Genomic DNA, 144,179 nt, shown 5'->3' with positions numbered 1-144,179 from the left:
TTTGTAACACCACAGCTGCCAGGCATGAGGCAAGAGGATTACAGGACCTGGTGGCAGCAAGAGAAATCTTTACAGAACAATAGTGTGTGACTGTCCCAATGAAGTCAGTGTATGGAGGCAAAATATATTTTTTTTCACTTTCATTCCTGGCTGAATTTATGAGTACAGCTATTCGGGCTCAGTTTGCTAAGCTAAATAGAAAAAAAAAATTATTTTTTTTCAGACTAGTATGAACTTACAATATGATTAATTCAAAATTTCATAATCCTATTTTCCAATAAAAGACATTCTTTAAAGGTAACAGTTTCCACTATAAGCAGTTGCACTCAAATTGTTAATATGATTTCTGTGATACAGAAATCACAGAATTCCTTGTGTAACTGAAGAATTACCTAATTATCTCTGCATTACAAGGGTTATTATATTTCAGTGTATTTTACAGAAATTCTGATCAACTGAAAACTGAATCTGCATCTCCAAAATCTCAGCCCAGGGCTGATATTAATATTTAAACCAGAATTCTCATATTCATTTAAAATCTAAATTATATGAATAAACACAAAAATTTACTTTGATTCTCTTCTAAATAGCTTTGAAAGATTTTTAGACAATCTAACACATAAATGGAATTAGGATCTAAACAGGGACATTACTTCACCCAGGTAAACATTTTTATCTTTAGGATTCTTCTTCAAATATAGCTTTTCTTTTTTTTTAAAAAAGGTCAACCCCCTCCCCCAAACTTGAGGGGTATTATTCTCATATTTTTCTTCATATACGGTTATGGTGTATTTTATTTATCATTAAAATATCATTAGGAAAAACTAAATCTTTTTCTTGCAAATGTCTTTATAAAACTAATTTCTAAAATCATGTGAAGACACCTCTGTAATATTTAGTTATTTTCATTATGAAAATGCTTTATGTTACCAATGGTGCACTTGTATCGCAAGGGTAACAACTCCAAGCCCGCCAAACCTATGGAAAGGAAATTCAGAAGGAGCCAGCAGAGGGACCCCTTCAGTTAAAAATTAAAAAACATCCCAAACCCAACCCTTGAATCAAAACCCAACAGAGTTTTATTTAGACACAGGCCCAGATAGAGTCTAAAGTAGCAAGGGCACAAAAAAGTAGCAAATTTCTGACACAAGACAGTGAGGTTTCAAACAAAAGAATAAATTCTCTTTTTGAGTTTGTACATTTCCAGTAAAAAAACTATGATACTTTAAGATTACTATGCAATTACATAATACTGAGGATGACTGGAACCCATTTTCTAAATACCACAGTGTCAGGATTAGAGCTACGAAAACGATCAGGTAGCATTTTATGTTGTTCCCTGAGAGTAAATAGGAAACAGGGCTGTGGCAGGAGCAGAAACTCATCTCCCAAGGTGTCCCTTCCTTCTTTAAACCACTGACTTCCTCAGGATTAAACAGGATGTCCATGGGAATGTGAGCACACCAAAACAATCCCAAGCTGCAGAGAATGTCTGATTGCAGAAAGCATCCTACAATGCTGCAGCTGGAGCCTATTGGTGGCTGGTGCTACAATACGTCTATTTAGAAAATGTGGTTCTGCAGCAAACACTTCTGAACTGCATCTTTAATTGGAAGGGAAATTTGATCAGGGAGTGTGTCTTTTGCCATTGTTGCCATGGCAGCTTAGCCAGACATGTTGTTGTAGAATCAACTAATTTTTTTCACATTGCAGGAACGTATTTTATAACTTTCTGCTTTTTATTTTTTGATTCTGTGAACTCCCAGAATATTATTGCTAGTCAAAAGTGGTAGCACCTTTATAACCAATGCTCTTTCACACTGCAATGTGACAACCTCTACATATAAATAGTAAAAAATAATTGTAAACAATGAAATTCTGGAAATACAAAATCAGAAAAGGGCTCATGGTGCTGCTTCACAGTGGTTTACAATGTTCTAAAACACCTATTACATGTAAAAGGCAACATGGGCCATCACACAGCTCTCCTTTACATTGAGAATAAAAAAGCAAATCATGTTCCAACCACTACAGATTTAACCTGGTTTTCTCTCTTGAATATGTGACTCAGTAAGCTTTGCAGACACAAAAGAGTTTTGAGGAAAAATATCTTATTTTCTAATTACAATTAATGTTTCATAAATGATCTTATTTGCAGAGAAAAAGGTAACCTGGAATCTGTAAACACCTCACTTTTACAGATGTTCCTCTTTCACAGATAGGCAAAATTTATAATCCAGTAAGTCGCTCTGATTACACAGAAAACTGATGGCAGGTGTACCTTTGAATCTATTTATTAATTATGATACAACATATTCATTTCTGTCAATATAAGGCTGATATCATAACAACAGTAAGGCACAAGGCAGTCATTTGCTGCACACAAATAATACTTTCACTGTGCCCCTTGTCTAAAAATTCATCTCCTTCCTCTTCAGGCTCTTTCTTCCTGTTCAGGCCTTTCTTCCCTCCCTGCAATTCTCTCCCATTCCCTTGTGTCATCTCAATAACTCTCACAAAAGTTCTTACACTCGCATGGCCTTGCAGAACAAAGTGATTGTCAGCAGAAAAGGATTCTGGTTTTTTTTCAAATTTTCATCATTTATGATGGACATGTAAGAATTTACCTAGAGTTAAAAAAAACACTCTGGGAAATAAGTTTCTGATTACCTCTGCCAAGGTGATGGAGAAATTTATAAATCAGAATAGCAACATGGGAAATAACAGGAAACAATTTGCAGAGAATTATTTTATGACAGGACAGTTCTGATAATTTGCTAAGATAAAATTTTCATTTAGTGTTTCAACAAAACAGACAAACTAAACATTAAAAATACATCTTCTTCTCTATTCACTGATTATCTTGAGTTCTCTTTTGCACATTCCTGATACCTTTTGGGTTCTGCTGTTCCCAAGAACTGCTAAAAAGAAATGAAATCCTATTGTATTTGTCAAAGCACGCACAGTCATTCTTTCCCCCATGTGCTGATAAAGATCCCACTGAAGACAGATGGCAGATGCTAATTCCTACCCAGCTGACACACTGAGGGTTTTTGATCACCATGTAGGCAAGGAATACAATAACTTGTAAGTTAGTTTGAAAAACTCAGTAGATGACCAGAATTTGCTGGGCAGAAAGCATATGGTCAGCAAAGCTTGAAAGAAATGAGCAGGTTTGGGATTATTTCATCCGACTTCTCAAATCTGCCTATTTGAGAGTCTGTTTTCTGCATTTCTCAACCATTTCTGCAAAGGTTTCTTACTTCATACATTTATAAAAATATGCAAGAAACTGAGAATTTGAGGGTCTCTAAACAGTATCTGTATATATCAGTTACTATGAAAGCTATATATATAATATAATATATTTTGGAAACTCCACCTGCATTTCCAATTCTTGAAATTTTACAGCACTTTCATAGTAAAAGCAGCTAAGTTCTTGGCATTTTGAAATTACAGAAACTTGTCACTAGTCATTTAAATGTGTGTGACATTTCTGGAGTGCACAGTTAAAGAGGAAGGGAGGAAAACACAAATTCAGAAATAAAGGTCCCTCAAAATCATTTCTGTTTTTTAAAGGTTAAGGTCTGAGTGCAGTTTAGTGCATGGTTGTGCTTGAGGACCACATCAAACCCTGTGGTTCCTAAAGCCCAAATGGTGGAACAAATTCTATTCCAAGTGCATTTAAATATGGAATTTCTTCCTGTACATTCTCTCTAATGAAAGGCTGCCCCTGCCATACGGCCTTTCCAGCAGAACTCTATTTTCTATCTCTCAGCAGCAGGAGGCTTCCTTTCTCCCGTGTTAAAATTCCACAGCTTAGTCCTATGAGACACCACAGATTTAAACAAATGGCCTTTCTGAATGAAAAAAAAAATTACTTTAACAAGCAAATTAAAAAGATTTGAAAAAGTTATTAATAATAGGGGAAAACGGAGTAGAGAAAATATGAAACCTCTGTTTTTTCTTAGAGAAGTCAGTTGTAATGCATTGGGTCATCAGCATAAAAAAAACCCCAAAAGTAGGAAATCACCAAAACAAAGAACTGTAGTGTTCTTTTTTTGTATTGTCAATCCTTACTTCTTTAAACTTTGTGCAGTATTACCCAAACTACACTACTCTGAATCCAACAGCAAAACAATTTTTGCAAGTTCAGCTGCAGAGATCAACTTGCCATAAGTTTTTTCAAAGGTATTGTCTGGCTCTTTTAAAATTTATTTCAACGGCATTTATTTTTTTCCCCAAAGCAATGTCAACTACTGCCTTACATAACTTTTATTTAATTTAAAATCAATAAAATGATACTCATATAACCTTGGCATTCAAAAATGACATTCTCCTTTGTTTTCACAGCACACACAGCAAACAAAAATCAATGCTTTATCTCTCCACACTTGGATAAAAAGGATAATAAAGCAGCAGGCTCACAGTGCTGTATGATATTGATCATGGAGTCTCTCAAGATAAATTACTAAGATTTAAAAATTACTCTTGGTAAGCCAGCACTACATATTTTTTTATCAGTTTTCACAAGACTTTGAGGGAACATGGGCATCAGTACATGAGCAAAAATACATTACACCGGGGGTTGTTCTTTGTAAAAGTCTTCAATGAAAAATGCATTCAAGGAGCACATTTAAAATTGAACATGTTTAGTATTTTTTTCTGTACAAAAAAAATGGTGCAAGTTTTATAACCAAATTCATTGAGACACTGCATATCTTGTGCAATACATGGAGAAATACACTGAGCAGATTTGTATTTACTTGCAGTTTTTAGCAAAAGAGAAATTTAGGACAAGAAAAAAGTTACTCTGGAAGAATTATTTAATTTTTAGAAAAAAAAAAACTTTTCAAGATAGATCTTTTGGGTGAATGTTATAGTACAGGCCAGACCTACCTTAGGATTATTTATAAAGTATATTTTGAAGAGAAATAAAATGTGCCAGCTTAAAGGACAACCTTTTATATGCCATCTTGAAAGGATAGCTTTAAGAAATTTTTAAATTTAAAGTTAATAGCAGCATGAATGTAGCACACTTTGCAACTTTATTTTTACTGTAAAACTCTGCTGAATCATTAGCTGCCACTTAAACGTGTACAAAAATACATGAATCTTAACTGTTGTTAATAACAGAAAAGTTATTAAAACCTTTGACTCAGAGGAAAATGGGCTTAAACAGAAAAAGGTTTTAGCAGTCTGGAAGGGGTATATTGCTGAATATTATTCTGTAAAATAAATGAAAGCTGCTATCAAAGAGTCTCACTATTATTCATCGTGGTGTGTTCTCTGGTCTCCTAGGGTTCTAACCACCTACCAACACCAGGGCATAAAATACATAATGTTGTACCTTTATATTGCCGTTCAAAGGACATCCTTAGCTCACAAAAACCCCTCCGAGTCTAGCTCTAACTCTCCAGAATTTTTACTTCTTTCCTCTAACTCTCCAGAATTGTTACTCCTTAGCTTTGCAGTTATCCTGCAGGAAATATTTCTATAATTTCAAGGAGAGTCTCTATTTCTGGAGAGATTCTTCCGGCATGATTTTTGAGATAATGATAATTAGAGACTGGGGAACATCCTGCAACCCCTAGTCTATGCCTGGCAGTGGGCAGGCACGACGTGGATGTTGTTCAGCCGCAGAAATTGGAGGCCTCAGGAAATGGTCCCTGGCAAAGGGAGTTGTTTAATGTGGATGCTGAAGGAAATCCAAGGGAAAACATTTATCAGAAGCTTCCGTCCAGAGAGGAGATATGTTGTAGGGAAAAATGCAAATATTAGTCAGCAGGCCAAGGGCAAAGGAAATAGGAAATGGGCTAGAGAGTTCTCTGAAATAATCTTTCACTGAAATGTGAGAAAACAGCCCCGTCTGCTGCCTATCCTATTATTTTAAAGCCTTCCACAAGTCAAGATCCTTTTGCAGCATTGTGCCTTTATCTGAAAAGTTGGCCACTTCCAATTCGAGCTTCTTCAAGGTAGGACAAAAAAAGCTTAATTTGGGTCTTATCTTGACACATCATTTGCATGTTTATTATTTGAGCCTTTGGAGCAACTCATAGGAAAGTCATGAGCTTATCACGGAAACAATACATCTCAGAAATGCTGTAACTGTTGGCTTTGGGGCTTTTGAAAGCCTGCTCAGAAATGCCAATGATTCAGCAAAAATCTTTTAGGAATCTCAGAGCACGACTCTAGGAGGGGTGCCACCTCTGAGTCTGCCAGGGCTGGGACAAAAGATGGAGCAGTGCTTTTGGGAGCTGATGCAGGAGGGAACCTCCTCAAGTGCAGCTATGAAGGGAGAGAAAAGGAGATGGTGTTCTGAACTCTGCATTGTTAACCTTGAAATACTTGGCTATACAGGCACTAAATCTCAAGAACACCTTCATTATAGGTAATAAAGGTGCTTGTACGAATGAAGAAAAAGATAGATATTTGTTAAAGTTTGATTTTTGATGTTTTTATAATAATAATATTGCTCAAATGAACAGAATAGTTAGTCCTTACACAGGACTAGCAATCCTTCCATCGTTCCTAACAATATACTAACAATCCTTCCTTCAGCCATATCTTATGTTCTCCCCATTGATTAAAAAAACCCCAAACAACTTTCTCAAAGGCAAAGGAAATAATATTAGACATCATAACTGCTGCAATTAGCGTGGCATTATCTTTTTTTTGAATTTCAGTATCCTTGAGTTTCTAGTCAATAAAATATTACTGAAATTGTAGTTATTCCCTAGGTTTGATGGATGCTTTCTATGCTTATCTGAAAACACAGCAGGAAAGGGAGAGAAGTGCATTATAGGGAACAGTTGCACTAATTCCAGATACCAATAATATGAAACAATGCTCTCTAGGTGCTTCAGCAGAAAAGAGAGGCCCCTCCAGAGGGTGATTTAGGACAAGCAAATTAGACTCTCTGTTGTGAATGGCACTCAGAAGGCTCATGAAGCCAGGCAAAGTGAAGATGTCCTACAATGGATAGTATCAAGAGCATATAAAAAATTGCAAGCCAGGAAGAATAAGTGCAAGAGGAAAATAATCAGCATGATTGCAGTCTTGCACTCATCTTGGTGCTAGTCTTTGTCTGTCTCTCCTGTCTCCATTGTTCACTCTCCATATCTTTTTCCTCACTCTACTTTCTGTTTTAAACTACTGTACCATGTGTTCCTCACGACTTCCTTAATTTATAATGCAGATAAATAAATGACTTCATCCAAAAGAATTCCACTAGGTAATGTACTCACACGGCTCGGTTCTTACCACATTTCCGAAGCCGGCTTTATTTTATTGTAAATGAGCAGAGGAAGTGGATCTTACAAAGCATCTCCTCAGTGAGGAAAAAACAGGTTAAAGGTATCTCATTCATAAAGCCTGATAACAACAAGAATGATAAAATGACCATGGCTGATGCAGAGAAATTTGACAGTAAAATAGTGAGAATGCAACAGACTTGAAGAGTGGGGCACAAGGGCAGAAGGAATTTTGACTTAGACTGGCTGGAAAAGGACAAAGAAAGCCACAGAATAGTTTGGGAGATGCCATCGCATCAGAAAGCATTAAAGATATTCTCAGATATTCTCAGCAATAAAGTCATTCTTGGCTTTGTTTTTATTTCTGTAATTGATTGTGCTTCCCTTTGCAACACCAAGAGGACTGGGAGAAGTTCCAGCAGTGTGTGGCTGGAGTTCTGGGCATGCAGAGATCCTGCCAGGAGCAGATGCTCTGTGCTGGACTGGGCACTCCTGGCTCTGGGAACACATCCTGAGGCAGCTCAGGAGCAGAGCTGAGAGCCCCCAGCCCTGACCCTGCCCACTGCACATGCTGGGGCTGCCCAGGGTACTGCCCTGGCTTTTTCTCCAGCTCCTTTTCCTTTGGAAGGAAAGCTGAGAGCACAGCAGAGCAGGGCACTTCACAGTTGCCTCTGGGGTGGAAGCAGGATGCAGACACAAGAGTGGAGAGCAGACACTGCCTCAAGGGCTGCTCTGAAGCTCAGATTCAGCAAGTGATGCCAACACGTGTCACAGCTCTGCCATGAATGAAAAGGATGAATGAAAAGGGTGCTGAAGCAATTTTCATGCTGCGCTTTTTATTTTTTTTAGATAAGTCAAGTGGTTTGGCAGTGAAGAAGGAGTTAAAATAGGGAGAAGCTGAATACATGGGGAAAATAATCCAATTACTTCCGAGATTCACGACTTTTCTGTATAATTAGATAGTTCTACCCTTTTTTAAGCACTGAGTACGTTAAAGCTCTGTAGGTAGTGATGACAGCTGAGTGCATATACGCCTGCATGAAGTGAGAGATCAGATTCAGACACTTCTTTAGGAGAGCTCATTCCAAAAACCTCCACCACCTTGCTGGCAGCATCAATAAAAAGCACTGCTCTTGCCTAATTTGCTTATGCAGTAGAGCTGATCCCCATTGGAGCACATTTGGAGAATAAGTGTGGGAATACCACATGCAGGAGGAAGTTTGCAATCCTCTTGCTCTTCCTGTAAATATTACATGGATATCTAGAAGATTTCGATTTGATTGTAGAACAACCTATCTGGTTATTTTGATTTCCTTAAGCAGTTCATGATCTTTTCTGTTAAATGTTGGCAGATCTATTGTGCCATCTACTCAAAAGCAGCCAATACATTTATTGCTTTTTGATACTAGAATCAAGAAATGTAACTATTGTTGTTTAAATGTGAACTTTTGTTAAAAGTCTGCACCAAGAACACATTACCTTCACTCACAGTGTCAAAAACTTACCAAAGGAAAAATACCCCTTAGAAAACTCTGCATAGAGCAAGATAGTGCATCATTTTAAGTAGGATTTTTACAAACCATGTCTAGTAAGTATTCTGTACTCACAGGAGTGTACTCCAGGGCAGGAAAATATGAACTAATAACTTCTGAGATATTGACCATTTTCCATTTGGAAACTGCTTGTTAACACAGCTACAGCCGTGCAAAGCAAGGTTCCTTAACTCTCTGTCTCTTCTGGTGAGACATAATTGATTTCAGGCTATATGGGGTCAAACACACTCTCTGCAAATACAAAGAAGATGAAAATATGCAGCAATGCCAGAATATGTGGAATAGCTGAATCCACAGACGCCTGTTTTGGAGAACAAAAACCACCTTACTGTGGGGCAAAGAAAAGGTGAGTCATCTGTGTCTAATATAGATAGACTAATATGTGAGAATATATAGCTGTTAGGAAATTATTATAAATTCATAAATTATTTTGCATTTCCTACGTGGCCACAGAACATACCTGGATAAAATAATCCTTGTGGCCACTGTATGTTCAGCAGCAGTACTCAAAAGGTTGATGTGATGAGTATTCAAGTCAACTGCAAAAGGCAGGATTTAACTACTTGACTACAACATCAAAAATAAAATTGCATAATGTGAAGTGTGCAACACTTGAATGTTTTGCTCAGAAAAGGAACAGGGCTGTCTGCTTCTGTTTCACTTAAGAAATGTGAAGTCTTTACATAAAACCTTGTTTACTACATGTGGGATGATTAGCTTGTCAAATATTAAGACAGTGTCAGTTCTGTTCCATTAGCTAGCTGAAGATATTGTAAACTTCATGGAAGAAGTCCAAGGAATAATAATATCAAGGAGCACCATCCCCTGGAGGAGTTCTGGTAGTGGTTTGTTTCCTCTCCCTCACTGAATATCCTCTGCAGAGAATATTTAGACAGAAAGGTCCCCAAATTTAGCCCACAGACTGGAGTGTAAATACCCAGAAGGGGAGATCAGCTCCATCGAAGTCCGCATGTCATATTCTATTTACAACCAGAGCCAAGTGTGTGATGGTTGGGATAACATGATGCAGACGAGGCTGGCTGAGCAAGGTCAGTGGGATAAAGAGCTGGAATCCCTGTGCCATCTCCTCCCACAGCACATGGACACACATCTGCCACAGCAGCAGAGCCTGGCCAGAGCTGTGGCTGTTCCCTGAACGCAAATGCAGCTTAGCGCCTTCTCTCAAACACTCTGGAGTGCTCACCACAAATAACTGCACTAAAAATAACCTGCAAAAATATGCACCAGGAAAAAAATGCAGCATCTCGAGGCAGCCGTCTGCTTGGTTCTGGTGAAACTCTAGGAAATCTCAGGGAGCTGGCTTACTCTCTGAACTGAGCAGTGGGAAGGTTTTACTCTGCAACTCCATTTAAAGATGGCTGGATAGATACAAACAAAACCAGTAAATAAAGGGTGATTAAGGGTTACAGCATTGTTAAGGCTCTTTGTAAATTTTATGGTTAAGCAATACCAATATTCATAAATAGGTGGATTCAAAAGTCAGTGAGAAAGGGATAAACCCCATTAACTGCAGCAATTCTATGGGGCCTACCTCTTGGGGTAAACCTGGATTGTCACAGTCTATTTCATGGATGTTTGCAATTACAAGTGTAACAATTTAGAATCACAGAATAATTCAGGCAGAGGACATCCTCTGAAGGTTCCAGCCCATCTAGACCAACCTTCCTGTCAGAGGCAGAGTCAGCCATAGTTAAAATTAAATTTTAATAAAATGAGATATACAAAGACTTATAAAATAAGAGCAGAAAGATGATATTCTGATAAATACTTCTGTATCAGATTTTCAATTAGTAACATTTAATAATCATTGATACACTAATATTAGGGAAAAAATGTTTTCTATGAAAAGATTGAAGCTTTTTTTTCTACTTTCTACTTTCTACTTTTCTACTTTCTACTACCCCAAGCATAAGAATTGGGAACCAATAGTCTACCTGGTTTGCAGTCTTCTAAAGGAAACAAAGTGGCATCACATGAGGAAAGGAGAATTGTGTCTGTTCGTGACTGATCTAGAAATAGCCACAGAGTCTGGTCTAGCAATAATGGAGAAAACGGCTTGAAAATGTCACATTTTGGATGTGGGCTGAAAAGACTGATAGAAGTTTCTAGCAGAAGGAAATGGTCTCCCTGTTCTTTGAACTACCTCAGGCCATGCATTTTGGGGAGAAAAACAGTTTGTGACTCCCACAGACCTGGCCCATGAGGATTTGGTGTGGCTTTGGTGTCTGACAGGGTGAGGTACAATGGAACGCCAATGCTTCCCAAACCCAGCAAAACCCAAAGAGAAAAGCAAACTGCAGTGCAGATAATATTTCAGCTTTTTGTTTAAGGGATTTAAGGATCTTAACTTTATAGGTTTGTTTTTTTTTAAATCAAATGCTAAAAACTGTAATTACAATTCCAATACTCTCAGTTCCAGTTTTTGCTTTTTTTCCCTCTGTGCCTACTGTTCATGCTGTCAACACTTGTCTGGTTCATTTTGGTGTCTGAGAACTCTCAGAATCACAAAACAAATGTACTGTATCAATAAGCTTGAGACATGCAGACTTGTACAACGGCTTGTATTACACTACATCAAAATGGGAAAGAATTTGTGACATGGTTATCAGCTTGTGAGAGTTGACATCACGCACAGGGAGTCTCTGGAGATACCAGGAGAGGATTGAGGCTGCTCCTGTAATCCAGCAAGCAAACTGTGTGCTGAGGTCAGAAAGCAGGGAGCACTGATAGGCAGAAGCAATGGTGCAGAGCAGACCAGATAACCCCCTGGAAGTAAGTAATCTGTGGTGGCTGTCAGAACTTTTGCACCTGTGAGGAGAAACTCTGCAAGTAATGTGAAATATGATTAGATCCTGTCCTGATTTCCATTCTTGAACTGGAAAGCATAATAAAAACTATCTGTAAAAAAATTAGAAGTTTTTCCATATGCCCCTGTTGAATTTTGACTTAATCCATCTGTCAATAAGGCACCAAAGTGTTTTTTCATTTTCTGTACATGACTGTTCAGTGGGGCTTGGGTTGAACGCATTCCATTGCCTTGTGGGGTGAAAATCATAAGGATGCATCTATTTATTTCTTTTTTCCCTGACTGCTGAAACGATTTCCTTTTTTCCCAGGTCCCACTCTTCAATCAGACTTTACACAAACTCTTTCCCCTCCACTGGCTCAGAACCTTGTCATCCCAAATCCCTCAGGACACCACTTCTACAAGCATGCCCGGCTGTGGTGCTGTCACACCTTTCAATTTACTGCCTTTCTCTGCTCCCCTGCCTCATTCTCTCTATCATCCCTGCAAAACTCTTCCTCCTCTCTAGCTGCTCCTCTGTGGGGACAAGTAGTTTGCAGAGGAGTAGAGCCAGGACAGAAACACCACATTTTCTGCACTTCTGACAGTTTTACAAATCCCTGACCGCAGTAAAGCATTTGGTGTGGCTGAAGTGAATGAGGAGTGATTAGCAATGAGCTGTGAACTGGGACAATCTTGGGAGGAAGAACCACTATAAGGCTGAACAGAGGTAAAAAAGACATTAAGAAGTAATTCTTACATAACCCTAGAATATGTCTGGAGGCTTTTTTTGAAACATGGTTTCAGTGCTTTTTCAGAAGTTCGGTTTCTTTGCTGACAGCAATATTTTTATCGTTTGCAGCACAGCTTTTATTATTCATCTTTTACTCAGTTATTCTGAGTTAGTTATTACCATTATGAGTTATTCTAAGTTATTCATATTTGGATATTTATTCATCTTGTATGGATTAGAGTCTTTCACTAAGTGTTAATTAAGAATTTGAATATATCACTTAGTTTCCTAAGCAGATATCCAGTACAAAACCTCTACCAAAGAAAGGAAAATCTGCCTGGTTTTAAAGAATAGCAGATCAAAGCTGCCTGAGAAAAGGAATGGTGTCTTGTAAGAGAACTAGGATTGCTTTCCAAAGGCTAGTCTTAATCCTTTCATATAATATTCATACATGGAAGTAAACTCAGGTCATGCTTCAAGTAACTTATTTCAGAAATTAAGTTCTGAAGCCTAACTTGGATATTTGTCTAAAAATAGTAAACACGTGACCACAAAAAGCTCAAAGCTGAATTCCTTTACATCCTAATGCATTTTGGAGTATTATTTGAGAAGGTCAGAAAAAACGGCCATGGAAATGAATTCAGTGTTCCTGATATAGTTTGATGACAGATATTTTTTAATAAAACTACTCCAAATAATTTTTGGAAGTGACTTTATTGCACCAGAAAAGCTGTGCACAAGTTGAGATCTCTAACTATACAAAGGACAGGAGCTCATTTGTTTGATGACAAACATCTTCAAGATTTGCACGTAAGGAAAGAACAGGAACTGGACAGAGCAGGTGAAACGGGAAAACAGGAAATAAAACTACTATGTCTCCATTTTCATTCCTAGTAATATAAAATCTTCTCCTTGACAAGGGATTGAATACATAAGACATGCCATGATGTAACCTACTAAAGTCACTATATGCTTTAACAGCAAGTTAGGAACAATTATTCCTGGATCCTGGATACTTACTCTCATCCTAAAACTGTTTTGTTAAGACATTAGCTCTATGCATCCAAAGTCAGACAAAAGTTACAGCAACTGAAAAATGACAAAAATAAAACAGTTTTCTTATTTCCCAAAAGACAGACATAGAAGAAATAGATTTTGTATGAAATTTACTTCCTTGTTATAGTTTAATGTTTGGAAACATTTTCATAAAGAAGACTTAAGTCCTGTATTGCTTAAATAGACAGTGAAAATTATTTTGCTGGTATCTCTTACTGAGTTGCTGAGAGAGAATTAACTTTTAAGAGGAATCAAACAGTTGGAGGCCTTATTTGAAAATCTAAGAAATAAGAAGTCAGTCAAGGAACCATTTTCTCTCCATGTAAACATCTCAGTGATGCTTCTTTCAAATCTATTTTGTTTGAAGACGTATTTCCGTGATAAGAAATAATTACTTGTCTTTCATCTGCTTGGTTCATCTGCTCCTTCACTTAATTTCTCCTTCAGCATTTTAATTGACTGCCAGGCCTGTTCCTGCTGAGGGAAGCATTAAGTCACAATAGATTTACACATGTTATAACTATATTTTAAGAGGTACCAGCAGGTTAGTTATTAATATTGTACTATAACAGGAAAAGGCCTAGCTTATGTTTAAAGGGTTTGGCAAACTGATTGTTTAGAAACAAAAAATTTGATGTCTTTGTGACACACAAGGCAGACCCAGGACAGGGAAACACATATGTGAAACCATTTCTGGGTGTCCCATGGTTCCCCTCATCTTGTCCCTGCCCTGCTCAGAGAGTTCATTGCCAACCCATGGAATTCCTACCTCAGTTCTGCTGAGCTCACACACCAGGGTCTGTGAGCGGCTCCTGGCTGGGATCACAGACCCAGCCCTTCAGCTGCTCTGCTGTCTGTGCTGCAAACACAACTCAGCTGTGCCCTTGCCTTGGCAAAGGGGGAATCAACACAACAGCCTAAACTTCACCCCATCCCTTGGGGACATTTTTCCCCAAAACAGACTCCTGCCTGTGTGGAGCTGACAGGTTTCTGTACCTCCCCCAACTGGGGCTGTTTTGGAAGCCAAAGAGATGCATGTGCAGCAGTTTGAGTTTCTGCTTCTCACAGTCATTGTTGCCCAAGGTCCTTCCCCCTGGAGGCTCCCCACGAGCTTCCTTCTTGCTTGGGAGAATTTTCTCCTTCTTCCAATTTTTTCTAAGCAGCTCCGTGGAGTTATTCCTGAACTCATTGCACTGATCTGTGATATGGACACTTCAAACAAAAAAGTTTCATTGGACAGACTTTGCAGCGAAATCTTACACAACAAACCTCACCACTGTGTTGGAAAAACGTGCAAACCTGGCAAACATCTTCTCTACAACCTCTTGTGTACTCTTCACCTTCGGTCTTGGAGTAGTTCCCTCACTGTTACAAATTCAGTGGGCTAAATAAATGCCAGCCCATATGCCCACAAGATGAATGCCCACAGAGAGCCTCAGTTTTGGAATAAAATCTGTTTATCAAAGAGCAAAAAACCTGTTCCTTGGACCATGTTTTTGTCATCTCTCCATCCTGGTATGAAAAAATCTAAAAACTTCGTGTTTGGTGAATGGGAAATGGCATGACAAGCACAATAATGAGTCCCGTGAGCACAGTGCTGCTGGAAGCAAGAATGGGAATCGGTCCTGTCTGGAAATTTTAAGTATTTATTGAACAAAGTCCATACAAAAATTTTCCATTTGGAAGTACCAGTCCTGCAAGCCACAAGCTACAAATCCTATTCCCTTCTAAAAAATTGAATGACAACAGTAACCACAATTATCCTCCTGCAATCAGCTGGAATTGGATCTCTTTATACCACAGAACAGACAAATGACTTGCAACAGCAACATTATTTCTAACCCCACTTCCTAATTTACATAAAGAAATTAATACTCTGAAAGAATAGTCTCTGGTGTATTGGTGGGAATATAATTAACAAAATCAAGACAGTATTTACATGAGTATTTGTTTTGATAAACAACAAAATGTGCTGAAGACAATTTTTGGGAATAAATTGGTATTTGTTTTTTTAATGGATGGCACAAGTTGGCCTAAAAGCATGATTTTCATTCAGGATTTTAATTACAGCCACAGCAACAAATGCTTGCAAATTCTGACAATAGCTGTTGAGCTTTTTTGTCTTAATCACTCTTCCCTGACTGTGGGGAATATATTTTTTAAAGTATTTAGTGCTTAAGCAGCAATTCACCCCAGAGTACAGGACATCTGTCAGGAAGATCAATAAAATCTCAGCCCTAAGGGGTTTGACCAAGGCTGACTAGCATATAAACCACAGATGATGCTCAGAAACTAAACTAAAAACTAAATTGAACTTCAAAAACTCTCAGGCTGAAAACACTGCCTCTAAAATCTTATCTGCTTTTAGTTCCATGAGAGACCAATGTGTTTCCATTCCTGAAAAGCAACAAAAGGCTCTCATTTTCTCAGACAAACCCACATAAATGTGTCATAGCCATGACTCTTTTCAGGTCCTTTAAAGGCCTTTCTTTTGTCTGCATCTGTAATGATAATAATTTTCATTACTGTTTGTTCTATATTCAAAACTGCTGAAGTTTAACAGTCTCTGCTTAAAGTACATTCATAATTAATTTTCTACCACTTGATACATTTTAACTGTGCTTACAGCACTAATCTTTGAACTCAGCTTAAAGGCATAAAAAGTAACAGGAATTCTTCCATTAGTACTCCAAACTATTCTATTTGCCATCCTTCTATATCTTTTGGGTTTGTTGGTGGAACGATGTCAATATAACTAGAAAATGAAATATAAAGGCTATTTCTGGAGTCAAGGAGGGAATGATTAAAAAAAAAAAATCTGTGATATTTCTTTTGCTGTGTTTTGTGGTTTTTTAAAAGTTACATATGACTCATTTCTTGTTTTAATATACATTATTGAGGTTGAGCATAAATCCTTATGCTCAATCTAATTATTTTTTTTGCCAGAATGTGCATTTATAAGATGTATATGGCTTACACCCTGGGATTTCAGTACTACGAGGTCCATTTAATACAGGAATTCAGCATGTGTTTGGTGGGTTTTTTTGTTTGTTTGTTTTTAAACCAATAGCTCTGCATAGAGAAATCTGGTGTGAGTTCCTTTTTCACTCCATAAATTCAGTCTGAAATTAGACAGAATTGTAAGACTTGCTCATTTCCTTGTGTTCTTACACTCTTTTTCATCTATTTTATGGTGGCTTGCTCATAGTTCTTGGGGTTTTTTTGAATCCACAAAGCAGTGAGTGACTGCAGAGCAGAGTGTGCCAGTGGGAGAGCACCTTTGGGGGTGACAGTTCAAATGCTATTCTTCTCTCACTGATCATAATCAGATATCAGGAAATCCTGCAACAGCAAAGCAAATGCAGCTGAGCATCCTCAGAGTCAATTTTTTTTGGGGGGGAGAGGGCATAATTTTAAATTTTCATGAGGCTATAATCACAACCAGGATCTCACTCCTGGGCATGAGTCGGAGCCCATCATTAAACCAGTGCATAATTTGACATTTCTATGTATTGAATCTCAAGGGTCTTTTTATTGCCCAGTTACTGAACTTTGCTGGCTTTTTGTTCAAATCTACAATTCTTCAGTGCTAGGGCCTGAGTGTGATAATCTGCTGCTCAGTATCATCAGGAAATGTTAACAACTTATAACTCAAATCCTTTTCCCAGATCTAATAAATATGCTGGACAGCAAAGTTCCAACCCCCAAGCCTTATGTAACTACTAATAAATTCCCTCAAGGTTAAAGATGAACTTGCACTCCTATCTCATTTTGCATGTTAGCCAATTATTTTTCCTCTTATGTACCTTCCTTCTTATCACATATCACAGGAAGACATGCAGACCAGGAAATACCCTGTGGGAAACATACAAACAGGCAGCAGGAGCTGTAAACACAGAGATTCAATAATTATTGGTGCTTGTTTGCACGCTTAATGTATGTATAAAATGAGTAATCAATCAGAAACTGTGATGCATGGCAGATGAGAGCAGATAAGAAAACAAGGGAAGTGAAGAGTTGTAGCTTGGCTCCTCAGGTTATAGAACAAAGATAAGGCTTCCAGTGCTGCTCATCAGTCACACTATAATTCTTCCCACCTCAGATGCAACATTGGATACATGTATTTCCACAGCAAATCCAATCTTGAATCAGATCCTGCTTGTTAAAAAAAAAAACCCAAAATAACTTACCTAGGCCTTTCCTTGAAAAACATTCTGGAAAAACTGCCATATTTGAGCTCATGTTTTAACGACAGTTAATACAGCATCTAGATACCTTTTAGAACTACAAAGAGAGTAGTTCTCAATACTACGATGCCACATATGGGACTAAAGGCTGTATTAATTCTCTACCAAATGATTTTGGAATAGCCAAACCCAACTAGAATGAGTTTTGTTCTGGGGTGTTTTAGAAAGTTTAGCTGTTCCCTTCCTAAGGGTTAACATTCATTCTTTCTTTTCCAGCTTTGTGCCTTACTCTCTACTGACATTCCTGTAAGCAGCCAACAGTAAGTTTCTTTCCTTTTGGATATCTTTTCTAAACGTTAATGTCAACTTCTATTTAGATGTTTGTTTTGAACGAAAAATTACCCTTTGCATTTTCACCCCAAATGATATTATTTGCATTTAAGAATGTCAAAACTTCTGCAAGGAACCCTGTTCTATAATTAGTTATTTTCTAAGAGGTCAGTACCCATTAGTGTTGCAGCAAAGACAGACTGGTACAGTTACCACAGTTCGAAGTGGAAGTGCTTTTGCTAGCACTTGATTATTTAAAAAGTACCTTTAGTTAATATTCTCTGTTTCTATGTTAATATTCTCTGGATTGAAGGCATTTAACCAAGCTTTCTTGAATCAAATATTTAAATAAGTACCGTATTCTTAGTTTGCCCCTTGACTGTCGTGAACAGGGTTAGGTTCTACTAGCTGCATTTTTAGGAAAACCCGATGGTTAGAACTTTTAGCTTTAAGATGAAACTATTCCTACTGATACATAAAACCTGCTACCTCTACTTACAACCAATATTTAATTCTTGTGTCTTTTAATCAGTTCCCACACCATCATGTGTGCAAATGGAACGCATCTTACACGTGTAATTAAATTAACATGAAACTCACATCAAATAAAAAGTTGCCTTTAGTCAAACTTCAGAAGAGAGCCCTTGCTAGAACTGTAAAGATAGCAAGTCAAACACTCTGAAGTGCTTGAGTTTTCACTCAAGGTGCTATTTTCTCACATATCTGAAACTCTGGCTTCTCTACCACATCGAAGGATGTCTGACAGGGATCTACCCAAATCCTTCTCTAAAACCATGAACCCCATTTACAATCTTTTCATTTTAATTTAAAACCTGTTCCTGAAGAAAAAAACCCCTGCCTTTTATCATGGCAGTTTTGCTGTGTCTGTGATGTTTCCTCCACCATTCCTTACAGAAATTGGATAGCCTACAGGTGCACCATAATGAACAGGAGCTGTGTGCAGTCTATCTCCTGGTTTTCCAACAAGGTGACACTGAAAGACTTTCATTTTTAAGTTGTATAAAATTGGCTCCCTTACTGAGCTCCAAGGTATGAAACAGGTCGTGTTTTGACAGCTTATTTAACAGGCTTTGCTGACTTCACAGGCAGTTTTATCTTTGGCCAGGAAGCAAAGCAACTAGGGACAACCAGTTCCAAGAGGGAGGAAAGGACTGAAATAAGAAATACTAATGATTCAGACACTAGAAGAAGAAAGGGAAAACAAAACTATGTTCTAATTAAAAAAACCAAGTAATTTCAAATTTCTGCTTTGCTTTCCCTTCTACAACAGCTCTAACATTCAGTGCAATTTGCTCCAAAATCCTGTTATTCTAAGGCACATGACTGGGTCACAATTCTCCTGGCTAATTAAACAGAAACAGCTCTCTGAGTCATATCCAAGGAGGCACCGCAGTCCTGCTAACACACTCCCACACATGTTCCAAAGGCTTTCACTCTAAACCAGCCTTTCATCTATTTACACGTGGCCAAACCACTCACATCCCTGTCTGCATTTCCTTTTAGAGGATTTGTCTTTAACCCTTTAATATTTCACTTGGCTTGAAGAGCAACCTTGAACATTTTCTTTTATGAGAAGTTTTGGTTCAGTACATGATTTAACCAGGAGATTTCAGAGTTTGAAGGGAAAACTGAACAGGACTTGAGCAGGAAAAGCAGCCTAGAACTAAATTAATCCACAAAGTCTGTTCCCACTGTACAGGCAATGGAATTAAAGAAAAAGTTATTAAAAATCAGGGATAAACATAGAGCTATCTCCAGCAGAGCAGCAGTTCTGAAAACTCTGGTAAAAGAGTTTCAGAAAGCAATAGTCTATTAAGCCACAAAATATGAGACTTAAGTGTTCATCTCTGTAATTACCCTTCATGATTCAAAAGCTTTGCTCAAAACTCTTAATTTCTATTCAACCAGGCTATTTGTTTTGATTTTTCTCTCTACTAGTATTTCAGAGTTTATGAGAATTTTCCCTAACCAGGACTTCCAAATTGAGTGGCTTTTAACCTGACCTCCAGGAAGGAAGAATCTGGTACCAATGTTGGTAGTTACAGTACCCAGAAACAGTCTCATTAAAGATGAGACCTGAGTGGCAAAAACAGTGTTTATGCCTGCTTTTTTTGCAAAACTGAGTGGTCAGAGCATTCCCCTAGGTGTGATGAGCTACTCTGCACTGTTCTGAGGCTGATGGAGAGCCATGTCTGTGTGTTACCATCAAATCTTCTCATCATCAGATCCAAAATTGCTTGGGGTAAACATCACTAACCCTCCTTCAGCCTGGGCAGTGAGCAGTCAAGTGCATTAAATCCCAGAATATTCTGAGTTGGAAGGCTTGTCAAGTCCAACTCTCAGTGAATGGCCTATCCGAGGATCAACCCCACAACCCTGGTGTTCTCAGCACCAGCTCTGACCACATGGCAAAGGTGACAGCAAGGCACACAGCAAGACCTTCTCCACATTTGCCAGGTTGGTACTAGGAAAAAGTTCTTTCACTAAAAGAGCGGTTAAACATTGAACAGGCTGACCAGGACCACCCCTGGAGGTGTTCAAAAATGAGTAGATGTGACCCCTCATAATATGGTTTAGTGGGAGTTTAAAGGTTGGATTCAACCCTAGGGGCCTTTTCCAGCCTTAGTGATTCTACGATTTCTAACCCCCATGATTCCAAATGTTCACTAACTGTACTTGAATTAGCAAAGCATGATAGAACAACACTTTGGAAGGTGTTTACATAATGTAATATAATGATATTTACATCCTGCATAATTGCAGAATATATAATTATAATAGGCTAAATCATCGATCAATTTGAAAAGCATATGTTGACCTTTCTTAGCTAATAAATTCCTTCTAAAAATAGATTTTTTGTTTAAAACTAAGAATAAGGGTCTCATACAAAAGGACTGAATCAATGCTCAACAAAGTTCATGCACACACACAAAAAAACCCCAACAAAACCCAAAACTTTTCAGAATCCGAAGCTCTACTTCAATTTGCATCTTTTGTGCAATTTCCACTTAAAAAGCTCAGTTACATTGAACAGAGCCAAGACTTACTGATTCAGTACTGCCAGGTATGAGAAACTTGGGAAATAACTGAGACTCTTATGAAAGATTACAATGAAATAATGTGGGATCATTCACATTACAGAGCATCACTCTTCAAATCCCCCTGCTGTCATTGCCATAAGCCACGCAAGGCTTATAATGAACTTGTATACAAATGGTAATTAGGAATTTCTTGGAAGTATGAAGAGCAGGAAGGGTTTAGTGAGCTGTGACAAACACTCTGCTAAGCCACGTGTCCTTTTGTGCATGACCTACTCCCAGGATTTATTCTGGTGCAGCTACAGAAGGATCCCTGATGTGGATCCAACCTGGACCCTGCTCATGCACTAAAGACTAAATTCAGCTGTAACTTGAACAGCTACACACAGTTATATCAGGCTGTAAATGTGGCTAACATGCCTTAAAAACATTTTATGCAGAGTTACAAAATATCCATGCCAATCTGATGAGAAACACCTTTGCCAGTGCCCATTTCTGTTTCCCATGAAAGCTCACTTAGAGGAAGCATCATCCACAGGACTAACAGAGTCATTTACAACAGACTGAACTCAGTAACTTCCCTATCACCACTGAGAAAGAGAAATATGAAATATGCTGGACATAACCCAACAGGTGCATGCTGGTTCAAATAGAGACTTAATCCTATTTACTAAAGTTAAATACATTTTTCCAACTCAGTTTTTCAAGCATGGCCTGATCAATACCTTGTCAATACTTTGTACACTTCTCACATTTTTGTATCACCTGTCCATTTTAATGTTTGCCTTGGTAACATTGAATTTCTTTGCTGTGCAAGAGAAAGCCATTCCCTTGAGTAGTCCCATGAGTAATAATTACTCACCTCACTAATTTCAGTGGAGGGAGAAGTCAGATAGCTGCCAGATCCCAAGTCTTGCCTACAGTTAATAAACCCTGTGGAAAAGATGTAAAATGCTGCACTACTGCCTAAAATCCCCAGCAGCCACATCCAGATGAGCTCACTGTGCCCACTGCAGTTTGTACAATGAGGACAAGAGGCTTTAAAAAACAAAGATCAAAACCAATTAAAGAGAGTAAAAGTCTGAGCAGTTAATTCTTATATTTATGTATTTTGCTCGCCAAACTGTAGGTTTTAAAACATGGAGGTAAGGAGTGAGGAAGGTGTTGTACCTGTGACCTCCTTGCACTCACCCCAGCCATAGAAAATTGTCTGCCTGCTGCGCAATGTGGCCCACAGAAATAAGAAAGCTTTGCAGTTAACAACTCCCCACATTCTATTAAAAAAAAAAAAAAAAAAAAAAAAAAAAAAAATTAAAAAAATCCTCTTCATACCCCAAATAACCAAAAATGCCTCCACACCCCACCAAATCCCATTACTAATATTTTTGATGATATAAAGAATCTTACCATTTCAATTCTAATCATAAAATCACACACATTTATAGATCACATCTACATCTGAGTGCAAAAATATTTAGGAAGAAAACAATAAAACAAAGAACAATAAACTAGAGTCCCACTAAGTTGCAAAGCATTGTTTGCCATGAGTTTTAGCACATTCTCTGCTTTAAACCTATTTTCTCATACAGAGAAGCAGCATTTTGAGCCATGTCGTTTAAAGAAATCAAAATTAACAGATCAGTGGATGTGTCATTACTGTCTAACATGTTAATAGAATTAACCTGTTAAAATTTGGCCAAACCAAAACCACTGGACTTGTTTAAACTGCATGGAAAGAAAAAAACAATTTAATGTGTAAGTCTGGAAAACCTTCAAATACGACTATATTTTTTCCTATTTACATACTGTACTATCCCTTCACAGACACACTTAATTGACTGGAACAATTCTACTTGGCTTCAGTGACTTTATAATTTGTCATAACCACCTCATGAGCTGTTGAGGAGACAGACTCTTTCTCGTACTGCCAAAACAATCCTATGAAATATGGTTTAATTAAAGTATAATTAATGCCTTGAATTTTAATTATTTCTGCTGTGATCTGGAGATGAAAATATTCCTCTGTCAGAATAACACATTTAATAGGAAGTGGCCATGCTTTGTATTAATTCCCATCTATATCAGCTTCAGGAATGAGTTCCTTTAATTGAATAGGCAGAACCGTGGAAAAAAAGTAACCTACAAAGCTACAGCTTTTCTGCCTGTCGGAATATAGATGCATTTGTTGAAAATAGAATTCATTCATTTTATGCAAAAATAAAGCTGAAATCTGTTTTCTGAATGCTAAAAGCTATCTGAGATCTTCCCTTTCATCTACAGATGTGACTTGGAAAAAAATATTTCATGGTTAACAGGGAAGGAATGTTGAGTGACACATTGACATGAAAATATTTTTGCTAAATGTGTTTGTGTTAAATTTTAATTCTGCTCAGGAGAGACTTCGGAAGAAAAAAATCCCTGCTGAAATACAGAGAGGGTACTTTCTTTTCAGAACAATGATTCCATGACAGGTTGTTTGGAAAATAGTGTGGAAATATTTAGTATACAAATTGTAAAGTGTACTGATAATTTGGTTTTTGTCAAATGTGACATGGTTAACGTGGTTAACTTAGTACTGCTGACCAAAATTTATCAGGTTACAGACTACTGGATCCAGGGGAAAACCAAACCAGTTCATTCAGTACTTACAACTTCACCATTAGACATTCTCAGTTTATTCCTTTCTGAGCTTGCTAACAATTGCTCCTTTGGGAAAGAAAACTCCACATATTTCAAACACAAAACCCAAATAAATTGAAAGCAAGTAATGGAAAATAAATAAATTAAAAAAAATAATCTAAGATCTCTCAAAGGCACCACCAGTTTTCTGCTGGTGCAGAAAAACTTTCAGTTTAATTTGCAGATTTATGGAGTTTGAGATGCTCAGTCCTTTATAAGACCATAAGAGAGGGTTTTGCTTGCACTGATTAATTCAGATTTTTTTATTAGCTAAATTTCATAGCTCAAAATGTATTTTGAATATGAAAACATGGTATTTCTGTCACTGCAAATGAATATGGAGTGTATAAAGTATTTAAAAGGCAGCCTCCTTTGTACTAAATCAATGATCTAAAAAAGGATAAGTCATTGTTGCCACCATCTGCCTTTCTTTCTTCTCCTACCTTTGTTTCCATTTATACCTCCTTGGGATTCCTTCCCTGACTCCCAGAGGAGCTCTTAACAATCAAACCAAATATGAATTCAAACAGTGACTCTAGACATTAATTCCCCCAGGTTCAGAATGAAATACCAATATATGCCAAAAAATCTTACACATTCAGAAAAACAGAGCTACAGACATACACAGTAACATATGCCTTGAAATGAGCAGTACAGTTATTTTAAATATTGAAACGTTTTTAATTTTTGAAGACACAAAACCAGCTGAAACAGTAGCAACATCATTAAAAATCTGGCAGTCAAAGTTTTCAAATGTTAAATGTTAAAATGTCTTACAAATACATCCACTACAGACCTAACATAACCCAGCAGTAACTGACATTTACCCCGGATTACCTCTTGTCTTTAAAAGACTCTTTTCTGATAGGCATTGAATAAATGTATGAATTGCAAAAAATAATTGTAATATCCTTGGGCATTTGCTTTAAAACATTAATTTATTCAAATAACGAAATGCAAATGCTACACCAAGACACAATCCACCTGCTTTAGTGTGCAAAAGGAAGGTTTTCCTCAGCCTTTTTTTCCTGTAAAAGCTGTTACTGCATCTGAAAACCTCCCTGTGTCAGATGTGGCCCAGCTCAGCAGGGAAACAGCAAAATTCCATTTTGTTGCTCCAAAAATGAGGAGCTGCCTAGTGAGGAATGGGATATGTCAAACTGTCCATGACCACAGGTCTCAGCTCCATGTTCCTGATTCCACAGACAGGGGGCTCTCTGTGAGGAGGACAGGATTTTGCTCACCCGTAATGCAGGAAGAAAGCTATTTTCTCCTTGTAAATCACTCAGATTTCCTTCTCCTTTCCCCTTTTCCCCCATCTGTGACTCTCTCAACCCAAGCATCCCAGCTGTCCCCTAGGTATGGATCCAGAGCTCCTGAAACTCCTGCAGGAGCTGAAATAGTGAATTTGAAAGGTAAAACAGCTGATGGGGTTTATGTTCTACATTGCCATACATGCATTAAATTTACTATGAATTTGGCAGGCTTGTACTGGCTCTCATGGGACAGCAACACCATTTATTTTTCCATGGATTGCAGTGCATGATAATCCTCTCTAAGATAAAAGACCTCTCTCTTCAGAGAGGCTAAAGGAAGACAATCTTACCAGGGATTGCCGCCCTCCCTTAGATCCCCAGCTGCCCAATGGAGCAAGGAGCATCCGTAAATCCAGTCTCCTAACAAGCACAAACAAAAAATTCTTAGGGAATAGTTTGTAGCTGGCAGGTGAGCCACTCCAGCTATGCAGCAAACATTATGAAAAATTATGGATAAAAAGGGAAAAAAAAAACCCAAAACAAAACCAAAAAAGGCTGATCTGAGCAGTGTGATTTATAACGTGCCAGCCCTTGGCTCCTGTTTTGGCTGCTTGCTTTAGTGCAAGGAGCCCTCCTGCGTGAGCAGGAGCTGCCCTGGATACTGGGAGCAGCTCTGGCTCTGCTGCTGAGCCCTTCATCCTGGGAATGCTGTGGGATGGATGCGCTGTCCCTGAGAGCTCTGGTTCTCTGTGCTGCTGCCTGGCCAAATCCAGAGCTCCTCACAGGAGGTTGGATCTTTCAGCAGGCTCGGAATCCTGCAGTATCACAGGGGATTTGTCTCCTGTCTTCAGCTCTGAGCAGATCTGAGGTGTAGCTCTGCACCTTGGGACTATACCAAGTTCTGTTTTCATGGTGTCTTCCAGAACACGATTGAAAAAACTCTCCTAAACAACAAAACTTCCCCTGCCCAGTTTCTATTTTTCCTGCAGAAAGATCTAAAACTAGTTTAACTACATTAAACATATCTGCTCTTTGGTTACGCAGCGGAAATATTCCAATTTTTGCAAGCAGTGCTCATCACTAAGGTTTGTAGCCTCTGTAGCAGAAGTAAATTGATAATGAACCTCAGGTGGAATTCACATTTCATTTGTTTGAAAATGTGTAAAAGTGTGAAATCCAATGACATTTCCTCTCTCTTGCACTACTGCAATACCTGCACAACAAAAGTCAATGTTTCTCTTGAGTTTCTGTTAAACAGCTACTGTAATCCAACAGGAATTCTGTAGTAATTCCTGTTTGATGTCTCCTCTGCCCCAGTCTAGGCTACAAAACACAGCACTCAACCTAAGACTGTAATCCTGTACTACATTTGAAAGATAAACCCCCAACACTACTCCTCCACCTATGGATCACCCACAAAGTTACTTTAAAATGTGGACATTTCTATATATAAGCTTATATGAAACGATGTATCTTATCCATAATGTCTTAATACACACATTATATAATATACATTACATATATATATATTTCAGCTTGTTTAGGAGTAGATAGATAATGTCATGTCATGTCATGAGGAGTGTGGTAACAGCAACACATTGAAGCAGATCATGAGATAAATAACAAAGAATTTGCGTAGATACAAAGTTAACCTTGTTCATGTCACACCACCAAATGGAAGAAAAAGTAATTCAACTAAAAAAATAATCTTTTTGCTTGTTGCCAGGAAGAAAATGTTACTGGAAGCTTTGATGCTTGTGGCAAATGATATCAGTCACCATTAATTTGACTAAAACTGTCAGTTTTGCATTATTTGACAGGCACTTCTAGTTGGGGCTTATTTTCTGAGAACATTTTGACAAGTGCATCACAGTACAAGCATTTCTAAACACAAAGAAACAGTTTAGGAAGCAGTCAGAGTGAGGCAGAGCAGAGAGGTGTTTGGGTTAACTTCTCAGGAGTCTGGAGAGCAGAATGCCAAAATTGAGATCAATATTTCCTCAGCAATAACAAACATACACACAGGAAGCTGTCCTCAAGTTTTGCATGTGAGGGTATGAGCACAAGTAATGTAATTAGTTCTACATTATTAGAGGTTGTTTTGTTGTTGTTGTTGTTGACCAGCACTGCGTCTGTTTGTGAATAAAAAAGAAGAGTGAATGGATGATACTGAGGACTGTAGATATTAAAAATTGGCTGGACTGAGGATGCTTCACTGCAATCAGCTGGTTGATTTTACAAACAATACTCAGCAGAAGCAGTAAAGTGGTGGCACGTGGGACTCACAGGACATCTCCCCATCTTTTGGCACCCTGAGAGGTGGGCCTGGATGCACTTCCTCACGGACAGCGCTTCCCAGCCCCACCGACATCAGCTCAGGAGAAAGGAAGATGACAGCATCCTAAATTCCAAGGCTATTCCAGAACAAAATACCTCAGAGTGAAAATGTCTGTGAGCCACGTCCTCTCACCAGAAAACATCCAATGGCTTAACCAGGAGGATGGAAATTTACTGCCAAGACTGAGTGCATTCATTCACCTCTAAAGGGAGAACTTTTCTCCCCACTTTTTCCCAGATAGCTGCTGGTGTTCTCAAGTCCCAGGCTATTTTTGGAAAGGCCTGCTGAACTGTTCCAGGACAGAACATTCAATAGCCTCTGAGGTTGCCTTCAGCATTCAACTGTGGGTGAACTGGCAGGAGGTTCAGTAACAAAGCCTTAGATAATGGGTTACCGTGGCAACACTGGTGCCTGCTGCCAAATTCTGGAGCTCAAGTTTAAAAGCTGATCTCAAACCAAGGTCCTCTTCCAAAAAATCTCTAACTTCTTATTAAAAAAAAGCAAACACACCACCATATTAGTCTCCTCCCCACCACAAAAAAAAAACCCCAAAAAACCCAAACCAAAACCAAAACCCAACAAAAAGCCAACAAAACAAACAAACAAACAAACAACCAAAAAAGAAAAAGGGAAACACTCACTCTCCCCCCCCAACCAACCAAAAAAGCCCCCCAAAACAACAACAACAAAACCCAAAACCCATCCCATATAGAAGTAGGCATTTCTTGCTCTGCCATTTACTTCCAGAGCTGTTACTCCAGGTCCTCTGGCCTCAGTATTGGCTTCTCCTATTGAAATTTCCACTACGAATTTGCTTGCCTTAAAATCAAGCATGTAATATTTATATATTTCTAGGCGAGCATGCAGAAGATAAAAACGCTATTTCTGAGGCAAGCAGCAGAGTTTAAAAAGCAGTTCTGTTACTGTGGGTTTTCAAAAGCACCTTTGGTCACTGCCCTGTGCCCCTGTGAACCTCAGCAGAAGTCAAACCAGAAGTTTCCACATAACTATTTTTTTTTTTCTCCTGGAAGATCTGAGCAGAAGAAATAGTTGCCCTAATTTTATGAAATTTAGGACAGTGTGAAAAAACCCTTGACCTATCAAATAGGTTTTATTAATACAGAGAGTAATGCAGAAAGGAGTTAAAATTATAATGGAGCCTGAATGTCATTCACAAACTGCACTGATGGCCCAATTTTATCATTATATTCCAATTCTTAGAGCTTTTGAATTTGGGTTTTCAGCTCCCAGCTCTATGTTCTCAATACATTTAAACTACACTGCAATGAAAAAAACCCCAACAATCTGCATCAACTCAAACATCCTATTACATAGGGAGAGAATGCCAGGAAACAGAGCATATAAAGGGTTTTTTTCCCAAGGACTGTTGATCTCTTTCCACTCATCTTCAAAAAACATTGACACTTAGAACCAGCTAAAAATGAGAGATGCAGCTGAACAGTCACTGACACTTCAGATAAGAAATATCCTCAGCATCTTCAAAAGCCTCTCAGTGATGGACATTTCTATGAATCTTTCACAGTGTTCACTGTCAAGCAAATGCAATAATCCCTATGTCAGCTGGCACGGCAGCAGCAGACCAGAACTCTGCACAGACTCTGCCTTGCACATCTCACTTTTCCATGTCTGCAAGGAACTGCCTGTGTCTCACCTTTGCACTGCTCAGCAAGTCCTGCAGCGAACACCAGCACCACCTTGTTGTTATAAATTCAATTTAGTCACTACATGGATGGTGAAATCCAAACAAATAGGAGTAAGCTGCCTTTAGCAGTTTCATGTTGGGGTGTATAAAGCTTTCCCCAGAAGTCTGAGATCACTGAGTTCTGTTTACTGCAACAGAAACATAATGGGTGAAAAAAAAAAATGAAGCACATCAGGTCTGGCTGATTCATGCAGAAGATCCAATTCAGATTGCCTGACAAAGTATTTTAAACAAAGATCTTGGCAAAATACCTCATTCTAGGTGGTTCATTATACAAATAACATCAACTAAGAACAGAATAATTGCTTTGCCTCATCTCTTTCTACACTAAGTGCATGCATTATTATTCTATGTACTTTCCTAAAGCAAACAACCTCCTTCACTGGCTATTAAAAAGTCTTTTAAACTACTTGAATCATAAACCTTCCTTGTTCTGAGTGTGCTCTGCTTTACACAGGGGTCTTGTTTTGTACTTCCTATAATTCTATGTCTGCACATCTGCAAATGTGCTTACTGTGAGCAGATTCTAGCAACACACCAGGATCCTTGGGGGAAAGTTCAAGGATAATGTTCCTCACGCACAAGAAGCACAACAGAGGAGTTTTAAAGACACATTGTTTGCAGTGATTGAGAGAAATGAGCCTGTCTTTAAAAAGGAGCCTCTATAAAAACTTTTGGCGCTCATAAATCCCAGTGACATAGTGGTGCTTACAGGTTCCAATGGTTACTGACATATAAATTTTGATTTTTGAGCATGTGAAAATAGGTAAGAAATGTCTTTGGGACATTTAGCTCTGCCACCCATGACTTCCCTAGTCCATCCCTCCTTCCTCTCTCCTCTGTGGTGGCTTTTCAGGGCCTCGGGGGAAGAGTTTGTGTCGGGTTTTGCCCTGGGATGCTCAGAACCAGGGAAGTTTTAAGAGCAGATTAACAGGGCAAAGTTTATTATTCCCACCTCTCCTTTCACAGCATCTCTTAAGTCCTCAAGCAAGTTTTATATTGACACACACCGCATTAAAAAATAATCCCAAGTGTGAGTGGACTTTGTCCTGGTTTAGCAGACTGGAAATATTCAGCAAAACTGGTGAAGTTATGCCAAATTTTCCAAAGATAGTGGGATTTAGGCTTGAGTGTCTTAGGAAATTCAGTAACTGCAAATACAAGCTTCTTCTTGGTCTCTGTAGGAGGCATAGGCTGGATGTCAGGAAAAAGTTCTTCTCCCAGAGGGTGTTGGGCACTGCCAGGAAATGGAGAATGTCCCAGGGAATAGGCACGGCCTTGAGGCTGCAGAGCTCCAGGAGTGTTTGGATAACAGGGGAGAGGAGGGATTGTTGGGGTCTCTGTGCAGTGCCAGGAGTCTGACTGGATGGTCCTTGTGGGTCCCTTCCAATTTAGGATATTCCATTACTCTATGACAAAGTCCTAGAAAATCATCTGAAGTTAAAGAAAAATGTGCCTGCTGTGAAATTTAAGAAATTAATTCCAGAAAAGAGATCAGTAGAAATTTTATCAGTTCCATTCTCAGATTTAAGATCCAAAAGCTCTCCATCCTATCCCATAACAGAAATAAAGTTGTGGCACTTTTGAAAATTCTCCCATAACTGATGCAACCAGCTGCCAATGTCTCACTGATAATGTATAGCAATGATATCTATCTATTTATCTATTTAAAATGCACGTAAGCTATACACAGCAGAAGTGCTGCAGAGAGACACATTTCCAAAAGGAAACAGGCATCTTCCAACTTCGGAGATTCTGTGTTACAAGTTTAACAAGAAAGTAGATTTTGCGATTTTTTTTAGTACAAACATAAAGATATGCCCATTTTATTTTGATAGTCTTGATCTCAAGGCAATAAGAACGTATCGCACAACCACTTATCTAACCTTAATATAGTTATTATTTACCTGAACGAGTTCAGCAGTGGATGAAAATACAAAACCATTGAGTTTCTGCTCCCTCCCAGCTCAGACTGACTTTAAATCAGGGTGTTTACAGAATTGTGTTTTTCTTTGGCATAAGCCATTTCTGAAAGCACCCCCACAGCCTGACAAGCTGCACAACATTCTGCCTTTTCACAAAAAAAATTCTGAAAGCATGTTTTTTATAAGGCGAGATATTTACCCAGATGAATTAATTGGCAACAAGACTTTCTAAAATACAAAAGTCTATGAGGCAAAGAAAAGTAATGAACAATTCCTCGAGTACCTTATTTTAAGAATAAAATACAAGTAACTGAACAGTGGCAGCAGAATATTCTGGTCTGTGGTGTTATTTTCCAGTAACTCAAATATCCTGCTCTAAAACGTCTTGACTGAAGTCATCCGTGCCTTGATCAAAGTGTGCTGATGAGACTGAAATATTGCATTATTTTCTTTTGAGGAATTATTCTGCTCAGAGGTGTACCCTGGCTGGGAAACAGAAGGGAGATTTTGGCCTGTGGTTCTGGGCTGGGAGCATGGACACTTCTGGAACAGTTAATACATTTTCTGTCCCAGTGTATTTCCTTCTGGGTGACTCACAGAAGGACGTGGACAAGGATCAGGCCAAATTAATTATTGAGGTAATCAGCTCTTTGGTCTCTGCTTTAGAGAGAAGGGTCACAGAGAGCATAAAGTTAATTTATTTATGACAAAGTAAAGACATGGGAGTATTGCTTTTCTAAGAAATCCTTTAAAGATTTCTGAAGAGGCACTCAGAGCTTTGGATCAAAGATAATGAAAAAATACCCAGTACATACTTTCATTCTAACTTCTAGACAATACTCCCAATTTTTCAACTGATTGCTTTGGCTTACTAGGAATTGAATTGTTTCTTATCTGTAGCTGCACACACAGACCTGATTGGTATAAGGAGACAAGTGAGACATTGAAATCTACCTCCAATACTTAAAAATATCAGGAAGTATCTTCTCAGGGTTGCTTTTCCCTGAGATTCTCCTCGGGGTTGCTGTTCCCTGAGGTAATAAGGTTTTTCATCTTCTCTTTGCCTTAAGTGTTTGACACTAGAGGTAGAGACGACAAGCTGAGTCCACCAGTGCATGTTTCCAAGGTTGTTTATTCTTCATTATCTCAGTCCTTTTTCAGCTCTGCCAGGCACTTCCCTGGCAGGGTACCTTATCTTAGTTCTTTCTCAGCTCTGCAAGGTGTCTCCGCAGAGCAGGACACGCAGCGGACTGGGCGGATCAGAGAGCCCTGCACCTTATGTACAGTCCCCTTGACCCAACCACTGTCCACAATGCACTTTTTATTTACAAAATTGTACCAATACCTTCTACCTATGCAAACATGTCATTTCTACTCTAAACCAATCCTTGAGATCCAACTCAGCAGAAAATGGGGGACGAGAGCAAGAACAAGGAACACAGGGGCCACTCCCCAATTCCTCCATCTTGCCTCTTCAACCCCATATACTGAGAATCCTAGATTCTACATTTACATTCTATGATAAACTAAATACTACTTATTTTGAATTTTCTCAGCTTGTGATTCTTCATACAATGTGGGCATTCACTCCCATGGCCAGGGATCAGAGGCAGTGTCCTCCTGGGCTCTGTGTGAGGCTGGCTGACCCCCTTGTACAGATCCCAGACCCCCCTGTCTGGTCTCCAAATCCTCCAGGGTGACAAGAGGGACGTTCTAGACTCCAACAGTATCTCATTACCTTGAATATATGACTGATCAAACAGGGCGAATTGCAGTCCATAGCTGTTAAACATAAACTTATTTCTCTCCACCCAAAAATGTTTTCACAACTGTAAGTAATGAAAGCTGTGCCCAAAAGTAGCCAAGAAAACAATTCCAGTTCTGCAGCACAGCTTCAGTAGCACAAATAATCACTTGAAACTGGGTGTTTCTGACAATTTAATTCACTATACAACATCTGCAAGCCGACAGCCTGTGCCATGTAATTAAGAAAGAGATGCCTGGCAAGATTCATGGCTTGGGGAGAACCCACTGGAACCTAACAGGTTTTTCAGTCAAGACTGAAGAATTGAATAAACTTAATGACTCTACTGGTGGATCATAGGATTTCCTGGCTAAGGTTTTTTTTTTAAAGTTTTGAAATTATGCTTATCTGCTTTAAAAAACAAGCAATTCAGGGAATTCCAAATTCCAAATGGCATTATTTGTATTAGATAGGTTATCAGTGGAAGTTTTTGGATTACATACTGCAACACAGGAATTTCCTCCTGGCTGTGTTCATATCCCACTCCTAAATTAAAAGGGTAGGAAATGTGTCTTCAGCCTAGGGGTAAATAATATAGGAAAAATAACAAAACCGGCTTTGAGGAAAATCAGGAAGAGAGAGAAAATAAAGAATAAAATATTAATAATAATATTAAAGCCCCAAGCTAATGCAAAATAAAGTAAGGAAAGGCTTTAGTCATGCTATGGAATTCAGCACTGAATTCTTTATAGGAATGACAACATAACCAAGCACAGAAAAAGAATAAGAGAGTTTAGTGTGGACTTAAAGGGAGTGGGTCTGCTAGTACAAAATCTATCTCTTTTTCAGGGAAATGGATGATCTATTTCAAGTACTTTAAAGCTTACTAAAGAGAACATCACATAAGGACAACTTTGCACTGACCTGGACCACGTGTCCGAGGTGTTCCCGTTTCAGATTATCTCATTAAGAGTTGAGATGGCAGCTCTGATCCATTTTACATAATTTTACACTGCTGACAGTAATTTAAACAGACTCAAAAAAAGAATTCCAACCTTCTTTTTTATTTCTTTTTTCAAAACATGTTTCTTTAATCCTTGGGCTGAAAGGGTTCCAAACCTGTGCCACGCAAGCCCCCTGGCAAGGCCCAGGCAGCATTTCAGGCATTTCATTCCCACCAGGCACAGCCTGTTTGCCTGGTGACACTTTCAGGTGCCACACAAACCACGTCCAGTGGCTTGAAAAGTCCTTATTGTGTTTTTCAAGCTCACATCCCTCCTCTGAGAGGCTCAGCTGGGATGTGCCCTGCACTGCAAAACTCTCCGTGGGTGTTATGGGCTGATTCACAAAACCTGAGCTGGGCTGAGGACCAGTAGCAGTTGAGGAACACTATTAAAATTTGTAAAGACTACTGAGAACCTTTATTTTTCCTCATTCCCCCTTCCCTTTTATATATTGCTCACATATATCAGCATTACAGGTGAATAATGTCTCCAAACAGCTTGAAGAAGAGGGACACAAAGCAAAGCCTCTCTTTAAATCACAGCAGCACTGAATAAAACTATTACTTCCTACATGCTGAGAGTTCAAATACTGTATTTGTTCTAAATACACACTTTTTTTTCCCTCTTCAGCTACAGCCAGGCAAAGGGGCTGCACTTTGGCTTTCAGGAGACCTCTGACATTAAACCTTCTAACATGTGTAGCTAAAGCTTTTTGTGCTTTAGTCTTCAGTCCTGAAAAGCTGATTTGTGCAGCCTGATTAATGAGTCACCTACATGCTGGCAGTGCTGCAGAAAGTTTCATGCAGTGTTAATCAAGATATTGACCAAAATGAGATATTTAAGTCAAAGAATTCTCTGCTTTTGAGCTAGGTGAACAGGTAACTGGAATTTTGCAAGTTGTGTCAGAAAGAATATAGTTCCTGTAGTGGTATTAAAAAAGCCAGACAGAATAATCTTGTCTTGATTATTAAAGCTTCTTGGACTTGACCAAGTTGGTGAAAAGAAGGTTATTAAAGATCCTGACACATAAATGATGTGAATCACGCCATAGATTTCTGCAATTTCAGTATTGTTTCCTTTTGAAGGTAAAATATGTGTTATTTTCCAGAGGACTGGACGTCCTGGTAATCCAGCAATGCCTTTGCTGTGGTGTGTACTTGCTACTTGTAAGTGAGAGGTCTGCAAGGCAGAATGATTAGACTGTCAGCCAGAAGAACAATGAGCTGTGTTCCAGCACACAGAAAGCAATTTCAGAGGGAAAAACCACCTCGATGGAGCAGCAAGCAGCAGTTATTAAGTAAGGAGAGGCAAATAGCTTTTCTTTTCCCACTGCTTTCTCCCATAACATTTTCATTAACATCACACATAAAATTATGAAATAAAGCACTAATATAATCAACTGCTGGCAGTGATTAAAAAGCAATCCCATGTCCAAGGTTTTTCTGCATGTTTCCATGGTTAGCTGAATTGAGTATTTTAGAGCAGTGGAATTTGGGAATTATATTTTTCCTGTAGTCACTAATTCCACATTAGCACCACCACATTTACTGACTTAGTTCTTTAAAGACAGTTGAATTTTACATGAAAATGGTGATAGCATCCAATATTCCTAAATGTTCAAGAAAGTGTAATAGCCATCAGGCACTCACTAACAAGTGTATGAGCAGTAACTTAATTTAGGAAATTAATGCCACACACTATCACTCCAACTGTGCCAAACAACTTAATATGTGTTCCAAAGTAAAGATAAAGTTCTTTATAACCCCTGATGTGCAAATTGAGACCTCAAAATGATCTGATGCAAACAGCCTTTTAAATTGACACAATCAGCCAGGAACATCTCTCTTGTTTGTGACATATGCTGAACTATATTAGTTAGATATTACCAATTTATTTCAGCAGAAACCTAATTTCAGGAGGCTTGCTAGCCTTAATTTCTCCTGAAACAATTTCCTGGTAGCATACTTGTAATATGATTTGATTTATTACAGCAGAACTGTCTTTGTTATAGAGTTTCTATAGCTAATGTATGCAGCTGTAAGTATTTTCCTTAATCAAAGAGAAAAGGGCCACTTCAATTGCCAGATCTCATCAGAGCATAAGCACCCAGCAGTGATGGGTATTTCTGTCCTGCATTGATTTCTACAGTTCACCAGAGGACCTTGCAGGAAATGGTGCCACTTGACATTATCACCCAAGCACCAGAAATTCCTGCTGACCAGCTTCCAGCCAGGCAGGACTGACCACCTGCAGCCCACTCAAACACCCCCAAAACCAAGCTGGGAAACTAAAAAGTTTTTAAAGTTTTTGTCAACAGCTTTTAACACTGAAACTCTGTCTCACCGACAGGAATTCCTCTCACATCCAAAACTCAGGCTCAAGATTAAGAGATAAGGAACTACATCAAATAAGATTGTTGGTGAAGGTCTGACAAAAAATTAAAACAGCATAATCTACACTAAAGAAGAGAGGATAGTCTCGATCACACCCCTGTCCTAAGCCATAATTGGATTTTTCAGCCATTTTATGCTAAATAGTCAGATTTAATGTGTTGATTTCTGTACTTCTGTTTCTCTTCAGCAGGCTGTGTCTCTCTGGTCCTTTGGGAATCTGTCATTAATAGGCTTTGTCTCAGAATATTGTATGTTAGATTCAGTAATCTGTGTTTTCCGGAGGTTTCATGTCATCCTTCTCTCCCTGAAATTTATCACTTGCAAATATAATCCCTATGTTGTTCAGTACCATTTTTATTATTGATTAATTGATATGAAGATAAAACATATTCTATTTTCCCTCAATTCCCAGATTTCATCTTATGGTACAGTACCTACATGTACATCTATTTCTTCCCCCAGAAAACATGGAAACACTTACTAAAAATTCCTTACATACACAAAAAAAATGCTGAGCCTCTCTACTCTAAAAATTGCAAACATGAAAGAACCAAGACTTTTTTTTCTTTTTTTTTTTTTCTATGAGAAGGGTAGGACTTGAGTGTTTTAAATATAGTTTTGTATTTTTATATTCTGGGCCAGTATCACACAGTGAAAGTGCAGCCTCAAGGTTTTTTGGCAGTTAACAGCAGCTAGAGCCAGGCTGAACAACAATGATATTGTGATGTGGATCCGTATGGCTTTTTGTCAAAGTGAAAATTGAGTTATTGTGTGCTTTTACAGGCGTCATGAGCAAAGGAATGGTGTCAGGATGCTGGAGACAGGTTGCTGACAAGGATATTGGTTCACAGCACTTTTTTGGATGAGCTTTGACTATGAAGCTTTTGAACATACGATTTTAAAAATTATTCTGTTCCCCTGCATTCTTACGGAATCACACAGGAGAGATAAACCTCTGGGAAAATTGGTAGGAAAAGTGATGATAACTGAGAGGGAAACTGAAGGCAGGGAAAAGGTTGATGGATTATTATGCTACCAAACCCCAGCAGTAAGAGCCTCAACTTGTAAAAAATGGCACTGTTCCCTTGTTGATGTAAAGGCAAAGCAGCTGCTGTTCCACAATTCCTCTTTGCACCCTTGCAGAGACCAAAAAAGCCAGCTGGTGGGAGCTTGGCTGTGTGTCTCTGTTCCAATCAAAGTGTGCACTGCAAATCAGAGAGGCCATTAAGGAGAAAGACACAAAACAATTGTCTCAGACCTCTCCAACACCTGCCCCAGGTTGCTCATTTTCCCAGGAACAATCCAAGAGCTCTCCAACCCTTGAAGTCAGGGGTTCAGGAAAGATGCAGAATTTTAAGGGGCTTTATTGACATACAGCATCTTTCATGGGCCTCATAACACATTTGTGGGATTAAAACCTAAATACTCTTAAGAACAATTACATTCAACAATGCACAAAAATACTGATGCCTCCAGGTTTCCCCTCTCCTGCAATTAAAGGTGCCATTTATTACTTTGCAAGAGACAAGGAACAAGAATCACATTAAAAAAAAAAAACAAAAAACCAACAAAAACTTCCCAGAGAAGACTGACCTTGGGCATAAGTCCTTGTTCTGCTAAGGCTTTCTGAGGCAAATGATACAGAGCTGTACTGACAAGTGTCAAATCAACATACTGGACTCTGCTGAGGGTATGCCAGATCCTTTCCATACTCCTTCATATCCAACAGTAAAAATTGGAGGTCGAATAGGCGTTATTGCTACCACTGAGTGTGCAGAAAATTCAAGTATTTTCTGCAAGAACCTGACTACCAGGATCCTTTTCTCTTTGTGGAATATAAGCCATCATATGCTTGTTTGGTCCATCTGTTTCATGCAATAAAGGAAAGTTGCAGCTACAATTCTGCTACTTACTGATCATTACTAGGAATTTACTAGGTAAGCAGCAGTCACCTTTAACTCAACACACATAAATACTACCAGGTTTGCGCAACCCTGCCCCACCAGCACAAGAAGGATGTTGACAAACTGAAGAGAGTTCACAGAAATGAAAATCAGTACAAATAATTTTTACACATCTTTGTATCAATTTGCATTTTTTTCCACTCTTTGGTATCTTATTCTTGACCTGTGACAGGTGTTTCAAGTCAGTTTGAGCTTTATTTTTGCTGCATTAGTGGCATCACTTTCAAGCCATTGTCCATGTGAGACCCTTCTGGACATTTGCTATTTCTTATTTTACTCCAATATTCTGGTTTCATTTTAAGGGGGACAACATTGCCACTGTTTATCAAGATCTTAATCAAGCTTACTAATACCAGGCTCATGTCTCACATTCTTTTACCTTGGATCTTGTGGGAATGCTGTGATTTTTTTCCAATTTTGGCACAGAGCTTTATAGGTGGGTTGCAATCTGTAGGATAGTTCCCAGTTATTTGAGGAAGCAATTGCATTTAAATGTGTCAACACCTTCACTTAAGTGGATCATCTCTCCTGCCTCCTTTTGTGGGGAGCATGGGAAGTCACTGATTGTCTTAAACTGATTTGTGTCTGTGGCATTCAAAGTTCTCTTTGAAAAGAAAGCAGAGCTTTCCTGCAGATTTTAAATATAGCTATTTGTTTTGGGTTTTGTCCTGTTCCTTTCCCTTTAACTCTGACTCCTGTAATGCTGCTGCTGTGCTGTGCAGATGTTTCCTGGCCTATCTCTTGCACAAAGGATGGACTAATGGGAGTTCTTTTTAGCATTATTTTTCAAAACAAGGTAATAAAAATATTCAAGTTCTTGTTCTCAGTATCTGGCCTGATCTCCAGTGGAAATGCCCAGGCTGAGTACACAAAGTGCAGACCCTGTGGAACACAGTTTGGGCACAGAGGGAACACTTTTAAATTGGGCTTGGTTTAGTTATCAACCATCTGTGCACATGTAAATCTTGTTATGCTGTTCCCCCCAATGCCAACCCTGTAGATTAAACAATATTGATATGAGTAATTTACTTGACTTTTAGAATAATGTACTGTCATAACAGACAAAAAATATCTTCAAAAATACGAGGAAACATTCTCCACCTTTTGTGCTTATCTTGCTTTTTGGTAGTCTCATTCAGCCTAGGCAGATTCCATTTGACTCAGTTACCTGGCACTGAAGAACTTTGCTCCAAAGCTGTCCTTGACTTTAATAAAAAATCAATTTCGTTGTGGTCTGCCTCATATCCAGCAATGAACTACTTTATCAGCTCTTGCAATAGAAACTTAGTCCTTGCAATATTCCCGGATTTGTGCTCCACAAGTGTGGAATTTTTCTGGGATTATTTTACAAGAAAGGTGGAAGGTTCTTCTTTTTATTATTCTTTTCTAGGTTTGTTGGAACATAGAGAGATTTTTCTAACAGACTTTCCATGCTTGTACTGTACTACCAGGCTCAGGGCAAAAAGAAGAAGGAAAAATAATAATTTTCTGTGTCTCTATTGAGAAGAGAACAAACATGACATAACTGCATGGATATATCCCACTTGCTTCAATTTTCAAAGAAATTACTGAGTTATTAACTGAAAATTCAGACACTTTGAAAAGCATTACAAAACTTCTTTCTTTAGTTGTTTTGGTGGCAGAAGAACTTGGGAGGCAGCTGTAGCTAAAAGTCATATTTGAAGCCTATTTAAAACATGATTTGTGACAAAAGGATCAATTTCTTTTCATAGGTAGATTATGACCAAAGTACTTCTGTAATTTGCTAAATCAGGCGGTGCATTGGGTATTCACACACGTAATCTTAAAATGCTTACAAAAACCCATTTAGGCTCTTAATACATATCATTCAAATTATCTGCAACTTCAACATGCTTATACAAAGCTTTTAAAACCATTCCCAGTTTCCTGGGAATGAAATTTACAGTGTTTCCCTAAAGACCTTTCTCCAGATCTTGTATGCATTGAATGGGATGGAGGTTTTTTTGTGGATAAAGGCTTCTTTTTCCTCAGAGTCCTGGCAGGCCTCCCCTAGGATGAGCAGCTGGCCATGCTCCACCCCTGCAGCAGTGATGCTTTGCTGCCGGACTGCAGGGAAGATTTCTGGAGATGTACTTGCTCTTCACAGCTGACAAACACATGAATTTTACTTGGCTCTACCACAGCCATGAGATAAAGATACCAAAGAGCCCCTGCCATGTCACACAGTCACAGAAGAACAGCTCAGGAGGGACTGCTGGAGCTCGTCCAGTCTGATCTCCTACTCAAAGCAAGCCCAGTTAGAGCAGTGACACAGGACCAATTCCACTCGGGATCACAGAATCCCACACTGGTTTGGGTTGGAGGGACCTCAAAGCCCATCCAGTGCCACCCCTGCCATGGACAGGGACACCTTCCAGTGTCCTAGGCTGCTCCAAGACCCTGTGTCCATCCTTGGGCTTCCAGGGATTCAGGGGCAGCCACAGCTTCTCTGGGCACCCTGTGCCAGGGCTACCCCACCCTCAATGGATCTCACTTTTCCCAAGGAAGAAGATGCCACAGCCTCTCTTGGCAGCCTCCTCCCACCTCCCCGATCATCCTCACAGGTAGAAAGTTTTTCTTACCTCTACTCAGCTTTTCCCATGACCCAACACATGCCTGCTTTCCCCAGTGCTGTCCGTGGCTGCTCTGGAGCAGCCTGATTCTGTTGTCTCTCTGCTCTCCCATCAGGTACCTGCAGGCAGCAAGAAAATGCCCCTGAGCCCTTTTTCATAAGGTTGAACAAATCCTGTTGCAGCTGCCTCCCCTCATCCATCATATATGCTCCAGCTGCCTCACCCTCTTGGTGGCCCCGGCTGGACTTGTTGTAGTCCTAGAAAATCCTGGTCTTCAGAGATTTCCAGCCATGTGGGGCAAAAAATAATGCTGTTATGTGGTTAAATAAATAATGCTGTTATGTGTCACTTAAATGAGACCAAAAGTCTTAAATTTGGGATAGTAATAACAGAAAATCTCTCTCTTATTTCTTTTCTCATTTAGAAGTTTGAACCCAGTCAGAGATATACCTAAAAGTGTGTGAGGGATTCAGAAAGAAATCACCCAGAAGTAAACACTCACTGTATTCAGGTTCAAGAGAACTAATTTTCTCACCAGAAAATAAATGTAAATGGTGAAAAGCAGGTATATGACGTAAAGCTGCTCCATATACATGCTACGCTTCCAATGATTTCGGCCTGAAAATCTGGTTTATCAATTCACTTCTGTTGACCTGGTACAGCACATTGAAATTTTAGCCAGAGCACTAACAAGCTCTGTAAAAAAATAATCTCCTTATGCCCACTCTGAAACATATTCTTTGCTGACTCAAGCTGACTTTCTGAGCAAGATGGTCTCTTCAGCAAATGTCCAGTTTGACTATTTTAATTTTAGCTAGATTCACTACATCTGCTGAAATATGTACTGAGTTAGCAGGAACATGAGTAATTCACAAGCAGAAGTGCTGCATGTACATTCCCCAGGAAAATGCAAGGAATTTGCTTTTGATGATATCACAGAGCAAAGGATGACTTCTGCAAAAGAGATTTAAGGAAAGAAAACCGACAGAAGCTTTGTGACATGGTGGAAAAATATGGATTAAATGTATCAGAGTTGTTGCTAAGAGGAGCTGACAGAGCTGCTGAGATAGCTCAACGACCTGATTAAAGAGCAGCGAGAAACCGTGTTCTCTGTCCACCTCTACAGGATTTCATCATAAATTATTTCATTAACTTGGTATATAGAAACTCCATCCCTAAAAACAGATGTCAAAGTGCCATGTAGGCAATCCTCAGGAATATATAGAGATACCTCTAAGTCTCTTTACTTGTGTGAAATTGGTAAAAAAAACATCCTTAGGTGTGCATCTTTAGGGTAAAACTGAGAAGTGAAGAAATATTATATTGAATATTATATACTTGTAATGCCACAAAAAATGCCTGAGGCACTTGGTTCTCCAGAAAGCTTTAGATTGCTGTCAAAGATCATCATTAAAGTGGGAAAACATCTGAAAATGACTTCTAGATATACAATAATCTCTCTTGCTCAATGCCCAGCCTTTTCACTGATCCACACAATGTCTATAAATCTTTTAATATCCTTGAAGTTTGGAAGCAGCTTCTTTATTAGCTCATATCCTCAACAAACTTGAATTGAACCCCTTATTAAATGCACGAACAGGCCTTTATACAGCTTCTTCTTAATGTGACTTATTAGAAGTTGAGTAAGTTTTCTAGCTTCTCTCTATTCCTAGAACATCTCAAAGGAAATCTTGTTAATGTACATTTAATTGCAACAGCTCAGCCTCAGTGTTCTCTATAGCAACAAATATGCATTGGCTACATCTGTCAAATCTTCCCTCAGCTTCTTCCTTGCTGCCTTTTATGCCCAAGCGTTCCACTCAGGTTCATTTTGTACAAAGTCTTTCCCTCTATGGATCTAGATAGGAAAATATCTTTCAATTATTTTGATTGATATAGTTCTTCACTCATCCTGTAATTTCTCTCACCTGCATCCAGTCCATGATGCTGCATATCCTTTACTTGACTACCATGAATAGGACAGGAGCAGGAGAGCCCAGCACAAAAACTGTCAAATCCTTAGTCTTATCCTCTCTCTCTTTTTTTTTTTTTTTTTTTTTTTTTAAGATTTTTTTTTACCTCTACTTCACATTTCCTTGCTTGTATTATATGCAGTCCAAAAGAAAAAAAAAAGCAGATTCTATTTGAAGGTTCAATGTCCCATCATAGAATTTAGGTTAAAAAAAAAAAAAAAAAGAAGAAGAAAAAAATCACAGAAAAGACGGAGAAAAAGGAAATTAATATCAGAAGGTCTGAGAGGAGAGGTGTGTTAGAGAGGGGTCCTCTCTGAATCTTGTTCTACTGGTTTTGTGTTACAGCCTTTTTTCTATTTCTGCACACTGCTTACAGTTGGATAGACCATCAGTAGCCAACCTGGGAGAATATAACATTAAAAAAAAAAAAAAATCCAGCCCATTCATTTCTTTTCTATTTGCACATGAAAACATTCTGTGTACCTTATTTCAAACCACACAGGGAACAGTTCTCACAGCCCTGCCTGGTAACCAAGGGATGGGAATGAAAACATCTCCCCTACTAAATTTGCTGAAAACACGTTACAGTGCACGCTATCAAAAGAAAGAAAAGAAAGGTGTTTTCAAAAAAAAAACAAAAAAAACCCCACAACAACCCACGAGTGTTTCACTGTCCGTGAGAAATCAAGAGCAGGATGGGAAAGTCTGTTTACCCAGGCAGTTAGCCAGGAAACTGTGTTTTCCACAGATCCAGTCATTCAGGGAGCACATCTCCGATTTTCCTGAGCTCCCTGCCTCTCTTCTCCTAGCCCTGCAGTTATACGAAGAAATCCATCTGTAGGTGAGAAAGCACAGCCAGCCCCGCACCGTGCATTCAAACGCTGCCTCTCCTTTAGGCAAGTGCTACCACACCGAGGCCATTTGCAGGGATTTTACACAGCAAGACAAACAAATGCAGACCCTTAAGGAAACGTGTGAGCTGCTCGAATCGCCGCCAAAACTCCGCCTGAAAAGCATCCTCTCTAAATCTCCTGTGAAACGGAGCATTGCTAATTAGCAGGCTTGATGGAGAGCGCCGTGAGATAGATAAGGGAGTCTTGTCACTTTATTTGTGCGTGCTTCCCTGCATCTTAAGTTGCATCTCGGGCTCCCTGAGGATCATGTGAGGCTGGGTTATATATTGGGAGCCGCGCTATAGAGCAGGGAGTGTGTAAGCCTGGCAGCTGGGGAGTGTTATGGTTGCCGCTTTCCTGTGCTAAGCTGATTTACTTGTTTAAGGTCTGACCTCATCATCCTGTCAGTATGGATTCCCACCTATACAGTTAACAGCAGCTCAGCACCGCCTGCGAGAGAGAACTCGCGGTGCATTAACCAGCAGAGAGAGAGCTACCGCTATTTGTTCTGTTGTCTTTCCTTAAGAAGAGGAGTTGAAACAGAAGAGATAACAAAGAATCCATTTCCTTCCTAGAAGAACAGGGTTTTGTCTTTTTTTTCAAATTTTTTTTTCCCGTCTGAAAATAAAAGAAATGTCAGTCTCTGGAAAGAAAGAGTTTGATGTGAAGCAGATCCTGAGGCTCCGCTGGAGGTGGTTCAGCCACCCCTCGCAGGGCTCCGCCGGCTCCGGGGGCTGCCATCAGCAGGAAGGATATGAGCACAGAGGGACTCCGGTGCAGAACAGGTTGAAGAGCCACTCTCGGGACAGGAACGGGCTGAAGAAGAACAGCAGCCCTGTCCACCACAACATCTTGGCCCCCGTGCCGGGGCCCACGCCGGTGCACCACCGATCCATCCACACCTGGCACCAGCAGAACCTCATCGAGCAGCTGCGGTCCAGCGAGGATATCCCCAAAGCCAGCACAGAGGGAAACTCTGCTAAAGAGGACTCAAGTAAAACCACACAGGAGCTGCAGATGATCACAGAGCAAAATGCAGATGAATCTGCAGAGAGGTAGGAGTTTTAAAGTCTTCACTTGGAAAGCCAGACTTATTTCCAAGTTATTCCCTAAAACTGTCTTTGTTTTTAGCCAGAGTTACTTACTGCATTAATCTCACTTTATATATGTGCACACCCACACTCAGACGAGAAGGAGCACTTCTGCATCAGAAAAACGAACAGAAACATTGTCATGAAATTTTGATCTTTGCTTAAGGTACATCTTTCCGTAACTCTTCCTCATGCATAAAATCTGCCAGTTTGTCAAATTTGCTCTATCAACATTCACGGCGTATCAATTTCTTCTCTTGATTTATTATGTGTGAGTGCAGTGAAAAAAGGAGCCTCCTGACATCCTGTCCTCATTCTGACTTTATCAATGGGTGCAACTTTGACAAATGGGAGCTGCTGGAGGTGTTTGGGCTCTGTGGTTGCCATTAATCTCTCAGATTTCTCACTGATTTTCTTTTACTGTCATCTTGGCAAGTAAAATCACCCTTGAACTATGCAGAAAGGAAGCATCATTCTTTCCTTTTTTAAAGGTCAGTTTGCAATCCCAGTATTTGTACAGCTTATTTAGTATGCTAAGATAAATATTTTCTGCAAGGTCAGGTGAAAAAACATTACAGCTATGAGACCTTAAAGGTGTAGGCACAAAGGAAGAGCTATTTTTAAGTTGTCAATAACCAGGGATGCAATACCTAATTAAGCTTTTTTATGTTTTCTTTTTCAAAACTTATGTCAGTGTTCTTAGCTTATCCAGCAACATTTTTACCCCACCTTGGAGTCAAATCAAGCATTTATGATATGATTATTTGCACCATTTGATGAGATTGCTATCAGTCTTTGGACATAATTTAAATGTATTACATTGCATATAAATACAAATTTATCTTACTTGAAGTTACAGTTTTCTCAGTAAAAACCAAGCTGACAGCTTGTGTATTTTTAGCAGTTATTATTTTTCAAGTTGTGCATCTGCTGTGGAGGGAACATCTGCAGATGGAACAGCAAAAACTGCATTCCAAAATGTCACTTGGAAACCAGTCCCAGTAGCCAATAGGTACTAGATAAAATCATTACAGAATAAAAGCACTGAGGAAGGACTGTGGGAGTTCTGTGTGTTTCCAAGGGCATTGGTTTGGAATGGGGAAGCAGCATACCCTTAGTACAACACTTCAAAGGATAGTACGAATTTCCTGAAAAAAAAAAGGTGATTTTAGACACACCTTAGAAACAGAATTGATTTAATTTGAAGAAAAATAAGGAACACTTGTCCATCCAAATAAGACTCTACACCTTGTGAAGAAGGAGGTATAAAAAAGTGCCTAGTCAGTTCAGTTTGGGAGGTAATAAACCACTTCTAAAATAAGATGTGACATTTTCTCCAGCTATATATAAAGTTTCTGCTAAGACCTCCTGAAGTTTTTTACCTTCATATCGGTTCCAATTTAAGTTCTGCTCTTGAGCTGTTTAAAGTTGCAGCTTTTAGGATAGCTTTGGAACTGCATATATCATATATTGTTATAGTCAAATAAGTGTTTTTCTTTAAGATTTCAATAAAAGCCATCATTGGATGCTGTAGATTGAAATCTATGTTAGCATACATCTTAAAAAACTGAAATGGCAATAGGTTGTTTATAAAGTGATTCATGATTATGAGTTTCTCTATAATTAAAATTTATTTCAAGAAAATAAAACTGATCATTAAGGACAACATAACTCAAATTTCTTAAATATATATCAACAGAAGCCATTAAGTAAACACTGTACCCTTCCTCTACAGCACCCAGCACAGGCCACACATTAGTTAATACATCAATTGTCTGGGTAGAAATGAGATACTGAGATGAAATAAGGAGAGACAGCCTTATAGGCTTATAGATAACCAATATCGATGTCTGGATATATTTTCATCTCTTCAAAACAATGTCTCATCTTTGAAATCATGCCTTTAAATCATTTCAGGTCTCCTTTTCCTTTAGAAGTTCCAGATAGTCCCAATCAATGGCAATCAGGGGGCTCTGCTGGTGATTAACACATAACACATAAAAATCAGGTGTTTGCAGCCCTAGCCCCTGTTCTCACACTGCTAAAGCCACCACAGCAGGACCTGTGCAGGTATTGCAGCCTGCAAATTCATATCCACACCTGAGGACACCAAAGACAAATTTGCATTTTAGACCACGAAAGCACTGTACTTTCAGAGCAGCTGTTTCTAAATCAGTGGATTTCCCTCTGCCTGGAGAAGTCCCATTTTTAGGTGGATCTAAAGCAGGACTCTGTTGAGTGTTACATGGACATGCAAAATACTAGAAAAGCAGAGAGAATCTGGCCAATACCTCAACCCTGAGCAGAATATGAAAGCACTTTCTACTAGGAGTTTAATGTTTCCCATGGAAAACTTTGGAAAAGTAAAAACAATATTCTGAATTTCTTCAGCAAAATTTGAGCTTTCTCTAGAAACCTCAGGAGTGAATGCTGTCAGTGATGGACAGAGAGCACCCCTGGGGCCTGATGAAATAAGGGTTGGTTATTGAGTTCCTAACAAAAGTTCCATTTGGAATACACAATCATCAATACACTTATTTCTGCTTTCTTCAATCCATTTTGGTATTCCTGTCCCCAAATTAAATAGTGCAAGACTTAAAGAAACCCTTCTGATCCAGGTGCTTGCTCCTGAAATAAGTCCTATGACAAGTGACAAAGTAAATGAGGCTCAAGTGACTAAAACTCATTAATTTTATCCTAATCATAACCAGTTAATGTGTGGTCAGCCAACACACTTTGGGCCATAAATAGATAGTTTACTGGCACAAGGGTAAGGAAAGCATCTCAGCCTCTTGGGGACTGTCAGCTCCAGTGCTGCTCAGGGAATCTGCTCGAACAGCCTCCTAGGAACATCTAAAATGGTGGACCTTGACCTGCTGCTCTAAGATCCTTGCAGAAGTTACATCTACAGTTTGGAAAAAAAAATGAACAGTGGAAAATCTGTATTTACTGACCTCACCTGATTTTCACCAATCTGCCCCTTGAATGAGGGCAGGGACCTCTTCATGGGTGAAAGAAAGAGAAACCAGCTAAAGTCTGGATAGCCACCAAGTTACGTTATTGGTAGAGTTCCCTATATTTCCCAATATAGTATTTTCTGGTATTACTGGGGTGATCAGCAAGCTAAACCTGTGGAATATGGCCATGCCAAAGAAGAGATTTGAGGTTTGACTTAAAGAGGGAGCTGGAGTGAGCTCTGTAGGAATCCATGGGAAATAACCTGTGGGAGGCTGCTGGTTCAGCAGGCAGGGCTGAGGAAGCTAAGCTCTTGAGCTGTTCAGGACATCTCTGATCTATCCTGTCTGGAATCTTGTGAGGTTCAGGCTCCTCTGCCAGGAGGACCAGGAAGCATTTCTGTTTCTTTTAAAGAAAGTGGTCTGCCAGTGTTGCAGAGGCATCAGCACACAGTGAGAGGATTTGATTGCTAGATTTTGACAGTCAACAGAAATGTTGTGTGCACCCCGTAAACATACGTGTGTCCACACAGACTGAGAAAGCAGTGAAGCCTCCTAAAAGGAAGAATTTTGATATTGAACTACTTTGATTACTTCCCTTAATAAATTCTGGACTCACAGATATTGACTTCTCCATGAGACAACGGTGCCCAGAATTTATTACCATTATGCCACATTACCATATCCATTCCTGCATGCCTGCCAGGTTTCTGATTCCACAAGTGTGCAATTGCAGACCATGTGTGCTAGTTAAATATTTCCTAGTTGCCCAAAGGCACTTAGATTTCAATAGTAAATGTAGCATCCATTCATCATTTTTCTCTTCTGCATTTTTTTTCTAATTATGTGACTGAAAAATTGCTGACAAGCTCTAGTTTGGGATAGACTTTAGTTTTGCTAAGGACAAATGTTTTCTACTTTCCCACATGAAGCAAAATATATTTCTAATTAATTTTAATAGAATCTTTTAATATCATAATCCAAACAGTCATTACTGATGCACATGGAAACAGATACTCGGGAGGTGCATCCTCCAAATCCTTTTCTGTGGTGGCTATTTTTGATGTACAGCTATTTTGATAGTTCATCTTAAGACTTAATTTTTGTTTGTTTGTTTGTTTGTTTGTTTGTTTTGTTTTGGCAGGCACATGGAAATAACTATCAGATTATTTTCTGTCTCTGACATACATATAAACATATAAATGTGTAGATGACTATTTCGGAGGTTGTCTCCTATCTGAGGGTTTTCCCTTGAGTTCTGCTTTTATATGCAGTAGGAGACAACAGCCTTGGCTCCCATCCAGGGTGAAATACAGAAAAAGAAAACAGGTGATAATTTTCCTGGTGAAAATGAAACATATGATTTATTCTGTGAAACCACTGGTCAAACCAGATTGAGAGGGCTTTTGGCACTGCGAGTGAAGTTCTGGGCATCCAAATAAAAAGCAGAGCAAGGAATGACTGATATTGGATCCCAAGGCAGCAGTAAAAGGGAGGACTGTGACGTGCCCAGTGCAGAGAAGGTGACACAGGGCTGCATTCAGGGGGATACATCACGACACTGTTTCCCTGTCCTGGGTAAGAATTCAGTCCCATGAACAATCTCTGATGCTCAAGCTAAAGTTTAGAAATGACATTTCCTAACCTCACATTATTCCAGTCTTTATTTTTAAAGCAGAACTACTCCAGCTTTGTTTTCACTGAACTTCCAGCATTTTGAAAAACCTTTCAAAAACTCTTAAGTTTTACAAGTAAGTATTTTAGAAGTGTGATAAAGAATGCAGGACATGTAGTCTGATGGCATTTCAATCCTTCTGTGACAATCAGGACCAACCAGGTTTAGATGTTTCCTTGCTTCTCTACATTACAATTTAAGCTCATTAATGCCTTGGTCTTCCCCCATCAGTATAAGTAGCATATTGTTCTCCTTACTCTTCTTATTGCTGCACTTTTCTTCTTTACACCCTTTGCTTACGTTTGAAAGTTGCTGTAAGTCTAAAGAGATGCAATTCTTGCAGTCCTGTCTCAGAGTTCCTATCCTGATAGCTCTGATATTTCATTGCTGTCCTGCCTGTCTCCAGCAGGTCTGTCTGGACTTGCAGCTCAGTGGCCAGACCTGGATATATTCCTGTTGGAGTCTGGCAGTTCTAGTGGAGAGCTGGATTCCTTCTGTGTTGTCCTGACTCAAATCTGTTTGAATGTCCTCAGTAGTTGTTTTTCTTTTATCAACAATGTGGTGCTGTTGCTCGTGCCTGCCTTGTGATTCATGTGAAACTCCTGCCTCTGTACCAGAGACCTGTTCCCAAACCATCTGTACATTTTTGCAGTTATTTGTTCCTAAAACCAGTACTTTGCACAAATAAATTCAATCTTGTGTTTATCAGACAATGGCTCCAACTGGCTGAGCTAGTATTCAGTTCTGATTTTATAATCCTGATTTAGTGATTTAATATTCAGATCTGATCCAACACCCCATCATCCCTGCAGCTCTTCTCAGGTTGGCATGAACTCCAATTGTAATATCTAATATCAAAGATTTCTCTTTACTTTTTCAAGTAATTTGGAAAAATTATGAGGGGTTACAGAGGAACTTCAGTGCTAAGTTCCTTAGGAACCCAGTTTGACTTACCTTCCTATTTGTCAGTGAACCACTGATAATTTAATAGCATGATTTCAAACCAGTTTCACACTTGTTCCAAAAGAGGTTCCTCCAGACAGTCCTTGAGGCTGGACTTTGCACTATCTGATATACACTGAAAAATATCATATAACACACTGAAAACTAATTACTCTGATGTTCAAGGTACACGTGACAACTATTTCTTTTCTGTTCTCCATAATTGCTAGTCAAACCTGTTAATGAGGAACTTCAGTTTATTTTGAGATGTTATTCTTGGCAAATTCTTGCTGTCTTAAGTTTTATTTCTATATGCTTAGAAATAATAATTATATGAATTTTATACTGTATAATTTGGCAAGAAGTAGCAACAAGGAAAAGAAATTATGTTTGTTCTATGTTGAGAATTTTTCTGTTTCTTTAGTGCTTATAACAATTTAATATCAGTTCCAGCAGTACATTTTAAAAAGATGATTTTCTGCAACCCTGTAATGGATAACCAAAATGCTTCCTTGTTACCTTAGGGACAAGCAAAAACTAATTTTCTCCCAACAATGATCTTTAGCTAAAGGTGAAAATATCAGTTTGAAACAGGATTGTTTAAGGTGTTTGTAGCTGATTTTAGAGGAGTCAGAAGTGACAGCATTTTACAGAAATTCACTTACAACTGATTGAAATATGGTAGCTGGGGGTAACCAAGAAAATGTAGTATCTAATGTTTGCTAAGTGTAGAAAATCTATAAAGTTATAGTAAGTAGTATCCGATGCAGGATTAAAATCTAAGAGGAAAATCACGTTTTTTTCCAGCAGTTGATAATTCACAAAGAGGAACAGGTCTTTTGAGGCCAAGTGTAAATGCACTGAACAGTGACCAATGAATTAATTCTTACTAAACAAATGCTGTGATCTCATACAAGGGCTCTTGGTACAGAAATTAGAATCAAAATGTCTCAAAGGCATCCTTGGTATTCCTACTATCACATTCTATTATGACATCATCTGAAGATCTTGAAAAAGCAGAAATATGGGGTATTGAAGTGGATTGAAATAGTTATTAAAGATGAAAGGAATGAGTAGGACTGTGTTTTGAAATTAATTTTATATTCATCCTGAGGAACTACTGTATATTTATTAATTTTTTTTCATAGCTAGATAAATAGAATCTTAGGAAAATTTAAGCTGGAAAAGGAGTCTGGATGTCATTAAGTCTAACCCTGTCTACCCACCAAGAAGTCTAAAATGAGAAATAATCTGACTTACTAGAAAACACACAATATTTTACAGGCCTACATTTAACAAGCCTAGCTTTCAAAGATGACTTACTATAGGCAAGGGAAAAAATGCCGTTTAATAGTAATTTAAGAATCTAGGACAATTCCAGTCATTTCAAAACAATTTTTTTATGATTCAATTATCTTCTAATTTTCAGTCCACAGAGCTCACTCTCAGCAAAGACAGCTGTTAAATGACTTTTTAAAGAGTTATTACTGTTCTTAAAATCACTTCTTAATGTCTCCAGAAAAAGTTAAGGAGATGATTAAACACATGTACCCAGTGCAGAGCAGTTTTTACAGACACACTGAGATTACGCAACTGAAAGATCAGCAAGAAATCAGATGATTGGTGAAACATTCTGGGAAAAGGCGGAGAAAGTTTTGCATGGTTTCAAAGTTATAGCCAGACAGGATCCTAACAGGAAGAAATTATTTATTTTCACCCTTGGTTTGTGGCTGATTTGTTGACTTTGTACTGAGGAAAATTACTAAAATCCTACACATTTAAAAAAAAAAAAAAAAAAAAAAAAAAAAAAAAAAAAAAAAAAGGGATTTGGGTGTTACAGTCAAACAGCTAAATTTGCCCAACTGAACTAGACCAGTTTGGTTTAGCTCCTTTCATTCTGCTAGAATAAAATAATTCTCTAATGTATTTAGAGAATGATTATATCAGGCAATTAAATGAGACTGTGGCTTACTTGTTACCTGTTGGAGTGCAGGGTAAAAGAATTAAAAAATGAAGCTGAAATACTGTTGGGATACACAGAAAGAGCTGAAGATAAGTACAGGATATAAATGTCAAGAAAATAATCTCTAAAACAAAGTTGTAACCAAATTTTTTCCTCTGTGACATCAGATTCCCCCTCAGTGACTCCATCAGCAGGAACACCAACACTGGAAATTCCCACACTGCTGTGACAGCAAATCTGCTCCCAGACCACCTCCTTCCCTCCTGTTTCGAACAAGTGCTTAACAGTCAAAACTCAGTTCAAATCAAATTGAAAGAGCTAGAACAAGGCCAGAGAGCCTGGCTCTTTCAAAAATTCTGCCCATCCAATAATTCTTAGCTTAAGACATTTTCATTTCATTTCATTTTAGTAATTGTTTCCATCCTATGTGACAAGTCAGGATATTTCACTAAAACATGTCTGTTGCTTACAGGGAGCAAGAGGATAACTAAAAGTATTTAAAGGAATATGCCTTCATGTCAGGTTTAAATATATGCTAGAACATCTAAATTAATACAGTTTCAAAGTGTTTTGTCAGGAAATGGGCACTGTATTCTCATGCTGTTTTACAGGATAAAAAGCTTTCCTCATCACATTCTCCACTAAAACCCATTTAGGCCAGACAAACATTTTTAGTGGAAAAGAAAGCAATGGCTGATACCTGGTCCTTCGTTCAGTTTTGTTGTGCATATTTAGAAAACCTTGGGACAAGAATCCAGATTTCTTACTTGGATTTCAACATTTGATTTAATCAAATTCAAGTGCTCTCAGCCTAAATTTTCAGCTTCATGACTAGGATCTGAAAAATTAGTATATGGATTATGTTTAAGGTTTGTTGCCTGTTTCTTTTATTACCTCAGAGCAACCACCCAGTCTCTTGGTGTCACAGTCACTCATGTAAAAGAGCATTTTCAAGGGGACACAACAGGAACCGAGCAGGGTTTTCAAACACCCAGATTTGCCTGCAAACAACTTTGCAATGCAAAGTGAAATTCATGTACGTGATGATTGATTAATTATATTTCATAGTTGCAAAGTTTATTTTCTCATTGTACTCTGTGTACATCACAGAAATCAAAGTCGGCTAGAACATTCTATTGCAGAGAGACCAATATACTGCCAAGAAAATGTTTTGAACAGCAAACAATGGCAATACATTTAAGAATGTGGATGGCCACTGTCACCCTTTGCCATGCTTCTGTTTACCTGATAAGTTACAAGTCAAGAGGAAGAGAGGCATTCTGGCAAGAAATGAGCATTTTCAAACCCTGTTCATTTTAATAGATGTTGAGAAAATGAAGAACCTTTTTCAACTGGGCAAATATACCTTGATTTAAATGGAAATTGTGAGTGAACCACTAAGAAATCCTAGGAGTTGGAGAAAAGCTATTTTAAGCTATTACATATGGTTTGAGTTGCTAGGGAAACCTCTTTTACAGAGTTCATTTAGCACAGATGCTCAGGAAAGCTCTGTCTCCATGTCAGACCATTTCAGAACGCTGCAGAATGTGAAGATATAGAGATGCACATACGCACACATGCAGGCAAAAGTATCTCAGTATTTTTATCTTAGTCATATTCCACGTCTGTGGCGGGAGGTCATGCTTTCCCTCTCTACCATGACCAGCAGATCAAAAGCTCTGATTCCAGACTGAAAATATTTGTTCGAACACTGCCTTCAGTTTTGATCCATTGGGGTTTGTATTTTAGACATTCCTCTTTGTGGAGCAGGAGCTTTGCCTTTGTCGTGTCCTCAGTGAAAAGGCAAAGAAGAGGCTGGCTCTGATGCCACCATTTCTGGCCACCCTTTTGAGCAGGGTAGAGTAAATATATACTCTGAACAAAAGATGGGGTGCTCTATCACGTTTATAACAGATACATATTGATCATTTAAAGATGACAATGCTGGTTCTGGGTCATGACTCTCTTTACTGTCTCACAAAAGTCACTACCAAAAAATTCTCTCCAGCTCATCATCCAGTTTGTGGAAAGCTACACCTAAAGGCAGAAATTCCCTCCTGTGCCATTCCTTACCCCCATCCTGTTCTGTGTGTTGGTGCAGTAGCTTAGGATGGACTTCTGACCTTTCTGTCTGAGATGCCTGACCTAGTAAAATCCCTGAGCTGTGCAGGCAGTACAGTCTCCTGTGCAGCCTGTCACAGGGGATTTAGGAGCAGAGCAAGACAACTTTCTGGGAAGTTCCAGCCTGGTGACCCTGCAGGAGCCAGGTTATTCAACCAGAACACAGTGAACTGGTGAGATAAACACAGAAATGACAAGGCTGTAAGTCAGGACTAATTTCTTTTGCCTTAATCTGTTTCATTCACTTAAAGGATCCCAATTTCTGCTAAAAAAGAGAGGTAGCGTGGCTTGGTGGTACAAAATGCCAATAAAGTTGCTCTGGAGGAAGGTCCCATGTGATGCCACAAAGCAGCAGAGCTCAAATGTTCCTCTCACTTCCTCATTCAAATGGAACCCAAATACTCCTCAGCTGTTTAAAGTTTTCTTACACTTTTTCACTTGGTGTTGAAGTGAATTCAAACCTGACTTTAACACAACTAATAAAGCAACAAAGTCAGGACTGGAAGAACAATATTTTATTGAATAAATGCAATAAAATCGCTTTGTGATATTTTGTATAACCACATTACAAGGCAAATTTGCATCTCTCCAGCCTAGTGAATACTACTGGCACTCCAGGAAAAATACCTGCCATAATAATAATAGTATAAGCAATATTTTCCAGAAGTCATATCAGTTACACACTTTAGCCTTTCTTTGTTTTTCTTTTGATTTAATGTGCTACATTTATTTAGATTTTGTGTTTTTACTCTGATTCAATTACAGTGAGAGAGGCTTACACAGACCTTGGCTTGTTGAAGCAAGCTATCACTATTATCTGTCCAGATAAATGCCAAGTCATTAATGGCACAGAGACATCAGGTTGTCAGAAATACTGTTAAATACACTTGATACTGTCAAATTAAAGCAGACCTAATGTTCTGTCTGTAAAGGTTGTAAAGACAATTCTCTCTCTGTCTTACAAAAGTGCTGTCGGCTCATGAGCAGAGGTTTCCTCACTAAGAAATTCCTATAAGGTGCTGCCTCAACCCCCTTCTTTTCTGCACAGGAGATGTTCAGTGTGTGTTCATTTCTGACATTAGCCATGATGCACGTAATAATAAATGCTAAAATATTTCTGGGTGTTAAAAAGTGCAAGTCAGTGACCAAAGGTAAGAACAGGAGCTAAAGCACCATGGTCTACAGAATTTATAACATTCAAAATTCCTTCCAGTAGATATGGAAGGGCATTCACAATACGCTGGTTTCGTTGTACTGACTTACAAGAAAATGCCCTCGTTTGATCCAGAAACGAATACAGCTGGTTAAGTTATTTGAATTCCTTTCCAGACCTAGGTTTGAGTTATATTTTCTGACACAAGAGCTCAGAAGATAACAACTGGCTGGAGAGTACTTTGGTATCAGCATATCTGTGCCTGGGGACATTTAGAAATATTTGGCTTTAACACAGGGAAACTCTCTCAGGGTGTAATTGCACAATTAAGAGAAGGAGAGAATTGATCACAGATAAATTTATGTAGCTTACAAAACCTTCAAACAAAATAGAATACTTCAGTCTACTTCTCATCTGTGATTTCTACCTGTGAGGCTGTCCAGACCTTTATCCACATTGTCTCTCTCTCTCATTTCTAATAAATCTGTAATTATGACAAGGCGCTCTGGCTAAATAGGTTAAAAAATTACACTTTTTCTCCCCATTGCAGCAGTGTTTAGCTTTGAATGAGGTATCCAGCAGATCAGCTGAATCAGGTCAGATTATTTGGAACAATCCTGGAGATTTTTTCATGACTGGGGGTGGATCATACAGCAAAATGAAATTTGAAGCGGTGCCTTCATCTAGGGGATCGTGTTTCACTTGAATGGAAAAACGTGGTAAGTCTTGCTAACTGTTAGTTAGGATCCAGATAAATGTAGGAAACGAAAAAAATGTAAAAAATGAAATGGTCATGAGAAGCCCAAGAATAGCTTTTTGCCTTTGCCTTTGATGAAAAACGAAATAGAAGCGAGAAGCACGTAGGAAGGTATTATGGTAGTGGTTTGAGGTTTAAGAAATCAAGATATCCTAAAAAAATCTCCCAGCAGGATCCATATCTGATGAGCTGCGAGGCTCAGTTTGGTAGGGGCAGAGATAATTGCTATTGAGACTGTTACTCTCTGCCTTTTCAAAGCTCTGCTCACTGGAGGCACGACCACTTCACATTTTGTTTTTTCTTGTACTTGTATTTCCCTTTGCTCCTCTCTGCTCCACTTTTCCCAATAATAGTCAAAAGGGATAGCATAAAGCAGGGTCTTCTTCCTCTCACTCTCTCCCATCAGGAGTCTTTCTGAAAAGTGCTTAATGAAGGAACAAACATGAAGTTAATTAGTTTCATCTGGCAATAGCTTTGCTTGGAGTGAAAACGAGTTCTTTTTGCCATTGGCCTGTATTTTGTTTTCCACGTCCTCTAAAGGAAAATGCCACAGGCCCAGCTCCAGCATTAAGCCATTATTTTTCATTTTGTACATTCTGACAGCTCGAAATCATGCTATATCACGCCTTCTGGTCACATCATTTTTTGTTCTTTAGAAAGATTATCACTTGCTCCCAGGAAGTTGAGCAAGAAGTACTCAGCCTCCCTGAGTTTCTCCTTCAATTTAATTTCCCTCAACACAATCTTGTACTTCAAAGGTGAGTTTGGAATTCATGCATTGCAGTGACCACTTTCATTATCAGTACAAAGGATAATTTTAAGATGATAATATAAAAAATACTCCTATCCTTTTACCTGAAAGGTTTCACTCAGTTATTCTTTATTACATAATGTAAATGAATACAGTGTTAATTCTCCTGGAGGATAATGTTCTTGAATGGTGATTTAAGCTGGCATTAATTGAAATTATTTGACTGAGACACTCACTTCATCCCTGAATATAGACATATATCTATTAAATAAAATACTCAGTCTGTGCAGGAAGTGTTCTCTCCAGGCTGATTAAATATTGCTACAGATCCAATTTCTGTGTCACAGAAATAAATGCTTTTAGGTCATGCATCAGAATGCTTATAGCAAAGTTTTATGTTCAGATTAGTTCTGTACCAGGAAAAGAAACTCCTTTCTATGTATGTGAGATTATTCAATTTCTTAATTACCGGCATAAAACAAACAGTGAGTATAAAACCCTTCTGTAGACATGAGATCTTCCAACAGCAGAAAAAGCAGAAAAAGATCAACAATCAAGAGACTTCAGACATCAATCTGCAGAGTCTGGAAAATAATTTTGTAATTCCTCTGTTAAAAAATAATAAATATATAATTTCTAAAAGGAAACAGCTTACTGACGAGAGAGTTTAGACTGACTCATCTTCCTCAAAATATGATGTGGCCACAGCTGAAAGAAGGCACAAAGGGCTCTGGGGCTCTGCAGCTTGGGTGCAGCTTCCATTTTCCAGTGGAATTACCCAAATAAATCCCTGTTTCTATTCCTAGGAGAATTCAAAATATCATAACCTAAATTCATCCTGATATGAATCATGATGACGTCTGTCTGTACATTGTCATGTCTGGGGGAAGAACAAAACTCAAACTAGCTAAAGTGGTTTCAGTGTTTAGCTGAAGCTCTTGCAGTTTACACTTGTAATCCCAAATGGGAAAAGTTATTTTAACTAACACTGACTGAGAGAAGTGGCAGGTTTATGTTAACCTTAGCAATAAAAATAATTACAAAAAACAGGTAGTTTCAAGGGCTCCAAGCTCTAAAGGAATTTTCAGAGCTTTCAGCTTAGTTGGGAAGTCATTTATTTACTGAAATGAATTATAAATTTTAAATACTTATGTATTCATTTGCTACATCATTTTCTATCATTATTACGGCCTCATGTTAATGGTATGACGTCAGCAGTCATCAACAATTTCCCATACTCTTTCAGTACAAATGTTTTCACCCATACCCAAAAAACTTCAGAATAAAGAATAAAAAATAAAGAAGATGACTGGAGCAGAAATGCCAAGGCAGAGGCTGGGACAGTTACTGATGTGCTACAATTTTGTCAGCACCAATTAATACAAGCACATCAACTTTATCATTATTTTATCTGTGTTGAGAAATGGCTTCCTAACTGCAATATTTTTATTTCTCAGCCAGCTGCTGAGGTTTGGCTGTGACAAATGTTGTGATTTTTGTAGGAAAAGAGATTTTTCTCAGCAGCCAGCCCCATGCCAGTGCCCAGCAGCCAGAGGGGCAGAGCTCACATGGGTGAGCAGGATGGAGCTGTCCGGGGAAAGGGGCTGAGCTGCACTTCTCTGAAATATGCAAAAAATAAATAAGAGAGAAAAGAAAAACGATGAGCTGCACTGGAAATGTTGCTGCACAAACAAACTGAACTGGTGGAGTTGCAGTTTTGCCTTGGCACAACTGCAGCACATCCAATGCCCCATGGAGCTGGAGCCCCCCTGAACTCCAGGCTCTGATAGATCCATTGGATGCTGGTGCCAAATTTGCTGCTGGTGTCTGGTGGGATTTACAGTGCACAGGGAAGGACACCCCAAATCAAAATCTCTAAAGGACATCAATAACTGAACCTGATTAAACTGAATTTCACAAATATCATAGCATCTCAAATAGGTACATTCAACAAACACATGGGAAGTGGTCACCATAAAAATGTAAATGACAGCCTCATGAACACCAACAATATTAAAAAACTCCAATAAATCATCTTGCTTTCATGTAATATTATGTTTCTAAGCTTTCTTATAAGGTTTGCTTCCTGGTTTTGGCCACAGCCACACTGAATGAGGTTTAATAAAACACCGAATTTTACAAAGGACAGGGCAGATAAATGGCATTTATATGTTACTGCATTATAATTAAATAATGAGGACATCTGGATTTATCCTTTATATACTGATTATATGAAGAGTGCTCTGCTGATTAATGTGAAGAGTTCTTCATTATGACAGAAAATAAATTTAATATATTTCAGAAATTTAAAGAATTGTAGGTCTGGAATGAATCAAAAAACTCAAGACATCAATTCTGATTACAGAAAAGATGAAATTTTACCTCCACACACCATTTTTGAGTCTTGACCTTCCTAGGATCCAATACAATCTCCTTGTTATCTGTCATTTCCTCCCCTGTGTTTCATTCAGGTAATTATTTGAACAGAAGAGTAAGCAGCTCTTTGAAAAGTAAAAATTTCCCTAAAGTTTAATGAGGATAAGGGCCTCTCTGAATTTAAATTTCAAAAAACCTTTTGTCTTGTTATGGTATACCATTAATAATAACAATCAAATATTAATAACAATCAAACCCTCTTTCTACCACTTGATTTTCTGTAATAAAATCATGGAGCAACATCAGCAGCAGAATTTGCCTGGAATGCTATCAGCACCTGGTCTGCCTTTGGAACTGAATCCCTGACAGATATCAAGCGTGGCTAAACAAGTTATTCATATCTCTTGTATTTATTACACGTAAAACCTGCCATCCCAGCTCGATTTTGAAAATGTCATGTGAAATAGTGTCAGAAGTCATCCAAAAGGCGAGATCACTTCTGACAATTCATGTTTTTCTCCCAGTAAGCTTTGGTACCTTGAAAAAAAAGAATAAAATACAATGTTCTGACATGATTCTTTCTGACCAGCCATGCTGACTGGTATTTATGTCCTTCGTATCATTGAGACACTTAATGCTTTTTGATTAGTTCTTCAGGTTTTCAGTTTATATTGTCTGTTTCAAAATTCTGCATTTCTTTTAAAATATAGGACCATTTTTTGACTATCCTTCACAAATCCTTTTGGGAAAACTCTGGAATGATTTCAGTTGGCTCTCTACCTAAAATGAAATTCATACAACTCAGTGACTTCAGAATAATTTAAATATAGATTTATCTCTCCAGGCTAACCCACATTTTAAGCCATTATTATGAATGCTAAGCACAGCTTCTCATGCCAGTGAACACCAGCACAAACATGACATGAAACAATTTGGGTTTTTGATTCTTCTGACCAAATAATTGATATTATTCCTCCCTGACTAATGCACTTTCGGAAACTTTTATTCCTGAATACTCAGCTTTTGTTTGTCCAAATTTGTGCACATTTGATAGGAATAAATGTTTGTCTGTGCTACACTCTCAGCATCCTCTGCCAGAATTCTACATCAGACTCCAGGAGGCTTTTCCTGACTCTTTCCTTTAGGATATTTTGATCTCTGACTTCTTTAGTTCATCATTCCCCAGTACTACACTCTGAAGGTCAATATTTGAGTCTGACAGTCCTACACTAAGGAAAATATATAAATATTTATCTTTGAATTTAATTTTCCCCCTCCATAATATATCTAGCATTTTGAATCAGCTGCTGAACATAAACCAGAAATTATGTTATTAATTTTAATGGAGAACTTGCTTTTGCTTCCAGTATTTTTCAGTCTCTGAAGACCTTTGCCTTTGAAATAATTAATTATATTAGTGGTATTATGCTGTATAGTTAAATGTGACTCCACTAAACTTCTGAAAAAAGTACCGAAGACTAAATGAAATAATTAGACTTTCACTCCCTTGGATGATTCTCTAACCATCAATAAATACATACTATGGGGAATTATTTATTTCACTGTCTGTTCGCAATAGGGATGCTTGAATATAATTTGAGTTTTTTCCTGCAAACATCAAGGCTAAGTGCAGTGTACTGAGATACAAGGCTTAGAGTGGCTATATTGAATCTGAAAAAGAGATTTTGTCAAAAAACAATTTTCTGAAAAACGTTTCCTTAAAACATTAACTGAGGATGCTTAGGAGGTAAAAACCAAGATATTCCAGAGTATGAGTTTGGCATCCAGTAGCTGATACAAAACTAACGAGCATATAATCCAATTTTGCAGCTTTGTCATTGTCTAGGAAGCATTGAAAGAAAACAAATAAGAAAGTGGAGTCATTAAACACACTGAGACAAATTCATTTTTGTAAGTCTTAAATGACAAAGGAAACAGAGGTGAACTTGGTTTCCCCCTTTTTCTTTAAAACTAAACTAAGCTAAGCTAAAATGGATTTGAAATTGGAATAAAGACAGAAATGTTTTGCAGAGAGGATGGAAAACTGCTGTGTCTCAATTCAATATTACATTATAATTTGATTTTTAATTATTTCCCTTGAATTCTTTGAGCTACATAAACGAGGTATGATCTTTGAAAAGGCATTATCTTACATCTCCATTTTCTGATACCACAAGTTCAACCCAACTTACCCTTTTTATTTCTCTGTTTTGTGAACTAGATGTTAAATTGTGGATGTAATTCAATATTCTGCTAAATTTAATACACTAATTTCATGAAGAGATCTTATTTCCTCTAATAATTTATGAATTTGCATTAACGATATCAAAATAACCCAGGAAATTTGGTCAACCAGCTGTCATTATTTCCCAGTTGGGCTTGGAAATTTAAAACAACAGGTGCTATACATTCCAAAAAAATATGATATTAAACTGAGAAAATGTTTTCTAAATAATCTTTATCTAAAGTGGTGTTAAATACTGAAGTATTTTCAAGCTGCGTGATATACATTTATATCAACAAATGCATTATTATTTACTAAAAACAGATGAATAGAAAAATAAAGATTTTTCTAAGGAAGTGTCAGAACGGTGTTTCAATCTTCATCAAAATCCATATTTAAAAGCTGTAAGGAATGATGTTTTGAAAAAACAATATGGGTTTTTTATAAGTGGGAAAGCTAACAGAATTCTGGAGTGGGAGGAATATATTTATACTGTACATTTCCGTGAAAGGCAGAGAAATTAATGTCTCCATTATTTGCATTCAGATTCTAAAGGCCATGTAATGTGCAGGTTCCATGAGCTCTTAATTTGGAAATTTCTCTAGAAATACATGGTGCTTATTAAATTGTCTTTAGATTTATTGCTACTGAGCCAAGCAACTTAATGGACAAAGTAAGAAGAGATCAGAAATAAAATCTAAAGATGCAATATCCATCATATTATATCAAGAGGTATTTTAGCTATCAGTATCACAGGAATATAGGGGTTTTTTTAAGGATTCTGTTTGTGAGTGTTCAGGAGGCAGGGTTTATCACGTCAGTGCTGTGCAAATAGTCCATCCACTCTAAACTGATGGAAGCAGACAAATCAGTAGCACCACCTACTACACAGAGCGGCAGTCAAGTACAGTTTATGTGAAAGTTTATGAATGAAATCTTTGTGATACCAAAGAGAAAAAGCTGGAAGAAGGCATGGTAAGACCAGGACTGAGGGACTTCTATAATTTTAAAAATTTCTGTGCCGCCTTTTAAACAAAAATCAACATAATCAGCATTTATAATGCATTTCTAAAGCTCTGTTCATCACTGTCTCTGTCCCTGGCAGGCTGTCCACCACCAGCAGCTCCCTTGGGATGAGCACCAATGGCTCTGACGAGTATTTCCAGTCCACGAACCACGCGGAGCAAACCTTCCGCAAAATGGAGAATTACCTGCAGCAGAAGCAGCTCTGTGATGTGCTCCTGATCGCTGGTGACCAAAAGATTCCAGCCCACAGGTACAGTTCCCAGGATCCTTTATGCCTGGAATTGCCAAAAAGATGGCCCAATTTATGAATACCCTAGGTAGTTATGAATGAAGAGTTACTGTAATTAGGACTCCAGCTAATGTGAAATAAAATCACGTGATCAACCTTTCATATCTATTATTTTAAGCACAATGAAATTCAAATACAAACCACTGGCACTGTCCACCCTCTTGTCTTGCGGCTGTCAAACTATAGCAAGATCAGTGAAGCCCAGATAAGCACTCTGGGAGAAAATTATATTACTAATTACTCTTTTAACTTCACTGCTCACTGCTGCAAGATTTGAATCCTACGTTAATCATTTCTGTTGTACCCACAATTTATAACATAATAATGGTGGATTTTCTGCCTGGTATTGAGATGATGAGTGATACAGGCTGCATGGTGGCCAATGTGTTCTAAGCCCCATGAAGGTGTATCAAGCTCTGAGGGCTGACCTGCAACCTCCCAGAAATGGCTTAAAAATAGTTGCAAGACAGTATGACCAGATGTGTTTTGAAAAAGCAGAAAGATTTTAATTAAGGTAGAAAATAGCAAACAATACAAAACAAAAGCAAAAGCCGTGCATAGTGCAAGGAAGCCCTTTTGCACCTGCCAAGACACACAGAAAAAGCCCTAAGCATCTCTGTGTGCTTTCTTATGTACTGATTTAGGAGGGGTTTTTAGCTTGCTGCCCAATGGAAACAGCTACAAATTTTGAGGTACATGTCAAAGATCCAGTCGATACCCATGTGCTGGCACTGGGCCAATTATGATGAGCAAAGAACAGAAAGTTCTGGTGCTTCTTCCTTAAGAGTCAGGGGTGAAACAGAAACCCCTTTCCTAACATGGAACCATTGCTTGGGTGTGAGGATACTATAAGAAGACTTAGAGGTGACCTTACCACTCTCTACAACTCCTGAAAGTCAGGTGGGAGTTGGTCTCTTTCTTTGGGTGGCAGCTAGCAGAACGAGAGGACGCGGTCTTAAGTTGTGCCAAGGGAAATATAGGCTGGGTATTAGGAGAAGTTTTTTACAGAAAAGGTAATTAAGTATCAGAATTGTTTACCTGGGGAGGTGGTGGGTTCACCATTCCTGGATGTGTTTTAGAAAAGACTAGATGTGACACTTGGTGCCATGGTTTAGCTGAGGTTGTACTTGATGATCCTGGAGGTCTCTTCCAACCTAACGATTCTGTGTTTCTGTGATTCTGTGAATGCCACGTGTGAGGTAATTGGCTGTCCTGCTCACACTGCCTCCCCTCCAGGCTGGTTCTCAGCGTGGTTTCTGATTACTTTGCTGCGATGTTCACCAACGACGTGCGGGAGGCAAAGCAGGAGGAGATCAAGATGGAGGGAGTGGATCCCGAGGCGCTGAAGGCCCTGGTGCGCTACGCCTACACAGGTAACCCTGCCCCAGCGCTGCTAGCTTCTCACACTAAAGTTCCTCTTACAGAAACATCCTATATATTTCTGTTCATTAATGTGAAAAATGAGGTTTAATTTCCAGATAAAATTTAGAGTTTAATAAAAAGATAATAGGAGATAGAGATGAAGGAAAGGGTTAAACAGCCCGGTGCTAGGCATTCAGCCAAGAGCACACCTACCCTCTTTGGAGATAGCTCTTAAATACCTTTTCCATTACATCAGCCTGTTGCATATTCATTGACCCTTATGCCTATTCATACTTCTCCACAAACTAGTTTACATATTCTAGGCACTGTTTTGCACAGCCCCCTCCTTGGGACAGCTTTTAAGAGCTTGTGTGTTTCTTGGCTGTGGTTTCAGTCCTCTTACATTATCACTTCTAGTTTGGGCCTTGGTCCATATTCTACAGACAGCAGGTGCTGATAGTTAACATAGCAACAGGGTCCTCATCATATGTTCACTGGATGTTATCTTAACTAAGCAGACTGTTCAATTACAAGCATAACTATTAGCTACCCCACTACTATTTTTAAGTTTTGTTAATAGCAAAAATAAAAATTATATTTATATGGCAAAATTATTCCAACATTATACATATTGCTTTTATCTTAGTATTTGTGAAAAGCCAATAATATAATATATATTTATAACAACTAATATATGGATTTTCACACTCTGGGTTGGAAGGGAGTTTGAGAGACCCATCTTCAACCTCAACACCTTCCACAAGACCAGTTTATTCAGAGCCCCATTTTGAGAAAGGTTTTTTCCCTAATCACAATTTTCTATTTTTTTTTTTGTTTTTGTTTGTTTGTTTGTTTGCCATTCAGATTGAATCTAAAGCTGTTAAAGTTCCAACAAAAAAGTCCCAATCATTGTATTTAAAATCCATCAAATCCTGTAAGTTAAAACATCTGTTTAAAGCATCCTTCATCAAGAAAGGAAAAGGAATTTGTGAATCACAGGACAATCTCAGAGAAAAGCCAAAGAGTGACAAACTTTTAAATAATGAAAATATAAGGAAAATTACCTAAAACTTTCGTTATTCTTTTTTTTTTCCTCCTAAATGAAAACTGCTCAGGTATCCTTGAGTTAAAGGAAGACACTATAGAGAGTTTGCTGGCTGCTGCATGCCTTCTGCAGCTCTCCCAGGTCATTGAGGTGTGCTGCAACTTCCTCATGAAGCAGCTCCACCCTTCCAACTGCCTGGGGATCCGCTCGTTCGGGGATGCCCAGGGCTGCACGGAGCTCCTGAAGGTGGCCCACAAATACACCATGGTAAGGTGAACAGCTGACAGCTCTGCAGTCACAGTTACATCTGAAATGTTCACTTCTGCTGTTCCCCACTTCAGAGTCTTGCCCTGTAAAAAGGCATCCTCAGTGAACTTGAATTTGCAGTGTGAGTGGTAGCTATTCCTGCCAAAAAAATGTACCAAGGCCTTAACACGGCTCGTGTCTAGAGACAAACAGTAATGGGCCAACGTTATGCCTTTGATTCCACACAGAGAAAATTCTAAAGCTGATTTTAAGGTGAGACACGCATAAAAAGAGTCAAAATAAAGAATGTATTGGAAAGATTTGGAATGCTAAAAAGAATCATGTCCCTGACTGGAACATAATCCTCCTGTGGCTCAAAGCAAGAAATGAATATTCAGAGCATTGGAAACAGAGAAGCGAGATAACTTGCTATGAAACCAAATTGAGGGATAAATATTCAGGGCAACGAGATGTGCTATCACAGTTTAAAACACAAAAAGAGCGGCAACTGCTACAGCTAAATAGATATAAAAAGAACTCCTTGTTAGGAGACCCATGGCAGCTTTATGCTTGAAATATTAGAGGAGGCTGTCAGAACCAGTTTAGAGGCTTCATAATGCTGAGGACCCTCCAGTAAGGGACTGTGCATGTCCACCCGCTGAAAGAGGTGAGAATAGCATGTGCTCCTTCCTATCACAACAATCAGTGTTTCCTTTAGCACCAAGTACATCCCCTTTACATTTCAGAATCTGAAACGGGGCATTTAAGATAGAGGTTTGCTCAGCCTGTATAAATAGTGTTGTCCTTGCTACTCCAAACCTTTTTATATTCATCCAAAAATCCCCCTCTACTGTTGCCTCTTTCCTCCCACCAGTGTGAGAACGTGGGGGGCAGCTTCAGGCATTTAATTTTATGGTTCAGATTTCTGCAAAACTGAAATAAAATCTTATGACTGGATTTATGATTTTATGACCTTAAGAGATGTTGAGACAATAAACAACAAAGAGATTATGACAATATTTTTTGTTTATAGTTTTTTTAACCATTTGAATCCTCCAGTCTTTCTGAGGAGTTAAACCTTTATTATTATTTTTTGTAACCCCTTGTCACAGATTTGAGAACTGAGTTATTAAGAACTTCTTAAAATGAAGGATCATGATGACTCTATGGGACTCAGCAGCACTAGGCATAAGTTTTATACTCTTTTCCTTGAAAACAACTTCTACCACGTCTAGAACCATCTCCTGTTCTTGCACGGAACAGACTGAAAATTCTGCCGTGAAACAGGACGTGGAGCATAAACCCACCCACCATGTTTGCTACTGACAGCTTAGAAAGAAAGGAGGAAAAAAAATTCTGTTTCAAACCCTTGCAGTGATATTACAAAAAGCATTTGGAGAACAGGAGATAATAACAATGCATAAACACATAAAAATTGTGAAAAGAGATAAGTGTAAAACATTCAGGTTTGTTTCATGCTGGTGAAAATGTGTAACTTAGGGGAAAACCCAGAATGTTGTCCTGTAAATATAGAGTCCATTACACTTTCAGATGTGCTGTAAACACCAGACCCATTCAATAAAACGAGACACAATGGGGACCTTCCCCTTCAATATTTTGGCCACTGAGGGAGAGTATTAACGATTTCCTGCCTGGTATCTTTTAATGCAGATAGAGCTTGCTCTGATAAACAACTTGTGCTATATTTGTCGCTAGAAGTGGACTGGCCTTCCTGTCCCTATTCTCTGAATGTCACAAGTATTAAAGCAGGATATGCATAACAGACCAAAGTTGACATCTCCCTTAATCACTGATACTTCTGTATTTGCATCCTGGCTACATTTGAAAAGAGTTACAGAAAGTGAAGAAACTGCTGAAAACAAACAATAAAATATCAGTTCCTAAAATTTTTTCATCTGCCCTATTTCAACCTAATTCCTAAAAAAGACATATTAATTCTAGGTACAAAGTTCTATTTCAAATGCAGTTATGAATTCCTTCATGCATCTCTTTGAATAACCCCTTCTCTCTTCACCAAATTTCTTTTTTCCTTTGGAATTTGATAGGGAAAGAGATTATATATATATATATAGAGATATCATATATATCAGTATCAACTCTGATTTTGCTGTAACTCAATTGTGCAATATTTTTTAAATGAAAAACAATTCTTTTAAAAACTCTAGGCTTTCAATACATATGGTCACTTCTGGAGCTGGGGAGCTTTATCACAGCAGTAGCTAGAAGGCTGAGAACCCCTCACTAAGATTTGTCCAACTTTGCCCAAAAAGTGCTGTTAGAAAACAGCTAAACTGAGCTGAATTTCCTCTGCTTTATTTTCTTGCCCTAAGAGCAGACTCATATAGCCAACAGATGGCACAGCTTGTTGCAAAAGGATTGGAAGGTTTTGGTGTAATTGGCTCAAAACCTTTGAATCTGCAAGAGAAGGGACACATTTTATCGGAATGCCCACTTGGTGTTTCTAAAATGCACATTATATCTTCAAATGTTATTTCTATCAAGCCACAGCACTAAGATCATGCTGATGAACAAAATGCCAGTGGCAAAACCCTAAGCCAGATCAGGCTGACAAGAAGCCTGACAAAGTCATCTGCAGCATGGTGGAGTGAAGATGACTATCATTCCTCAGTTCTGTAAGAGTAGGACAGCAAAAAGCAACCAAAATCTCCCTTAAATGGTGGAAGGACATTCAGTGATTTTAGAATATCCACAGCATTTCCCTCCATTGTGTAACTGACCAGGAATTTAATATTCACAAAACCTACATTACTTAAGAAAAAGCTATTTCTACATATGCATGAAAATCATCAGTGCATTGAAATCTTCTTTTATTTTTAGGAACACTTCATAGAGGTAATAAAAAACCAGGAATTTCTTTTGCTCCCAGCTAATGAAATTGCCAAGCTTTTGTCTAGTGACGACATCAATGTGCCTGATGAGGAGGCAATTTTCCAGGCCCTGATGATGTGGGTGAGGCACGACCTGCAAAACCGACAGCGGGACCTGGGGATGCTCCTCTCCTACATCAGACTGCCACTGCTGCCACCCCAGGTATGAATATGAAGGGCCAACAGGGAACTCTTCCAGCTGAAATGCTTGTCTTGAGCATCCTGTAGGCAGAGAGGAGAGTTTTGTGGAAAGCTTCTGGTTTGGGCTGGAGGTTATTGTTATTTTTTCACCCTTTTTACATTTTTATAATGATATCGTATATATCTTCATTGTTTTTAAACACAGATGAAAAGAAATTCCCCAGTGCCAGTGAAATTACTAGGCTCAGAATTACCTCCTAAAATATGTCAGTCTGTTCCAAAAACCAAGTGTTCCTTTGTTGGGTTGTAATAGTTCTCCTCTAATAGCACAGCAATTTAGACACCGTGCAAAGATATTTCTTTGGATTTACCAAACTACAGGACAGATAAGCCACAAGCTTTCTTTAGTGCCCTAAAAATTAGACAAATATAAAAGGGCCTAAATTATTGCTGAGAATTCTGAGCACTGACATTACTTGTCCCTTAATTCTGAAAGAGACAATTCATCCATCAAGTTCCAGAACTGGACATCCTGTTTCATAGAAAAGTGATGCTGGTGTGTTGGTGTCATAGAGGAATCTTTATATCTCCCCAGAAATGGATATAGAATATCAAGATTGTCAGTCAGGACACTTTATGAATCTACGTGACTGATGCTGCAAATATTCTACCTTGAATAATGTATAAAAGGACTATGCGCTCTTAATTTAAAATACCTTTAATTTCTTCTAATATTCACAGATGTGTCCAGTACTCTGTGATAGATTTATTTACCCACATAAGGAGTTTTGTATAGAGGGCACAGTACTACAAATTATTGACTTGAACCCTTTTTACAAGTTAAAAGAAAGAGGTAGGAAAATATTAATCAAAGCCATCACACTCACAGACTTTTCCCCTCAACCTTTATATAGTTTTACTTCCATTAAAGGAGAGTTCCCAGCAAAGAACAAGTGAGTGGTGAGCTTTGAACGAGTGTACAAATACTTTAATTATTTAAGTACATGAAATTTTAATGATTTAGCTATATTTCAAGATGATTTTTTTCCCATTTCTTAGCTACTGGCTGATCTAGAAAACAGCCCAATGTTTGCAGATGACCTTGAGTGTCAGAAACTTCTCATGGAGGCCATGAAGTACCACCTGCTGCCAGAGAGACGCTCCATGATGCAGAGCCCTCGAACCAAGCCCAGAAAATCCACGGTGGGTGCCCTTTATGCTGTGGGAGGCATGGATGCCACTAAAGGTAAGCCCACAAGTTCATCTGATTGAATTAATTAATTGTATTCCAGACACCCAGGGAATATATGACATTTCTTTAAGTATTTCCCATGGGAAAATATCAATTTAGGGAGTAAAAAAATTTTAAAAAAAGCAAATCTCAGAACAGAATCCTATGACTCAGAAGTCCTTTCTTGCTACAATCATATTTGTAAACAACACACCAATATTTAGGTGCAGACTAAAGAAGTTTGATTCGTATGGTGATTTTAAAAATAAAATTTAGTATGAATTTTTACGAAAAATAGTTGAATTTACAAATCAGAAGAAAAAGTAAATATTTAAAATGTTTCAAAATTTGTCAGAATAGTAAACCTTGTGGTCTATATTCTGACAAAGTAAGAAAGTTAAGATTTCAAAGAAGCAGAAAAATAAAACCAAAAAAATTTCTCTGAACTACAGAGAACTCTTACGTAATGCTTATAAACTCTTATTATAACATTTTGGGGGGAAAGATTTGTATTTTTCATGAATACAGCTTTTTTTGAGGACTTCATACACAGGTTTTTTGGTTTTTTTAGGTTTGCAGTCGAAAGTTAATTATTATAAACATATTCCAGTTTCTATTATTTGATTTTCACAACTGCAATCAGGTTACAGCTTTAAACATTGCACTATTCTATTTAGGAGGCAGAATATTAAATCATTTTCCCCAGGAACCTCAACTTCAAACCCACAGCTTGGAGCCAGAGAACTCTAATTAGTTTAAAGTCTAGCGATTTGCTGCACAGAATTACTTTTAGCTGTGTGAGTTCACTTTTAATAGAATCACAAAGAAGATAATCCATTTCATGGTTTACAAAAAAGCTGCTGACGACTGATTTTTTACCCATATGAGAGACCTTGCAGAGCTACCTCCCTATCTCTGTGCAATCAAATCAAGTGCAGAACACACATTCATAGCCAGCACAACATGAAAACACTCATTCCTAGGACAATTTAGCAAATTGGAGTTAATCTGTTGCAATTAATGATTCATTAACAATACTGAGAATTCATGAATTATATCAGACAACCAGGTAATCTTCAAACTACCTTCCCCCCAAATAAGAACATAATTTTCCAATCATTTTTCCCAGTAAATGTTATGCAAAGAAAGGGCTATTTCAGACAACATCTGCACTTCCTGTTGGTGCCTCTCTTACTTCTTACCTTGGAGTGAAGCCAATTGTTTGAACTTTTCCCTTTTGATGGGTAAGAAGAACAGCACTTCTGCTCTTTCTGCTGTCCTCCACAGCTCTGACTCAGTTTTGGAGCCTGGGCTGGATTGGGAGATAAAGAAACAGCAGAAAGAGATCAGGATGCACTAGAGGAGCAGCTCTGAGAAGGGAGTAACTCCCACCTCTGGCAGTAGCACACTGCCTGAGATAAAGGCAGACACCAGGCTTGGTGTCTCAGGCAATGCAAGGTTTGCCTTTGTGCTTATCTCACGTGGAATACGAAGACAAATCTCAAATTCCAGGGATCAAAAGAAGATCAAAGAAGTACTTTTGGGCTGGAATTTTGAAAATGGGAATGTACCTAAACCATGTTAAGTTTTGTGGCTTTCAAATCTTCCAGCCTCTCTAAAAATTACAGCCCACAGGGTATGTCTGAACACACTTAAACCTGACTGCATTTTCCCTGTGTTTTAGTTAGTGTGAGAGATTTCCTTTGAAGTGGAGAACTTTGGGGCACTCACGTATTAGCATAGAATAAATGAGAAAGAATCAAAGCAAAGAACAGCAAACAGAGTAACAAGATGGAAAGAACAGGCAAAGAAACCCAGCTGCTCTGAATAAAGGGGAGAAAGCAGTTTCTGTCTTTTATTGCAGATGGAGCTGGTAGCTTCTTTCCCAACCCATGCATGTGGAAAAACATATAGATAAAGATGGCACGAGATAAACTTTTATTTCACTGGATTTCTGGAGTACATCAGGTGATCCCTAACAGATCTCTAAACCATATCCTTTCTTTTCTGCTTTATTGCATGGTTGTTTTCGTGTTGTAAAAATAATTTCTTAGCCACAAACTGCATGCTGTTATCTTCAAAACACCACTTGTCTGGTCTCAAATTCCAGTAAAGAAACAAGAAATCAGCTCTGTTTTTCTCATCTGGCTGCCTTTGACTAATCTGAATTTGAGCTCCATGGTGCACTGGCAATTCTGCCTTGGATCTCAGTGAGCCATGCCCTTGCTGTGCTTAGCAGCTCTCAGAGGAGCAATTATGGTTCCTGAGTGATGTTGGGAGCCAGTGCATGGAGAAGTGTCAGTGCTGAATGGCACAGAGCTCGTGCCTTCTGAAGAGTTTCAGCGGAAACGTTACTGGAGGTCCAGTGACCTGGAAAAAATGGGAAATGTGGCTGATGTGTTGCGGCAGCCAAGCAGCTCACGCACGGCTGCTGCACAGGTGAGCCTCAGGGAAGATACCTGTGGGAACCAGATGTGCGCTCACACACAGCCCTGTCTCCTGTCTGACTCCATCCTAAAAGGGAAAATATCCATAGGATTCCTGAAGGTGCTTCTCCAGTTCCTCAGACAGGTACATGGAATCTGCTTTCAATATCACTTATGCTTTAGTCACCAGCGATAAAAGTGATACTAGTGACATGGTTAAAGAATGGATTGCTGTGAGGCACTGTATTCATAAGGAGTGTAAGGAAACCCCAAAACAAACCCCACAAATGCCCTACTCTCACGGTATTTAAGTAACAGATTTATCTTACCTCCAAAATTTGCAGTGCTACAAAAATTGCCACAATTTATTTCTCCATTTCTTGCCACCAGTATTTTCTCATAGACTTGCCAATCACGTATGCAATTAATGCAACTTTCTCACTAGGTTCACATGAGAACTGACGCTCACAGCAAAATCTCACACACAAAACTTCATTTATAATTGAATCGTATTTTGAGCTGGCTGCTGACTGCTGGGCACTGCTCCCTCCATGGCTGTATCTGTTTTTCACAGGCACCACCACCATTGAGAAATACGACCTCAGGACCAACAGCTGGATCCAAATTGGGACCATGAACGGCCGGCGGCTGCAGTTTGGGGTTGCAGTGATTGACAACAAGCTCTACATCGTTGGGGGCAGGGACGGGCTCAAAACCTCCAACATCGTTGAGTGCTTCAACCCTGTCACCAAGGCTTGGACTGTGATGCCCCCGATGTCAACACACAGGCATGGCCTGGGTAAGAGGGCCTCTGCCTCTGCACACAGATGGGGTTTTGTCTTGGTTTGGAAAGACAGGTGTCTGCCAAAGCTGGAGCTTCCCTTGTAATTGAGAATGTAAACTCCCTCCCTCTGAGTTATTATAATTTTGAAATTAAGAGGCTTTCAGGCAAAGATATGGGAATAGGAACAACAGTTCTTTACTAGCAACATGAAAAATGTAGTAGTACAAAAAAGGCAAATGAACAAAAAAAGAAAAGAAACACTGACAGAGTCAGAATACACCTGACACCCTGTTAGTCAGGGTGTTGGTAGCAGTCCAGTTAAGTCCTCCTGCAGTGACAGATGTGGTTCTGTTGGATCAGCGATGATCCTGTAGAAGGATGTAGTTTTCCTCTGAAGGTCCAGTGGTGGTGAGATGGATCCAGTCTTCCTCTGGGAATCCAGTAGAAACAGGCTGTCCTGGTGTTCTGCATTTCAGGTTTTATCCAGGTAGGAATGGTTGGCTCCTCCACCTGGGTGGAGCATCTCACAATGGATGATGTAATTGTATCAGTCATGTAGTGAGCCTTAATGGCCCATTAGCAGAAGATATCCCCCGGAGGGAGGATTGGAAGAGATAAAGGACACCACTCCGCCTGGTTTTAACAGCTGGCCTATTAACAGAAGACACCTGTCCCCTCTCCCCAGAGTTATGAGAGGAAGAAAAGCACCTCTTGAACACCTCTTGAAGTGGTTTCAACAGGTGGGAATAGAATACATCTTGCATTTGCAACCCAAGATAGGTTTGATTGACTGAGGCACTGCTGAGGAAATTTTTTAACATTTAGTGACATGCAGCAATAATTGTAGAACACATTTTTCAAAGGGAGGTTTGCCTATTGCCATGATTTTATGATTTGGTTAATATTCACGTAATTACCACTGGCCTTCCATAGTTAATTTTGCTTGTAGGAAATTCCAAAATTAAAGCTGTAGTGAAAATAAACAAATCCTCACATGATTTAATGGTCATGGGATACATTTACAAGACAATAACAACCTTTTTTTTTTTTTTTTTTTTTAATAAATGATGAATTCAGCCCAGAGGTATCAATCACCTCCGTAATTCAGTTCAGGGCATTACCCACACTGAAGCAAACAGTGTATGGGAATAAGTACAACTTTACCAGTGCTAACGTCGCAATTACAGGAAGTTTTACAGAGCTCTGCCATGGTTTAGTATCTATGTGTTTTTTACTGCAAAATAGTCCTTAATATTATTCACCCTGAAGGAATAATTTGAATATGAAATCTAGAAATCCTTTCCAGAACTATAAAAAATAAGGCTAAGTTTACAGATGAGTAGATCATAGCAGAGGGAATATGATGATTTCTGAACAATTTACATATCCTAGACCTTATGAAAAAGCTGGCTTCTCTTAAGTTACAGAAACAGGAATGATTGCTTGAAATCATCAGGAAGTTCAAATGACATGAAATATTTTTATTTTTATGGATAATAGAGGAAGATTGATCTAAAATTATTTGGCAAACCTTTGTGGTCTTCTCAACTGCTTGGTAGAGAAAGGGTAGTGTAGGGTTCTTACCCATTAGAGAACAAAATTGAAACCAAATACTAGTAGGTGGCAAAGGGGAAGAAGGCTAAACAGATGAAATAATTGTCATTGAAATTCCTGACTGCAAGGGCGTAATTCTCCCTGACAGGGAGGTCACAGCCATAAATTTGAGTGCTCAAAGCTGGGTTTCAATCTGTGCCAGATTTGCCTCACACTTCTAGCCCCTATTAGCTTCAGGGAGATTCTGTGGAGAGTTGGTGCTTTTGAAGAAATCAGGCCACGTATATTTAGGCATGAAAGACAGATTTAGAAAACTTTTAAGCAGCTGGATTGAAACATTTTTGCCCCACCTAACAAAGGGAGCAAAGAACAGCAGCAGGTCCCAAAGGGAAGGCACCAAAGCCCTTCTCTGGAGAAGCACAATGGCCCAGGATTTGTCCACACAGAGCTTGCAGTGACAGCCAAGTTGGCTCTCCTGTGCCTCAAGGACAGAAGATAGGAGACAGCTCTTATCCAAAAGGCATTAAAATGTTGTGGTGCTTTAGCTGGTAAGGACAGCCAGCTACCCAGCCACCCAGGCTTCCTGCTGGCAGTACTACAGAGCTTCAGCTGGCTCAGAATAAGGAGAGGTTATTGGTTTGGGCATATTTTTCGATGCCTGACTCAAGTTTTGCCTTTTTGTAGGAGAATAACATCGTTCCCTGTTAGGGGCTCAATTTTGTTTCAGAGCAAGGTCACCAGAAGCGAAAGAGATAAAAGTCCAAGAAGAGAACATCAGAACTAAAGCAGCTTTCCTCTAATCTTTTGGCAAAAGATAATGGTTATTTAGAAGAACACTGTATGTGAAGTGCTTGTTTATCTTTATTTATTCCTCCAAATGAAAAGGCAGCTTTCAGTTCTTTTAATACCAGCTGAAACTGCTTATCTGCACACAGGGAATTAACGTACAGAATGAATACGCTGCTGGCCACTGAAACCAGGAGATAATTTGTCCCTAATTCTGTCTCTCAAGGAGTGGCAATGCTTGAAGGACCAATGTATGCAGTTGGTGGCCATGATGGGTGGAGTTACCTCAACACAGTGGAGCGCTGGGACCCGCAGGCGCGGCAGTGGAACTACGTGGCCAGCATGTCCACCCCGAGGAGCACCGTTGGGGTCGCAGCACTCAACAGCAAGTATGGCAACAGGAAAATCCCTCTCTGGGTTTTCATCTGCTGCCGTCCTTGGAAACGCGGCTTCTTAAATTCTGTTTTCAGGCTTTGGTTATTTAATGACCTCAAGGAAGAAAAGAGAGGATGTAATGCACAGAAAAAAGAAAGGAAGACCTTTCCTCTGCTGTGTGGCAAATTGATTTCAAACCCGCAGTCAGGTTTTGAACACATTTCAGCCCTTTTAAATTACAGCAATGTGAAAATGTTATTACACTCTCATCAGAATTTTACCTAGAATATAACATTTGGGGATACAAAATCAGCTACTTAAAAAAAATATTCCAAGCTTATGTATACACTTTAAAATCATTGTGTCTAAACAGACTTAATGTGAATGGAAACAAAGTCTTTCCTTTGTTCATGCAAATTCACAGCCAACTTTTAAAATGTTGAAGGTGTATGGTATGTTTAATGGAAAGAAGATGGGTTTATTAATTAGGGATGGAATAAACAGCCTCTTATAAATCCTAACCTATCCAGATTTGCTCTGCCCTCCACCCCTTGCTTAAATACACAAAATCAAGTGTTAATGCATTTAAACATTCTGGTAAGATGCTAAAGCCACTCAAGCCCTTTTACATTGGAGCAGACAACTGGATCTTACAAGAACCTTGTAAAAGGCTTTAGGTTATGGAGAATATGGTTTGAGCCAACATTTCTTGCTTAAACGTGTGGGAAACCCTTAGCAGTTTGTGGGGGCTGTGAACACTGTTATAGACAGACAACTGCATTTACCTGGAGACTTTGGCACTGGCTTCCCTGGTCACTTTGTAAATTCCTAAGAAACAGAAGGGTAAAAAGCAGGAACAAAGGTGTCAGCAAAGGGCTATTTGTAAATGCAGGTGGGGGGTTGCATTCATACAAGGCAGGATTCAAATCATAGCTCACAAGTCCAAGAGAGGCAGAAGTGCCTCTTGAGGTCCTTGCTGTACCTCAGAGGAAACTTTCTCAGCAGAAACTCCACCACAAACTCCTGTTGGTGCCTTCCACAGCAACAACATGCAGGAAACCACTTTGTCAGAGAGGAAATCAGCCAGATCCTGACTCTATTCTCAATCATTGCTGATAGAAACTGTCTCCAGCAGGGTTTAAATCATGTCTATTAGTCTGGTGATGTAATTTCTGGCATACCAGGAGGTCAAATGTCCATCACTCAGTGCTATGGTCCAACCATGAGAATGCTTCTCCTTTTCCTGTTTCCCTAAATCACACTATATTTTTTCCTGTTCAACCCCACCAGAAAAGCCTTTCCATATCTGTGGAGCAATACTTTTGGACCAATAAATGGTCCATTGAAAACATCAGTCAATAATGCTATATTTGTTCTTTTCCTTAGAGAATGGGAAACACCACCGGGCTTGTAGACATGTTATGAAAAACAAAGGACCCCAAGCAATCCCTTTGTGTATACAGAGATTTCCTTGCCCCGTGAAAGCTGTGTAAACAAGCAAGCTGTATCAGTGACATGATGTGAAAAGAAATGAAATCAAAGCCTCAAGTTTTGTATAGATCAGACAACAAACTGCACAACTAAACTCAACTTTATCAAGTGAACAAACATTAAGAGAGAGAGAGCTGGGGTTTTTTTATTATTCTAATGGTGAACAGAAACCTCTTCTAGTTAAAATATGCACCGGAGAAGTCTTAAAGCTTTTTAAGTCTCTGGAATAAAACAGGCACTTCTACAGGAAAATTCAGCTGATCTGGTTTACGTGGTTTACTCTGGGCAAGTCCATATGTTCCCTAGGTCTCTAACAAGCTGCACTAAATAATTTCATGGCAGAAAACAATAACAAGGGTCTAAAAGGGAGCGGAAGAACCAGCACACTCAAGACCTGAACACATCTTCTACTTCATTCAATCCTAGTCCAGCAACACCCAAGTTAGCTTGAGATCAGAAAGAAGTTCAGGCTTTGTAAAATTCATTGACAAAAAGCCATAGCCCCTGATTGTTTTTTAACATGGATTACCCAATTTATTCCTAAAGGTTGCCCCAATATTTTTTAACAGAGATTAGCACAATTTATTCCTATAAATTGCCCCGATATCAACTGTTTAAATCTCCAGTTTTTTGCTAAGTGCCTTTGGACTAAACAGATAAGACGACACAAGGTGATACCTTCTGTCCAGCAGATTTTCTTAAACACAGACTTGGAAGGAAATATATTTACTATATATTTTATACATGTTTTTATATCTATTCACGTTATGAAAGGTAACTGCACAGAAAAACTTTTAATGTGAAAAGACATTAAATATTCTGTAACCCTGTCCCAGGGAATGCTACCATACATTTCAAACATACGCAGCATCTTTCAATGCAACTCTTTCTATTTCTCACAATTAGAGAAATTGACATGAATTTTTAAACTTAATTTTCATATGTGGCTGCTTGAACATTTCCACTATAAGTGAAAAACCTAACTCCATCTAACACAAAAGCCTTTGAGCAAAGGAAGTTCCAGAGCACAGCAAACAATGGGCGTAATAACAACTTTAACGTGGTCTGAATGAAGTCAGCCAGATAAAATTCTTATTAGTGGGAGGATAAAGACTGAAATTGTTTGCCTGCTTGCGGGTTTTTATCCCAGGCTGTATGCAGTTGGTGGGCGTGATGGGAGCTCCTGCCTGAAATCCATGGAGTGCTTTGATCCTCACACAAACAAGTGGAGTTTATGTGCCTCCATGTCCAAGAGGAGAGGCGGTGTCGGTGTGGCCACCTACAATGGGTTTTTGTACGCTGTGGGAGGTCATGATGCTCCTGCTTCCAACCACTGCTCCCGCCTGTCCGACTGCGTGGAGAGGTAAGGAATTATTTTGCTTTTTTCCTTCTCTGTTTACATCACGGGAAGGGATTACACAATAAATTCTCTCCACAGTTGGAATGCGTGTTTGTGAAATGCAGTCCGCCTTTTTAAAATAATATTTTGAGCAGGAATCACTGCTTTCCAATACTTTTGTGATAACAAAAGAATTGAACCTCAGCAGCAAAGTCTTCCCTTCTGTCTGAGCTGCTCTAAAGCCAGGTAAAAGTACTGAGACAAATTCAAGATATGACCTTTCTATTCCTCAAGTGCCAGAACTCAGGTTTAGGCTTCTTGTATCATGTACTGTAGGAATGAAATACTTTTCAGTTGTTCTTCAGAAAATTTGACTGGAACAGGTAAAAGTTGTAAAAAATATAAGAAATATCAAAAGTCTTGTCATTTGGGGAAAAGAAAACTGAGAGGGTGTTAAACCCTGCTGTGAACAACAATGGCCAAATTCTGTTCTCAGTTAGATGGGACAAAGCAGGAACTACCTGGAATTCACTGCAATTTATATTGGAATAGATCAGAAGTAAAATAAATATTAATGTAAGATGCTGCCATGCATTTCATGTGAGAAACTTGGAGCTACTACACAAGATATTTAACTTCTTTTATCGTAAACTTATTTGAAAACATTAATTCTGACAATAAACAGAAAACCAAAAGCTTCATGGAGGAAGAAAATAAGAATATATTTAAATTAACTTTGCTGAGTCAACTGGTGGTCAGACTATCATTCCCTCAGGTCCCATCTGTGTTTAAAATGTATTGATGGCTTAATGTAATTGAAATGGAGAGACTGTAATGAAAAAGTGAAAACAGGGTCATTTTCCATGTGCTTGAAGGCCCCTCTAGTGGCTAAATCAAAAACTGAATAACATCTGAGTTCTGCTCATTCCTAGTGTAAACCAAACGGCATCACAGGAGAAAACAAGCAACCATCAGCAATTCAAACTTGAAACGTTGTCTCTATCATGCTTTTTTCTGATGATTTTGATCACCGCCCTCCCTAGGTATGACCCCAAAACAGATGCTTGGACCACAGTGGCCCCTCTGAGCGTGCCCCGGGACGCAGTTGGGATCTGTCCCCTGGGAGACAGGCTGTATGCAGTGGGGGGCTACGACGGCCACTCCTACCTGGACACCGTGGAGTCCTACGATGCTCAGAACAACGAGTGGACAGAGGTAATGGGACACAAACGGTGCCTCAGAAATTATAGTGGCTCCTCCTGCAGCTAGGAATAATTCTGTCCAAATAACTGTGAAATTATCGCCGGTCTGGTGAAAAACGACACGTCGGCGTGCATCAATGCTGTAGGTGGGCTTGGTTAAAATATCAGTTTCCTCTCCTGTAAAATAACCACGTGAAACTTTCCAGGCTGAGGGGTGGAGGAAATACATGGGCAAGCAAAGCAGATTGCACAAATCACTTTGGGTTTGAAGTGCTTAAATTCAGCTCTTCTGGAGGCACCTCCAAACTTTCAAATTATAGGCCTGCCCACTGAGACCAAGAGGAAATACATGGATTGCCAAGATCCTTTTGCATCCATGCAGTCCATGGTTTTGGAACATTGGATATGAAGGCCTTTTAAACATGTCAAGGGAACAACACCAGGCTACACCTTTGTAACTCAGGGGCTGCTAAATTTTACCAAAAAGCCCAAAGTGTTTTTTCATACCTTAGTTAAACCTATTTTTTTTTTTTAGCATTACATCAGTTTGAATAAACAAATTACTTTCCTATTAATCTGAAAGTAATTTCTTCTTGTCCTATCCATAGCATGCCACTAAAAATATTTCTTCCTTTTTCTTTCCCCTTTTCCTTTTCCTTTCTAGGAAGTTCCTGTCAACATTGGTAGGGCTGGAGCATGTGTTGTCGTTGTGAAGTTGCCCTGAGGACTGTAAATTATTGTGAAACTGAACTGAGTGGAGTCTCAGAAGACAAGAAACAGTCCCAGGAGCAGTATAGACTGCACACACCTCAGCAGCCCTCCCTTACAGAGAGTGTTTATCCCTGAGCCATCACACTATTACAGCACAGAAGTATCTTCCTGCATCACAAAAATCAGAAAAGTTTGCAGAAGTGAATGACTTGATTGTGCTTAATATGTAAAATCCACTAAAGTGGTTTCAATGTTTGAACGGTTCAGGTTTGTTACACAAGTGTATCTATTATTTATGAAATGCAGCAGTGAGAGATGTGTATAAGACTTCAAAAACATTTTTCTGTTCTATGTTGCCAGGAATGCTAAAGTTTAATAAAAAAGCTTTTATATTTTAAGTAAATTAAAATGACTATGGAACACCTCCAACAGAGAACTGCACAAAAAGAAATATTTGCTCTTAAATATTATTGTCAACAGAATATTCTCTGCAGAAGCAACTTAATTTATACATTCAGAAATTAAGCTCCTAAATCAACTTTAAAATCAAACCAGAGAAGCAGATAATTTGTTATTTACCATCCAGCACTGCTAGAACTGTGACAGAATATCCATTTTTAGAACTGTGTTGAACTGAATAATGCAAGTTAAGTCATAGTAGGGTTAAGGTACCTTTACGCTATTGTGTGCCAGCAGAAAGAAATCTCTTTTGTCAAAACATAATGCAAATATAATTTGCAATCATTTTCAGTGCATAGATATACGATATTTTAAGGCTGCTCCGTGCACCACGTTATTCATGTACTTCTCTTTGCCTGCTAACCATCTGTCAGTATGTGTTAAACTAATCTGACTATTCTGGGGATAATAACCGTGCATTAAATTTTAAAACAATCACATAATTACATTCCTTGAATATAACTTACAAAATGAAATTTTTATATCATATTGATATGACAATCTTTGACCTCAGCTGAAGATTACCAGCTTTCTCTCATGTACAGTAGAAATATGGTAAGGAATAAACCACACCCACTGTGTAACATTAGATACCATTCATGTAAACATGTTTCTGTTCTATCTGGAATTAGTGGAATGATAAGAATCAAGAAAAAACAGGAAAAGAATCACCTGAAAACAGCACATAGTGCTGTTCCACATGCATGATATTATCTTTTTGTGTGCCAATTTCTACTGTTTTGCTTTAATTTCATTTTTTATAATTTCAAATGCTGGAAGTGTATTCTAGAAAAAAGAATGTATGTAAGATATTCTATGCTGTAAAGCACAACATTTGGTCAGTATCCACCTCAGTGTTTGTTTAGTTGTTTTGTTAGTATCAGAAAATTAAGGACAGAGGCAAAAATCTCTGAATGTGTTGGCCAACTTTCCTGATAGAATACTGTGGTTTGAGATTTTAGCAATATGCTATTTTAAAACAAATTTATAGTATTAAACCTATTGAATGCCTCTACAGAGAAAAATCTAATAAGCATATTTATAAAAAGAGGAACATTTTAAACTTTAAAACTCAATTATGTTTATATATAGCATGCTACATTCAAATAAACTTTACTTTCTCTGCTAAGAAAATTTGGATTATATTTTAACAACTTTGTGGGTTTTATTTTACATCTTTTCAAAACTAGAAGACACAGAAACATCAATCTCATTTTTGTACTCTGAAAGAACAAAAGATGCACAACCGCCCCGCCAAGCAAATGGGGAATGAACCCTAAACCAGCCTGTGGGTTCCAGAAGTCACATCAGAAGAGGGAAATATTTTAATTTCCCAGCATATCAAGAATCTGAAGCAAACACCAGGGGCCAAGCAGAGCCAGAGAATCTGCCCAGTGACACACTGGGGACTGGGAGTTGGATGTTGTTCCTCTCTCCCTGTCCCATAGGGAAGCTCTGTGACCACCTACCCAGAACATCTTCTTACAGCACATACTAACTTTTAAACATTAATAATAAAAATTCTAACATTTCCCCCTCTATTCTTTGTCATCCTGCTTTGGTCCTGTAACAGCCATGTGCAATCTTTTGTGCAAATAAGGGTTTGTGTGGATGTAGGGAGAGGGTCACTGCTGCTTTTCACTCAGGCTCTAAAATCATGCTTTTCTCTTAAAACAGCACACCACTGCTTCCAGTAACCTGTACAGCCCCATATTTTACTTTTTTTTAAACTTTTTTTGTTTGGAAAGCACTGGTATTAAATGCTCATCTTCAAAACTCCCACATAAAAACAATACAAAAAATGTGCTTCTGATGCCAACATGTGCAACAAGCACATGAGGACAGACCCTGACAGACTGACAATGCCAGTGGGCCTGAGCCACTGAGCCTTTGAAGGGAATTTGGAGTTTTCTTGTGAAAAAGAAGGCAGAAGCCTCAAGTGAGAGAAAGCAGCCACAGCTCCTGAGCCAACTGAGAGGTATATGAATATAAATCCATCTCCAAAAATCAGTTCAAGTCTATAGTACCTTAATCCAAACACACAGGATCTTTGAAACATGACACAGAATTCCCCTGCCTTTGTCCCCTCCTCAGCTGGCAAATTTTGTTAAACCCTCTATCAGTAAACAAGACATGAAATACTTAGGGAAAGCACTTAGATATAAACAACCCCTTAAATATCTCTTGAAATACACACTGCTGTTTCTGTAATTTAATAAAGGCTCAGAAGGAGTATTAGAAGACTCCCTGTATTTCTTTAAAGCTCTCTGAAGAAATCGTGCCATCAAGTTTGCTTATGTAAAAAATAATGCAAGGCAGAAAAACTATGTTGTGCTTTTAGCTTGCAGAAAGCAGCTCCATTTATCAGTTTAATAAATTCAGTAGCTCCTCCTAGCATGAACCTCAATCTCTGAGGCAGAGCATGTGAATATTTGCATGTGTGTGCTATGAGATCAGATGGTCTCATTTCTATGGCAGGACTGATGTCACAAGAGCACTTCTTCAATTTTAAGGTTAAGGCTGTACCTTGTTATAGGAAAAACACCAAGATAAATACAGGTATGGGGGAAAGGGAATAGATGGGAAGAGTATGGTGGTTTTAGTACTGAGCTTTAAGGGTTTTGTTTTGCTTTTTCCATATTATTTGTACAGCAACAAAAAAACATGTGAAAGGAAACCAGCACTCCACAAAAGGAAATTGTGCTCTTTACAGGAATATGGAAGGGAAAAAAACAAGAGGATTTGAAGGTTTGGGTGATAACCTCCACATAAGCTGAGGCAGCAAGATACTTTATGTAAATACAATGTATGAGGAACAGGGATATCACTTACCCTTGAAATCAATTCCGGGAAAGGCTGAAGATGCAGCTTAAGCGTGTCTCTGTCTACCAGGAGATCTTTAGGCCAAGAGCATAAGATCGGAATAGTCCCTCCCATAATTTTAGCAGTGATGCTTGGAGGAAAGCAGTATTAGAGCAATTTGCAGCTGTCAGAATAAAAATAAATTATTTTCCTGATAGGATATAATTTTTTATTTCTTGCACAACACAGCTACACTAAACCACATTCTCAACTGATCAGTACTGGGAGTGAACAGCTTACATCAAAGCTTATAGGAACGTGGTAAGGATTTATTCAATCCAGGCAGTAACATGAGTTTTTCCTTGACAGGATCACACATACTGCATTTTCCAGGTAGCATATTTCAGTGCAAATTTCCTTAGAGTTTCTGGATGTTTGCCCATGAATTTCTTGCTCAGGGCAGACATGACACTCTTAGACCCATTTTCTCTTCCTCAGCAAATTGGATAAAAGTTTTCTCATCCCCCAGTCCTTGCAAAGTCTTGAGCACTGGGGGTTTGAGAGAGACCCGAGCTCAGCTCAGGCTCGATGTGCCATTCAGGCTCTGCTCAGAAGATGGTGCTACGTGACAATTTTTGGAGGATCCTGTTTCTGTCTAAGAGAACACAAGGCTATTGTAGTAATATTTATTCTTGAAATATAAAAACACTCTTTAATACTCTCAAGAGCCTCCTCCATTTGTTAGTGAAACTGCCTTACGGACACGCTCCCCACATGCGCACATAGACACTGCTGAGCTCCTCAGGAAAATCTGGAATCAAATTTACCAAGTTACAGCAAAGCCCCTTTTGTAAATATTCCCAGAGCACCAGCTGGTATTGCTGCCCTGGTGCCTGTCCTGGGTTTTGGCACATGGAAATCAAAAGTTTTTCGTGTTTGATTTCACTGAGCTCAAATCACGGAACCCATTATTTTGGCTGCAAAGGCTCAGGATGAGAAGCCAATGATGTAAGCAGATGGATGAAGAGAAGGGTCTACTTCAGCCCATTAGCCCATCAACCAGCCCGCTAGCCAGCAGCACCCTCCCCTGACTTCATTTTTAAGACATTTTTAAGCAGTTCCTGATGTGGGGTAAAACTGTCCAGCTCTGCCATTTAGAAAATGCACATGACATGTCCAAAGATGTTAAAGCCATAAATAAAATATAAAAATTTTTTTGCCTTGTTTCCCCTTTTCCATACTAGGATAATCACGAAACAGAGCCAGAGGTGAACACAGTGTGTTTTACATGAAAGATAAGGAAACTTCATACACTCCTGACATTTCTTTTTATAGGCGATAAACCAGGGCCTCATCATTCCTCTGGATGAACAGGGAACAGGGACTGATCCCAGATACTGGATGCTACTTTTCCACTATTCAGCAATCTCATTTCACCTTACCTCTCTGTAAACACAGAGCTGCAACTTGCTTTTATATGTATTTCTCCCTGTCACCTCAAATTAATAGACAATTCAATGATACTACTTCCAGAATTGAGAAAGACGTTCTGAAACAAAACATTAAAAAAAAACATAGTTTATGAGTTATTTCTTACCAAAAATAGACCAATTTAAAATCAGCTTTATACTATTTCTAAGACCGCTCTAAATATAAAAACAGTAATTTTAAAAATGTTGGGGAAAGTGACAAGTTAGAGCACTTGAAACTGGCCCTTTCCTCTGCTATACTTTAATCAAAGGGCTAACTACTGACTTCTGTCAGCTCAAGGTAATTCTGAGCTCAGAGACATTTGACTATGCTCTGTAGAGAAGTTTAAACACCACAAATATATTAATGTAACCATTACTACATTGCAAAGTTTGCTTTTGTTTTTTCAGGACACTTACCCTACACCAAAGACATTTCCTCAATAATTACAGTGGTGGTGCACAAGAAACTCCATTAAAAAACCTCTTTATTTCTGTGATACGAGCAGCAGAGATGGAAAGAGAGACAAAACCCCAAACGAATTAACTGCCTCAGCTTCCCAAACTCCTCAGTGACCAACTGGTGCCTTTTAAAAGCCAGAGCTAATATTTGGATGCAGCTGTTTACATAACAAGTCTCAGTGGCTCTTTCCCTGCCTCCCTCTCCTCACTTAACAGGAGCTTTCTTCCAAAAAGCTTGGAAATATCACTTCCCTAGAGGCTCCTCTGTGCATTACCTACCTTCTATTCTCACAGTCTCCTTAAAAACAAACATCCTGCCATCAAATCCTCCAAACCTCTACGTGCCAAAGGCTTTCCTGCCTTTGAGAGTCTTCTCCTGAAGCTCAGCATTTATTTGACAGTGCTAACATGTAAGATCAGGCATGAGGAAATAATTCCAATTGTCATGAAACCACTCCAAGTGGGAACAGTTTTAATTTCAAGCATTCAAATGTAGGCTAATCTTTCTCAAAATAAAGATAAAATCAGCACTTCTAGATGAAAAAATAAAAGCTTATGTACAGTTACTGAACAACTGATGATAATTGAAAAACCCCATTCTGCCCAAGGCATCTCTGATAAGAATTGATTATCAAAGACCTCATTAGTTTCTTTCACTCTACAGTGTTTGTGATGAACAATAGTAAATAAAAAGTCTTGTGATGACTGTGTCTTTACAACCTTAAGTATTGCATGATGCTCAGAAAAACATGTGCTTGTCTGATTCAGTTGGGGAAAACAGTATGCCATATAAAGAAAAATTCATTTTAATCACTCTCAGTAATCAGATTCTTTTGTGGGAAAAGGGGCCTGCAGCTGCTAGATGGAATCAAACACGCTGCAAGAATAAAGAAAAATCACTATGGCATGTTCTTCCTGAGCAGCATTGTACACACTTCATTAACAATATCCTGCAAAACTGGGAAAGATTGGAGAGAAGAGGTCAAAAGCTAAAAGAAACACTACAGACTAGGAAAAAAAAAAAAAACCCAGAAAGTAATTCCTCTGAGGAACCTGTCCAACTTAATTTGATGCTTAAAATACAATAAAATACAATATAATAATCTCATTTGATGCTTTACTACAGAAAGTAAAAAGGGCCATGAAGCAAAGCAGGACAAATGAAGCTCTAAGTGTATACAAGAACATTTATTACAGACTTCTTTCCTGTTCTCGTCCTTCCAACAACATAATTGTCAGATCAGAAAGCAACATTTTATTTGGAATCTGTTTCACTCTATACTTAGAGCAGAAAACTGTATATAAATTCACATTTCAGTTATCTAGCATGCAGACATAGCACTGGAGTTAAAATTCATGGTAATTAAAGAGGTTTTTATTTCCTTTAGCATTAGAGAATTGAAGGACTTTTAAAAAAGGTTAAAAGCCCACAAAATCTAAAATGTAATGTAATTTTCTTAAATTTTAACCATCAACCTCTGTGAACTTCACTTTACATATGTTTTTTTGGTTTGGTGTCTCCCTGTATTTCTTCTCTTTTTTTTTTCTTGGTCAAGCCTCTTTTACTTAATTTTATTTCTTTATTTTCTCCACTAGGTTGTCAGCATAAAACCCTGTAATTCTCTTATGATTGTTGAGTTTATTCACCCCCCAGAGACAAATATAATGCAAGATTGACTACACTGTTGGCATCTCCTCATAAAAGTACTTTAGCTACAGGTGAAAATAAACTTCTGCTAAAATTGTTTCAGGATTGTTGTTTGGAAATTGATTTGATAATTCTCATTTTCATGAATGGTTTATAGTCTCCTAATCTATTTATACAGCTCATTGTTGTTATTTATTTAAAATGCAGAGCTACATGTTTTATTTTCAAATTCTCATTTGAGAACAGAACTTTGTAAGTGTTTAAACAGAATTTTGGAGAATTTTTCTTGAATATCAGTTGCTAATTGCAAGCAACAAGTTCTTGATTTGAGCATGCAAATAACTTCTTTTCCAGCTAAAACCATATATACTACTGTATTGACAGAGTCAGGACATGAGGGGACACTGAAATAATCTAAAAGGGATCTGCAAATTAAAATATAATTTCTGTGCAGTGTATTAAAAGTTTCTTTTCTCCACTGTTAAAAACTCATTTGCTCTTCTGTGATAAACTGTTAAATAAACTTAGTTCAAGCTGTATAATTAATGGGGGAATAATTCTTTATCAAATGCATCAGACCATGCCTTACCCTTACAATAAACAGATTTTTCTTTGTTTCATGACCTATGAGAAGTCCAGATGCATTTCATAAAACAATAACTTTATTTTAAAATGAAGTTTTATTCTAACGTGGTCACATTGCTGGAAGGGTAAATAAGGAATGTTCAGATAATTTATTTCTCAGTTTTTCAGAGCACAACCCACCAAGGAGAGGGAGCTAAAGGAGCTTTGTGGGCAGGTAGGGGTCAGTCCTTTCCCCCAGGTAAGAAGTGAGAGGATAAGAGAAAACTGAAACTCAGGCTCCCATTGTCAAGAGCCAAACAGGATTAAACAGGAGCATACAAATTATTGGAGGAGGATCAAAGACCAGAGGGTGATATTCCACATCATATGTAAAAAACTGTAAAATCCCTACACCCTGAGTCTCCTGCATGTCCTCCCTGACCAGTGGTGTTTGAGACAACACTCTCAAATTTCAGACATATTTTCAGTCTGCCACGGGTGATAGCTCAGAAAGTCACCCAGTCTAGCCAGTACAGCTGTAATGGTACTCCAAGCTATTTTTACAAAGCAAATCAATTTTTATATACGGTATTGAGTTACAATATCACTAATTTAATTCTTACTTGAAAAAAATACCCCAAACAGCAGACTGTTTGGCTGATAGCTCAAAAGATGGAAAAGGAAAAAAAATCAACGCCACAGAAATTAATGTTTGCATTGGATAGAAAATTCATAATGGGGCTGAAGCAGCATTTTAAAAGAAAGAAAGAAAGATGTGATGTCTCTCTGACTAGATATCCATTACTTTTATGTTATGTTATTTTTAAAGTTTAAAAACCATGTGTCTCAATAGTAACAGATTTAAGAGAAAATTATAACACTGGAAAAAAAGAAAACATTGAGCTCTTGCAGAAGGGAAGTACTCCTTGTGTGTGGTAATTTTGCAGGGGAATCCTGTTTCCTTGGGGAATGGAAGCTGTGACCATTTACTCCAAGAGCCAACACTACCATTAAAACTCAGCATTCTAATTAGGGTACTGAAATGTGTAAGATTTTTAAGAAGAAGTGGTAATGCATATTCATTTATTTGGACTGACAGCAACTTGATGATATAACTGTGTTAATTCCAACTGTCATTCACTTTGTCAGGTTTACTAAATGAAATTATTTTTCAGTTGCCTGCTAATAGGAAAAGTATTGCTATTACACAAGCATGCTATTTATTTATTTAATACAGCTTCAGGGCTGGAATGGCCACTGGACTTCAGCAGCCTTTCACTTTGGAAAGAGAAAAGAATAAATATTAGTGCCACAAGACAGTAGCAACTGCAGGGCTTCCAAACCCTCAAATTTTAGGGAAATTCTTTAGTTTACTTCAATACCACCATGCTCCTGCATTGTGTAGTACAAGGCCTTTTTATGGTCTTAAAGAAAAAGAAGGGACAGAAGGAGAAGTTTTCATGACTTCTAAATAAGAAGGGGAAGCAACAAAATGAATCAAATGGGGAATGAGCCATGGTGGTTCTGCACTATTTATCAACAACTGAGGTGAGGGTTTTTGCACCATTTAATAAATGTGCAATTTTTAAAACTCAAACCAACAAATTGTTTCCAGCATGACCCTGGGTTTTAGACATCCTTAGAAGAAATTCCTATATCAAATGACTTTATCAATCAACACACCACTCATCTAAGAGAAACAGATAAATCAACGGTCTTGTTCTAAAATTCTTCTGCAAGGTAAGATTTGCAAAGGTCAGAAACTGCTGGAGATTATGTTTACAGGCACCAGTGGGGATTTGCTCAGCACTGTTGGTTATTCAGGCTGTGTGGCTCTCAGCAGCTGCAGACCTGGCTCTTACCAAGTGTGAGCAAAGCACTGAGGTCTCACGCTTTACTTCAGAGGCAGCAGAGCATTTAAATTTAAGGTACAGCTACACAAAAAAAAAAAAAACAAAAACTAATTAAAACAAAATTCTCTTTTAGAGAATTTTTACACTCCACTGAACACTTCTTTGGTCCTGGTCAACATTGAAAATGTTACAGTCGTGGAGGAAAGGAAATCCCACAGTTTAGTGGTGTCACATCTTGATGTAATGCTGTGAGATTTTAACACAATCACCAGAAGGCAGCAACGAACTGTAACATTATTTGCAGTAAAATCAGTAGGATCTGAGTGTGTAAGTGGTCACATATATAAAGACTGGAGCAAATGCACCTAACTCTTAGTTATCAACTCCCTGTCCTCTGTGCAAGGATTACTCCTTTTGTAGACAATAATAACAACAAAACACCTTTCAATAAACCTATAATCTATTCTTTAGTACATGAGATTCTCTTAAGTTCTCATATTTGTCTTGATAAGGAAGGACAAACATTTTTCTGCAATCCCATAAAGGTTTTAGCACGCGTAGCCTTGAAGGGAGGTTGCTGAAGCATTACACATGTGATTTGTATCAGTTCTTTCTCTCTATGCCTATTGCACAGAAAAATAATTGCAGCTTAATAGACTTCTTCTGAATAGTATAATTTATATAGAGTATAACTTTTAATGTAGACCGAGGTTACTTTAAAAGGAAAGGTAAATTAAACATTTTAAAGAGTAAAGATTGTAAGCAAATGGAAGCATAATTCAAAGCTGGAGAAGAATTGTGCTACTTGTTGGAAACTGAAAAGCACTAATTTGCATTTCTGTAATCATTAATAGGGGTTATGAGGTGTCAATTATGTTCCACGTGTGACCTTTTTAGTTTCTAGGTAATGTACCTCAATTAATTGTCTGTGGCATCATAAAGCACCTTTTCACTGCACCATGACTGTGAAAAGCAATAAAATTCTGCCTCTACAGCTGAAGTATGAAATGCACAGCTGACCTTAGCACTCAGCAGTAACTCACTGATGCTAATGCAGACCTTCTATTGGCATAAATTACAGCGCAGGCACAAGCTTAGAGCTCAGCTGATGCTTTCCCAGCTTGGGATGGATTTTTGTAAAGTCATACGAATGGCCATGCTTTGAAATTCCAGTTTCAGTTCTCAGCTGAACTGCCCACTGAGAATTCTGCTTGAACAAAATCAACTGCTTTAAATTTCAGAGCAGAAATTGCTATGAAGTGCAAACCATGATCCAGTCACACTACTTCTCTCTTAGGAATATAAACCAGAAATCTTGATATTGACAGGCATTCTGAACAACATTGATGAACAAAACCAGAGTATCATGCAATATTTTCTACCCAAGAGCCCTATGCTGTAAATATGATGTGTAAATATAATCTGTGAATTAAAATATGTCATTAACTCATTAAGTACTTTGGAAATACTGAGAGGAACAATCAGTCATAAGATTATTATGGGTTTTTTTTTTTTTGAAATCCCAACAACCATAAATTAAAATTCTTGAAGCAAGGAAACCAATATGATTTTCAGCTTTCAAAGTAATTCACTTGCAAAATCATACTGCAGGAAGAAGAGATAAAAAACAGTCTTTGGTCATTACACAGTAAGGTAATTCAGTAGAAAAATATAACTCTAAATGGCAGTTGTATAATCCTTTTAAAAAGGAGAACATGGTGAAAAAATTCATGTAAAAAAACCCTTTAAAATTCCTCCCTCTGCTCCCCAACAATGTACTACAGAACTGAAAATCTAATCAACAAACAGAAAGCAAACTAAATTCAACAGAATTTCATCTTTCTCAGCTTTCTAAATACTCAAATAAATGTCATATGTAAATAGATTTTCCAACCCAGCAATGCCAAGGTGTAAAAATCCTCTTGGACTCATGCAAATGTTTTTTGCTGCTCACAAAGACTTTATGAATCAATGGTGAGATATCTATTGAAGTTTATATTTATTGCCAAGATTGCTTCTCAAAGCCCACCTGTCAGTAGCAGTTTTGTTTTCATTAATTATTGGCCCACATATCCCTACACAGAGACAGACACAGCAAAGGATTTACCTCAAGTTCATATTAAGAAGGCTGCTCAATATTTTCATGAAGTATGTACTGATACAGATATAAAGTTGGCATTACTGGAACTTTTAAAAGACGAAAAATATTAAATGCAAATATAATTTCAGAAAAGCTTCAAAAGATTCTATTAGAACTAGGACATAATAAATGGGATCAGTATACACCCAGATCAACACAGAACTTCCCCAAAACACACTCCTTTTATTATGTCCTGTCATTCTTCTTTTAAAAAGTTAAACAGTTAAAAACGGAGATGATTTCAGCTGTAAAATACTCCAAATATCTGGTATTTGAAGCAAGGAAGTGTATTTAGTTGCTTTGTCAAAATCTGCCTTTGAGCCCTCAGCCTATGCAGTCTGTGTGAAACCAGAATATGTTCATTAGATGTGAGAATATTCTCATGTGCACTCCATTTTACGGCTCTGAGGAAATGTAGAGATCTGAAAGTCAGAATTTTGGCTTTCCTTCCCACATAATGCTATTCTATCACCTATATTATAAACAGGGAATTCTAGTTAGGAATACACCTCAAGCACACAGAACTGGTTGGTGCCTACCACACCTCCTGTAACAAGAGGGAGAGTGCCTTCAGATTTTCCTATTAAAACATGATTTGACAGACACAAAAATCTACTTCACGTACTTAAAAACTTCCTGGCAGATCCATGAACTCATTTTGCCGAGAAAGTTCTCTGTGAGCTTTCCCTCACTGGCAAATTTTTCTTTATGTAACAAAATTAAGTTCTTTTATTGAGTTCCTTTATGAAACAGAAGGTTTCCATGTTTGTGACTGAAATTAAATTATATCAGTTCTCAGAAAGAAAAGTGTGCAGCTGTTTTTGGGAAGGGAGCTTGCAGATTTGGTGGGCCCAGTATTGCCCAAGCTGCTCACTTTGAACAGCCCAAACAACTCCCAAAGTAACTCCAAACCGCTGCATGTGACATGTCCATTTTTAAAAGGAAACAGGTGCAGAAACAGTAAATGATGTGTAAAATTAAGTAAAAGATCTTCACGTTTTCTCCCTATTTATTGTTGCCAACTATTCTAGGAATTGTATGGGGTTGATAGAGGATTCAGAAATTCCATCCATCTGTAGCTCATTTTCATTAAACACTGTAACTTTATGTCAAAGGAATTTATGTTCTGCTCTGACATGCATTACACTATATGTCCTAGACATAATAAAGTAGTTTCTGATCACCAGAGTTTGAGAGAGATTAATTCATTCCACTCACCTTATCCAGAATATGCTCTGTGATTCCTCTATAACAATTTCTGAAGCTTTTCTTTTGCAGAATGGTGATTCTGCTTGTAGGATATTTCTTTTCCATAAAAATGTTTAAGACTTTATGAAGTTAATATGAAAAAGTCTCTTATGAGCACTAGAAATCTGAGAGATTTAAGTTTTACCTGCAGTAAGGGGGGTGATTTACCTGCAATTTACCTGCAATTAAACTGAGATGTGAAAGAACTTTTCAAGTCTTTGAAGTCTGTTAAAGCATTTTATCTGCTCTCATGTTGTTTCATTAGTGCAAGCTCCCATTTTAAATAAATCTATACCTTCAATCTTGAAACTTTTCAGGTGATCGAGATAATAATTAATTATTCCGGCAGTGGGTTCTTACAAGAGATGCCATCCTTAAAGCCTGGCTCTAGTACCGCCTAACAACTTTCTGGCATTCCTCACGTACTTAAAACCCATGCCCAGGGATAACTGAGAAATCCTCACAAGATTCAAAAAGACAAAGGTGAACCAAAGGGCTCCAAAGAGGGATAAAATTCCTCCACCATGCCCTGCCACCTCCTGGCAGGTCACAGTGGAGCTGGAGCACACCTGAGCCTCTGGAGCTCCCAAAAGAGCGGTGACACACAACTGTTGCAGCGCACCCCCACACCCGAGCAGGTGTTTCCATATTAGGGGAAGAGTTTCAGTTTCACCCCTGAACTTTTCAAGAAGAAGAGCCAGAAACTTCTATGTTCTTCTCACCGTAATTGGTCCAGTGCCAGGACAAAGGCACTGCCTTCTGTCTTTGAGCCGTTCCTCAAGGAATGTAGCTGTTTCTATGGGGCAGCTTGCCAAAAACCCCTCCCGGATCGTCCGGGGATTTTCGGGGTGTCTTAGCAGGAGCAAGGGACCTCCCTGCACCGTGCACGGCTTTTACTCTTTTGTTCTGTATAGTGTGTTATTTTCTCTTTAATTAAAACCTTTCTGCTTTTTCAAAACACCCCTAATCACACCTTTTCGCCAATTATTCTCAAGCCATTTCTGGGAGGTTGCTGCAGCCCTGAGAGTGTGATGAATCTTCGTGGGCTTATAACACGCTGCCCTCACACAGAATGTATCAAACCATCCAACAAATCCCGCTCTCTTCCCTCATGCTAGGAGCCTCTCTGAGGGTTCTGAGTGTTTTGCACTCTTCTTCCATCTAGAGTTTCCCCAGGAGCCAAAATACTGTTTGAAAGACAAAACGATACCTTCATGGAACATTTCTTTATGCTTACAGCTTTTGATCATGCTCTCATTGTATTTGGAAATTCATTAGCAGTGTTTCAAGGTTATATGCCTAACTTGGTAAATCACATCATGCCAGTGACAGCCAATGAAAGAAAACAAAAGAAGGGAAAGAAAAAGAAAAAGAAAAAGAAAAAAAAATCTGTAGAAAGCATTTGCTACTTTTATCTTTAAGAATCATTCTGAATTTTAATCACTCTCAGTAAAAGACATTGGTCCACATGTAAGACCTTCTTCAGACTTGTAACATTTTTGATTCACAGCCTATACTGGGACCTGAGAATGGAAAAGGAAATAGAGAGGAATTTTTCATGAGTAGCTGAACTATGCCTGTGCAGATGCCCAGCCCCGCAAGAAGCAACAGGCCAGTGAATTTTTTGCTTCATTGACTGTGCCAGGAAAAAACAGGATCAGCTGATGCTCCGTGTAGGATGTGAGTGATAGCTCCTTGTGGGCCCATATTTAACTGCAGGGTGCTCTGACTGTCTTCCCTGAGGGCTGAAGATCAATTCCTGAAGCTTTAGAAGAGCCAGGTGTATTTACTCAAGGATTCCTTGGACTGGGGCCAAGGTGACACAAGGGAAGGTGTTATGGAAACAAAACCAAGGCTGGTCACTGGGCAGTATCCACCAGCTTTTAAACCTCTCAGACATTTCAGTGCTTTCAAACTGCAAACTCCAGTCACCTCTGCTGCCATTCCAAATGATCCAACTAATCATTTGATGAAAGATTTCATTCTTCAAACCTGATCACTTTAAACAGGAGGGCTTACAAACTGATCCTCCTTAATCAGCTGCACATTTAAAGCCTTAATTGTGTGAATACTACTAATTTCATTCCAAAACTGCTAGTGAACGATTATCATCTTTTTGACTGTCACTTACATGCAAATCACTCACAGGTCCCAATGAACTTTACATCACAGTTTCTGCTAAGGGTCATTAATGCCATTTCCATGTTCTCTGTGATCTCTCTGCTATTATTGTAGCTGTAATGAATGCTTAAATTCATAGTAATGAAGAAAAAATCTTTTTTTTACTTCAATATATCCTGATGACTTTTTCAGAAAAAAATTCTTGGGCTTAGCCTACAAAAAACCCCACAGCCTATCAGGATTGAATTTTCTTAGAAAGGAAGTTAAAAACCAAGACTTTATTTTCAAGTTGTGAATCGGGGTTTTTCTTTCACAAAACCCAGTGTAAGTGGGACTGGCAGCTCTGTGCCTGTGAAAGTGCTGTATCATAATCCACACCAGTAGATCAATGAACTCTTGGACAGAACCACTCAAAATCACCTCCCTTCCCATTATCCTGCTTTCTGGCCTTCCAAGCACAAATTACTTATCAACCTCCCTGACCCAGCTGCAGAAACACTACCATAAAGAGCATCTGTCAGAGTGATGCATGCACCAGCCCCACGCAGTGACAAATAGGAGACAAGAGCACTTATCACAAGGAATAACAATTTAGCTACAAATCTGGCTCAACATCAGACTGCCTTGATTTCCTGCTCTACAATCTCAGAGCTGCTACTGGACAGGATACTATCATGCCAAACCTTCATGATTCACCACAGGACAAATTGCCAGTGAGGTGTGTGACTGCAGGGGTGCCCTCCATCTTTTTAAAGACCTGCCACCAGATTATTTTCGCCCTCAGGTAAAGCCTGCAAAAGACAGCACGGAGAAAACATGCCCCCCTCTCTTATCTGATCAATTTTTAGAGTTGAATTTACAGCCTGACAGCCTTAAGGGTGCTCACCACTGCAGTCCTTAGTATGTCCTGCCTGTAAAAAATAGACCTTAATTAAAAGCATATATGCTTCCAAATTACAATTAGTCATACATGAAATCTCCAGAGATGCAATGTTTGGCTTAGACTTTATCCCTATCTACTGTTTCTAAGCTAGAGGGACAAAACAGATTTTCCTACTTGACATTTAGTTTTGGCATTAGTAAAGCTAAGCAAGGAAAAAAAGGACAGACAGGAAATTAATTGGCTGTGTCCATTACTATGAGGCGCTGAAGTTATCGCTATAGAAACCATGATGGGAGGTGTGCCATGGTGAGAAGAGGCTCGGGGTGCTGCTGTCACCTCAGAAATTGTCAGGGCACAGGCCAGGGGGTGGGAGGTGGATGAGCCACTCAGGCGTAGTCGGGGATGGACTCTCACACACTCATTTGTGGTTATAGCTGCATGGAAATTGAAGTCTCTAATAAAGGCCTCCGTTTCCATTAATGAATTACTGGCTTAAGTTCACGGGGGTCTTCTGAAGTGAAAGTGGTTTTATCTGTGGTGGTGATTTAACCCACTCTTGAACTCAGTGAGGGCTGTGAAGTGTTTCACATCCTCCCAGGGGAAAGGAACTCAAGCCCAGTGCTGAAACTCAGGGCCTTCAGGACAAATGTCCCAGGCAGTGCACAGAAACAGCACCCAGGACTTGTGCTGGGCCAAAGAACATCCTTTGATCATGCTGAAGCCACCAAAAGGCAGGGCAGAAGGGAGATATCTGCCACAACTCCCGCCTCACTCTGACTAACATTCAAAAGTGACAAACTACTTTGCTGGTAGAGATTTTCCAGAGGGCTGATTACCTGCTTCTGCTTCTCCTGCTGGAAAAGAAGGTTTGTGTCTGGGAGAGGGAGGAAAAGGAAAGCTAGTAACAGCCAGAGCTGAGGAAGAATCTCTAGGTCACCAGTCAAAAGGATGAAGTGACATTACATCAAAGCTCTTATGTTTGTCTGGTGTTTATTTGTAAATTTCATGGTTTACATTCCTAATCACCAGAATTACCTAATTCCCCCTCAAGTCATGCAGAACTTGATGCTACATCATCCAATTTCTCACATGCAGTGAGTGAAAATGCTTGCCAAGACCCCAAATTCATAGTAACGAATTGTAAATGCTGCAGGAATTTATCTAAAGGCCTGACATTTTAAGATCCATGTTTTGGCATTTCTCTGTTTCGGCTTATTGAAAAAGCAGAAGGTGAGGGTAAAATAGATTGTTAACACCAGAACCCTGTTCTTTAGATGTGGCACATGCAAGACATGAATTCATGCCAAAGGATAAAAATCCTACGAATTATAAATGAAGCAAGTGCCATGGGAACCTTGAATGCACATGGAAGGGATTAATTAAAATTTAACATTTCCACCAAAGTTTCTAGCATCAGGTGACTCCCCCACTGCACACAGAAATATGAGTTGCTGAAGTTTTCAAAAGCATGTGTCTAATCAAGAAGCAATTTTTACCACTCCATCCAATTTTCATTTTTATGCTATTACAAAAAGGCATTTAAAAAAATCTATTCCTAAATCTCAGGTCAAGAGCAGACATCTATGTGAAAACACTCGGGAATATGCTGGAGAGTCAGCTGAACACTTTGAGCTGGTGGCCAGTAGATGGTGGCATAAGCTAAAATACTGAAATATTTGACAAAAAGATGGCAACTGTGATAAAATGACAGCTTTTGTTTTTCCCGAGACTTCAGATCTTTTATCTGATACCAGGATTCTTTCTGCTTTGTTCTTCTTATTGCAATTGCTGTCTCAATTCAAATCATTTAAAGCTGGTGAGAAAGGTGTATTTTATTGTCTTCCATCAAATATTAATTTTCGTGTTCTTTGGTCTAATATTTACACTGCAATTCTATTGAATCAAAAAGCCTTCCCTTTCAAGACTTCTGATTAATCAGTTTGTTATGTATTTATAGAATTTAATGAACGAATGATAATTTAAAAAGGACAATACCACTGTTAGTCTGCCTCACCCAGAGTTGAGCATGAGGAGGACAGGGCAGCACCAGCTTTGCCTTGGCACAGGCCAGAGGAACAACAGCAGCACCCAAAAGACCTTTCTGCAGGTATTAGCTCCACAGTGTTCCCCCCTGCAGTTCATATATCATTCCTGCTTCAATACCAAGGAAAGGGGAACGAAACAAAAGCAATTTACGGTTCTTTATTTTGAACTCCCAGCGACTGGGAAGGAACTGATGGATTTGGTGGGATTGGAGCAAAAGCAACACTCTGTCACCATCCGTCCCAGAACTGGGTAAGAGCACACAGGTTTTCCCAATATTAAGGAAAAATTGGCTCTTGAATTAAATAAGTGCTGCCTAGGTGGATCAAGGCGAGATGTAAGTGGAGATAAAATGAGCTCTCAGAGCTCACCAGTGTTTGTCAGGGCATCTATCAGAAAGCTGCAGAGGGATCCAATAACTGCAGGGCACCTCTGTTCTCTCCTGTGTCCTGGAGGCCAGTGGGAATGGGAACAAAGCCCATCCATTGTCCCTGTCACTCAGAGCAAAAACTGCCAATGCTTCACTGTAAAGAACACTGCAGCAAAAAACTGCTATGTACAGGCACTAAAACACCTGGCAGGCTCAGCAAGGCAAGGCACTGTGCAACCACACAAGCAGGGCTCTCTCTAAAGGTATTTTAGGGATGGAAAATAAAGTCCTTAAAAAGCAATATCTACAAAGTTTCAAACAGCCCCAGATTTCCCTTACACAGAATTACCTGCAACAATTAGGTACACTCATGAAAGAAAGAAGTTTTACTTTGCAGTTCATAATTCACTTCCACAGGAAGTGATGACTGCAGAACTGTTTAAATTTAAAATAAAAGTCTTTGCTCAATTATGCCTCTATACACAAATTAAGATATGACTCACATGCTCACAAAACATAAACAAAAATCCCTAAAGGCAAGACACCTTTACAGTTCCACAAAATAATCTTAAAAGAGCATGATGATGTCTTTCAGGATATAAAATCTAAACCTGACCCATCATTGTTATTGTTCTCGGATGGTTCGTGCAATAAAGCTGATGCACAGACGAAAGTTTCAAGTTTGCCCTTGTGCTGCAGTTCTATTTCCATTGTCTGCAAACAGATTCTTGCACAGTTAGAGAAACAGACTTTAAATGCCATGGTCTTTAAGAAATACAGTTTCACTAAGAGTTTCTGAAAATTACTTCTATTATCAGGGCTGAACTCTGTTACGATGTGACGATGTAATTATCTAATAAAAACATTAAGGAAAGGTATGTCCCTTTAGAAGGGGCCAAATCAGTGATATTTCATTAATTCTACAAACGTCTTCCAAGCACCCCCATTTACCCATATAGACATGAAAATGAATACAAGTCTGCACTCCTATTCTGATTAACAGCCTTGAGAGAATTAATTATAATGTCAGTGCTTACAGAGAACAGTTATGGTGGAATTTTTTTCAATACTTTTAAAGGAAATATGTATGATATATTTAAACAACTAAGAATTATATGTATTAAAGAAAAACCTCAAACACTACACTGGGAAGAACTGGAAAAAATGCAGTGAGAGCAGGAAAGATCATTGTGAACAAAAATACTGAACCCCTTCGAAATGCTCAGATGATAATGAATAAAGAGTGGAATGACAACAGTGACAGTGTTTTAAAGTCTTTCCAATCTGGGAAATATTTACAGCCTGTAGTTCATGTACTGAATGACATTAAACAAAAAGACTATATTCAACTCCCTGTAGTGTGGAATTCTTCCTTAGCAATCCATGAGGGAAAATGATTCATTGAGTTAGTTACAGTGAGACCTAACAAAACCCTGGCACATTTCTGATGAAATACTTGTGTGTTGATAGTGAACTAGATGAGGGTATTATCAGTAATCATCTTTTTCCATCCATAAAATTTCAGCACATACTCTTTTGTAGAGATTCATTTTGTATAACTTTAGGGAAAAATATTTCCTTTATGGAAGTTACTGAATGATGGAAGAATTAAATGCCTTTATTTCTCTGATAAAGCCAGGCAAGAGAGGCTAGTTTACAGCAGGCACATTCATAATAATCACATGTAGTTTTTTCAAAATAGAAGTCCACCATAAAAAAGTAATTTCTCCAGTAGCAACAGCTACTGCAGAAGAGAAATGATAATACACTATTTTTAATTATGATATGAGTGTCTGTTTAAGCAGGCACACCTGCAAATGAACATATATATTTTAATTTTGTCACTGGAAAAAAACAGTTTTTTTAAAAAATTTCTTAATCTAGGGTTGGGTATTGCACAAACATGGCTCTCAAAGTGAAACAGTGAGAATTTGGGAGCTTTAAGACCTTCTCAGGTAACTCCCAAACCACTGAAGTTATCAAAAAGAATTCAAAGGTGAACTGTTATTTGTCAGTCTCCTCTTCAGTTTTAAAGCTGTGTAGTACTTATTTATTTCTTCTTGTCCTGATTTATTTCTTCTTGTCCTGAAATCAGAATATTTTGCCCAGTTATATTTTGAGCAAGTGAGCCTTGCTACCCTCCTCTTAAAACAACCAGATTCCTATCTCCAGTGAATAACCAAACTAAAACCTAAAAAACTTTTTTTTGACATTTAATATTTCTTCAAGTTACAAAAAACATCATCTTTGTCTTTTCTGACGCTGCAGCTGTTGAACACTGCCCCTCCCACAGGATTTTGTTGGTGATGCTGTTTCCCCACATGCACTGGGGTGATGCCCTTTATCCCAGGCCAACACATACTCTGTGTCAGTGCCACCCAAAACATGGAATCTGTCCACTTTATTAAATGCTGATAGTTTATTATCCCCTCATGTTTTGACACAAGGGCTACAGTGAATTAAAAGGTGGCTGCATCTCCCTAAATATTCCAGTGATTCCTCCTCAGTGAATGTTGCAATTTTCTCTCTCTTTTTCCTTAGCTGTGGGATAATCACAGCAACCACTCTTCACCATTAATTCAAGTGGTACAAAACAGCTCCTGGACAGAGAATGCAGAATTAATTTGAAATGGCAACATTTCCATTTGACTACTTTAGAATGAAAAAAAACCATTTGTAATCTTTCAAAGCCGCCTGCCCAGAAGGATTACAGAAAATGCTAGTGTAGAGGAACAGAGAAACAAGAGGTGATAACTATGGGAAATGAGGTAGCACAAAGGTGGCTCCCCTCAAGTTACCCAGTGAACTTTTTTTGATACCCAATTGAATTTGTGTTACATTTCCACTTTTATTTTCTATATAAAAATAAAAAATAACCCAGTCACTTTATAGGGAGAGTGCTGTGTTAAAAGCAACACGTCAGTTTGAAACCACTAAAGCTTCACTGATCCTTGTATTTGCTGTGTCAGCAAGTAAAAATATGATGACCATGTGAAAAAAGGATGCAGCTGCAGGATGGGAACCTTGGCATACAATGCTACCAAATTTTACAGGCTCACCTGCCACCTCCTCCTTGTAGGAATCTTGTGTATTCTACTGCTGACAGTAAATTTCATAAACTCACTGAGAAATGTTAGGGATCTATGAAAATTAATGCAGATATAAGGCTGGATGTGAAGTGTTTTTCAGCTGCTGTCTAACTCCAAACCTCGTGAAGCTCCTGTACTGCAAACAGACTGTGGATACAGAGAAGGAATGGAGCAATGATTCAAAGTTCTATATATTCACTGAGAATAAATCACATTCGAAATGTAAAAACCCACAATCTAATCAAGAAAATCCACAAAACAGGTACTTAGTGCATATAAATAAAGCAAATTCAGAGAAACTAATCACTATTTCTGATCTGCAGTATAATTTAATTTATTTAACCCCCCTTAGACAGTTGTATACTCACAAGTATTTCTGGTATTTAGTTATTTTTCCTTAGGCTTTTTTATTATCTTTATTATTTTAAAATTTGAACATTAACACAATTTAACTGCTACATTTTTCAGTACTTCATGTGATACCAAAGTAAACGGATTTAAGATGGAAGCTCTTTTAGCTGCTGTCAGTCATTAACATCAGTTAATTTGGTTTTATAGCACCTTTCTCATTAGACTCTTTTTGCAACTCCCATTCAAGTCACAGAATCCAGCTAATAGTGATCATCAAAAGGTGCTAGGCCATACTTTGTATTACAGGTACTTTTTAAAATAACTCCAATCTTATGTAAATCTATATTCCAGTTGATTATCAGCCCTTCACAAAGATAAATTATTGCAAACCAATCTTCTGCAGATGAAAATGATTGCAAAGCTGATTTTATGCATGCTACACATTCTACTGCTAACTCTTGGAGTCTGGAAGAAAATAACTTGTTCCTTACTATTAAAATATAATTGAAAACATACGGCATCCTTTCCCAGCTAATTTCCATGGAGCAGCTAATGAAAGTGCTGCAGTGAAACTGGGCTTCAGTTGGAAGCAATATCAGAAAAGTAATGCCAGCGCAGCATGGGTCTAATTACTCAATTTTTAAACCAATTCTGAGGGCCTTTTAGTAAATGCCTGATTTAATAGTTTTACCGTGCTTTGGTTAATATATGACCCAGATGAAAAAGAACAATTGTTTTTACCATTATAACAAAGACTCCCTCCAGAATTATACCCACCCAGTCATTCTGAGAGGCTTTTCAGATCCAGCTGTCTCTTTTCTAAAGGATCCACAGGTTGGCTGTGGTGTAGCCTGTGAGAAGGTTATGCAAAGAACCTTTGCAAAGAGGCGGGGAAATTATTGAGGTCTACATGGGACTCTAAGGGTTCAGCCATAAGTGATGGATGAGATTTCCCTCAGCCCCTACATTTGTTGGCTATGCAACCCCTACATTTCCACTTTTGGTGCCAGAAAATCACATATCAACCTGGATTTAATGCAGCAGGTCTGCAGTAGTCAGGTGCTAAATAAGGTTACTTGTTAATTATGCCAAAAGCATGACTCGTTAAGAGTTGAGTCTTAAAATATATTTTAAAAGAATTACCTAAAGAAATGACATTTCACTTTATGAATCTGTTTTTATGGAAGTGAGACTGTTGTAAAGTAATGGATGTTGCAGTTCTGTGAAAGCACTCTTTGGGGATTACTGCTTGCCCTTACACCCTGAAGAACTTTAATGTGCTTTAGCTTACACAGTGACTTCATGCTTTTAGTTGAAATCCTCTGGTTACACCATAACTCACTCTCACTCTGAGATAAAACCATATTTAAAGGGGATACTTTTTATTTCCTGGCCAGTATATCTCTTGCTCCCATGTACAGACTTACATGTGGTTTCAGTGACAATAAAACACGAGAATCTAAGCTTTATTTCAGCATGGAAAGATCTCTGATGTAACATTTACCATATGTGCTCTTCAGTTCATCACATTCTTTTCTGATAACAAAACTCAAAGTTCTCTGAAGTTCTAGCAGTAGGAATACCTGGAAAATGAAATACTCACAATAGTCTCTGGATGTATCATCTTGCTTTTCCCTCAACAAATTTAACTGATATTTGGTGTCTATTTATATTTTCCTTTGAGACAGTGTTCTCTAATTATTTAAATGCATATTCTGTAAACAAGTGATAAACAGAGAATGGCTTATTCCAGACAATTTCTGCTAGAGCGCTCTGTGACAAGAATCTCAGATAATTTTCACAGCAGGAAATTAATACTATAATTTTCAATGATCTTTCATTTTCGTTATCTGAAATGTCCATCCCCATCTCTGTGTTCCATACCTAACCAGAAAATCTTCCTGCAAACAACACTTTTCCTCTTTTCCTTTATCACATCGAATCATCTTGCAATATGGCATAATAGATGGGATTTCCCTGGTTTCTTTTTTAGCACTCTGAGATTAAAAAAAAAACAAAACAAAAACCCCTTTAAAATAACTAAAATCTTTTGTACAATTGCTGCAAAATCAATGGTGTTGGTGCCATGACAAGCAGTAGGAGTTCTGTGGGACCTACCAGATTTACCAGATTTTAACTCTGGTACACTCAGATCAGCTCCACAGTGAACACAAATTATTGAAGCTGCACTGCACAATAGACCAAGCCTTAAACATTATGTGCAGAACTTGCAGATGAGATGTGAGTTGGCATGTGAGAATCTTCCTGGGAAGCAGCTTTCCCTTTATACTGAATACGTCAGGATTTGATGCTAATTTTAGTCAAATTTCACAAATAATTAATTTGCCAAACATGCAGTCAATTGGTAAGAGCTGTAATCACGGTGATTTTAGTGACATGAAATGTTTAAGTCCAGTTTATTTCATATTCAGTAGGCAATCCAGAAGACAATTTCTAATTTGTAAGTCTGAAATCCATTATCCTTGGGAAGTACTATGGAGAAATCATTATGATGCTTTCTGAGCTATTATGGTTTCTCTGTGAATACACAGTGATTCTCTGCATAGGCAGTGAGAACTGTACACAATTAGAAATCACTGAACTCCTGAAGTGCCTCTGTTAATTGCATAGCAACTACAAAAAAAAAAAAAAACCCAAAACCCCCCCAAAACACCAAAACCCAAAAAAACCACCAAAACCAAAACCAAAACCAAACCAAAACAAAAAAACACAAAACAAACAAACAAAAAACCCCACAAAAAACCAAAAAACCAAACCAAACCAAAAACAAAGCAACAACAACAACAAAAAAATCACAAATTCAAGTCCAAACACTGAAAACAACCTCCAGGAATTCTGGATGTTATTCTTTGGTTCCAGATCTACCTTTTCTTTCCCACTCTTCCAGCACTAATTAGAACACAACAGCAATCTCTTTTCAGATGATTCCCTGGATCATCCTTCTTTTTCCCTTACTGGGAACCAGTGATAAATGTTTGAAGCACAGCTGCAGATCCTTATGCTGGGCTTTCAGGAAACAAAAACCTGAGTTTTGGCTGGGAGTTTAAGCTGGAGGCTGTGGAAGCCCTGAATGAAGAGCACGGGGAAAGTCAGGAATCTCAGACAGCCAAGCACTGGATCATAGATCATATCCTGGTCATGTTTTCTTTTCTGTAACCACACAGAAACAGTGACTCTCATAAGCTTAGGGGAAAAAAAGACCCCAACGCAATCTTTGTAAAATAGACATAAAAGCCCAATATGAAGCACATATTGGAACAGTTTTGCTACAGGTAGTAGCAGCCTTTTCTACTGGATTTCTTGTAACATGTTTTGCATCCTTTCAGACCACCTTTTTCACCAAACGTTTTATTATCATAAATAGCAACAAAGACTGAACTTGAGCAGAATAAGATGAAAATATGAGCAAATACAAGAAGATTTCTTAAAATTTACATTTTCAAAATTTTGATTTTTATGAACCCTAGATTTCTTAAATTTAAAGGTTATAATAAATACCTGATCTCCTCAGTAAATCAAAGTTTTGTATCATCATAAATCCTTCAGCAAACAGTGTTTTGATTGCACTGTGCTTAAGAGAGACCTTGCTCCAAGTGTGCAATAAAGAATGATTAATTATTAGTGAGGAAAATATCTTAAAATGTTACAAGAAATAAAGTACCAAAATTCTATTTCAAATCACTTAAATGTATCTCTCTATTCTGTGATCTTCTCAAACCAGGAGGAAATTGCAAGCCCTTGTGTGCACCAGTTTACAAATTAAACTTTGTGCCAAGGAACAGGAGCCTGTCAGGGAGAATCTGATGGTGCAGGTGTCTGAGCAGGAACACACTCTGAAGAGTCAGCTCAAAGACAAACACAGATCACCTTTCTCCCCCCAATCAGTAAACAAAAAACCCTTATAAAGGGCAGCAGTAAGAGAGGTAGAAGAATATCTTCCCTTAATGGTGCTGTCAGAAAAAAGAAGGCCCTGATTAAAATCTAAATGCCAGGAACCCAGACATTCCCAGGACATGCAACAATTTGTAGCAGCTAGAAGAAAAGAATATTGGAGGAGAAAAGAAGTCAGACCTGTCAGATAAGGGCAGTGAGTTCATGATTCAGCAATGCTTCATTGTTAGCCCAAAGGTCAAGGAAGCAAGGGAAGATATGGGAACACTGTATTGTAACAAAATACTAAACACACACTTAAGGAGCAATTACTACCTAAAAGCCACAAATTAAAGCAGGACAGCACAGCCTCCTTACATTTCGATGCCTGACTGCACTGTGACCAAAGGCAGGCAGCAGGCTTTTTCCTTTCCTTTCCTTTTTCTTTTTTCTTTTTCTTCCTTGTTTTAGCTAAACTCTGAAAAGCAATCTGTAGCTTTTGGAGGCATCTGGTGCCCAAATGCTGATTCTCGCTGCATCTTGACTTTTGTACAAGGTGATCATCTTTTGAAGCTTCCTCCCTCTTCCCACCACCAAGAATATGAAATTTTTTCATCATATTCTCTCAGGATTTTGAAACTATTTCTGAATTATGAAAGGTTAAATGTTGTGTCCTCAAACTGCAATCTGCAGATACAATTGCCTTAAGATAAGAATATAACAGTGACGACAAGTTTGTGCTGTCTGTCTCAAAATTAAAACAAAAGGGTGAGTAAGATCCCAAAATCCATCCTGGCAAATTTGTTGGAACGTTATATTTTATCATTCTGATGGAGACACAATTTTCCTCCTAGTGAATGGAAGGGTGACACTGAATTTCCCACTGCTTGGTGAGGGCTTTATGCTTCCTACAAGCAGAAGATTGGCACTGGACCCTGCACTGAATATTTACCTTACAGATATTATAATGTTTATAAATTAATTCAGAGGGACACAACAAATGGTAGGGGCATCTGGTGGCTCTGAACAAAGAAGAGTCTAAATTACAAAAGTAATTGGCCAAGAATCTACTTATTTATATGTGACAATTTATGACTAGAAAAGAATGAACCTCAGTGTAACTACTCCAAATATAATCAGATGACATCCAGATGAGGCATGACCAAAAGTGGAGTAAAATCATTTTAATTGGGAGAAAGACTCACTTGAGTAGCCTCAAAACAGTAAAAATAACATGTTTAAAAGGTCTTGAGTAATATTTGGTAGCAGAATTTAGATGCAGGCTGAGATCCCAGAGATAATTATTCATAATGGAACTCCAGTAAAAATTCTGTTTAGTTTTCGCACTTTTTTCCCTAATTTGGAATGTAAGCCCTTTCTTATGGACAAAATTACTGTCCAGCTTAAGGGTAATGAAGACAAACAGCTCCTCAATTACTATTTGTAAAAAGCTTATCATAGACTGCTTCTGTTTCAGTATTATGTATAATGAGAATGTCTCCATCACCTGTTGTAATAAAGTTTAAACAAAAGCTCAGTTATTGCTATAATTTTCAATGTATCTCCTTGCTTGAGTGAACTGAAGATCTGAATTCTGTTCTTATTTCCTGAAAAAGCCATAGGATAGGGCAGCTTCAAAGAAGAATTGTTGAAATCCCCAATTTTCCAAAGCAAGTAATGAAACTCATATTTTGCATGTGTTTGCTAAGTATCTAATAGAGAACAGGCTCTATTCCTAAGTTTTTCATTAAAAGCAAACAATCTTCTGATCACTGACACAGCTCAGCTCACACTGGTTTGTAACTGGACACAGAAAACCTGACATTAACCTAAATTGCCGGGTTTTTTTTTACAGATTTATTTAAAATGCATTAAACCCAATTTTACCACAAAATTAGCAGAGCTGTGTCTGTGTTGGACAATAATGAGCTTTTTCCAAAACTGACTATACCAAGAAAGTACAAAGTTTGCTTTACCCTTTACTTCCAGCTGAATGGCAGAGCACAACTAAATCATGGTCCTGTAAAAGGATGAGAGAAAAAGTATTTTAAAGACGTAGATCCTTTCAGGGCTGAGATACAAAACCTCTGGTGTTGTTGTTGTTGTTGTTGTTGTTGTTGTTTTGTTTTTCCTTTTGCAGGTCAGCTGTTGAACTGTATTTTTTCCAGGCTCAGGCTCTGAATTTCACAAAGGAAAAAGAGTGGGTGTCTTGTAGCTGTCAAGGAATGGCACCAAGATGATAATTTTACTTAGTTTTTGCCACAGATGCATCACCATTCACCACTTAAAATTGCTGTTCCAACGATGTGACATAATTTTAACCATCTCATCATGAATAACAACACTACAATAACACCTACGAATTCACTGAAGTAAACATCTCATCTCTGAAGTGTCAGACAACAGGCAGCATCCTGCAGACTACAACTCCACATTTCAGTAGTAATCAACTCAACCAACAATAGAGCTGATTGACAGGAAGCTTGATGCTTTTAAAAGACATACAACAGAAAACTGATTTTCTCCAACCGAGAAAAAAAATGTATCGACCATATACACTCTTCTCATGTTGTCTTCCTGCAGGAAAAAATAACACAGGTGGAACCTGAAGGAAGCTTCTGGGCCCATCTTTAATTAGCCTCCAAGTCTGAACTGTTGCACGAGTAAGAACTGGCCAATTTCTAGGCTACATTTTTCTGTGAGCTGCTGTTTCTGAGTCCAGGATAACATGCAAAGGAGTCTCCACATACAGATTTATGCCGTGGTTACTGCAGGTTAATGATTCCTCTTAGTCTGATTTCTAGAGCTCAGAAGCTGCAATCATCACTTGGGCAGTGAAACTGAGAGAGCAGTAGCAGATAACCTCTGGTTGTTCCCGCCAATATAAATATTTTTAAAAAACACCCCTGTGGTTTGCTGTGCTCCTGGTACACAAAGGCAAACAGCAAACAGACAAACTGTTCTGCAAACACAGTTAAACCACAAACTCCCTTTCCAGCTCAGTCCTGAGGTGTGTTTTTCCCTATTCACACTGAGAAATAAACCAAAGGAAATCTGCCAGGGCAGTGTGAGGATCAGCCATAGAAAAACAATTGCAATAACCTGGAACTATTGTCTTCTCCCCTGACCTTAAAGGTTCACTGCCATTTCTCCATGCAGCAGGAATAACCTGAGACATTCCATCTTTCTGACATGAGGAATGAGCTTCGATTAAAAGGAGCTAAAAGAAGAAAAGCTACTAATGTGTTTTATACAGTCACTGATCAGCTGCTGACATGAAATATTTCATTTGCTTTAGGACATTAAGAAGTGTTGTGTACCTAAAAACAACAGCTTGGATGATGGTATATCTATCATTACATACATCATAAAAACAAGCAGGACATAAATTTGTTTCTGCCTGTTAAAGTCTAATTACCTGTAAAATCATTACTTGGCACTTTAACAAATTGACAAAATCAACTTAATGATCCTTAACATATTAAAATTTGCAATGTGTTTCTGCTTGCTGCCTGTCCAAACCACAGTAAATATTTGCTGGTTCAGGTGACACCACAGCAAGGGTCAGATCTTAATTTTTTCTGTTAAGTACAAGTAATTGCAATATTGTCACTTGCCATGGTGCCTGTATTATGTCATCAGTCCTACAGCTTGAGATGACAGCAGAAACAGCTCTGTAGCATTCTCTCTTTAAAATTACATTAAATATTTATGCCTTGTTTCGCCTTCTTTCTTAATATTTGGAAAGACATGCAGAAATTCTGTTCAGAATGTGGCCTTCAGATAATTCTATTTATGGCAGCACATCCATCGTTTTTTGCTATCACTTTCTTGTAATACCTGAGATATCCATGTTACAAAACTCATGTGATGAGCTGCCAGCCTATTCCCCCTGACCACCCACATTTAGCTCTATACATTGATTTATTTTCTTTACAGCATCATCTAGCAGTCCAAGAACATGACCAGACATACTTTATTCTTTCCCACTGAAATAAAAGTTTTCTCCTCTGTGAAAATTACAATATCCAGATCCTTGGGAGAAAACCAAACCCCCTCAGAACACATCCAAATTGAAAATCTTGTGAGCCAGCATCTGCTATTTTATCTGGGAGATAATAACTTTCTACAGCAGTGGGTTTTAACTCTCAAAAGTCCTGTGTTCAAGGCTGGAAAATTTTCAGACACAGACTACTTAAAATTAATGAAGTGACTTCAAATAAAGTGTTCAATATCAAAGTCATGAAGAAAGAAACTCATTAGACACTGAAGGAATGAGACTTTACAGGTGTTCTGATGCTATTAAGTGCATGTGCCATCTCTTCTGATTTCTAAAAACTGTGCAGAGCCTTTAAATAAGTTCTTGAAAATTTAACTTTGATTTTCAGTTACTTTAATGATCCTTTTCCTAATATTTAGAAAGCACAACAGAAAATATTTTAAGTTTCTTTTGCTAGTCACTTTATAGTACTTCCTCAATTTCTCCTCATGGAAGAATTTACTTGCCATTTTCATGACCATCCTATGAATCTTTTCTACTTCTAATAAATATTTATATCAAAAGACATAATGAACCCTAAAATCAAGGGAAGCCACTGAAATCAAATAATGCTTAATGAAAGCACCAGAGAAACTGAGAAACTCCTTAATATTAAAAAACAAAATAAAAGCTGACAATACAGTTTATAATCTTCCAGGTATTCTGTGATCTCTGTTTAATCATATTCAAATGTGAGAAAAATTGTGTTACCTCAGACTGAATACTCTTTTTTTTTAAGTTATTTTGAAGCTGTTGCACTACAAAAGTAATCCACAAATTATAAAAAAAAAAAAATATATATATATATAATAATTGAAAGACTGAGTTTGAGATGGTAATTCTGTTGTTTAATCAATCCTTACACTGACATATTATCGACTGATCTTCTAATTACAACATGACAGTATCTTGATCAACAGCCAGAGGCAGAAACATCAGTGGAAGAGGGTCATTATGATTGGATTTGTAACCTTCATAATTTTTCACTTCCTCTTTATCTTCTCTATAATAAAAATCATCTAATAAAATACACAATTTGATTGAAACAATAAAGCATTTTTACCCTTTTCTTGTTAAATATATTATTCCTGCATCTGTAAGAGTGGAAACAGCTCAACTAAATTCTACCGGTAGGAAAATTGCCTATTTACCAGGTTCATCCTTAAAAGAGCTGCAGAATCCCTTTCTTAAACTTCAGCCACAACATTTCAGCTTCCTATAAACTAGGGAAGGTTTTTCCCCCTCTATTTCTACAAAGGCCATGCTGTCAGTCACCCAGACTGCAGTTATTGATGGCCAGTTTACAAACACTTGTCCTCAACCCAGCATTTATTCTTCATAAAGCTCTTCCCTTCACTTCTCCTCATTATCTTCACTGCATTCTGATTGCTATTAGAAGGAATGAGTCTTTGTCAGAGGCTTTTTCACAGTCTGCTGTCTCCTCCATATGTCTGGCTGTTTGTATTGTGTTTTAGGTGATTTGTCACCAAATGGATTTCGAGACAGGGCAGAGAGCTTGTTCCTACAGCTGTACACATTCATCTGAGAATTAGGACAAAATAATTTAAATTCAGTGAGGAGGCTGACATTTTTCTCGGAGCATTCTGCTTTAATCCTATTTGCATTTTCCTAAGAAGCCAATTCCTGCTGAACAGGAAGATGAGGATGGTACAAGGTCTCCTAAGGGGCTCTTTTCTGAATCCATTCATGAAAAAACTTACTCATGGGAAAACCAAAACATTGTAAAGGCTTCAAAATGTTCAAAACAAGAAAGGAACAAATATGCATGTAACGCTTAATGAGACACTACACTCCATGAAAATATCAGAAAGGGAACAAACTTGTCCTTCTTTCCATCTCAACTGTATAAATCATATTGAAGGTAAATCCCTGGAGTGCTGCAAATTCTCACAGTATTTCTTAACATGCTGATGAAGAGGAATCTAAGCCTTGGAAGACTCAAACATGAGAGCAAGGAGATTTCATGTCTAGAATTATCTTGCTGTTGAGACAAGCTCTATCTTCTTCTATGTACAGGCGTATGTTAATACAAGTATAATAACAAAAGCATCCCCGTTTTATCCTGTTTCCAGCACAAATCCAAAAAACAGCTCTACACCAGCTTCTGTTGCAGCCCAAACCAGCACAAGTCACTACTGATTAACAGAGGAATTACTACACAGTTTGCAAAACAAAATGTTCTCCTCTTTCCTACGAGGAAGTTCTGCTTGGTGTGTTAAAAGAAGGATCATGAAATTAATTAGAGCTCTCTTCTCCAGATAAGTGCATGTGGCTCATTAACATTAATGAGAAAAAAGCCTTTTGTAGTGGTGGGAGAAAAATATACCCCACGTGCAAGTAGACATACATGGCTCAGTTAAAAAAAAATCACCAAAACCGAAAATCTTGCTGCCTCAGTCCAGCTCAGTGATGGATACAAGGTCCAGGAGAGATAATTTACTCCCCAGAACAATGTAGAGTGGTAAAACTGCTCTCCAAGTTCACAGGTACCCTTCTTGCTATTCCATTTGTATTTTGCTAGAACCAAGAGTTCAGGCCTGCACGCTTTAAAGCACATAATAAAGATGCTGAAATTTGGAAGTCATATTGCTTTGTAGTGGGGAACCTGACACAGAGGGTCATGAAGAATAAAAAACAGAAAGCTGAGCATGAAGCCATAGTAAGAGCAGGCCTAAAGCTAGAGGCAGATTGTATTTCCGGTTAAATTTTGAGTCAGAAAGGGCCTGTTGCTCTCATTTCTGTGATGACCCACGTTTTCCCCTGGCAATTTAGAGCTAATCTGTTAAATTGATTTGGTATTTTTCCTTTTTTACCTTTGGTTCCTGTTCTGTCCATCGTGTTTGATCTCTCTCCTTCCCTTGTTATTCACTGCCTTTTTTTTCCCCTCTCCTATGATCAAATTACTCCTTAGGTGCATTCCACAGGATATTAAGACAGTCATTGCTTAAACACATATCCACAAATCTAAACAGGGCAAATCCTGCGTGCTGCACTGGAGAAATGGGTCACAGGTACTTGCATTAATAGAGGTAGAAAATTGCCAGCATCTGTGCATTTGAACTTGCTTTCAGCTACTGAGATTTAATACTAGAGATTCAAGAGGAACTTATACAATTAACAGGAACTGTGGATGAAACCAGAAATGGCAGCTTCAGGCTGCTCCTGGAAAACATCAACATGCTAGGAAAAGCATTTATCTGCAATCACCAATTTTCCCAACACATCAAATGTCACCACAGTACTGACTAGGATCATTACCAGGGATAAAAATCACAAAACAGCTCTGACCTTCAAAAAATCTCAAGTGTGTCCTGTATTGCACTGTAACACACTTACATCTTCCAAAAGAAGAAACAATATGTAAAAAGGAAAAGAGGTGTGCCACCACTACAACCTCTTAATAGTTCGGAAAAATATTGTAAAGACACAGAACTATCACTGTGTGGGACCAAGAGGAAATCCAGGAATGACACCAAGATTGCACATGGCACTAAGGAGCATGGCCCCTGTTCTGCCAAATTTCCAAGCCTCTCTTGGTATGACTGCCGTGATTATCATAACCTGCATCCCATCTTAAGAGCTCCATATGTGGCATTTCCTACTTTGCATAAATTCACAGGGAGGTTTCAGTTCATATGTTTCCTCACAAATGTCTCAACGTGGATCTCAGAGATGCAGACTTACAGAAGCTGGGTTACACGGAGTAACTTTCGTATCCATATTTCATTCACGTCAAATACTTTATTTCTTTGACATATATCATGTATCAGGCTTTTGGTCTCATCATTGAACTTCCATTAGATGCCTAAGGAAAAGCTCTATAAATGATGTTGCATTTAATTTTACATTATCCTTGCTCACCACTACAACTGTACAGTAAAATAGGTGTCTTATAGTTTTGGAAATGAAGAAAATACTCTGAATTTAAACACATGAGCAGGAAAAATAGTAATTAAAACTTTTTACTGTTACTGATGCAAATTAATTATTTTTCATTTTTGTTTGTAATATTTTCCCTATTGTATTCATGTACCTTAGGGAAAAAAAAGTATTGATTGGAATCTGAGATACCCATATTCACTAAAAGTAGTAATACCACACATCTATATGAATATGTATGGATGTTGTAATCGTATCTTGACTACAAATCTCCATCTGTGTGTGAAATGTTGTGTTCTGCCGTGCTGGCTGCTCTGTGCTACATCCCTGAGCTGACTGCCCCAGGCTGAGCACAGGAATTCCAAATACTGCCGAGCTTGGAGTGGCAACAAGTCCAATGGCACATTGGCAAAAGCCATATTGCTGAATTTCTCACTGGCAAGGGAGACAGTGCTAAGTCATCCCCAGAAAAACTTGTCTCCATTTAAATTCCTGTCACCATTTTTTGGTGATCTCATTTTCCCAGTGAGAAAGCTGCAATTCCTCTTTGCCTGGGTATAGAAAGGCACAAGTGATATCTGCAGCTTTACCACAATTTGTTGTTCAAGAAAAGAATAAAAAATTCCCTGCCTCCAAGCTGTCAGATGCACTATACATTTCACATTCTCTAAAACAGCCATAGATTTTAGAAATTCAGTGTGATGCCTTTTCCAAAAGAAATGTAACTTAAGAAAACACTCCTTTAAAATATAGTTATGCACATGTTAAGAAAATTATATACTATGAACTTTTTTTTTTGATTAAGTGTTCTTTTAGAGGAAAGACTGTAGGCAAACCAATTCATACAATTAGATACAATATTTAACATCACTTAATCAAGAAAAGCAGTCCAAAAGTAATCTTTGTAAGATGATACCACACAAATTACACCAGACTTCCTTTAGAATTTGATTAAGTGAAGAGATAAATCGTAATCAGTGCTTGTTATCTCTGTAGTCTATTTTTATTAACAATAACCTTTCCAACGTAAGCAGTAAGCAATAAGTCTGTATTTAAAGTCAGTTATTTTTAATCTAACAAAAACTCTGCATTTTAAAGCATCATGGCTCAACTCACCAGCTTTCCTGTTTCTGTTGGGTTTAGACTGACTCATTACTTCTCAGAGGACAGATCCCTACAACAATAATTCATTCTGCAAAGTGCTCAAGACGTTGATGATCATCTGTGCAAGATTTATTTCTGCTTTACAACAAATAAAACTGATGGACTGGATTTGCAAATCCAGATGTTTAGTGTTACTCATAAACCATAAAGGCTTAAAACCCCCTGAATTCCAGTTCAGTGTAGTCATTCGGTTGCCTATTACATAATATAAAAAGCTGCGAAGATTCGGTTTACACTAATTTTCTCATTAAACACTAATAATGAGTGAATAATCATGAAAAACCCAATAAAGACTCCAACTCATTCAGCTGTTAAAATGAGCCAGACTTGAAATACTGGAATCTGCTGAAATCCTGTCTTTTCTACAAGTGCAGAACTGAAATCTACTTAAAAAAAATCTTACTATTGAATTATAAAGAATTACCTAGCTAATGTAAGTTTAATTAAGCACACATTCCTGGCACAATATTTTAATATTCTACCCTGTTAATTCCAATGTAGAGAAATTTAGTTCTCATGAACTGATGAGAGATGTCACTTGTCATGAGTTCTGGAAATAACTGGAAATAATTTATTATATTTATCAGAAATTGCAGTTAAAAAGGGGAGGACCACTAAATTTCTCACTAATCATAATATTTAAGTAAATCCTGGAGCACAGCATGATGTGGTGGGCTTTTGGTGGTGTTTTTTTGTTTGTTTGTTTGTTTTCTTGGTTTTTTCTTTTTTCTTTGTTTTTTTTTTCTTTTCTTTTTTTTTTCCCCTTTTTTCCCCTTTTTTTTTCTTTTTCTTTCCCCAATTCTTTGTACATTATTTTTTTTTTCTTTAAAATAAAAGCTTCTGGAATTAGTTTAAAATATGCAGTGATAAAATCTTGGGATAAATATTCTACTGTATAACCAGCAGGACCTTTCAGAGTGATACATTAAAAAATAAACCCTATTGTCCAGTGTTTCTGCTCCAGGCTATTTTGCTGGTAATTAGGACTTTCCTTTATTTGATGGCCTAACACACCATGTTCCACATGGAAAATTCTACTGAGGAAATGCAATTATAAAATTTTATAAATATATTTGGGTAGCTTGTGCCATTTTTATTTTTTAAAGCAACAGCTTTTGGTAAGTTGTTCAAATAAATAGAAGGGTCACTTCTATCTTCAAGAGAAGGAATAATGAATATCTGTCCTCAGTTTAGTCCACAGATGTAATTCCTCATGTCCCTGCCTAGCCCCAGAGAGGAACAGCAGGTTCCCTTTCAGTTCTTTACAAAGAGGTCAGCCAGACCCAAAAAGAGATTTCCTATTCAATGCACAAGTTTTAATCTGCCCAATTCATAAGTTTGTTTTACCACATAACTGTCTCTTAATTTTCAAAAAATGAAATGATCAGTTTACCAAATACTGCAGAGTGTAAGCTCAGCCTTGACATGGAAAGACACCTGGATCTGAACATTAAATACAAAACAATTCTTCATTTGTTCACACTCAGTTCATGCCATAAAAGCTCACTGAGTAGATGTGATTTGAAATTTGATCACTGAGCAAACCCATGTGATCTGAAATTTGATCACTGAGCAAACCCATGTGATTTGAAGCTCAACACTACCCCAGTTGGTGAGAGCTGTGGCCAACATGATTCTTGCATTGGTTCACCTCCATGGCATTCATGAAATGAAATTCAGTAATTTTTCATTTAGCAGTTCTCCTTTTAATGCATTTGCAACATTTTTTTTTCTTATTTATGAATATAAGTGCATGAATTCCATATCTTGGCAATGTTTTTAATGAAGTCTCCCAAAAAGCATTAATTGTTGAGATTTAATAGAGAAAATGATCTGTTAAGCTTTTTTGATAATTGCTATGTCTGAATTAGAAGTTTAATTTTCTGTCTTGATTTTGAGAATTACTGGAGTGGTTTATATTTTATTACTACACTTCTTTCCTCTGAATTTAGAAAAGCTGATTGGATCATAGCTTTGTATCTTGTGTATGCTTCATGATATGATTATAGTTAATTTTTCATTTAAATATGAGAATATAATGTGTTTTTCTCTTCATAATTTTCCTTCAAGATAAGAGCCCCAAGTTATGCATTTTAGGGTGGAATACTTGCACACAGAGACCAGATCCAGCATACTGGGTTTAGTTATAAGAAAAAAAAAACCCTGAAAGCCAAGGTGTTATTGAAGTATGTTAAGTAAATTAACATGAAGGTATTTAATGGACAGAACAGTACAACTCAATCTTTCTCTTCTGTTCATTTATTTGCTTTTCATTATTACATTTCTGTCTTGAGATGCAATAACGAAAAAGTGAATTTTAGACGAAAGCCTCAGTCTGTAGCTTTAATCATGAGTTTGTTACAGATACGGAATATGTGGTAAGCCTGCTCCTCTGGAGCTCCTCCTCTATTTCTATTATTTACAAAAATAATAGAAATACACTATTTTAACTTGTAAATAACTGTCTTGGAGAGTCTTCTATGAGAAACTGAAAGCACAACAAACAGGTGAATGCCAACCAAGTTTCCCAGCCGAGGGATGTTTAAATTTATCAGAGGAGGCAACAACGAGCCAGTATCTTCTCCCAAACTTAAAGCAAAAAGTTGGAAATTTGGGTTATTTGCATATAAGTGTGAGAAACATAAAAACTTAATCTTTGCTTCAAGTGAAAATATTCAAAAGACCACTGCCTGTGGAGATGCTGGGCTCTTTGTAGACTGGGTCAAGCTAACCTTGAAATACTGATTAGATAAAATAAATAATGCATTTGCTCCTGTAATCCTGGCTGTCCATACTTTAATGTAGGAAAGGGCATCCTCAGTGTTTTTATAGACTCACCAAGAACACGTATTAGCACAGCAGTCTGTCTGGTTGCAGCAGAAATACAATTATGTAAATTAGATGTGTGTTCCCTGAAGACTGCTAATAGAATGATTGACCTATATACTGTTTAATTTGTTCTCATGCTTTCTGTTTATTGTCTTCTAGCTGCACCAGAAATTAAGATTTGTTAAACTGCATCACTCCCCAATTATATATCAAAGGTGTTTGTGTCATTTTGTTTCAAAAGCAAATCATAGGAGTTTGCATGCTTCTTATCACCAGCAAGACATTGAGGCATGGTTTGTTTGTTTTTAAAAAGCAAATAAGTGCCTCTATAGACCCTCTGTGTTAGAAAAATGGGAAAAGATCTCAATTTATAGTTAATAGTAATGATAATAATGATAATAATAATAATGATGATAATAATAACAATAAAATTATGATAATGTTAATAATAATAGTAATCCTAATAAAATTGTTTTTAGAAATACACCAAGGAATAGGTAATAAGCTAAAAAGATGACTCTTTTGTTTCAAATAAAGTAGGGAAATTGCAAGGATTTCACTGGAAATAGTTGTTTTTATTTAAGAGCTATCTAAATAGTCTCTGTTAATAGAATGCTTTATCTATTCAACATATCAAAGTTCAGTCAGGGCAAGAAAAAATTGTCAGTAGCTGTCAGTGGGCTGTTTTCAGACAAGGCTTATTTTGTTTCACCATAGCAATTTCTTAAACCCAGTTTTTTTACAGTTGATTCCAATAAATGTTTGCAGAGAGGTAAAATGTACATGCTAAATGAGATATTAAATAGCACACATTTAACTCCAATTGTTAATCAGAAAATGGATTTGCTTAGCATTAAATAACAAATTTTAGATAAAAATGACCAGAATGACTTAACTGTGCCAAGCTGATAAGTTACATGATGACAATGTAAGCAGAAAAAAGTATTATTTTTTTGAATTCATCATTGCTCATGTATATCAGCAATATTTAGGACCACATCTCCCTCAAGGGATCTCAAAACATGTTCAGCTCTTTAGAATCCTAAAAATTCTAAGGTTTTAGAATTGTAAAAGGTTGTGTGAATTACACCTGTTTTTGAGGTTGAACAGGTCAAGAAACTAAAGCAGCAAAGGGGGTACAAAATTCCCTGTAGTTTGGGGAGCTAAAACAGGCACAGAAATAAATTTTTGAATGTTGTTTGCACTTTGACATTTTAAAGCTGCTCTCACTGGCATTGGAGCCTAAGATCGATTGTCAGTTCCTGGCCCACACTGCATGGGCTTAGTTGTATTTTTTAACCAGCTTTATTTTTGTGTGCTTGTTTATGGCAAATTTGCTTTTCTTAAGCTGTAAATATTTGATGGGGAGCAAAGCAAGAAGTGAAAAGGACATGCAAATACTCACACTAAGCTGCAACATCCAGCAAACAGCAGGGGGTCAAGGAGCAGGGCAGTGAGGTCTGACAGCAGCACAAGTTGGTGCATGGGTTGGGTTTGTCTGGGCTGGTTTTGGGAGGGCTCCAGGATTGGCTTCTGAGAGAAGCTGCCAGAAGATATCCCTGTGTCTGCTAAGATTCAGGTCAGCCAACTCCAAGACCCCATAGGTGTGGGCCTAACATTTGTGTGAATTTAGGCTTCAGACTCTGCCAGTGTCTGTGTGAAAGGCAAGCAAGCAACTTTCTCATGTTAGCCTGAGAAATCTTAAGGAGGAATTCAAACAAACCTTGGGAAGTGAGAAACCATCCGCAGGTGGTGTTTTTCCAACATGTTTACTGGAAAGAAATGTTTACAAAAGGGTGTAGACACTGAATAACCAATCATGTTCTTTGTACCAAACTACTCTATAAAAGTAGAATTTAGAAGAATAAAGTTTGCTCTCATCTTTACTATCATGGAGAGTCATGTTGTTATTCCTGTGCCATCTGAAAATCACAACACATGGAGAGTTCTGAAGGAGTTTGTAAAGGACTGAAGGAGTTTGTAAAGGACTGCAACCCTTGGGAAGGACTCATGCTGGAAATGTTTGTGGAGAAGGCCAAATGCCTGTCTAGAACAAAGCCATCAACAGTTTCAACACATGAGAGGATTTCCTCTTATCCTGAAAGTAATGAACTGCAGCAGGTCTACAAAGAAAGACAAGAGCATGTAAATGAGATTTAATTTCAGAGCTCAATGACATATCCCCAGGACTACCTTAAACTATGAACTTTAGGGACTTCAGAGAAAACCCAGGGTCCCAAACTTGCAGCCTGGTCACCAGAGAGATGAGCTCCTCTGCAGGGCACTTAGAGCAATTTATTCGCTGGAAGATTCTCAGCTGAAGCCTCCCACTGAGCTGTGACATTTAATACTCTCATACGTATTGAAAAACCTTCTTGATACACATTCCCTGCTCAGGCTAAGCATTCAGATTGGGAGAGAAGAATTTCAGACATTGAAATTGTAAATGGAGATAACAGTTGAAAATGTCAGCTGTATCTGAAAGAAAAATGATTTGACAAGATAGATTCATTAACTCTTCATTCTTCTTCGATAAAATGATTTCCCGTTGTGTTTTTCAGACATTCACACCTCTCTCAAACACTGGAAGTCATTAAGATTGTTTTTCTCTCTCTCTCTTAAGAAGAGAACACGGAGAGCAAAGCAGCACTTAGAGCAGCCTGAGACACCTGGCAAAAATGTGTGTTCACAGATTCTGAAGAGGTCAGTGACATGTTAATATGCTAAGAGAAGGAACCACTGCAGGCATTGCTGTGGATGGAATCTACATGGAGAGATCTGACACAGAGATATCAGCCTTGCTGTGAGTCAAGTACAAGTGGAAATTCATGTTTAAGCAGCTGAAGAAAAGAGAATTGGGAGGTACAGAAAGAGTGATGAGGGACCTGGTCCCAGGACACCACTCAGAAATGACACTGGAGGGGTTTCCATTCTGAGATGACCTCCAACATGTTGATGCCTTGGGAAGGCTGACCTGAAATAGAGACTGGCAGAGCTAGAGAATAAAGTAGGTATTTATTGAAAGGCCTCTAGGGTGCACCTCAGACAGGACAAGAGCCTGGCCAGGGCTACACCCAAGGTGGGCCCAAAATGGTCACAAAATGCCCAACCAGCATGAGGTTATAAGTTTTTGTAAGTTTTATAAGGTTTGGCCCATTTGCATTTGGGGTTTAATTGTCCAATTACAGCTTCAGGTTGTGAGGTCCCACCCTTCCTGTTCCTCCCTTCAGCCCACCCTTGTTGGTGCATTTGGGCCTGAAAGTTGTCCTTGGTGTTCAGCAAGAAAAGGATTTGTTTTGTCTGCCTGCTGTGTGAAGAGAGCTGGCTGACACTGAATGTGAGGCTCAGAACTGCACCCCTGGGCAGCACAGAATCTGAAATACATGAAAACTGAAACTTAAGGTATCAATGAGAGGTGCAAGAACATGTCAAAAACAGGAAAGCAGATGACAGATGAACCATTCAATCCCTGTCTGAGCCAGTGAAAACCTGACGCTGCAGCAGCCTTTCCTAGGTTTGCTCAAAGTTGAATTAAGCAAGCTGCAGAGGGGAAGGGCCGCTCATCCCAGCTGGATTCCAATGGGATATAAGTGAGCTGTCCAGCTGTTGCCAGCAAAGAGGGAACGGAAACTCAGAACTTGCCAATTGGTGTCCGTTGTCCCCTGTGCTGTGAGCAAATTATCCTTGCTAAACTCCTCCTGTGCAGAAACCACCCTGGTACATGTAGTGCATGGAGTGGATAGAATCAACTAACCCAAAGATTTTGTATAAGATCAACTTCCTTTTCATAGGATCTTGCATTCAATTTGTTAGAGTTATTTCCCTGCAGAAAAGTTCAAAATATGTTGGGTTTTTCCCCCTGTATTTTCTCACTTCCTAAGCTCCCCATAGGAGTTGAGAGTTATTAGTGGCCGTGCTTGTAAAAAGTGAAATTTAGGCCAAATAACTACATTTATTGACTACAATGTCATACTGTGTAGCTACATAATTATGTCAGTTGTCAAAGTGTAATTCAGGCCATAGTGTCTGTTACAATACAAGTCTTCTAAATCCCACATGATTTATGCAACTCATACTAAAAGTTTTGAATATTCATAATGATCCTTACAATCTGTGGGCAAAATACACCCATAATAATTCACAAATCATTTAAAATAATTAATACATTGGAGGATTTTCATTCTGTGATCAATAATTGAACAGTTAAAGGGGTAAAAATCTGTCAAGTGAATTATTAATGGTAAATCTCACCCACTGCAAGCAATAACTTCAAAGAACACAGGCAAGGAACAGTGGATTGCCAGGGTTGCAGATCCCATGAGGAAGAGCTCAGGTTCAGTATTTTGTGGGAATCATATGAGAACTAAAATATAAAGAACTTAGCACAGGCTACGTAAGCCAGGGTTAAATAGACAACAGTAACTTTATCAATAAACTAGCTTTGATGGCTCAGTGCCAGCATTCTGCATTTCCCAGGGATAGAATCAAATCAGAGTCAAATTTAATGATCCCACTGGCAGACATGGGTAGTGCAGCCCAGCCACTCAAGGCAAGCATTTTTGAGTTTATGTTTGCTGTGCAACATAAATTGCGAAGGCTCCAGACAACAGAACTAAGGCTATTTTCATTAACAAACCATCCCTCTTTCTTTTTGCAACGTATATTTGTGCTACAAAGATGTGACAGAGATTTTGAGTCATTGTTTTTAAACCAATTAACTAGTTTATGGCTATTTTGTTTTGTTGTCCTCTTCCAAGTGCTATTAATTGTCATTATCTACTGATTAGATAAAGAGTAGAGAAGTCTGGAATCCTGTGCTGGGGGTTCCAGATGTATTTCTTTTTAAACTCTAAAATAGTTGCAAATGTCATTTATTAACATGAAATCACATTTCAAAATTACATTATTAATAGAAAAATAGCTTGCCAATGAAGATTAATAGAATACCATTAGAAGACATGGATTTTCTAGCTTTATTAAATCAGTCTCCTAGGAACAAATTGTGTTAGGAGAAGGTAATCTCACTGAATATTCCTATGCATGTGTTGAAGACTATTTTTTATTAGCTCAATATATTAAGACTATGATAATGTACAAGAATTAGTATCCTGATTTCTTATCACAAGTGGTACAGAGCACTGTGGCAGTGCTCTGCAATGAGTGCTTTGCTAAGAAATATCTTATTCATGGTTTAGAGAAGAAGAAGGATGATTACAATTTCTAAATTGTTAAATTCATTTTAGAAGAGAAAGAGCACAGACAGGAAGCAGAAATGAAAAATATGTGAGGCCTGTATGGTATAGCACAGGGTATAAATAAATCACTACATCTCTGAAACCAGAGACGTTTCCCCTCACCTGACCTCCATCTAGTCACTCTGAGGAGGAGGCAGAAGAAAATGATGGATCTTTTCTCATCCTTACTATTTTCTATTTCACAGTCTGGAACGAAAAGATGAAAATCTCATGTGATGAGATTTTAATGTCATGAAATATGAAAGACAGTTAAGACAGGAATCCTGATCTGAGTACGGTACCTGAAAACTCCAGAGCACAGTGTAACAGAGGATTTATGAAATGCTTGTACATAATTTGTACCTCTACTCCTGTTTTGGAGGAAATAGAGCTTGCTTTTCATTTAATAAATTCACTCACAGGCTAAAAGGAAGCACCAGGAACAGAAGGTTTCAAGGAACATTGGGAATAGCTGCTTACAACAATATAGCTAAAATAAAACCTCTGTGAGGTGCTGAAATGCAGACTCTTTGCTCAAGGCTTAACCAATACTTTAGAGTTGGCATCTGTGACAAATTGGTTCTGGATTATTAGTCAGACTTCAGGCTATTGTTGAGGCATCAATCTCTCATTCTGTGGCATCTGCTCATTCACTAACTTGTGCAGCTTTGTGTCAGAAAGTCAATTTTTGTCCAAGGATTTGATAGATGTTAATGTGATTGTTTCAGCCTCCATCCTTTTGTTCTAGTGATGATGGCTCAAGCTTTACTCTGCAGAATCTTTTAACACTGAAGCTTGATTGGATAATAAGGCACAGGTTTTGAAGTCATCTTCCTCTCTCTTCTGCCAAAGAACAGATTTCCTTACTTAAGATACAGTTCAGCAACCAAAACCCAAAGAAACTGAATACAATTTCTCCCTGTGCCAAGCTGGAACATTGTGTTGTTGACGGATGTTGCTTTGTGGTGGAGTGTGGGGCTGATGGATCCCACCTTGATGTCTCTGTGACTCAGGACATTGCCTGCTGACATTGCTTCTGGATTCAGATTGATTTTATTCAATATTGCATTACCTTTACTTACACTTTTATAGTAAGAGTGATAATACATGTTTTGGAAATGTTTGACTTAAAATGGGGTGGATTTTACAAGCTTTTAATTGTGTTACCCTAACTATAAGAATATGGTTTAAAAAGAAAAATGATATGTTTCCCATTCTTATCCATTATCACCCAGTGAATTAATTTCTGGTTTTAGCTATAAATACCAATTGAGAGATATTTGATTAAATGACCAACTAAGCGTTAATGAATTTTCCTTACTCTATGAGATAAATTATATATTAACATAAGATCCTTTATGATACCTCATCTATGATATCTCATCACCTTTTAAAAACAGAGTCTCTATCCCAACTGTTTTTTAAATCAGCACTGTAAATGATAACTAATTTTAATGCTTATGAAATGATTCACTGTGGAATGAAAATCAAAAATATATAGTGGAAAAATAAACCTGGCTTGAAAATTAGATTTGTAGTTAGACAAATTATGCATCTGGTGGAATTCTTTTCTAAAAGTGAAGAATTCGTCTTTAGCTTTTTAAGGAGAGGAGACCCATTTAATATGAAGCAATGCTTGCTGTAAAACTGTAGCACACAGAATTATTTTAGTTCTCAAAATGTCTCAAACAGGGTGAGGTGGTTTCTGTGGAATGTATGGCACAAACTGTAGTTCCATGATAAAACTGATATCTGTTTGGTGCTATGGTCCCCCTAATTAGTATTACTGCTCTTACATATCTGTCAAACACAGGATGGACCAACAAAACCTAATTAGCTCTTTAAACTCATTTCTGTGCCACGTTTAATCTTGAGCTTGTCACATTTAAATTTCTTTAAACCTTAATAATATTCAAGATCATGCACTCGTGTTAAAGGCAACATGTGTTTGAGCCATAATGAATGGCTGATGGGGAAGTATTCATTATGACTCAGTCAACTTCTTTTCTTTCTTTATCCAGGTCACTCATTTATCTTTTCTATAAGATTTATGAGGTCGTTTTACTCAAACCAGTGGAAAACTAAAATCTAATAACTTGTTTTGCATTTCATATGTTGCTAATTCAGCCACATTCTTGATCACTAATACCATAATTTTAATATCCACTTGAAAAGAAGTGCTTGACTTAATGCAGATATTTAATTTTTATTTCACATTAAGCATAGACAAGCTTAATTGCATTCAAAGACTAAAATATCTGGGAAAAATTTACTGGAATTTCTCAACTTCTTTATAAATATCTTTCAAGGAAACTATAGATGTGAAGCTACTTTAGTTGTCAATGTCAAGAAGTAAAAACTCTCCGCAATAAAGAGGTATTAAGAATTGCCATAATTTAGCATTTATATCTTTGATTTCACATTCTGAAAAGCAGCTGCAGATATTTGCTACTCTGGGATGTGCTCCCAGTCCATTTTAAACATTGGCAATTTAATAAATGTTATTAAAAATACATGTTATTAAGAAGCAATGGAAAGTAATTTCAGAAATATAGTGGTGGTCACTATATAACACTTACATTAAAGTTTTATACATAAGGTGGATGTAGGAATTCTTGTTGGAGGGAAATTGAGCCATTCATTTTCAAGGCTCCTTGATGCTTTTGTCAGACAAAGCTGGAAGCAGAAAACAGGCAAGGAAGGCCTCCACAGACCGTTTTGTAGAAAACTAATGACAAGATACAACAGAATTGTACCTCAGTGTGTGACACAAGAATCAGACTTGGGCATCTTCAGAGGCTCAGAGGAGATCCTGGGAATGATTTTTACAGGTAACATTCATGATGTTTCCAGATGGTTTGAGCCCCTGAGCCTTAGCGCTCCAGTCACAAAGAGGCCGAGCTCTGGCACATGGACAAACATCATGATGCCACGTGAGATGCAGCCACACTCCTAAGTCTTGTCCTGGTAAGAAGCAGTGCAATATAATATAAAAAGGCTATTTCCTCTTTCTCCAGGCAGCTCCTAAATAAATATATGCCCGCAAAATTTTCAAGCTCCAAGAAACCTGAACACCATTAATGCCTTGTGGCAACTGTGCGAACAGAAATAAATTTTAGACAAATACGATGTATATTCACCAACCCTACACACCCCCTACCATCTGTCACATAAAACCGTTAAAGGACATAAGGGGTTATCAAGAAGGAGATCTTTTTCTCCTTTTCTGATGAGGTAATATTATTGTACATAATTTTGGATGAGGATATCTACAGGATGGATGGATGCCCTGCACAGGGCACATATAAAAAAAATTGAAAAAGGATGGTAAAAAAATGGTAGTGTTGCACTAGTGGAAATCAATCATTAGATATTTTTGCCTTAACAAAATTAGTTCATGTATTCTACTTCAGGATGTTAAAGGGAAGAGAAATAATGGGATATTCAAAGTTAGGCAAGGAGTATCTACTTAGAGGAGAAATGCCTGCAATAAGATCTCCTCCAGCAAGTTCAGAATTTATATGCAAAATGAAAGATCAGAGAACATATCTATTTTGGCATGCTATAATTAATGACTCATTGGTATTGATAGCAAAGTCAGGTTTTTCATGTTTCATAAATCTTTTAAAATAAGAAAGAAAAGGCAACATTTAAAATACTTTTTTCTTCTTCAATTCTTTGTGATCTGAATGAAAATTAGCCAAAAAAAGTGTCACCATTAATCCTCTAAATCTTAGCTTAAATTTTCCTGATACATCTAATATTGTGAATTTGAACAACAAAAATTTACACTCAATGTTATTGACATATGTGTTGTGATAGAAGCCTAATTTTTGATTTAGACACTACTAGACTAAACAAGAAGACACGACCATGTCATGCTGAATACTTAATTTTTTCCCCTCTATTTTTCATTATCTGCCCTGATTAAAGAGGTCGATTCCTATTCTAAAAATGATGTACAGAGAATAAATTAATAATTTGCTATGTCAATGCAATTCTTTTTAAGTGACAAGCTGCAAGTCCTTTTAAACTGCTTTGCTGTCCAGATGATAGTACCCAATTTATTCAGGTTATCACATTTTCTAAGCTATTACCCTTCTGGCAGCTATCACTCTCCATCAGAATCATAGGCCTAAACCAATACCTGATTATTTCTAGATATTTAGGCAGCTGTCCTGTCGATGTGATTTCAAATGAGATTTATTCCTTGTAACAGAAAACCCAGTGTTGATTCACTCAGCTTTATGGCTCTGAAATCAGCAGGATGCAGCTATCAGGTAGCCTCCACTTTATTTAAACTTACATTGACTAGCTCAGTTCATGCTTTTTTTCACTAAATAGAATGAAAATATGCAGTGACTAGTTTTCCTAGATTATTGCCCCATTAAAATGCTTAGAGGTTGGTAAGAAGATGGCCTAAAGTAAAACTGTGAATACAGTCCATATTACATGTATCAAGACATTTCTCCAGTTTGGCTTTAAGGTTTTAATATGGACTGTTTCAAAGTATGACTAAGACAGAAAATAAAGTAATTGAAACATGTATTGCTATCCAATGCTGTCACGTCCCCTCTATTTAGTAAGGAATAGGATATGTAACAATCATAGCATTTTTCTTTTAGTTTTTGCATTTAAATCCATTCACACATCTGTCTTTTGCCAGTTACCACAGAACCATGGAATGGTTTGGGTTGGAAGGGACCTCAAACACCCTCTAGTTACAAGCCCCCAGTTAAACCATTCAACCTGAAAACTTAATGCACAAAGCCATTATCTGCTATATTTAGGGCATAAAAAAGGCCATAGAATCATCAGTTTCCCTCTTGTGCAGTGAGCTCATACCCACTGAGGCTGAGCTGGATGTTTAGCTGGTTTCACCAATAAACCTGTAACAAAGAAAGCGCTACAATGGTGTCACAAGATTTGTGTTTATGGCTCAAGTAACTGCTCCAAGGAGAAGGCAGGAAGTCACAAATGAGAGAAAGAGGCAAACCAGGGTATTGTAATTGTGTATGGTTTCTTTGTGTATAATTTCTTTCGGCCCAGACTAACCGTCACACTGCATGAGTTCCCTGTCTTAGATCCGGCTTGTGGTCCGCTCCCCCTCTAAATCAGCTTGGTAAATTAGATATTCTTTCTCAAGTATTTCTTACAAATCAAGTAGCACAAACCCTACTGGAAGAGGTGCGATGATAACTCGGTGTAATTTCCTCATCCCTCCCCACCTGGGCAGAGGACTGGAGACACTAAACGCCCACCCAAACAATCCTACTGCAGCTTTGAAAGTCATGGCATTTTTGCATCTTGCATTCCTCTTAACCTGCCCAGGCCAGGGACACAAAGAACAAAGAAATCTGCACTGCAACATTCCAGGCCCACATTCAGGCTTCTAAAATTGCCACCAAATGAAATAGCATGTGCATCAGAGTACACCATGCTTCTTGGACAGTTTCATCATAATTTGTCATTCATTCTGAGATATTCATTTGTCTAAAAGCAATTAAAGCTTAATTGCTGCATAACCTGAATAATTTAGAAATGCAAATTAGGATAGCAGGCAAGCAAGTATGTGTTCATTAATTTCTTTGTTATCACCATCTGTTTAATTAAAAAAATGAGTTTTACTGAATGACAGCTTGCTAACTATATAAACGTTTTCCTTAATTGAAAATGTCTTTTGCAATTGAGGTCAGCATCTGACAAAAATTGTTTGAGATTTTTCAAAAAACATTTTCTCTAAACAAATTGTTGTATTTTTAAATTCACATTAAAAAACATTGCCAACATATGCTGTGTAATTCAATAAATGACATCCTCACTTCTTAATGCAAAACCATAATTTTAGAAAAAAACCAGCGCTTTGGAAAACTGATGGTTATTACATGAAAGGTATATGCAATTTATCATCTTTATTATAGATTATTTTGAAAACTTTCATAAAATCCAGACTTAAAATATGAATACCTCTGGCAAAGAAAAAGAAAATCATCTGAAGAAGGAAAGAGTGTTTCAAAAGATGGATCATATGATGCTGTCTTTTTAGTCTGGGAAATAAAAATAAAGTAGTTTTTCAAGGAACATCTTCATAAAGATGAAGTTACACGAATGCTAGTGATGCTAGTTCTTTACACAAATATACAACTAGTCATGAATAGTTAACTAGTTAAATAGTTAATACATAATAGATAATATTTTCAAACTCCTTTTATTCCACCTGGTTTTGTTCCAAATGCCTTCACTCCATCTGCAGCAGAGTGGGCAGGCCCTGGCACAGGGTGCTCAGAGGAGCTGTGGCTGCCCCTGGATCCCTGGATCCAAGGGCAAGTTGGATGGGGCTTGGAGCAAGCTGGGATGGTGGAAGGTGTCCCTGCCCCTGGCAGGGGTGGCACTGGATGGGCTTTAAGATCCTTCCATGAACAAACCATTCAGTAATTCTGTGATTTATATATTCAGGAAAAAAGGAAAATCATCTGTACCTCATTAATGCATGTTTCAAAGTCATAGGTGTACCAAATCTTACCTTTATCTTGGGTTGGTCTAAACAGACAAAACTGAGGGCCTGAGGACAGAGCTGTAGATAAATAATGCACGTGCCTGCAAGCCCACTGTGTGTTAACCAAGATTTAAGCCATCAGTCCCCTAATTTCTGTGAGATAATGTAAACTCATTATCTGGGACTGGAATCTGGAGGAGTGCAGAAGGACAATGTTATACTCCTGTACTACAAACTCATCTATTATTCACCTTGTGTTGTTTACACAATTAATTATATTACATTGATGTAATTTAAGTCACACTTTGCTTCTACTGTCTCCTACTGCAGTTAACAGAAACTTTCTGTTATGGCTTCTGTATCAGCACCAGTATATTTACAGAGGGCCTGAAAAGGACTTTCTGCACTGAAGGTAACAGTGGTGATAAAGATGACAAAACTTTGGTGGTTTGCACTGAAAAAAAGCCCCAAGAATGCACTTTCTCTCATCCTACTCTTTGCTGTACCCCCTTTTGTAGTAAATTGCTAGGGTAACTGGGAGATGTATGTATTGCCTTTGAATGATTTGTTACTAGACTTTTTTTAAAAAAAATTAAATTATTATGAAAGGTCATGGTTATTCCTCCAAACAGTTAAATAAAGTGACCTGCCCAGTGTGGCAGGGTGCCAGCACATAAACACAAAATGAGAGTGACACTGCAAGGCTCAGCCTCCTGACTTGGTAATTCCCTTACACAATGTCTCTGTCCTCAATTAAATGGTTTTTAGATTTTCCTAAGTGTGGTATAAACATGATCTGACATTTGCAGGCTCTTCCTGAATGTGGAAACAAATATTATGATAATCATGGAAGGCTCTGGGTAACACACAAAGATTAAGCAATTTTTGCATGGCAGGAGAATCCACGAGGAGCTCATCAGGAATCCCAAACCTGGATCTGTTCAGGAGGCAAAATTGGTGTAACTCAGGTGTTCATGGTTATTGTGGGCAGATCCACAGTTCTGTGAAATGGGAAAATTCTTTATGAAGTAAAGAAACCCTGATAAATCGCTGCAAGACTTTTTTTATTTTCTTATGATTTGGAGCCACTCTGAAGTGAGGGTGGATGTTAATATGTTTTCATGGAATTATAGTGAAACTTCTGGGGAGATTTAGCAGGTAACACAAACACTCATGTGGAAGTACAGAATGGTAAAAAATGCAGAGAAAAGCAGCAAAAAATCCCAGGGAATGTAAAATTATAAAACTCTGAGCAGAAAAAAAATCAGACTACAAGTTATCACCATGGGTTTGTCAAAGTTGCACAATCCCAGTGTTCTGAGGTGTTAATTTCTAAGTAATACATTAACATTTTTATGCATCAAAGGATCATTTTGACTGGATATTCTTTCTCCTTTCACTAGATGGCAATATTGTATTATATTCCAGCATATAAGTAACGTTTAAATAAACAAGGCACAAAGATAGCCTAGTAAACTGTATCAGTTCATTAAAGGAATTAAGGGATAATTAAATTAAAAATTTTCTTCAATAGCTTGTATTTCCACAACCTCTCTCAGTAACAACATCACTTAGGTTTTCTCTTTGATAAACCATGTGCCTCTTTGGTGGCACAGTGAGATTCAGCACCTTTTCCCCCAAAAGACATCAACCCTCTCTCTGCAGCTCCCATTGAGAGGGATTGCCAATTCCTATTTCTATGCACATGACAACTAAACGGAAACCAAAGACTAAGTGCAAACACACTTAATCTTACTAGTCAAAGTCATTAACACAGTTTCCTCGTTACTCCTGTATATATGTAGTGGCATTGTTTGGGATCCCTACTATGTGACCTTTCTAGTCCTTATAGCTTGCTGAATTTTCCCTTACCTCAACAAGAAGTCACATGGAATTAATTCTCTTGAGCTTCAGATTAAAAATGTGTTTGTTTCCACTCTTTTCCTGTATCTTTACAGCAAGAACCAACTGAAGCAGGAAACATTAGATGAAACAGAAGACTGATTTATTGGTTAAAGGGAAGCAAAATGTATTACAAAAGAAGAATGAGAAAGTTGCAGTGACAGAACTTGCTTCTGAGGTGTGTTCTAAACATTAATTGGACCAGGAAACAGAACCTCAGTCAAGCCTGCGTGCTCAGGTCATTAAGCGAAAGATTTATTTGTAGTTTTTTTCAGATTCACTAGCTGTGTAACCTCGACAGGAATGATTGAGAGAGTTTGATTTCAGGTGACTGAACACCCATTTGCTTCAGGCATGTTTCTGGTTGGTAGGAAATAAGGTGTTTAAGATTCAGCTTTTGCAAGCTGGCAAGAACTAGTGCTAGAGCACACAACCTGCAGAGTCTGGAGAAATTGTTTTAATGATGAAAGGTGATTAGGAACCACTCCTGACGGCAGCAGCCTCATTTTTCTTCCACAAAGCTACTCTTTTCCCCTGGTAAACTTTTATATTGTGGCAAATCAAAGCAGTCTGAGAAACAGTTCCCTGCATGCTGGTCCTCTGGCTATCAAAAGCTATGAAAACTCTCTTTGACTTTGAAAAAGTCATCTGGTGTGATCAGGACAGGTATGACTCTGGTACTGCAGCTGCAGCATCTACTGCAGTAAGAGACACAGTGCTTGACAAGAAGAGGGAAAAGCACCATCAGACACACACATTGCCATTGGGCTCCCTCCACAGATATCCAGGCAGAGAATTCCAGGAGACATCCAAGAATTTTCAGTCCAGGCCTGACTTACTAATGACTACACATGCAATAGCTGTAAAGCAAGGCAATAAACCTTATATCAGAGCTTATTACAAGCTATTTGTTTCCTGACTCAGTTTGGAGATCATTATATCATCTAAGAGAAATGAAAATTTCAGATGTGAATCTCTAAGTAGCTCATTCTAGATGCATATCACTGAAAACATTTTGTTGATCTAACAGGCAACAGTACAACAGAATCCATTTCAGACCTTTTGTTGACCTTTCTTACTATTCTTTACTTAGATCATTGCTGCTTTCAAGATACTCACTCCAATTAATTTTAAAATTGCGGTTTTTTTTACTTCTGGAATTTATGTCTGCATTTGTTTTTAGCATTTCTTCCCCCTCCCCACCCCCATCCCATTACATCAGGTATCATCAAAGAGGTAAGCTCTGCTAGAAACTTTGTCCTACAAAAGACTCTTTGTATCAGCAAAATACCACAGATACTTTTCCCTGGAAAGTGATGTAGTGAAAATTCATGAAAACAGAATATACCTAATCTAGTTCCTTACTGTTATTGCCTTATGCAACAGCATCATCCATTTGGCCACAGACTAACACAAAGGTAATTGGATTTTGTCTCTCACTAATTCCAGTGGAAAGCTGTAGAACCTTACTACTAATCAATTAGAAACATCTTTTGGCTTCTAGTGAGATTCTGTGCATGGACAATCCACTTATTTTTCTCATTTCATCAGTAACATTTATTCTGAGCTTCTGCAGTACTCAGGACAAACAGTCATATCTTACATGGCTAAAGATATTGTTTGTAGGCTGTCTAGATAAAATTGCTCCATTCTGTTTTATGTATGTTCTGGTTTACATCCATCTGCATTGAACATGGGACATCAGTTATAAACTCTTTTCAAGGGTCTCTCTGCACTTGCTGTGCAATGAAATAAATTTTTGGAAGGACGAATTCATTTTCCTGGAAGGAATAATTTAACTAATATGGCTTCATAACCTCAAAATATGCTATAGAATCAATGTGTAAATAAAGATTTTTAGGAACTACTTGTTTGCCACAGCAATGTTGGCATATTATTCACTGTTGGATTGTGCCTTTGTGAAAAGCACCAAAAAGAGAGAATAGCAAATAGTTGTCTTGTTCAAGAAGTAGTTCAATGCCTGTGTTCCAGTTCGGGGCTCTAATGCATCGCCACATTAGCTGCAGTCATGGAGGGTTATTTCATTCTAACACCTTTTTTTTTTTTTTTCTCTCACTATTTCCTATTTTCTTATGTGAGGGAGAAAGAAGAGAAAGGAAAACCCTCATGAATTCAAAGGGTATGGTTTTTCTCTTTCAGAGAGGTTAGAAGAAGGTGAGGTTAAGGAGTAAACTTAATGGATCATTTTTAGTATTCTATTTGAATAAAATTTAAATTAGAGAAGATGTATACCACAGTATTTTTGAGCTGCAAGATGCAGGATACTATTGAACTCCTCCCTTGCTTATTAAATTGGTAATAGAATAAAAAAAAGGGACAAATGCACCCTCATTTAAACTCATATTTAGTATACAAATCACTAATAAGGAGGGTTTGCAAAATCCCTGATGCAAATTGTGTATAAACTTGCATGGTGAAGTAATAAGTGAAAAATTGATTTGGGCTTCAAGCACTTTACAGCCTTTTGTACCAAACTTCAACACACAATTTATTACAGCGATGTAATATCATCTTTACACCTACAAGTTCTTCTAGTGAATACTGCAAATGCTTTCTGCATATCAAACACCTCCACATCAAATATGTGAATGGTGAATGGGCATTCTGGCTGGGATATACATCAAGACAGGGCTGCAGAACCACATCAGCAGCCTCATTATTCCACAGTCTTGGCTTGTGGCTTGGGAGACCAGAGGAGCTGAGAGTGCACCCGACATCTTGGAGGGTTATCTCTGGATATTTGGTCTTAGAAAGTTGCAGTAATTCAAAGTAGAGCTCTCAGACCTGTCCTGTTAGCTGTAAATCAGTGGAAGGTAAAAGAGCAAAGACAGCTCGTGCTGGTGTAGAGCAGCGTGTTCCTGTTCTCTGGAGATGCTGGAGTCACCCGAGGGCTGAGCCAGCATCCCAGAACAGCCTCAGGGAGGGGCAGCTGCCCCTCTGGACAGCACCACCAGAGACACTGCAGGGTGCAGCTTCACACAAACACCTACAGGCAGAAAGGGAAATCTGAAAACCTCACTTTTCAAAGAGTTACCATCTCAAGATGTAAATTTAACAATTACCTGTCAGAAAATAATTAAGAAGGACTACTTTTTTATTATATGTTGGATCTATGATAAATTTTTGGGAATTCTCTGTAATCCATGACAAGGGGTGGGAGGGGAAGTAAATCACATTGCAGTCAGCTGATCCCATGACATTTCTTTCACTTAAGGTCAAAACCTCATTATTTCAGTATAATGAAATCTGGATGTAGACGTTGGTTTCGATTTGCCTCTAACCTAAAATTCCACTCAGAACATTAAATGAAGTCACAACTTAATAGGGGTTCCTCATACAAATGCCAGAAAACTTGGATGACCAGGGCAGCAAATGCCATGTCTGATTTTTAAGATACTTAGATAATATTTATTAGATTCTGAAGTGAGTTTGATGTCTTCTACTGAGTTCAATACTGTTTCCTTACAAAAAAGCAGTTGCTTTATATCCTGGAGTATAATTGCTATTCACAATCTGCATCTGCTGATCTTTTGAAATCTTTCTTGATAAAGAATATTTAAATAGGAGTTCAAGCAGCAACTTTGTTTTTATTCCAAGGCTGACTTCTCCAACCTACATATTAAATTAATTTACCGGTGCTAAGGGATTATTTAAGAAATCATCAACTCCTCTAAATAGCCCTCCAGAGCTCCCACTCCTCAGCTTTCGGCTTCATACTCATAAAAAGGCTTCAGACAATCACTGTGGTCCTGAGCTCCTTGGGAAGGAAAGGGACAGGAGAGCAAATGGAGCCAAAGAGACGGAGTTCACAAATTAAATTACCAGGTATTATAAGGCAGCAATGTAATTACAGATTATGGAACTTCACAGCTCAATACTCCTGTAATCTTCCTCATTCTCCTATAAAATATGTTTAACATTAAAAAAAAAAAAAAATCCAGGGAGGTCTCATACTGAGGTCTGCTAGAATTTAAATACCTATTGTTGAGGATGAATGAGGCATTTCAGCGGCTGTGGCCAATTCAGCTCCCTGGCCAAAGCCACACAGCTCCCTCTTGCTCTGTTACTCCTTCGTGTCTGGTCCAACTTGGGCAGCTTTCTCTGTTTTTTAGGGAAAATTCTCAAAGCTGCACTTCCTCTCTGTCCCCTCCATGCATCACACTTCTGTTACCTCTCCCAGCCTCACCTCCTTCTCCGTTGGAAGTTAACAGAAATACAAACCTTAATCTTTTAGCTGTTGAGTTGTGAGGAGTTTGGGATGCAGGTTTTTATTTTTAGTATATCTAGTGGTAGCTGGGTTTTCCAGATGGAAAGATGATGCTACAAAGCACAGCACATATTTGTCTTCATGAATTTCTGTTGTGACTCTGGCTGAATATTCATTATGAACTGATCAGCATATTTTATTGGTATGTCTCACACAGATTGTTTCTGGCTCTTGCTGCCTATCAACATGTTGATAGGCATCTGGTAGGCCATTTAATTTATCAGCTCTTTTCAGGGCTAATATTTAGAGGAAAAAGAGCACAAAAATAACTAAAAAATAAAAATAGAGGAAAAGAAAAGAAAGCCCTTATCAACTATTGCATTCAGTAGTGGCAAAGAAGTGCATCAGTATCCAAACAGCCTAATCAGCAGCCTGCAGTGTTGGTATTTATTGCCATGTTAAAGCACAGCTTCAGCTGACCCAGGCAACGGGGACTGAGCCAGTATCCCCTATCTTCCTCTCCCAGACAGGCAGAGCAGGAACAATGCTGATTTGTTTATAACAAGTCTCTTCATATCCAAAGTGTCCTGCACGACGCTCAATGCTGCTTGCCGTATGCCAGAACAGACGTGGGGCTAGTGTAATGACCTCAGATCACTGAGGTTTCAGCTTTACTGATGGCACTTTCAAATGTAACTGTTTAGAAAAGTATGCCTCAAAGTCTGCTTTGAACCATTAAAAAAAACAAACAACAGACCAACAACCCTGCCTTATTATTTTTACTCTGTTTTCTGCAAAGACAGAATAATACTAACCCATGTATCACTGTGTGTTACACCACTTCTCAGTCAGTCTGTTGCCCTTGAATATTTTCAGTGTCACATTATATATACACACCATAGATAACTTGATGTTTTGTTACATATGCCTCCAATTCATGCTAATTAATGCTTCCAAAACGATTCTCCACTCAGTCAAACCTTTTGCCGTCAGGGTTCCCCCAAGTGAACCTTGGAAGGAAACTTGGAATTAACCTGCCCAGAACCAGAGAGCAGATGCTCAAGGGTGAGTGTGGCAGACAAATTGCTCAAATGAAGCTGTTAAAGTCTGGTCAGAGCTACAAAGTTTCTTACAATTCTTCACATTATCCTTTCCCAGATAAAAAAGAAGATGTCCAGGAAGAAAAAATGGAATTAGATTTAGCCCTGGGCCTAAATGTTAGAAACCCACATTTTGTCCTAAACTCTTAAGAAATGATCTGGGGAGGTTTGGTCAGAGGTTGGACTCAATGATCTTGGAGGTCTTTTCCAGTTTTAATGGTTCCATGGTAAAGGAGGGCCATACAGAGTCATTATTCACACACACGGAGCACAGACCATTCTCATGTGCAGAGAATACAGTGAAAAACTTCACAGCTGAGAGCTGCTCTGACAGTGGCAGCTAAATGCTATCAGCTAAAGCCTATTTTACCTAGGGATTAATTAGTGAGGTATTTTGCTCACACAAGAGATCCTTTTCCAATTTGAAGAAAGGGGGTACAGGCCTTGCATAAATGAAAATGTGATGTGACTTGTCATTTAAAAACCTAAATTTGAAGGATCATCTTTTCTTTTTAGTGAGTCACACTGAAATTTAGGATTTCTTCCAATATGGATACCATTCCAGGAAAAGCACATAGAACTGCTAGGGAGAAGATAAAGGCCAGTGTCAGAAAATGCCAGTCATCCACTGATGAAGTTTGTGCAGAAGAATGTACAAATAAAACCATAAAGTTATGAGAACATCTCAATACACCTTCCCAACAATGCAGGGAAGCTTGAATCATAAATTAGAACAATTGGAAAACCACCTCCATGTGAAAATGAGCAGCTCCTTATTTAAGTGTTACTAGACCCCTGTACTCATGCACCACAGCCCATCAAGCACATCCTTTAAGGTGGGTAATTGGCAATACTGAAAACTGTCATTGCTCCAGACCAAACCCACCCTAAACCCTTGGATTAGATTTCTAGGCAAGCTACTTAATGAGTCTTTAAATGCCATATGTTTTCACTCTTGGTGGCAATAATTTGAAATTTTGTTTAAATTGGTTCATTTTAGGTTCATGTTTCATGTGAGAACTCAGCTGCTTTGCGGAAACGTTTGTATAAAATCAGCTTTATAGAACAACAACTGAAGGTTTTTTAAAATAAATGGTATGATTTGACATTCCATGAGTAAGCAGCACTTTGAAGTGAGAGCAGTAGAAGGTTATGCCCAACGTCCTAAAATTGCTTGCATGTCCTGCATATAATTCAGGTTTAAGAATTGATTGCTATAGCAAACCATGAAAATCCAATATTTAATTTACTCACAAAGAATAAGTCACAAAAGCTGATACATTCTGCAAGGACACGTGTCTGTTGTTACACTCACAGACAAATCAACATTTTTGTATGGAAATAAGAAAAAGATTTCTCCATCACGATAGTCAATGAAATCCTCAAAATATTTCATGGTTTGGTTCTTAAACATTTCACTGCTCTAGGCTCTTCTCATATAGAATTGTGTTCACATTAAACTGACAAGGGCAGTGGCAAGGGGATGGACTCTGATCCTGTCATCAACAGTGCTCTGTTGTATAAAAATATACAGAGAAACTTGAACATTAGAAGGAAATTCAGTGATTTTCCTCAAGTGATTCTTGCAAATACTTTTCAGCTGTACTTCTCTGCACTAAAATTTACATAGGAATATTAAATAATAGCAAATAGTGTCTCTGCAGCTAAAATACATAACATTTAAGGTACACATAACATTTTGTACACACTCAGTTTGCTCTGTTGGAGAAAATACAGAATCACTACCAAGAACCCTGACTTTGTACTTCATAAATTCTAAACAATGTGTTCACCAGAGAGCAGGAGACATGAATACCTGGAGTTAACTCAATTAGACACATGACAAACATTCAACAGTGTAGTGGAAAACAAGTTTTGACTGCTTTATTAATATTTTTCACTGGCAGAAACTTTCAAAATGCCAGCTGCAAAAGTTACATTTTACTAATACTTCCATTATGCATCTGAAAATAAAATAAATTGTGCACGGCAACATCTCAAAACTGAATTAAGCAAATCACATCGTTCTGAAAACATAATTTCTGCAGAGCTGAGATGCTTCTCAGATAAGCAGACATAAAAATTTAATACCTTCTAGCACTTGATTCTGCACAGAAATTTCAGGATCTGCTGTAACTAAACATGGGTTACATTTGTAATAATACAACCACTACACCATCACTTTAAATGTCACTATTGTTATTCAGCATGATTTCCTCTGTATGATGGCTCAAGTCAATTATAATGACAGATAGCATCCTACTGGCTTATCTGATTACCTCTGACCTTTTAACAGCTGCAGAAAGCCAAAACAGCCTGAAAGAAGAACTCATGCATATATGACACAAAACTGGAATTTCATATCTGAGCCATAGTCAAGAACTCAATGAATGTCAGCAGATTTCTGACAAAGCTTATAGCAAATAATTCGTTGGATGGTTTGGCACCACGAAAGCCTGTCATTTGTTATGGCTGAGTACTGACAGGGGACATAAACTTGATTAATTTTGTATCAATACCTGATATGAAAGTCATTACAACATACAGTTCATTTTAAAAATTTGGAATCCACTACCCAAAGTAACCATTCATTTTGAGTATTATTTCTTTTATCAGAAGCTTGGTTAGATGATTTAAGGCTGGGCTTCACAGGGAAACAAAAATCAATATCAAGTGCAATTGTATATATTCAAAAAATATGCTTTATTTTTGAGCAATAGATTACCAACCAACTACTCAGAGAAGACTCTCACCACTCACATGTCCTTTCTCATTCCTCATATTGACTAATCTCCTCAGGATTAGTCAAATGTGATTCTGATCACTAATGAAAAGCTTACCTTTGTGTTGCTAAAAAGCCCAGAAACACCCAACCCATTCTTCATGCTATTCTGAAGAAGCCATCCAAAACAAAGCTGCACCTGCATCTCATAATAAGCGGATATTAATTTCAGTTGTCTTCAAAATCTTCAATTAATTTTCATGGAACATTTCAAATTGATAATATTGGTTAAAAACGGTTTTAAATTTTCTGTATGAAAAAAACCACCAAAACAGAATAATGGCATAGAAATTTGACAGTTCCACAACTGAGATGAAATCCCAGCTGTCCTTGGGAAAACACCACAGCCACCATTATCTGTACCTGGAGCACTTTTCCACCCTAAGAAATCACTGGTACCATGAGTTACCTCTCTTGGGAGTCAGCTGAGAGAACGAACATTACAAAGTAGCTCAAGGTTACATTTATTGGCAAATGAAATTTAAAGATGAAAACTAAAAATACCAGAATCACTTGACCTCTAATACTTATGAACAACTATATTGTAGTATCTGGGTAACTGAGAATAAAAAAGAAAAAAGTAAAATATCTACAGAGTTTTTGTCCTGCCTATTGTCTTCCAAAAACTAATTATGCCAGCTCATGCTTTAAAAGGAAAGCTGTTATTTTTTTGGTGGCTTGCTTTAATTTACAAACCTTTCTTTGGGAGCTCATATTTTAAAAAGGGTCTGCCCAGCTGCTCCTAAAAGTCCCATCACACACACACGTCATTTTCTCAGCCCCCATTGCACCAGTTGCACATTTCTTGGGGCTTTGGCAACCTCAATGCTTGATCAGTCCCTGGCCCTGAGGACTCTGCCCTGGTCTGCAAAGTTCTCACAGTGAAAATAAGAACACATGACTCAATAGAATGGGGACCTTCACTCCAATGAGCTTCAGAAAAACAAATATTGAAGAGATGAAAGAATGCAATTAGGATAGTAATACATCTCAAACAATGTTAATAACCTTTAGAAGCCGAGAGAATACCCAGTTTATTCAGCTATCATAAAACAAATATTAAACATACTCTGGAAAAAAAGAAAAGATATGTAATTTCTGCTCAGAAAAGTAATTAAAAAGTGAACAGAATGGCTTGGCAGCTGCACAATAATCCCCTCCAATATCTCAAACAGCCCATACTGGTGCAAGATGCTCCACCCAGTTTCACCAGATAAGAATATTGCAGCAATCAATGGAACATGTCCAATTTACTTAAGATCTTTCACCGACAGAGCAGAAATAATACAAGTTTCAAGAGAAAATTTGAAATATTCTTGTATTACACCTAAAAAGAGTAACTGAGGGGATTGTGCTAGAATGCGTTATTGTGTTCCTTCAAGAAGGAAAACATGAATTTACTGATTGTGAGGCCCAGTGCAGTCAATACATGTCTGCAAGGGTTCAGCAGTCTCCCCTCTGAAATATGCTGCAGGAAGGGACTGCTGTGTGTAAAGCTCTGTATAGATGCCATAACATCTATTACAAGAGAAAAGTCAATTAATGTGCAATCCAAACCTTGCTTTGGAGTTTATCTGCACACAGAATAAAGTCAGTAGCTGTAAGAGTATGCTATTTCCTCCAACAGTGGAGAAAATGAGGATGGTTTAATCAATATTATGACAATTTAAGTTTTGCTACTCTACTAGTCAACTCAGTAAACATTTATTGTGCAGGAAGGGAATGTATTTGCAACAGGACAGTCAGAGGAGAAAAGGCCAGTTAGTGGCTACCTGGGGAGCCAATCCTATTGCATATTCCAAGAGATGCTTTACAAAACAAATGTTCTTGAAAGCCAGCTGGCAGATACCCTAAATAGCAGAGTCTTTAGGTTTATGCTTGCTTTAGAGATTTATTTAAGCCCCTCTTCAGGGTGAAAGACCCTTTCCAGCTTCACTCTGTATGTGCTAAACATCTCCCCAGAAAAGTGCATCAGCCATGGGTGTTTTATAAAGATGGAAGATGGAGACAAGAAAGGTCACAGTGGCAAGGTGCAGCTCACGCTTTGTGCAGGTGAAGCCAACGAGGTGCTCTCACTGATGCCTTTTTGGGGCTACCTAAAAACAGAGGCCAGACAAAATGAAGAGAATAAAAAAGCAATTATATTTATTGAAGGGCCTTGAGGTACATTTTGGGTAGACAAATCCCCCAGGGGCTACACCCAAAATGGACAATGGGTCACGGGTTTTCACACTTTTATAAGTCTGGTCCATTTGCATATTGGGGATTAATTTTATAATTACAGCTTCAGGTAATGGAGTAATTTAGCTCCAGTTTGCTCCCTCAACTCACTTTTGTTTTACATTTCTCAGGGCCTGAGACAGTGAGGAGTCATTGATTCCCAGGCCTGGAGAGGAATTGTTGTGTCTGACCAAAATAGCAGAGCACAGCTAGAACACTGTGTATGTAGTTTAGAGTTATACACTAAAGAATTACAGGATTACAAATACATGAAAAACATAAAAGCTATGATCCTAAGGCATCGTCACAACAAAAACCACAGAGAGGAATGCTTATTTTTGCTATGGTCATGCACTTTGTACCAGTCCACCCCCATGTGCTTACACTTCATGATTTAGAAGCCAAGTTTGTGTCTTAGATAATGTCTATGAAAAATCTGAGAACCAGTTATTTTTTGAGGACAGCTGAAACAAGGAGTGGAGCATGTAAGGTTTGAGCTGCAATGCTGAGGCCTGCCAGCTTTATTTTCACTCCTCATGATGAGATGTGCAAAACAAGGGCAAAAGCCTAACACTACATCTACAGTGGAAAACAGAAAATAGGTCCCAAAATGACTAAACTAACCTCATCCTCCTTTAATAATCTCCCTAAGCTTCCACAGAAAATACCTTCCTTTGTTTTTAAACCAGAAACTACAAGCCAATTAATGCTTTGTGAAAAAAAAATGTTATTCACGTTGTTTTTCAAACTCAAATGGTGATACTTTACAGTAAATGGACTTTATTTAATGCTCAATTAAATTTTAATTGCTTGGTGACACTATTCATAATCATCAAACTAACTAACGTTTATTAATAGCCATTTCTGATAGAGTGTAGCACCTCAGATTTCCATGTGAATTTGGGAAGACTAAAATAAATTTGATACAGTTGCCAGCTGAACAATCACATTAAACACACCTCTCGCTTTAATGCTCAGGTGGCTTTAAGATATTTGAAACTTTAAAACAAATAAAGTACAGGTAATAAAATAACTGTATAGATATTAGGGCAAAAAAAGTCTGTCAGATCTTGAAATCACTGAGACAGCACCAGAAAATAGATTGGAAGTCACTTCAACTGGATACACTATAAATCATCAGGAAATTACTACCTCATAACAACTTCTCAATATCAGATATTTTAAACACCCCCATCCTAATTTAGAAAGTTATTCTCTGACAGCCACACATTTTAACACTCACCTCACTATTAGCTGGCTTTCCTCATATATTCCTCCCATGGCAAACCCAAATCCTACTAAGGAACTTCTTCCCTTTCTGCCCTTTGGGCTTCAGGCTTTCCCAGAAGCTGCTCTTAATTGGAAGTTTGATGCTAACTGGGGGAAGTAATTAAGTCCTTCATCATTCCCCACTGACCTGCTGCCTTGTAGGTCATGCATTTTCCACTATGAAGATCAGGTATTAGTAGAAAAGCAGAATAAAGTGAATAAGCATTTGAAACATGGATTTAATGTGTGGCCGTAATCAACATAGAAAATTCAAGTTACTGCCACATCATCCAGGTTTTTAACTGTAGGCAGCATGCGTGGGCTTATTTTTTATTCAGTTTTCCCTCGTGTTAGGAGGGAATGGAGGTGATGACCGTCCTGTCTTCTACTGTGAGAACTGCACAGAAAGCTAATTGTGCCTTTGAGCAACACAGTTCCTTTCAAGAGTGCACACCTTCATATAGGTGTGAGAGCAGGTCATGAATTGCTCTGGAGAAAAGGGAAAGTCTTTTTCTGTCATCAGTTTTGCAGGTTTACACAAACTTCAGCTGCTCTCCTCATTCCAATTCATGATTTTCATGCATTGGAACCATTTAACTATAAAAGAAAAATAACAAGAAACACACCCTCCCAAACCCTCCCCAAAACCAACCGAACAAAACCAACCAACCAAACAAGCAAAAAAACCTAAAAACCCCCAAATAGGCAAAAAATCCCAAAAAACCAACCAACAAAAGAAAATGTTTTTTCACTCCTGTGTCACCATCCAGAGAGTCCTTCCAGAGATCACTGTGTGCAGTTGTGTTTAGTGACTGAAGTCCTCACTCCAATTTTTGGGTATCCCAAGAAGTGAGCTCTGCTGAAATCACCTGCAATCACTTCACACAGGGGTTTCCAGGTGCACATCAGCAGGCTTAGGACAACAGAGAAGAAGGTAGGAGTGAGATGATTTAAAGGAATTTATTTGGCAGTTGAAGGGGAAAAGTTCCTTCCTCTTCCCACAGCACAAATGTGCTTTAAGGCATAAACCATTTCATGATGGTATGTTTATCTTTGTGGTGGTACTTTAGGAGCCAAGAGCAGCATAATGGTTCATTTCCTGTTGGAATGCTTTGGTGTGTCCTCTTTTGAGCCATGTTTCCTCTGGTCCTTCCAATAATTCAAATAATCCACCAAAATCAACCCTTCTTGATGTTAATTACTGGCTGGCTGCCAAAAGGCAAAATTAAATTCTAT

At 38.2% G+C, this 144,179-nt stretch overlaps 1 protein-coding gene across 1 annotated transcript; it reads left to right on the top strand.

Annotated features, from left to right (window-relative positions):
- The first annotated feature begins 42,360 nt into the window (after positions 1-42,360).
- On the top strand, positions 42,361-81,963 carry KLHL4 (kelch like family member 4). The gene is made up of 11 exons (XM_063423357.1): positions 42,361-44,518; positions 62,576-62,746; positions 64,022-64,158; positions 65,263-65,459; positions 68,298-68,510; positions 69,548-69,734; positions 72,720-72,944; positions 75,496-75,658; positions 78,286-78,498; positions 79,518-79,689; positions 80,341-81,963. Exons 1-11 carry the CDS (start codon positions 44,097-44,099, stop codon positions 80,398-80,400), a joined length of 2,160 nt encoding a protein of 719 aa, XP_063279427.1. The 5' UTR covers positions 42,361-44,096; the 3' UTR covers positions 80,401-81,963.
- The last annotated feature ends 62,216 nt before the right edge of the window (positions 81,964-144,179 follow it).

Source organism: Prinia subflava, chromosome Z (genome assembly GCF_021018805.1).
Source record: "Prinia subflava isolate CZ2003 ecotype Zambia chromosome Z, Cam_Psub_1.2, whole genome shotgun sequence".
Taxonomy (NCBI): Eukaryota; Metazoa; Chordata; class Aves; order Passeriformes; family Cisticolidae; genus Prinia; species Prinia subflava.
This window is presented reverse-complemented; position numbering and strand designations above follow the sequence as displayed.

Bases quoted from the DNA above. Each gene is read 5' to 3' on its own strand.
- KLHL4 (XM_063423357.1), top strand. From the start codon at position 44,097: ATGTCAGTCTCTGGAAAGAAAGAGTTTGATGTGAAGCAGATCCTGAGG. The intron at 75,659-78,285 runs GTATGGCAACAG...TTTTTATCCCAG, and splicing joins GTCGCAGCACTCAACAGCAA to GCTGTATGCAGTTGGTGGGC. The intron at 78,499-79,517 runs GTAAGGAATTAT...CGCCCTCCCTAG, and splicing joins CTGTCCGACTGCGTGGAGAG to GTATGACCCCAAAACAGATG.